The sequence below is a fragment of the Oncorhynchus gorbuscha genome, linkage group LG16 (assembly GCF_021184085.1).
Source record: "Oncorhynchus gorbuscha isolate QuinsamMale2020 ecotype Even-year linkage group LG16, OgorEven_v1.0, whole genome shotgun sequence".
Lineage (NCBI taxonomy): Eukaryota > Metazoa > Chordata > Actinopteri > Salmoniformes > Salmonidae > Oncorhynchus > Oncorhynchus gorbuscha.
In genome coordinates this window covers 20809619-20946266 of record NC_060188.1, presented here as the reverse complement: position 1 = coordinate 20946266, position 136648 = coordinate 20809619, and the positions used below count along the sequence as shown (strand labels likewise).

The 136648-nt window shown below is 43.8% G+C and overlaps 2 protein-coding genes across 2 annotated transcripts; one reads left to right on the top strand and one right to left on the bottom strand.

The window, feature by feature from the left end:
- Window positions 1–69464: 69464 nt before the first annotated feature.
- On the bottom strand, window positions 69465–75690 carry LOC124000395. The gene is made up of 8 exons (XM_046306718.1): window positions 74939–75690; window positions 74692–74816; window positions 74522–74558; window positions 74149–74411; window positions 70428–73911; window positions 70139–70302; window positions 69937–70018; window positions 69465–69657 (listed from the first exon to the last, which is right to left on the bottom strand). The coding sequence occupies exons 1-5, from the start codon at window positions 75092–75094 to the stop codon at window positions 71307–71309; spliced, it is 3186 nt and encodes a 1061-aa protein (XP_046162674.1). The 5' UTR covers window positions 75095–75690; the 3' UTR covers window positions 69465–69657; window positions 69937–70018; window positions 70139–70302; window positions 70428–71306.
- A 14279-nt stretch (window positions 75691–89969) lies between these two features.
- Window positions 89970–129447, top strand: LOC124000904 (carbonic anhydrase-related protein 10-like). The gene is made up of 9 exons (XM_046307588.1): window positions 89970–90407; window positions 92927–93001; window positions 109227–109372; window positions 120803–120988; window positions 121734–121829; window positions 121969–122041; window positions 124236–124390; window positions 124533–124707; window positions 127283–129447. Exons 1-9 carry the CDS (start codon window positions 90350–90352, stop codon window positions 127303–127305), a joined length of 987 nt encoding a protein of 328 aa, XP_046163544.1. The 5' UTR covers window positions 89970–90349; the 3' UTR covers window positions 127306–129447.
- The last annotated feature ends 7201 nt before the right edge of the window (window positions 129448–136648 follow it).

Below are 136648 nucleotides of genomic sequence, written 5' to 3'. Positions count from 1 at the left end.
CCTCCCCCACCCACCCGCATCAGCCCAAGCTGTGAGCTCCCAGGATACTTCATCCACTATTACACTCAGGAATGTTCTCATTAAACGCTTTGGGAACTCTGTCCAACCCATTCTACAATTTTGCCACACCAGTGGCTAATTGAATTAATTGCCCTCTTTTGGTGGTGGTGGAACACAAGCGAGAAGCACAGTTCTGGAACTATTTGGGAATTGTGCTTTTTGTGTAAAGCCCACAGAAAAGGAAGAATAACTTGTGGGGCGGTTACATCACTTGCAGTACTGTTATGAATGATTTCTTTATGTGTATCCAATTTGTAATTACTGATAAACTCTGTATTGTTTCTCTTTATCACTGACCATGTATCTCATGACAGACAAGTGACATTATGTAAGTTAACAGAGCCCACAGTGTCACTGTGATTGTAACTATTTACAGTTGTTAGTCACAGTATTGCTGCTTTTTCTCCCCGTCTCTCCTCACAGCCCCGGCAGTCAGCTGATCACAGTTTGTTTTCACTATAAAGTACTGGTCCAGGGGAGTAAGGATTATCTAACAGCCAAGATGGGTGTTGGGATAGGGGACAGCAAGGGAGGAGAGGGTGGTATTAGGACACAAAACTGGTTGTTTTACTCTCTGGGGCTTGGATGTCTGCCTGAACAGTCCAACAAAGCTTTAATTGGAGCTGCAGAGGTTGGAGAATCTGCTCTGCTTGGCTCTCCTTGGCCTTTAGCTTTGCTGCTCTCAGGAAACAGACTGTCAGAGCACCACACAGGGACACAGCACTGCAGGGAAAACAGTTACAGTCTGGATCTCAGCTGGGCCATAGCAGCTGTTAAACCCTCCAGTTGATGACTTTACCTGAGAAACAACCGTTGTTGTTTTGAAATGATTCAGGGATCTTATATGACGAGTCATAGTGTGGTGTAGACTGATGATTAGTGTACCACTCTGGGCCCTGGGCAATCTACCTCTCAATTTGGGCACACTATCATGCCAGGGAAAGTATGAGCAATTTCTGAATGAGAGTGGACATGTGAAAATATAGTATTGGTTTCCCACATCTTTGCGTGAGCTGTGCCCTTTGACCTGTGAAACATACAGAGAAGAGTAATCACTACATACAGTGGGGAGAACAACTATTTGATACACTGCCGATTTTGCAGGTTTTCCTACTTACAAAGTATGTAGAGGTTTGTCATTTTTATCATAGGTACACTTCAACTGTGAGAGACGGAATCTAAAACAAAAATCCAGAAAATCACATTGTATGATTTTTAAGTAATTAATTTGCATTTTATTGCATGACATAAATATTTGATACATCAGAAAAGCAGAACTTAATATTTGGTACAGAAACCTTTGTTTGCAATTACAGAGATCATATGTTTCCTGTAGCACACACTGCAGAGGGGATTTTGGCCCACTCCTCCATACAGACCTTCTCCAGATCCTTTAGGTTTCGGGGCTGTCGCTGGGCAATGCGGACTTTCAGCTCCCTCCAAAGATTTTCTATTGGGTTCAGGTCTGGAGACTGGCTAGGCCACTCCAGGACCTTGAGATGCTTCTTACGGAGCCACTCCTTAGTTGCCCTGGCTGTGTGTTTCGGGTCGTTGTCATGCTGGAAGACCCAGCCACGACCTATCTTCAATGCTCTTACTGAGGGAAGGAGGTTGTTGGCCAAGATCTCACGATACATGGCCCCATCCATCCTCCCCTCAATACGGTGCAGTCATCCTGTCCCCTTTGCAGCAAAGCATCCCCAAAGAATGATGTTTCCACCTCCATGCTTCACGGTTGGGATGGTGTTCTTGTGGTTGTACTCATCCTTCTTCTTCCTCCAAACATGGCGAGTGGAGTTTAGACCAAAAAGCTCTATTTTTGTCTCATCAGACCACATGACCTTCTCCCATTCCTCCTCTGGATCATCCAGATGGTCATTGGCAAACTTCAGACGGGCCTGGACATGCGCTGGCTTGAGCAGGGGGACCTTGCGTGCACTGCAGGATTTTAATCCATGACGGTGTAGTGTGTTACTAATGGTTTTATTTGAGACTGTGGTCCCAGCTCTCTTCAGGTCATTGACCAGGTCCTGCTGTGTAGTTCTGGGCTGATCCCTCACCTTCCTCATGATCATTGATGCCCCACGAGGTGAGATCTTGCATGGAGCCCCAGACTGAGGGTGATTGACTGTCATCTTGAACTTCTTCCATTTTCTAATTATTGCGCCAACAGTTGTTGCCTTCTCACCAAGCTGCTTGCCTGTTGTCCTGTAGCCCATCCCAGCCTTGTGCAGGTCTACAATTTAACCCTGATGTCCTTACACAACTCTCTGGTCTTGGCCATTGTGGAGAGGTTGGAGTCTGTTTGATTGAGTGTGTGGACATGTGTCTTTTATACAGGTAACGAGTTCAAACAGGTGTAGTCAACTAACACCAGCTATAATATCATTACCAGTGTCAGTCAGGCTTTAAAAGAACAATATGGGTATGATAAACGCTCCATGTGAAGATAATCAAGTCTGTCTGAGACTGTTGTTGATTATAAAGGACCCAATAACCTTTTAAGCTTCAAATCCTTCTTCTCTTTCCATTTGACCTCTGCTCTGTTCTATTCAGAAATGCATACATTTTACAGGTAATCCATTTAAAGGCATGATGCACACAATGAAGCAATCCAAGTTAAGTGCCCTGCTCAAGGGTACTGCAGTAATATGCACCGCCTGGGATTTTAACACGCAACAATCTGGTAAACCCTCTTCCTCTACATACAAATTCATACGGCCTATTTAAAATTCCCCTTTAAAGGCTCCTTCAACGTTTTTGGTTTTGTAATATTATTAAAGAGTTTTGACGGCCCTCAAAATACCAGCTACATACCAATATCTGAAATGATTACAGGAAATATGGGGTGGCAGGGTAGCCTAGTGGTTAGAGCGTTGGACTAGTAACCGGAAGGTTGCAAGTTCAAACCCCCGAGCTGACAAGGTACAAATTTGTCGTTCTGCCCCTGAACAGGCAGTTAACCCACTGTTCCTAGGCCGTCATTGAAAATAAGAATTTGTTCTTAACTGACTTGCCTAGTTAAATAAATAAAGGTAAAATAAAAAACTATGAAGGCTATGGGCTCTATTCAATCTGTATCGCTGTAGCATTACAAATTGCGCAAAGACATTTAAAGGTAATGTTTGATTAACCCAACATATGCAGCGGTTACCATGAATCTCCAGTAATCCGTTAACGCTGCATTTAAATTATGCTGTAATGCTGAACTTTTATGGATTGAATAGAGCCCTATGAAAGCTACAGAACACTATTCTACTATATGAATGCATAAAACATTTTGTTTGCTTATTTCTCCTAAATTGACGTTTCTATCCTCATTGGGTATTCTCTAACATATACACTGAGCATACAAAACGTTTACTGACCAAGTGAATCCAGGTGAAAGCTATGATCCCTTATTGATGTCACTTGTTAAATCCACTTTAATCAGTGTAGATTAAGGGGAGGAAACCGGTTAACCTCTTGAACCTCTGGGGGCAGTATTTCATTTTTGGATGAAAAACGTTCCCGTTTTAAACAAGATATTTTGTCACGAGAAGATGCTCGACTATGCATATAATTGACAGCTTTGGAAAGAAAACACTCTGACGTTTCCAAAACTGCAAAGATATTGTCTGTGAGTGCCACAGAACTAATGCTGCAGGCGAAACCAAGATGAAATTTCATACAGGAAGTGAGCCAGATTTTTGAGGCGCTGTGTTCCAATGTCTCCTTATATGGCTGTGAATGCGCAAGGAGAGAGCCTACACTTTCTGTCGTTTCCCCAAGGTATTTGCAGCATTGTGACATATTTGTAGGCATATCATTGGAAAATTGACCATAAGAGACTACATTTACCAGGTGTCCGCTCTGTGTCCTCCGTCGAAACTATTGCGTAATCTCCAGGTGCGTGCCTTTTTCCATTTTGAACAGAGGAGAAAACAAACTGCCACGAGTGACTTATCATCGAATAGATATGTGAAAAACACCTTGAGGACTGATTCTAAACAACATTTGCCATGTTTCTGTCAATATTATGGAGTCAATTTGGAAAAAAGTTTTTTTCTTAGCCAAACGTGATGAACAAAACGGAGCGATGTCTCATACACAAATAATCTTTTTGGAAAAACTGAACATTTGCTATCTAACTGAGAGTCTCCTCATTGAAAACATCCGAAGTTCTTCAAAGGTAAATTATTTTATTTGAATGCTTTTCTTGTTTTTGTGAAAATGTTGCCTGCTGAATGCTAGGCTTAATGCTATGCTAGCTATCAATACTCTTACACAAATGCTTGTGTAGCTATGGTTGAAAAGCATTTTTTGAAAATCTGAGATGACAGTGTTGTTAACAAAAGGCTAAGTTTGTGAGCCAATATATTTTTTTCATTTCATTTGTGATTTTCATGAATAGTTAACATTGCGTTATGGTAATGAGCTTGAGGCTATAATACGGATACGGGATACGGGATTGCTCGTCGCAACAGGTTAAAGAACGATTTTTAAGCGTTGAGACAATCGAGACACGGATTGTGTATGTGTGCCTTTCAGAGGATGAATGGGCAAAATATTTAAAGATATAAGTGCCTTTGAACGGGGTATGGTAGTAGCTGCCAGGCGCACCAATTTGAGTGTGTCAAGAACTGCGACGCTGCAATTGTTTTCACGCTCAACAGTTTCCCGTGTGTATCAAGCAGTGGAGGTTCCTCAGAGGAAGAAGGGGAGGACAAGCCTCTTCAGTGAATTTCATAAAAATACAAATAGTGAAACATTTAAAAAGGTCATCTTTTTTTGATAAAACCATACTAAATATATTCACGTCATCAAATAATGAATTAAAACACACTGTTTTGCAATGGTCTTCAGTAGCCTCAACAGCACTCTGTAGGATAGCACCATGGTGTAGCCAGAGGACAGTTAGTTTCTGTCCTCCTCCGGTTACATTGACGTCACTACAAAACCTAGGAAGCTCAGAGTTTTCACTACCTTCCACAGAATTACACAGTAATTATGATGACTTCCGGAGGACGTCCTCCAACCTTTCAGAGCTCTTGCAACATGAACTGACATGCTGTCCACCTGATCAAAGGATCAGATAATTAATCTAGTACTGAAAGCATAAGCTACAGCTAGCACTGCAGTGCATATATTGTGGTGAACAGTTGACTCAAAGAGAGAGAAAGACAATAGTTGAACAGTTTTGAACAAATGAATTGTTTAAAAAAATAAAAGAGAGATAGAGAGCTAGGTATATTTTGTTGCATTTTTTTCACTTACTTAGTTAGCAAATGCAGCTAGCTAGTTTAGCCTACTCAAACACACGCCTCAAAACAGAGGGGGATGTTATGTTAGCTAGCTGACTATGGCTGTCCAACACTGGAATTATTCCAAGTCAAAGGTAAGCTTTTGATTTGATTCATTTATTGCCACTGGGTCCCCCGGGTAACTGCTTATTAACTGCTGGCTGACTGTACACTGTACTGCATGATTGTAGCGGGCTTACTAACACGTTAGTTTTAGTAACTGTGTTGACTATGAAGTTAGCCAATAATGGTGACAATGATGTAGGCTGTGTGTAGAGGTTAGCGGTTATGATATAAAGGTTTGGCTTGGAAAGGTTTCTTCACCTGGTCACAAAGAGCTGTTGTGTTGTGCAATGAAGTCCACAAGCGAAGGGAAATGGTGAGAGGAGGAGAGCACATAGATGAAAGAAGGAATTATATAATGAGCAAAGTGATCATGCTGTTTGTATATGATGCTATGAAAGTGAACTGTGTTTGCTGGTGATCAGGTGTGTATTCATTTTGCTGATTCTGTTGAAAAACTGTTCTTAAACGGAAGCTACGGAACTAAACAGGGATAAAAATACATTAATTTGCAACTAATAATTACACCCTAGATCAGCTAGATGCAAGCAAGAGTGTGCAAGGCGGTATTGAATGTATCACTGTCACCTTGATGACTCAAATTGTCTCTCGACCTGTGCACCTATGTTGTAAACTTTAATTCATAGGTTAGGTTATAGCAACCTCATGATGGGTACAGGGAAAATTTGAGTATCATGTAGTAGCCTAAACCTATCGATGTTACATTGAGCTGGGTGAATGGAATATGAATGACAGTCATCCAACATGCTGTAATAGAAATAAGGCCATGCTCATAAAAAATAATAATCTAATAATCTTGCTCCCTCATTCTAAACAGCACCGACCGCCACTGGTATCAGGAATGGTCCACCACCCAAAGGACATCCAGCCAACTTGACACAATTGTGGGGAAGCATTGGAGTCAACATTGGCCAGTATCCCTGTGGAACGCTTTCGCCAACTTTTCGAGTCCATGCCCCGACGAATTGAAGCTTTTCTGAGGGCAAAAGGGGGCGTTACTCAATATTAGAAAGGTGTTCCTAATGTTTTGTACACTCAGTGTAAACTTAACCTCCCAAAAGGCTTACATGCTTAATTACTAACATCATGAGTAATTGCAGCTGCGTTGGTCCCCGCTGGTCTCCTCTATTTTGGTCTTTTATCATTAGGACCTTTTTAGGAATGTGAAATGGAAATAGACATTTAAATAAACACCCGAGACATGCTTTCATTGATTTATAAGGGGGTGTTGAAAACCTGTGGAGAAATGTAATGGACAAATATAGCCAACACACTGAACTGACACAGACAGATGCAGCCAGAGAGGATGGATGAATTGGAGTTTCTCTCTGGATGACAATGCACCGAAATGCTGACCATCCTCCCTTTCGGTAGCCACAGAAACCACTGGCAGGTTACCAAGAGTGACCCTCTGGAAGCATCAGACATGTACTGCTTTTGTGAGGCAGGGCTGCATATCATCAGAGGTCATGACCTTTGATGTGGGGACTGGGTTCATTGGTGGGATTTTGTCATGTTCGGCATTGTACTCACGCTCTGCACTGTTTGACTAACCAATATGATAACACAATAGAGTATTGGTAGTAGCTCCTGGTTACGAACAGATTTAGTTCAAAATAAGTGATCAAGGGTAAACCTAGGTCATTAGCTCATAATAATGTTTGTCCTCTCTTGGATTAAACTGTTGCTACTTTTTAGAGTGTCCAGAGTGTCCATATTTTGACCAATTGGTAAAATAAGATGTTAATTGTGATGATGATCCTCTAAGAAAACAAATGGTCCAAGCCTTGTCTTTATCATAATCCGTTGAAAACGTATTGAAGTTTTTACCCTGGTAGGGTGGTCAAAATGAGGGAAATAGCATGGCGTTAGCTAGGTCAGATGCTGTGCGAGAATTAAGAGCTACCACTGAACTTGTCATCTTTCTCCTCAAATCTGGAGGATATAAAACAGTATAAAGGTAACATAGATATCGATTTTGAGACATTACATTTATTCATATTTGAGTATACGCTGTTCATATTAATGCGAAGTTCCTGTTCTTTTTCAAAAACTTCTCACAAAAACAACTGTATCAATAGTTAGGCTTCCAACCAATTGGTGACAGATTTTAATGCAAAAATTCTAAACTCTACATAAAAACAATATGCACATTTCCCTACCAGAGATGTTTCCATCAAATTGACTTGTTGTGGATAAAAGGCTGTGCGTGATGACATAGTGCACATAAAAACACTTTTTGCAGTTAAATTCCCATGTGTTCCATCACATTTTTAACTCTACTGATGGTTTTCTCACAAAAAATGGTGCGATATAGCAAGTGTGCCCACTGGTATTGGTACGTGTGCTGTTGGCTCGAGCGCGCACATAGCCGACATGATAAGACTATTATGGACAGAAAAGCAAGATTATTTTTATTTGTCAAACAGAAGACAAGCATCGATGATCATGTCACCAGAATAAGACCCTCAATATTTATTGGAAAGGGGCATCTATCGTATTTTGTTTTGTCAACATTTGGAAAGTTTTTCAAAACAAATTCTGTTTCCATTGGGCCTGTCATGAGATGTTTTTTTTTATCCGACATGCACTTTACTCGCATAAAAGGTTGGATGGACCTTAGTTTCTGTGAAATGTCAACGGAGCACATAGGATACCCCAAGCTTTTTATTTTCAAATCCTTCTACATTTAATTCAACTCGAGTCATTCTAATTTTGCTTTGTGCAAAGTCCTCAAAAGTTTTGGCGATAAAGCTGCACAGTTCTGTCAGTTCTGCTCGTGTTTATTATCAGATGTAAACTCAGCAAAAAAAGAAACTTCCTCTCACTGTCAACTGCGTTTATTTTCAGCAAACTTAGCATGTGTAAATATTTGTATGAACATAACAAGATTCAACAACTGAGCCATTAACTGAACAAGTTCCACAGACGTGACTAACAGAAATAGAATACGGTGTCTCTGAACAAAGGGGGGGTCAAAATCAAAAGTAACAGTCAGCATCTGGTGTGGCCACCATCTGCATTAAGCACGGCAGTGCATCATCTAAATTTCTGGTGTAACTCCGGCAGTAGTTGTTGCCTTCCTGTACCTGTCCCGCAGGTGTAATGTTTGGATGTACCGATCCTGTGCAGGTGTTGTTACACCTGGTCTGCCACTATGAGGACGATCAGCTGTCCATCCTGTCTTCCTGTAGCGCTGTCTTAGGCAGCTCACAGTACGGACATTGCAATTTATTGCTCTGGCCACATCTGCAGTCTTCATGCCTCCTTGCAGCATGCCGAAAGGCACGTTCATGCAGATGAGCAGGGACCCTGGGCATCTTTCTTTTGGTGTTTTTCAGAGTCAGTAGAAAGGCCTCTTCAGTGTCCTAAGTTTTCATAATTGTGACTTTAATTGCCTACCGTCTGTAAGCTGTTAGTGTCCTAATGACCGTTCTACAGGTGCATGTTGTTTATGGTTCATTGAACAAGCATGGGAAACATGCAAAGCATGTTTAAACCCTTTACAATGAAGATATGTTAAGTTATTTGGATTTTTAGGAAATATCTTTGAAAGACAGGGTCCTGAAAAAGGGACGTATCTTTTTTGCTGAGTTTATTAGGTTACGAAATCTGACTTTTTGTCTATATAATCTCCCACAAACTGAGCAATCAGGGAGAAGGCCCTTGGTCAGAGAGGTGACCAAGAACCTCCAGAGTTCCTCTGTGGAGATAGGAGAAACTTCCAGAAGGACAACCATCTCTGCAGCACTCCAACAATCAGGCATTTATGGTAGAGTGGCCAGACGGAAGCCAGTAAAAGGCACATGACAGCCTGCTTGGATTTTTGCCAAAAGCCATCAAAAGACTCTCAGACCATGAGAAACAAGATTCTCTGGTCTGATGAAACCAAGATTGAACTCTTTGGCCTGAATGCCAAGCGTCATATCTGGAAGAAACCTGGCACCATCGCTACGGTGAAGCATGGTGGTGGCAGCATCATGCTGTGGGGATGTTTTTCAGCAGCAGGGACTGGGAGACTAATCGAGGCAAAGATGAACGGAGCAAAGTACAGCAAGATCCTTGATGAAAACCTACTCCAGAGCCCTCAGGACCTCAGACTGGGGTGAAGGTTTACTTAAGCACACAGACAGGACAATGCAGGAGTGGCTTTTAGACAAGGATCTGAATGCCCTTGAGTGGCCCAGCCAGAGCCCGGACTTGAACCTGATCGAACATTTCTTGAGAGACCTGAAAATAGCTGTGCAGCAACGCTCCCCATCCAACCTGACAGAGCTTGAGAGGATCTGCAGAGAAGAATGGGAAAAACTCCCCAAATACACACCCAAGAAGACTCAAGGCTGTAATCACTGCCAAAGGTGCTTCAACAAAGTACTGAGTAAAGGGTCTGAACACATGTAAATGTGATATTTCAGTTTTTTATTTGTAACACATATGCAATTTTTTCTAAAAACCTGTTTTTGTTTTGTCATTATGGGGTATTGTTTGTAGAAGCTTTCATCCTTTTTAGAATAAGGCTGTCACATAACAAAATGTGGAAAAAGTCAAGGGGTCTGAAAACTTTCTGAATGCACTTGCTTTTTAAAAACGTGTCTACCCGTGTAATATCAAAGGTTTGACTTTGACCTGACATGACTTTCTTCAGATATAAAATAACTTTGAGAATAAACAAAAGAAAACAGTGCTGGCCTCCTGAGTGGCACAATGGTCTAAGACACTGCATCGCAGTGCCAGCTTTGCCACTAGAGATCCTGGTTTGTTTCCAGGCTCTGTCGCAGCCGGCCGTGACTGGGAGACCCATGGGGCGGCGGTGAACAATTGGCCCAGCATCGTCTGGGTTAGGGGAGGGTTTGGCCGGCAGGGATATCCTTGTCCCATCGTGCTCTAGCAACTCCTGTGGTGGGCTGGGTGCATGCACACCGACACTGTCGCTAGGTGTACGGTGTTTCCTCTGACACATAGGTGTGGCTGGCTTCCGGGTTAAGCGGACATTGTGTCAAAGAAGCAGTGCGGCTTTGTTGGGTTGTGTTTCGGAGGACGCGCGGCTCTTGACCTTTGCCTCTCCCGAGTCCGTACAGGAGTTGCAGAGATGGATACCACAAAACTGGGGAGAATAAAAAAAAAAAAAAAAAAAATAAAAAAAACAACAGTGCCAAATATTTTATCACATTGATTAACAACAACAGAAGGTTCTGTCCACTGTAAGTTTGGTCTGCACACAACACACTGGTTTCATACAGGTTGTGCTTGTTAGTGTTTGGAGACTTGTGAGGGTCAGTGTTAGTGTTTAGGGTTGATATTGAAAAGGTTCCCCCTGGATGTTGCTGTATGTCTGAGTTGGGTTGTCTGGGAGGTTTTCACTGTGTGTTTGTGTCTGGAGCTGCTGCGTAGACAGATTGTATAAACAGAACTGTTTGAAGATATCTGACTCTTTCAGAGTGAGGTGGTAGACCCACGCTTTAAATCAACGTGTAGGGGAGCCTCAGCCTGAACAAAAGCCGGACATAACAGGGATGAGAAGGGTGACAACAGGCGTTGTGGATAATTAGTCCGCCAACCCCCGCAGAGGGGGTGACACCCATAACACTCCCACCCAACCTGTACCTCATCCTCACTCTGGCCGCCACTGAGCTCCTAAATCCTGGTCGTAAAGTGAGGGACCCTGCTGCACAGGGAGGTCACAAAATGTTACTGCCAATCAAGCAATGGCAACCCCCTATTCTCCACTTTATGTCCTGCCTTTGTCCAAGTGCCTGTACTACTTTAATGAGATTTGGTGACAAACACTTCCCTTGGGGTCTCTTTGTACAAGCTGAGGACACAGAGAAGTGGATATCACACAGAGGTTGTTCTTGGTCCATTGAATCTCAAACGTCGCTTTGTCGCACGAAGTCACACTTCATGGACAAAATTGATTTCTTTACAGTCTTACGGCTCTTTTAAAAAATGTTGGGGATCATAATCTTTACATTTCAACACTTGAAGTTGAACAATACCTTGAGAGTGGATGGCCTCTCTCAAAATCCGATATTCCTTCAGTTGTGAGTGCCATGTAGCACAGTTAACACTAGGACTGGTCCCCCTCCATATTTAATCCACCACAGCTATTACAGCCCCAGCAGGAGAGACTGAAGCATGTGTGGCACAAGAGGAGGGGGGAGGAGCAGGCGGAGGAAGAGGAGGAGGGGGAGATGGATCAGTCGGCCCCTGTAGAGAGGAGATCTCACCTTAGATCTGCTTATCTTGCAAAGGGGAAATGAAGGTCTCAGACTGTTTAGCAGCAATGCCACTGAAATACCCTGCTGGTTTTCCAACCTATTGTTTTGATTACATTTACATTTACATTTAAGTCATTTAGCAGACGCTCTTATCCAGAGCGACTTACAAATTGGTGCATTCACCTTATGACATCGAGTGGAACAGTCACTTTACAATAGTGCATCTAAATCTTAAAGGGGGGGGGGGTGAGAGGGATTACTTATCCTATCCTAGGTATTCCTTAAAGAGGTGGGGTTTCAGGTGTCTCCGGAAGGTGGTGATTGACTCCGCTGTCCTGGCGTCGTGAGGGAGTTTGTTCCACCATTGGGGGGCCAGAGCAGCAAACAGTTTTGACTGGGCTGAGCGGGATACGTTCAACGAGTGCTTGGATTATTATTTAGTCTCATTTTGAAACAACTGAGCTCTGCCAGATGTGCTGGGGAACCAGACAAAACAACAGTCATAGCCTTGACATGGTAACACAACATGGGAGAATAGAGTCGAGACATAATAACACCATGTGAAGATTTGTTCTTCTGCAGATTGGTTTAGCTTGGCATAGAACTGTAAATAAAGGGCACTTGTTGTAAGCCAATCAATGTAAGTCGATCACTGTCGGGTTTGTCTGCGTAATTATGACTGTCATACACACATAAAAAAATAAATCTTGGTAAATTATATTAGCAAAAGCATTCTTTTATCCAGGATAAAAAGCCACATGTTATGACAACCATGTTAACCCAATGAACACAGGAGCTTTTTCAGAACAAGAAAACAGTGTATGAAGTCAATATTACTGCCCACATATTTCTGTGGAACATTATACGTTAGACTGAAATGGAACCAGCACTGATGTGTATAAAGACGAGCATCCACATATAGGATGACATAGGTGCAGTACACACACACACACACACACACACACACACACACACACACACACACACACACACACACACACACACACACACACACACACACACACACACACACACACACACACACACACACACACACACACACACACACACACACACACACACACACACACACACACACACACACACACACACACACGTTTTCTTCCTTATATGTGTCAATGGGGTGGCATGAAAGTTCCTTCTAATGTAGATTCACCTTGGTGAAGACATAAGGAGACACATACGCTTGGTGAAGACATAAGGAGACACATAAGTTTGGTGAAGACATTTGGTGAAGACATAAGGAGACACATACGCTTGGTGAAGACATAAGGAGACACATAAGTTTGGTGAAGACATAAGGAGACAAATAAGCTTGGTGAAGACATACAGAGACACATAAGTTTGGTGAAGACATAAGAAGACATAAGAGACACATACGCTTGGTGAAGACATAAGGAGACACATAAGCTTGGTGAAGACATAAGGAGACACATAAGCTTGGTGAAGACATAAGGAGACACATACGCTTGGTGAAGACATAAGGAGACACATAAGCTTGGTGAAGACATAAGGAGACACATAAGTTTGGTGAAGACATAAGGAGACAAATAAAGACATTGGACACATGAAGACATAAGGAGACACATAAGACATAAGGAGACAACATACGGTGAAGACATAAGGAGACACATACGCTTGGTGAAGACATAGACACATAAGGAGACACATAAGCTTGGTGAAGACATAAGGAGACACATAAGCTTGGTGAAGACATAAGGAGACACATACGCTTGGTGAAGACATAAGGAGACACATAAAGACATAAGGAGACACATGTTTGGTGAAGACATAAGGAGAAACATATGGTGAAGACATAAGGAGACACATAAGCTTGGTGAAGACATAAGGAGACACATACGCTTGGTGAAGACATAAGGAGACACATACGCTTGGTGAAGACATAAGGAGACACAATTGTTTTTCCCTTTTTTGGATATTAAAATAGGAGACACATAAGGCTGGGTTGTTGGAAGACATCACATAAGGAGACACATAAGGTGAAGACTTGCCCATAAGCATTTAAGACATAAGCACATCAAGACATGGCCAGGTTTTAAGGAGACCATAAGCATAAACCTGTAAATGTTACAGTTTTGAATGGAGTAGGTGAGCCAGATCTGGAACAAACACATAGCGGTGCATGAGACACATACGCTTGGTGAAGAGTGTCTTGGGTGAAACCCTCGGAAGTATCTATGGGATTGTAAATGGTTTTGAATGGAGTAGGTGAGCCAGATCTGGAACAAACACACAAACCCTGCTAATTGCCACATGATCCCAACGCTGCCACCATCTGTAGATATATACGTGTGAGAAATTCCCTCTTTTCCTTTATTTTTGGGATCGTGCTGCTACTGATATACAGTAGATAGGATTAATTAATTTAATTAGTTCCCCCCTCAAGAGATTTGTTAGCGCTCGCCTAAGATTACCCAGCACCCCATCTGGCCCTAGTCAGAACACATGGCCAGAGTCACACCACAGATTTGAGGGGGAAAAATAGGACTCCAGAAACCATGGCTCTTATCCCACACACTGGTCATCAGGGGATTGATGTTAAAGTACTTTGTCCCCTCTTTTTATGACAATCTGCAAATAACATTTTCTCCGAGACAGACAGACAAACTCAGGAGAGAGTGCCCTGTTTACTTTCTTACCAAAGCTAGTTTGGATATGGTTGTTGTGAATCTGTTTTTCCCATTTCAGAGATCATCCAGACAGTTTGGACTTGGGATTTTCCACTCTGTGGATCAGTGGTGCAGACAGGAAAAAGTGGAGCTGAGTAATAAAATAGGAATTCCACACGTCATTTAGACATGTATTTAATTCTCATATTTCTCCCCCTGTCCATTCTAGAACCAGGCAGTATCTTCTGAGAACATCCTCTCACATCCACCACTGATGTTATCCATCTCCACATATATTATTCATTAGCCAACTTCCTGCTCTACTTTATAGAATACATAAAAGTATGTGTATATATTTATGTGCGGCTGCAAATGACAGTGTGTGTGCCTATAGAGGATATGTAGTATAAAAGTGTGCATGCATATTTGCATACTGTAATGTAAGGCTAGGTAGAGAGTATGCGCTGACCAACTGTCAAGTGTCTTCACTGACATTTTCAACCTCTCCCTGTCTGAGTCTGTAATACCAACATGTTTCAAGTAGACCACCATAGTCCCTGTGCCCAAGAACACTAAGGTAACCTGCCTAAATGACTACCGACCCGTAGCACCCACATCTGTAGCCATGAAATGCTTCGAAGGGCTGGTCATGGCTCACATCGACACCATTATCCCAGAAACCCTAGACCCACTCCAACAGATCCACAGATGATATAATCTCTATTGCACTCCACACTGCCCTTTCACACCTGGACTAAAGGAACACCTACTTGAAAATGCTATTCATTGACTACAGCTCTGCGTTCAACACCATAGCGCCCTCAATGTTCATCGCTAAACTAAGGACTCTGGGAGTAAACACCTCCCTCTGCAACTGGATCCTAGACTTCCTGATGGGCCGCCCCCAGATGGTAAGGGTAGGTAACAACACATCCGCCACGCTGATCCTCAACACAGGGGCCCCTCAGGGGTGTGTGCTCAGTCCCCTCCTGTACTCCCTGTTCACTCATGACTGCACGGCCAGGCACAACTCCAACACCATTATTAAGTTTGGTGATGACACAACAGTGGTAGGCCTGATCACCGACAATGATGAGACAGCCTATAGGGAGGAGGCCAGAGACATGACCGTGTGGTGCGAGGACAACAACCTCTCCCTCAACGTGATCAAGACAAAGGAGTTGATTGTGGAATACAGGAAAAGGAGGACCTAGTATTCCCCCATTCTTATCGACGGGGCTGTAGTGGTGCAGGATGAGAGCTTCAAGATCCTTGGTGTCCACATCACCAACAAACAAACATGATCCAAGCACATCAAGATAGTTGTGAAGAGGGCACGACAAAACCTATTCCCCTCCGGAGACTGAAAATATTTGCCATGGGTCCTAAGATCCTCAAAATGTTTTACAGCTGCACCATCGAGAGCATCCTGACGGGTTGCATCACTGCCTGGTATGGCAACTGCTCGGCCTCCGACTTTTTACCTTGTCAGCTCGGGGATTCAATCAAGCAACCTTTTGGTTACTGGCCCAACATTCTAACCACTAGGCTACCTGCCGCCCCTTAAAGGCCTGTGTGTACCTCTGCTCCCTCCATTATAGCTGTGTGGAGGAGAGCATTGCTCATGTGAGCTGCAGTCCCCGTGGGTGCCACCTCAGCAGCCATTACGGAGGGAGCACTGTGTGTGTGTGTGTGCGTGTGCGTGCGTGCGTGCGTGCGTGCGTGTGTGCGTGCGTGCGTGCGTGTGTGTGTGTGTGTGTGTGTGTGTGTGTGTGTGTGTGTGTGTGTGTGTGTGTGTGTGTGTGTGTGTGTGTGTGTGTGTGTGTGTGTGTGTGTGTGTGTGTGTGTGTGTGTGTGGGGCAGGGGTGTGTGTGTGTGTGGGGCAGGGGTGTGTGTGTGTGTGGGGCAGGGGTGTGTGTGTGTGTGGGGCAGGGGTGTGTGTGTGGGGCAGGGGTGTGGCAGGGGTGTTACATAGTAATAAAGTAGGTGCATGAGTATGCACATGTCGACATGTGGGGGTACTAGGACACATGGACCTCAAACTGGCTCTCCTTTCACATCAAAACCATCTCAACTCTACCAACACATATTCATCTAACCTCAGAGAGACCCTGGCATCTGACATCTCATCTCTATAGTGAGTGCGTGAAGTGTCTAGACACAATGTCCATTTAAATCTTACATTTTTACACAAAATCTTTTAAACATTTTACTTGCATACTTGTGATTCTAAAATCTTTATAGGTATTTTGGGGTTATGTATCCAGTAGCACTTGGTTTGTCAGAAAAGACAGTGGTAAGTAAGATAGCTATGTAGTGATTACACTGTGGTTATAAACAGACACTTAAGACAAATGTTATATGTGCAGTTGACTGCTGTGTATCACTGTATCACATGATAGTCTTGACACATCTGAGAAAAAACTATTATTACAGTATGGACTTACAGTATGGACCTATAAGCCAACAGCTGACGTGTTTGTGCTCAGTCTTTGTACTGTCTGGACCAGTGCATTCATGTCCCCTTACCTTGGGTAACTCCTCTTTCTCACTGTGTACGTGTCAGATGTCGCCTTGTATGGGTTCTCTCTGTCAATGTGTCAAATAAGCAAAAGCTTTGTTAAACAATAAATAAATAAAAATGACAATGCATTTTGTAGACATTCCATAAGTACAAGGGATAAATCATTTATCAAAGAAATGGCAAACATCATTAATATTGACAATGACAAAGCTTTTCATTTTTGACAGTGTTTGTCCCCTGTCCTATGCATTTGGTGATTGTCCCCTGTCCTATGCATTTGGTGATTGTCCCCTGTCCTATGCATTTGGTGATTGTCCCCTGTCCTATGCATTTGGTGATTGTCCCCTGTCCTATGCATTTGGTGATTGTCCCCTGTTGCCTAGTATTTGTCTGCTAGTGGATTCTCTCTCTGTCTTCTCTCCCATATGCCCCTATCCTTCATCTTCTTATTTATCTCTCCAAATCTTTGAAAATCTCTTTTCCCATCTCTGTCTCAACCATTTTCTCCTATTTTTCTCTTTCACTGCCTATCTGTGTTTCTCTATCTCTGAGCCTGCACTACATTGCTCTGTTTCTCCCTCCTCTTCCTCCTTGTCCCTCTCTCCCCCTCAATTTCTATCTCCTTCTCTGTCTCTACTTCTACCTTCTCTCACTCCCTCACTCCCTTCTCTCTTTCCCTGTCTCTCTCTCTCTGTCTCCCTCTCTGTTGTCTCTCTTTCTCTCCTCCATGTAATTGCAGCCTGCTGCAGAGCTCTTGTACTCCTCCACAAGAGCCCTTTTGTGTGACACCTGGGGGGAGGGAATCCACAGGTCTGTCATCCACTTGCCTGTCTGTCTCCTTCTCTCCATCCCACATGGCCACACACTATCCTCATTGTCTTCCACTGTAGCATCTCAGGCTCGCAAGGCCCAATTATCACAGTCTTTCGTATACGCACCCGAGCAACCCAAATTAACGGCCCTGTAATTATGTTGTTAGTGTAGTGTTCTCGGTGTCGAGGTGTTCTTTGCGTTTGTGGTTTGCATCACACAATGGAACGGGATTAGGAATAAATCAGCTCTTTTGATGGATCTCAGTCTCAGAGACCTGTATATTTAGAATGAAAAGGACCCAAATTGGAGCTGTGTGTGCGTGTGCGTGTGCGTGTGCGTGTGCGTGTGTGCGTGTGCGTGTGCATGTGTGTGTGCGCGTGTGTGTGCATGCGTGTGCGTGCGCGCGCGTGTGTGTGTGTGTGTGTGTGTGCGTGCGTGCGTGCGTGTGTGTGTGTGTGCGTGCGTGTGTGTGTGTGTGTGTGAGTGTGTGTGTGAGAAAGAGAAAGAGAAAGAGAAAGAGAGCAATAGGAACACAGGCAAACATGTTTTGTATTGCTGTCCATCTGAGTCACCTTGCCTCTCGGAACTCATCGTCTCCTTTCCTCTCTCACAGGCATTGGCCCTATTCCCCACTGGGATAATATTATTGTGCTTATGCTAGCTAGCACCCTCTCCCACTGTGAGTGTTTGCTTAATTCTGGACAGACTTCAACTCCAAAATGACAGAATTTCTTGGAAAATACTCAAGATATACAGCGAACATACCAATTAGCCTGTTCAACAGCAAGAAGATACCTCTAAAGGCAGTATGCCAACATTTCACTTATCAAGGACATGGTACATGTCAGTACAAATGCTACGTGCAGGCAGGTTGACCTGAGCTTTATTTACAGCAGGTCTGTCTGCAGCCAACCTGGGCTCCTTTTCTTCTGACATACTGAGTTTCTGACAGAGTTAAACCCTACACACCACCACAGGTCACCTGGGTCCCCACCTGAAGCCTGGCACCTGATAGGAGGAAAACACAAAACTGGGCGGACAAGGACAGGAAGAGCTCAAGGAATAGACGTCATAGGGACACTGTGTAGGAGTCAATTAAGAACGTACATTGTCATGGAAGGAAAAACATGACTGGAGGCTGGGGAGTTGGAGCTGAGCCTTATATAGAGCCCATCGAAATGTGGTGCACAATACACCATGGGTCAAGACGGTTTTCCAATATGTCATCTTTTTGGCAAATACAGCTCGTAATGTTTCCTTAATTTTTTTATTGATTTATTTATATTATTATTAGGGGTGCCCCCATCCTCCAATTGACCCCTCCACTCCTGCTCTTGACCCCTTCTTGACCCCTTCTAACAAGTCTCTGCAGACAGAGTCACTCAACACTTTCTGCACAGCTCATTCCAGTTCCAAGCCTCTGGAATGACAAGATCTGAATAAAGGTTCTGAGTTCCGTCTCAGCCATGACAGAGCTCAAAGGATCACGCCACAGTCAAGCCACATACCCCACTCCACAATTAGCCGAGAGAGAGAGAGAGAGAGAGAGAGAGAGAGAGAGAGAGAGAGAGAGAGAGAGAGAGAGAGAGAGAGAGAGAGAGAGAGAGAGAGAGAGAGAGAGAGAGAGAGAGAGAGTGTGTGTGTGTGCTGGAGGGACAGCCAGGGCTAAATATAGATAATACTGCAATTAGGGACCAACCGCCAAGAGAAGGAAAAACGGCGGGAGGGTGAAGTGGAAGGGAATGTCTTTTTTTGTGGATGGTGGTGATGGGTGCCCAGGAGAGTTGAGCTGATTTGACCCTATGCAGTACGAGGAAGATAAAGTTTGTGAAATATGCTCACAGTCACAGTTGAACCATTGCTAATCCTATTGATTTAGTTTAAACTCACCACAAGTCAATATCCAACATTTAAAACTGATTGTTACAATGCACATTTTCTGCTTATCAACTGCCATATCTGTGCCAAAGTTCATGGTACACAGCACTTCATTATCATTCTGAACTATCATGTTATTCATGTGCAGTGCTCCAGTTCATCTAGAATGTTTTTCCCTTTTATGGAAATCTGCATTTAAGTTACACATCAGTAACAGAAGCTTGTTAGAAGTTCCAGTGGAGAGAGAAAAACATTTACGTAATTTCTATCTTTGATATCGTCATGGTCCATTTAAAAGTCATCTGATTTGCATGTCTCCTGCCTGTCTGTCTCAGTGACAGACTGTCCTCTTCCTCTGTGCCACCACAAACCACAGTCGCTGGTCTGCCTGAACACCCAAGCAAACACATAATTGTATGTTGATGATATGACTTCCTGTTGAAGATGGTACACTAAACGCAACATACAACACGGTAAATTACATGTTTTCCAACTGATCCTTGACAAACAACTAGGCCTACATCATTTAAAAAATGTAACCTTTATTTAACTAGGCAAGTCAGTTAAGAACAAATTATTATTTACTAACGACAGCCTACACTGGGCCAGTTGTGCCCCACCCTATGGCACTCCCAATCACAGCCAGATGTGTTACATTCTGGATTTGAACCAGAGACTGTAGTGTCAAATATGACACTTCATCACTCTTGCACTGTGATGCAGGACATTAGAACACTGTGCCACACAGGAGCCTTAAGGCTGTGCATTTTTCCGCATTGGATATTCAACATCATAACCTTTTAAAATCATATTTGACACACACAATGTATACCGCCCTCACAAAAATGTCTACTTTTCTTCCAAGTCCTATTTTCAGTAACGGCTTTTCCCATGTCAGGCCTGGTTGCCACAGCAACAGTTTGGTTTCCCTTGGTGATTACAACATCGCTCTGTCAGGGTCGAGGGTTAAGTGACACATTTGGTGTACTCCTTTCCCTCAGTAAATGGAAGCTTTTGAAGACTGCCACCAAAAATGTTAGTAGACACTACTGTATAGAGAAACAACCAAGAACAGGTTGAGGGTATAGTTCTTCAATATTGTTTATGGGTTTTGGGAGACAAGCCGTAAGCAGTTGACCAGCTGACAAACCAGCTTATGAATCACGCAAGCCCTTTTAACGTGAAATTGTTTTCTCCAGGGTCGTCTTCTCGGGACATTTTGATCTTGAAAGGCGTGGTATGAAATGGAGACCACATGAGAAGTAATGAGGACCACTTATGGGCCATTGTCATTGGCAGAGACAGGGTCAGGGTTAGGGTGACTCCCGCTTCCCCCCCTGCGGGCGAGTGTGTGCCATTTGTAAGCTCAAGGTCGAGGCTTGTCTTTGTGTCTCTTTGTTTGTGGTTTCCATCATCCCCATGCCTGACCCCCTCCCCTCCCTGACCCCCTTCCCCTCTCCATAACCCCCAAACCTTCTGTTCTCCACTCTCATCAGATATGCAGGAGGCTCAGCTCCCTATACCCTCCCACCCCATCCCTTCAACTACCACGATGGCACCCCCCCCCCCCAAATGCCTTCTGGGATTTCCAGTCCCATATGCCCGCAGTATCAGCTGTGTTTGAACCTCTCAGCAGACCAGTATTATATCTCTGTGTGAAGGGCAGTCAAGCATATTAAAGGCCCAATGCAGCCGTTTTTATCTCAATATCAAATCATTTCTAATACCTTACTGTAATAGTTTTCCATTAAAATGGTCAGAAAGAAACAAAAATGGCTTCAGATCCACTTCAGCTAACATCCAGCAGTTGTTTTGATGGTATCGGAGGTGGAACTGCATTCTATCTCATTATATCTGTCAAATCCACAAGTGGTTCCTTGCATTACACCTAAAGTGGATGTTGCCATTGGCTGCACGAAGTCGCATTAACAGAAATCCCATGCAGCCTTTTTTATAAGTTGAAACACTGGAATGTGAGATGTAATCTACACCTCGACTAGGATGATAGAAATCATCATTATTTAGTCGATAGATTTTTCAATTTGAGCTTAATTATTTTTATATAGCCTACACTTTCTTGTTCTGAATGGGTGGGTGTGGCTTCATGACAATGATCGCAAGAGCAGCTGCTCACAGATTTAATGGCTTCAATCCAGTTCTACCTTAGTTTCACCTCTGACACCACCGAACCATCCCTTCAAATCAAATCAAATGTTATTTGTCACATACACATGGTTATCACATGTTAATGCGTGTGTAGCGAAATGCTTGTACTTCTTGTTCCGACCGTGCAGTAATATCTAACAATTAATCTAACAATTTCACAACAACTACCTTATACACACAAGTGTAAATGAATGAATAAGAATATGTACATATAAATATATGGATCAGTGTAGACATCAATGTTGTTGTCCGATGCTATCCGGAACATATCCCAGTCCACGTGATCGAAGCAATCTTGAAGCGTGGAATCAGATTGGTCGGACCAGTTTTCAACCGACCTGAGCACGGCCGTTTCCTGTTTTAGTCTCTGTCTATAGGCTGGGAGCAACAAAATGGAGTCGTGATCAGATTTTCCTGAAAGGAGGGCGAGGGAGGGCTTTGTTTGCATCGCAGAAGTTAGAGTAACAATGATCCTGAATTTTTACCAGCCCGGGTGGCGCTTTCGATATGCTGATAAAATTTAGGGAGCCTTCTTTTCAGATTAGCCTTGTTAAAATCCCCAGCAACAATGCAGCCTCAGGATATGTGTTTTCCAGTTTACATAGAGTCCAATGAAGTTCTTTCAGGGCCGTCGAGGTGTCTGCTTAGGGGGGTATACACGGCTGTGATTATAATCAAAGAAAATTCCTATTAGTAGATAATGCGGTCGCCATTTGATTATAAGGAATTCTAGGTCAGGTGAACAAAAGGGCTTGAGTTCCTGTATGTTGTTATGATCACACCACGACTCGGTAATCATAAGGCATACAACCCCACCCGGGGCTGGTTCCAGGCATAAGCGACATAAGTGGTCGCTTAGTGCTCCAGGCCGCTAGGGCCTGGAGACAAAATGTCGCTTAGGGCCCCAAAAAGGCTAGAGCCGGCCCTCTATCCTCTATGTGGGTGTCTGCTATTGCTAGTTAACGCTTGATCTGATCGAATCTAGACCTATTTCTTAAGCTACAAAATCTGAGGTTTGGAACTCTCTTTGTTATTGGTCTACATTAAATGATGATGTCACCAAGCAAGCAAATAACTCCACCCTGATAGATTGTATTTTCAACCAAAAACTATCAGGAAATAACACGGATCAAATGTATTCACACTTTTACAGTGTTAGTTTCTTCAGCTGTTGTACAATATGATACAAAACACAGGAAAAAAACTGAATTCCGACTGCACTGGGCCTTGTGAGTGAATAAATCCCTGTGATTAGCCTATGCTGTTTGAAACTAACAAAGGGAAAATTTAATTCAAGTCTGAGGATAAATATTTGGTCTTCAAATGCATTTTTTTATTTCCAGACATATTGTGGTGATTCTAAGGAATGCAAAACTTCTGAATTTAATCTCAACAGTTCTAGCAGACATTTTCAGGTTGCTGAAAGTACTGAAGAATCACTAATGCATTTCTCTCACATATTCCTAAAATGAATATAGCTATTTCTCTTCGATCAAAACAACATTATTTACCCCTTGATGGACATTAATTTGCTGAAGGCCATCATCAGGGCTTCAAAGTTGTTTAGAAGCTAAGATTGTACATCCAGACGTAAATAGAATTTTCTGTATATTGTGTATTGTATTGTTTTCTATTGTCATTACAGATGTAGGATCTTAATTTGAGCCAGTTTGCTACAGCAAGAAAAGAATCCTGCAGCAACAGGAATTGTGAATTATTATGTGGATTATAATTAACTGAACATTTTTGTAGGCGTTGATACATTGTTCGTTAGGACAAATCAAGTCTGACATTTTAAACTGGAAATTACAAACTTTAGAAGCCTTTTAAAACCTTGAATACACTACAAGGAAAATTCTCAGCAACAAAAGAGTGATCAAATTAAGATCCTACATCTGTATGTACGTTTACTGCCCAGGAATAGCAGTCTTCTACAACACTAATATTATGTGCATCACATTGAATCACATGGGTGTTTCCGTTTTTGTTTGATGGGATGTCCCAGTAGGACACAGGGCTATTGTTAACCTGTCCTTGAATCATGAACTCAATACCGGAACAAACTGGAGTTAGTAGAGCTGTTGTTCTAGATAAGAAAGTTCTGTAAAAACACAAAGATCACAAAATAGGGTCAGTCAACACTAAAAATATCGAACTCCCATACGCACACATACGTATTTACAGTCTAGTATGGTACCAACTATATGTGTTGCTATGTTGTGTTGTGTCTTACTGGTTCCTCTGATGGACAGTAGAGGGGGATTCTGGGCCGGGGAAGCAGTTCTAACAGATGAACTCAACAGCCACAAGTGACCGGTGCTTTAGGAAACGAGGGAGGGGTCTGTGTGAGAGGTGTGTGGTTGTGAGGGCCACTCAGTGGAGTGACATGGGTTTTAGCTATGAGACTCTTCCAATCAACCGGCTCTCAAACTCACTTTCAAGATGTGCACATTTAGACCACAGCAGGTTTTTTTTCGGATGGAATGTGCAGTACAATAACCCTGTGGTTATGATAAATTGATATGACCTTTTTCCTTATGAAAGCAAAATCACTTAAAACCTCTAACTCATACATCGCATTTCCTTTCAGTCAGATGGAATGTTCTTGTCACTACATTTAGCTCTCTACAAAACATGTCCTATAGACTTGACAGGCAAACTGAAAAGTATAGCTTCAAAAATGTGGGAAACTGCAGGGGTCTATCTCAAATGTACATCTGTTGTCCAGTGCAGTGGTAAGATAACGAAAGTGTTAACCATCCACCACAGTCCCCAGGTCTCTTGCCAAGTGTCTGGTAAAAACCTTTCTCCTGCGTAGGCTACTGTATGTCACCAGCGACTAAAACAAAAACACTGCTGCATCTGTCCAAAGAAAACAAGTCCACAAGTCCCATCCTGCCTGGTCCACCATGGCTATATTTAGACAGTCTGTTGAATGGATCTCAGCGAGACAGAGCAACATCAGGACTGATAATCAGGGCCTTGGCGGCTGGGCGCTGGCTGGGGAATGTGATTGTTTACAGGGGAATGGAATGAGGGGATTGGAGGCAGTTAAGCAGGTATAATAAAAACCCAATAATGCTCCCAGAGCAACCATAACACAGCAAAGTAAAAGTAATGTATGCAAGAATTTCAGAGAGAGTAAACAGAACGTTGTAGATGTTACTAATCCTTTGCTCAATGTATGTTCTGTATACCCAGATTTAGAATGTCACGTTATGACAATTGGAAACCAGGTGTAAGATGCACAGAAATGTTACTTAATAACTAACCTAACGTTAGCTTAGCATAAAATAGCCTAAAAACCTGCTTGACTAACCTCTCTGCAAGCTTAGGACCCTGGGACTGAACACCTTGCTCTGCAACTGGATCTTGGATTTCTTGACGGGCCGACCCCAGGTGGTGAGGATAGGCAACATCCCCTCTGCCATGCTGACCCTCAACACTAGTGCCCCACAGGGGTGTGTGCTTAGTCCCCTCCTGTACTCCCTGTTCACACCCTCAGCACCATCATTTTGCTGACGACACGACGGTGGTAGGCCTGTTCACCAGTGATGATAAGAGGTCAGTGACTTCCTAAACGTATTTAGGCTTGCCATAACATAGGGGTTGAATACTTATTGACTCAAGACATTTCAGATTTTTATTTTTTAATTCATTTTATTAACATTTCTAAAAACACAATTCCACCTCGACATTATGGGGTTCAGGTTGTAACACAACACAATGTGGAAGAAGTCAAGAGGTGTGACTACTTTCTGAAGGCACTGTAGCTTCTTTCTCATGTTCTTCCTATTTTCATCTCTTGTGTTTTTGTTCTACCTACCTTATGTTATTTTTAGTGCTACCTTGATATTGATCACTGCATTGTTGGGTTTGGAGCTTGCAAGAAGGGCATTACACTGTACTTGTGCACGTGCCATTAAAAGTCGAAACTTGCAGGGAGCAGCTGTGGATACAGAGGAATGACAGAAATGCAGGTTTTCTGGATGAGAAGAATGAACCAGGTGGTATTTGTGGTGAGTCAACATGGGGAGGAGAAAACAAACAATAGTAACATAGTTTGTAGGGTTCGTTTAAGAAAACAATGGTATCATCAAAGTTGTGAAATACCATTTAGGTGAGATTGTAGACCGCATTGTGTTGTCAGAAGTGTGTGTGTGGTGTTGTGTGTGTGTGTGCGTGTGTGTGACAATCCTTATCTTTTTTTAGATAGAGATTGGGCTGAGGGACTAGGGCTCCTAGTCAACTATCACACAGATTTTTACCCAACACACAGTCTTGGAGAGTCAGCAATTGTCTTTAATTTATTAAATGTTTTATTTAACCCCTATTTAACCAGGTAAGTTGACTGAGAACACATTCTCATTTACAGCGATGACCTGGGGAATAGTTATAGGAGAGAGGAGGTGGGATGAATGAGCCAATTGGAAGCTGGTGATAATTAGGTGACCATGATGGTATGAGGGCCAGATTGGGAATTTAGCCAGGACACCGGGGTTAACACCCCTACTCTTATGATAAGTGCCATGGGATCTTTAATGGCCTCAGAGAGTCAGGACACCCGTTTAACGTCCCTTCCAAAAGACGTCACTACACAGACGTCACTGTCCCCAATCACTTCCCTGGGGCATTGGGATATTTTTTGGGGACCAGATGGGCACAGTGGCCAAAAACAGATTGATAACTTATTTTCAATGTTACAGCAATGGATGTCACCAAATCTTTTTTTACTGATGTAACTGGTGATCTACATCCTTGTTCAAATATGTACTTAATCACCTTTCAGACAAAAACATTCCATAGCACTTCACACTGTGTGTTTAACCTACCTCGCACACCTCCACCAATAGAGTGATGCAACCTGCTTGTTTTGTTGTTATAGAGAGAAGGAACCCGTATGCCCTCTCAACAGGGTGAGCTTGTTCGTCAGGTCTGTGCCCTGTCTGTGCAGTGTGGCATGAACAGTCCAAACTGTACCAGGCTACACAGCGCAGTGAATTCTCAAGTCATGCCAACACCTAGTTTACAAACATTCTCAACATACCAAATGACACCATGGCATTGTGAATAGGAATTGAGGTCACTAAAGTTTACGAGGTAACCCTTATGATGGCATGAGGCTGTGTAATATCTTATTACATCTGTCCCCAAACCTAGCATTGCAGTAGTCATGTATAATTAGACAATAACATCCAGTCATGAATTTAAAACCATAAGAAGAACGTAAATATAGTTGATACAGCCTATAAAACGCTTCATGAACATCATGCTTGTTTGCTGACTATCAACAAAAACTTCAATCTAACAAAGATCTGTGTGCTTCGAAAATGAGAACTCTTCATGACTTTGTAGAAAACAATGAAAGGATCACTTTTTTTCTAAAAGCCTTTGACTACTCAGGAAGGATTAACACAAAATACAAGTCTCCCTGGCATCTGCTTGGCAAATGATTCATCCAAACGTGATCCATCCAACCATGCTGGTTGCTAGTAGCACCGCCCACAAGACAGAGAACAAGGATAGGCTTGATGCTGCTGCTGCTTTCATGCCGTGGGTGTTCCCTGGTCTCTCCCGGCCTGGCCCAGATAGACAACAAGCATTAGTTCTGACCTCCTGCTCCAGTTACCCATCTTTTTATTTTCTCAGTCTCAATACATTAAGATTGATTTGTCAAAGATTGTCGTTACATTCATGGGGTTAACAAAGGTGTCTATGTTAGTGGGCTGTTAATGTGTGTGCTTCCTGTGTCAAGAGTTTCTGTGCACTGCTCGTCCACTGTTCTGCTTCACTCTCTCTCCCTCGCCCTCTCTCTCTGTCTGTGTGTATGTTCTGATACTGTATATCCTGATGTACTGTGCTGTGCAATGACATTGTCCCAATCCAGAGGCTCATTGATTCCCAGGCATTCCCAGAATGAGAAGCATGGAATCTCCGGAATGTGCATGCAATCCCAGTATCAGTCTCTAATGCAAACAAGCATGAGTGGCAGGCCTGCATCACTTCAATCACCACCAGCGACCTCATTCACAATGACTGGCTGACCCTGGTTCAGTATCTTAATGTGTGGACTATGGCAGGGAACTGACCCAACTCACACAAACCTGAGCCTGGTTCAGCAGAATATAATGTGTTTAGCTGGCAGCCAACTCTCTCAGTCATACTGTACAGTAGGAAAACTTAGGATTCCAGTAAGAGATTAAGTATCTAAGTGCTGTTTCTATCTCAAGGGCATTTTTATAACTGCAATGGCTTCCATTTTGTCTGTCCGCTGTTAGGTGGAATGAGAAATAGTGGCAGCGGTGGGATTTTCTAGAATGCTCTCTTTTATCCAATTGCACAGAGTATTATTAGAGGAGGCGTTTTACCCTTCCAATCTTTACTAGACCTTGCCACGTGATTACGTTTCTGCATGTTTTCTTCTCCCTGTGCCGCAAACTGCAGCACGCCTCCAGTCAAATGGCATATCAGATATCCACAAGCCCTCCTGCTGGAGCCCTGAGTCCTGGTGAAAAGGAGAGAAAGGGAACAGTGACTATCTAGAACCAGACACCAAATGTTCATTTTATCACATTACAATTCATCTACATGAGCACAAAACAGACAGAAGGTCATTACATCATTTCCTACTGTTTCCCCATCATTGCTGAATCAAGTACAAGCTCATAAATAATATAGCAAAAAATATATACACATAGTCATTTTAAATCCATAAAATGCATACAATACATAATAAAGGGAGATATGGTACTACAAGAGGCTGCAGACCTTGTTTGATTAAAAAAATGTGATGGTGGACCAATGAGTCAGCTCTTACTAAGAGGCCCAGGGCAAGAAGGAGTAACATGGCTGGCAGATGCAGTGAATCAACGTTTATTATGACCGCTGCACTGGGGTGCCCCAGCTACTGCTACTGCCCACATCTCAGACGAACAAGCTCAAACCAGCAGAGACCATCACAGAGGTGTGGTAAACCAAGTATTTTACTGGCAGTCCACCTAACTCGCATTATAACGGGCAATATAAATGAGACAATAAAACACAGCATTGATTTGTGGTAGAAGAGAAGTAAACACTGGGGATCCAGAGTAAATTAAGCTCATCACCCAGACCAGATCAGATAATTATCTGTACATCACTTCTAACATGTCTACTACGGTTACTTATCAGTTTATCCGATCTGGGAGGTGTTTCTGTTCTTTTGTGTGTAAAGTGCATTACATAAGTGTAGTTAGTCATTGCCTTATTTCCATATTCATTTGAAAAGTCAAGTGAATTTACATAACTGCACACTGCCTATTGTCCCTGAAGATGTTCTTGTTAATGATACTTCTATGGACTTAGACGCCTACATATTACTCCACTTCATAAATCATGGAGCTTTGGTAATAGATGATCATTTTGTGTACAATTATTAATTAAAAACATAACAGATTACTTTAAAAGGCCCAGTGCAATCAAAAACATGATTTCCTATGTTTTATACAGTATATATCTCCACTCTATGAGGTTGGAATGTAAAAATTATGAAAATGCCATTTTAGCATAAGAGCTGTTTAAAAATATTGGCTGAAATTTCAGCCTGTTTCGGTAGAACGGAGTTTTGACCTGCCTGGTGACATCACCGGTATTAGTTAATAGACCATTCTGCCAATAACCGCTAGTTTTCAGGTTACCTATCCCTTCCATCAGGCTCGTCCAATTAGGCCCCTCACTCAGACCATTCGTAAACAGTCCTAGCAAAATTCTTGCTTGAGAAATTGCTCTTTGCTAAGAAGCTATTATTGTTTCTTTTTTGACCATTTTAATTGAAAACAATTACAGTAAGGTACTTAATTATTACCCAGAAATTATTTGATGTTGAGTTAAAAAATGGCTGCATTGGACCTTTCATACTGCAGTGGGTTAAATCAGGGTCACACAGAAGGATTCTTGGTTGTCTACTTTGAAAACAAAAGTATACACATCACACACATGGTTATGGGCTTAAAAAATAATACACCTGTACTATGTAAGATATAGAGTTGAAATGTATTACATTTTGAGTTTGCATCCCAATATTACACTTTATATACATCACAGAAGACTGAAATATAACAAAACTGTTATAAACATAGAAACACCGGACATAAGAAGCTTATTACCTAAAATGGATAAATTGAAAGTGTGGGTTCACAGCTCCAATCCAGATGTGTTGGTCATTACTGAGACCTGGTTAAGGAAGAGTGTTTTGAATACTGATGTTAACATTTCTGGTTATAAACTTTTTTGGCAAGACAGATGGGGGAGTGGCAATCTTTACCAAGGATCACCTTCAGTGCACAGTTGTCTCCACCAAGTCCGTCCCCAAACAATTTGATTTGCTGATTTTAAGCATTACACTTTCAAATAGCTCTTTGTGGACTGTTGCTGGGTGCTATCGTCCTCCATCAGCACTGGACTGTGCCCTACCTGCCCTAAGCTCTTACTTTAAGGAGCAGTAATCTCTCTGTGGGTATAACCCCAAGAAGTATTGGGAAATGGTTAAAGACCTGAAGAATAAACCCTCCTCCTCACAGCTGCCCATGTCCCTTAATGTTGATGATGATGTTGTTACTGACAAGAAGCACATGGATGAGCTCTTTAATCACCACTTCATTAAGTCAGGATTCCATTTTGACTCAGTGATGCCTCCTTGCCTGTCCAACATTTCCTCATCTCCCACACTCTTCTAATGCAACTATCCCAGATGCTTTTCCCTTTTTCCCCTGTCCAGCTACAAAGTTTCTCCCTGCAGGCAGTCACTGAGTCTGAGGTACTAAAGGAGCTCCTTAAACTTGACCCCAAAAAACATCTGGGTCAGATGGTTTAGACCCTTTCTTGATATAGTATTATCTTGTGTATGTAATCTGGTTTCCGCTCAGGTTATGGATGTGTCACTGCAACCTTAAAGGTCCTCAATTATGTCACCATTGCCCTTGATTCTAAGCATTATTGTGCAACTATTTTTATTGACTTGGCCAAAGCTTTTGATACGGTAGACCATTCCATTCTTGTGGGCCAGCTAAGGAGTATTGGTGTCTCTGAGGGGTCTTTGGCCTAGTTTGCTAACTACCTCTCTCAAAGAGTGCAGTGTATAAAGTCAGAACATCTGCTGTCTCAGCCACTGCCTGTCACCAAGGGAGTACCCCAAGGCTCAATCCTAGGCCCCACGCTCTTCTTAATTTACATCAACAACATAGCTCAGACAGTAGGAAGCTCTCTCATCCATTTATATGCAGATGATACAGTCTTATACTCACCTGGCCCCTCCCCGGATTTTTGTGTTAAATGCTCAACAACAACGCTTTCTTAATGTCCAACAAGCTTTCTCTACCCTTAACCTTGTTCTGAACACCTCCAAAACAAAGGTCATATGGCTTGGTAAGAAGAATGCCCCTCCTCCCACATGTGTTATTACTACCTCTGAGGGTTTAGGGCTTGAGGTAGTCACCTCATACAAGTACTTGGAGGTATGGCTAGACGGTGCTCTGTCCTTCTCTCAGCACATATCAAAGCTGCAGGCTAAAGTTAAATCTAGACTTGGTTTCCTCTATCGTAATCGCTCCTCTTTCACCCCAGCTGCCAAACTAACCCTAATTCAGAGGACCATCCTACCCATGCTAGATTACAGAGACATCATTTATAGATTGGCAGGTAAGGGTACTCTCGAGTGGCTAGATGTTCTATACCATTTGGCCATCAGATTTGCCACTAATGCTCCTTATAGGACACATCACTGCACTCTATACTCCTCTGTAAACTGGTCATCTCTGTATACCCGTCGCAAGACCCACTGGTTGATGCTTATTTATAAAACCCTCTTAGGCCTCACGCCCCCCTATCTGAGATATCTACTGCAGCCCTCATCCTCCACATTCAACACCTGTTCTGCCAGTCACATTCCTAGGTTGCTCCTCTTTTCAGTTCGCTGCAGCTAGCGACTGGAACGAGCTGCAACAAACACTCAAACTGGAGAGTTTTATCTCAATCTCTTCATTCAAAGACTCAATCATGGACACTCTTACTGACAGTTGTTTGTGTGATGTATTGTTGTCTCTACCTTCTTGCCCTTTGTGCTGTTGTCTGTGCCCAATAGTGTTCGTACCATGTTAGGTGCTGCTACCATGTTGTGATGCTACCATGTTGTTATCATGTTGTGTTGCTACCATGCTGTGTTGTCATGTGTTGCTGCCTTGCTATGTTGTTGTCTTTAGGTCTCTCTTATGTAGTGTTGTGTTTTCTCTCTTGTTGTGATGTGTGTTTTGTCCTATATTTATATTGTATTTATTTTGTATTTTTAATCCCAGCCCCCGTCCCCGCAGGAGGCCTTTTGCCATTTGGTAGGCCGTTATTGTAAATAGGATTTTTTTTCTTAACTGACTTGCCTAGTTAAATAACAGTTAAATAAATAAATAATGTTAAATATTAATGACGAAATTATGAAACATTTTAATAACATTCCACCCATGAGGCCACAGTGTACGCTTCTAGTCATTGACTGCAGGGAAGGGCTACATGACTGTCTGCATCAACTTAGGGTGATTAGAATCCAAGTTGCATTCCATGTATGCCCATGGCCTACATTATGTTCCCAGATCTAAACCTAACATTGACCAGTAGGATATAATAACTTGGCTCACTGACTAAACATCAGCTTTTTTCATTTCCTGTTCAAGTTTCACTGCCTTGGCATGATCTGACTTGGTCTAGGATATGACTTCATCACAGGATGATAACCTTCCTGTTGACCCAGGTGTACATGTCATATCATTTTATATCACATCAAGTCATATCACAGAACAGTAGGCTACATCACACAGCGAAAATATGTTACAGCCTTATTATAAAATTGATTAAAAATATATTTTCCTCCTCATCAATCTAGACACAATATCCCATAATGACAAAGCAAAAATAGGTTTATAGAATTATTTTGCAAATGTATTAAAAATAAAAAATGAAATATTAGATTTATGTAAGTATTTTTGTAACTTTGGCAGTGATCTTTTAATTCAACTAGGCAAGTCAGTTAAGAACAAACTCTTATTTACAATGATGGCCTCAGAACAGTGGGTTAGCTGCTTGTTCAGGGGCAGAACGACAGATTTTTACCTTGGCCCAACGCTCTAACCACTAGTTTACCTGCCACCCCACAACAAGTTCTTCTCTGAAGATCCTCTCAAGCTCTGTCAGGTTGGATGGGGGGGTGTCGCTGCACAATGGAATGGAAACAAGATGCACCTGAGCTCAATTTGGAATATCATAGCAAAGGTTCTGAATATTTATTTAAATAAGGTTTCTGTTTTGTATTTATTATAAATGTGCAAAAGTACCTAAAAACATTGTCATTATGGGGTATTGTGTGTAGATAGATGAGGGAAAAAACTATTTTAGAACAAGGCTTTAATGGAACATAATGTGTAAAAAGTCAAGGGGTTTGAATACATTCTGAATGCACTGTATAATATTATACACTATATCACATTATACTGTAGCTATTGAATATTGCACCAAAACGACTCAGTGATTAACTAAGAGCACAGCTATAGCAATGATAATACTGTAATGAGGGCAAGTGATTATTGAACATGTTTGTGGTTGACATTGTTCATTCTTTGTTGAACAATGACCTCACTGAGACCTTCCATTAAATTTCATAGCCTCTTTGGCTCTGCTGTCTTGCTCTGATGTTCTCCTTCATTAGTTACCTATATGTCCTCTGTGGCTCAAGAGGTGGTGTGTGTGTGTGTGTGTGTGTGTGTGTGTGTGTGTGTGTGTGTGTGTGTGTGTGTGTGTGTGTGTGTGTGTGTGTGTGTGTGTGTGTGTGTGTGTGTGTGTGTGTGTGTGTGTGTGTGTGTGTGTGTGTGTGTGTGTGTGTGTGTGTGTGTGTGTGTGTGTGTGTGTCCATACATGCGTGCTTGCATGAGTGAATGTGTGTGTGTAGGCTATATGGCTCTCTTAGTAAGTAATAATATGTGTTTGCGAGTGAGTGTGTGTGTGTGGTATCGACCTTGGCAGCCAATGCAACGTGTAGGTTGATGATGTCACAGTGCAATAGCCAGAGTCCTGTTCTTTTCTTCCTGGTTGTGATTAAACGTACTCTCTCTCCCTCCTTCCTATCTGCTAATGACTACAGTATGTAGGTCATAGCTGGTATGCAGCATCCTGCCCATAGTCACGCAGCACGACAAGGACACTTAAGGAGAACAGGACAGGAAGGAAGTAAATAACCAAGCAGTTACAGAGCCCTGCAGGGAGTCTGTGGAATTTTTGATTGCATTGACACCCAGAAAGACAGTGTCCTTGGTTTGTGCTGCTGTGATATGTTGCCCGCCATGAGCAGAGCAACTTCTCTGACAGGATCTGAATGCAAACACACACACACATGTACATACACTGAGGCACGCATGCTCACAGATACGCAAGCAGGCACCCATCACACTCACACATACACAGGTCCCATGGGAGGTGACAGCGGGAGTGTGCCAGAGCCTAAGGACCTGCCAGCTGCTGGAGCCTCGTCATGAGCTGACATCGTTTGCTGCAATGCGGAGAGGAGGGAGAGAAAGAGAGAGAGAATGAGGAAGACTACAATCCACCTCTCTTAGCCAGGGTGAAAATGAGCAAAGACAGCCCTTTCACTTGAATTATTAAAGTCATGCAGCTTTAAATAACAACTTTTCTTTTTTCTTTTAAATCAAGATGGAGCCCTCATGTTTTCTTCCTTTTCTAAAAGGACGAAGATGAAGCAAGAAGACAGACAAGGATCGATACGCTGACAGAGCTGAGATTCTACATTGCCGTTTTTGAGTTTAGAGGTTTTTGACAGCTGAAACTATTTGATGTGATAATGCTGCTACTAAATACTGATCCTTACGTACACAACTTCTTCTCTCAGAATGGAAGGCTCCCTTTTTTATTTGTTCATTCTGCCTTTCTGAAGGTTAGTTTTTCATCTTTCAGACGGCCTTCACTGTAGGCTCCATATCTAATTCATAACCTAAACAACATAACCCTAGAGGAAGTGTTCACTGTAAAAGTAATGAGACTTCTAAATGCATCATATTCTTTCTTTCATCTACATTATGAAGGAAAAGGCATCACAAAGTATCAGGGGCGGACTGGCCATCTGGCAATTCTGGCAAATGCCAGATGGGCTAGACAATTTTTTTTTTGGGTGGGCTGGTCGAAAATGACACACCAAAACAATTAAAATGTGACATGGCCTGCAGCCTTTCAATAAAAATGTTTAAGGTTTTTGTGCAATTTCTCTGTTATACTAATCTGTAATGAGCCTTTGGCTGATCAGTGGGCAACGGCCAGCCCCCCACATTCAAAATCAAACGCTGTATCAGCAAAGAGACCTGCTCCGACTGTCATCAGTTAGACAGCCAAGATCATGGATCTCAAAATGTGAAAAGGCTGCCTATAGAAAGAGCACATTCTACACTGTCACCTCAATCAAAACATCATTTTTTGGGGCAACTAAAACCATGATTTGGTCAAACAATAAAGTGCATTATCCTCCCCTGTGCCGTCGCTTGGGCCCGCTGCTGTAATGAGCGAACCACCCCCCAATAGCGTGGGAGAAAAAGACGTTCTGATCGTATAACATTTCAAAAAGCAGTTGTGGGAAAACCACAGCTTTGGAAGCTTCATCTGCTTTTTCTTATCAACCAGAGGAAGGTCTCAACTTTCTGTAGGTATAATTTATATTTCTTAACTCTCAATATTCAGTTCAATAGCAACTATTTTACAACCAAGATATTTGATATGGCTTTGCGATATGGAGTGAAATGCACACCGGCCATTGCGAGGACATGGGCCTAAAGGTCCTGTTGTCTACAACCGAAAAGTATTTTTAGGACATAACATTTACTGTTGGATGAATACATGACTACTAGCAGTGGGTATTCTATTTAGAGTTAGCGATCTAGTTCATGTGTTTTGAATTTCAACCTCCTCAGGTGTTGAACCCCAAATTAAATAGCCTGTGATATTAGTGAGTACACATACTGTACTCTATGTAATTTATCTGTGGTCCTTCTGTAGCTCAGTTGGTAGAGCATGGCGCTTGTAACGCCAGGGTAGTGGGTTCGATCCCCGGGACCACCCATACGTAGAATGTATGCACACATGACTGTAAGTCGCTTTGGATAAAAGCGTCTGCTAAATGGCATATATTATTATTATTATTATCTCTACTGAAAAAAAACTGTCAATTCTGGAGTCTATTTTAACAGTAAAATATAGCAACTATAGACTAATTGTAAACACAAAATGCATGACAATCACTGGATTAGGTGATTAAGATAAAAAGGTGATTAAGATAAAAATATCTTGAATCGTGAATTCTTGCTTGAACGTGATAGAAGAAACAACTTATTCCTTGAATACCTCAGTAGTCAATTTATTACACTTCTTAATAAAGCACTATGAATTATTTTATAAGATGAATACTCATGACCAACTGTAAAAGTTAGTGGCACCAGTGACACCAGTCAATCGTGTTATTCTAAATCACTGTAATAGTAATTAACACTAAGGGTAGGTGTTGATTTAGGGGAACCTGTTAGTCTGGATCCCTGTAATAGTAATTAACACTAAGGATAGGTGTTAATTCAGGGGAACCTGTTAGTCTGGATCCCTGTAATAGTAATTAACACTAAGGATAGGTGTTGATTCAGGGGAACCTGTTAGTCTGGATCCCTGTAATAGTAATTAACACTAAGGATAGGTGTTGATTCAGGGGAACCTGTTAGTCTGGATCCCTGTAATAGTAATTAACACTAAGGATAGGTGTTGATTCAGGGGAACCTGTTAGTCTGGATCCCTGTAATAGTAATTAACACTAAGGATAGGTGTTGATTCAGGGGAACCTGTTAGTCTGGATCCCTGTAATAGTAATTAACACTAAGGGTAGGTGTTGATTCAGGGGAACCTGTTAGTCTGGATCCCTGTAATAGTAATTAACACTAAGGGTAGGTGTTGATTCAGGGGAACCTGTTAGTCTGGATCCCTGTAATAGTAATTAACACTAAGGATAGGTGTTGATTCAGGGGAACCTGTTAGTCTGGATCCCTGTAATAGTAATTAACACTAAGGATAGGTGTTGATTCAGGGGAACCTGTTAGTCTGGATCCCTGTAATAGTAATTAACACTAAGGATAGGTGTTGATTCAGGGGAACCTGTTAGTCTGGATCCCTGTAATAGTAATTAACACTAAGGATAGGTGTTGATTCAGGGGAACCTGTTAGTCTGGATCCCTGTAATAGTAATTAACACTAAGGGTAGGTGTTGATTCAGGGGAACCTGTTAGTCTGGATCCCTGTAATAGTAATTAACACTAAGGGTAGGTGTTGATTCAGGGGAACCTTCCTTGTACCTTTCTGTATTATACTTATACTAAAATGTTTATTTTATTCTACTGAGCCATTTACTTCATGTTCATATTCTTATCTTTTGTTATGTCTTATTGTTGCTGCCTTGTCAAGAAGGAACCTGCAAGTAAGAATTTAGTTAGACAGTATATACCATGCGTATCCCATACATACGACTAATAAAACTTGAAACATATTTAGTACACTCATAGATTAAAGGGTTCCAAAAGAGTTCTGCGGCTGTCCCCATAGGAAAACCCTTTTGGGTCCTATGTAGAACCCTCTGTGGAAAAGGTTCTACAACAAACCCTAAGGGTTCTACCTGTAATCAAAAGGGTTCTACATGGAACCAAAAGTGCTTCTCCTATGTGGAAAGCCTAATAACCATTTTCAGTCCTAGAAAGCATATTTTTTTCTAAGAGTGTGGGTTGATGCCACAATACTGAAATGGCATGGCTTTGGTTGGCAGGGTTTGAACCTCAGGTCTCAGGTTGATGACGTCACAGTGCAATGCTAACTTGGCCATCCACTACATACTGTACTCTAAGGACCCACAGCAGCAGGCCATTTCTGGCCAGGTGAAACTGCACAACCCCAGAGGCCAGCAAGGATCTTGTGAATGACCTAACAAGATTAAGACCATCTGATCCTCTTGAAAGAAGTCTTCCCTCGACGCGACCCACAACTTAATCTCTGTGACGTCACTCACAACGTGGTGACACCAGTGTTGACGGGATCAATCCGGTTCAGTTTCCGTTTTTTAGGGTGGATGTCCAGAGCTGAGCCACAGCCTTTTTTGTGAAATCTCATTTTCACTTGCGAAATAGCTGTTTTCACATGTTGAGCTTAAATTTCAGATATGAAACCATATTTTCACATGTATTCAATTTGGAATTCAAATGTTAAAACCACCTTTTCACACACTGTATATACATTTTTCTATTGTGTTATTGACGGTATTTGTTTATCGCATGTGTAACTGTGTTGTTGTTTTTGTCGCACCGCTTTGCTTTATCTTGGCCAGGTGGCAGTTGTAAATGAGAACTTGTTCTCAACTGGCCTACCTACTTATATAAAGGTGAAATAAAGTAAAAATAAAACAAACGTGAAATTTGCAGTTTCATATGTTAAAAACTTTCACGTCAAAATCGGATATGCAGTTTCACACGTGAAACACTTTCTCACTTGAGAATCTCACATTCACATGTGGAATTGCATTTGCAGTTTCACATGTAAGAAAACTCCACATGTGAAAATCTTGGTCTAATGGTCAAGGTGTTGGCTTGTCCTGTAGAAGACCCTGGTTCTAATCCTAGTAGTGACAAAAACACATGTGAAATGTTGGGAAATCATGTGAAAAATCCATGTGAAACCTCACATGTGTCCGAAGACCAAATGTTATTTCTCACTTGTGTCTATTTTTCCCATGTGATTTGTTCTAGTTTTTTCACATGCTCTTTTCACGTGATTTTTTCATGTTTTTTTTGTAAGGGAGAGTTCCACTTGCTGTTTGTATGCAGTATTTTGATGTCTACTAATCTCTCTGATATAAATGATTTGGTAAAATTGTCAGTTATCCTTTCATATAGAGGCCTAATGCTGAGACAGTGACACTGATAAGCTACTCCTCCGGCCGCAAGATTTGTGTCTCCAGAATAATTTATGTTTGTGTCTTTCTATGCTTCACATTGTTGCTTGCTGGAGTAGAGGCTCTTCTTGTGTGAGGGTGGATGTGTGTGTGGGTGGATGTGTGTGTGGGTGGATGTATGTGTGGGATGGGAAACTCTGTCAAGGTTGCAGCCATTAGCTCATGTGGCATTCTGTTTTGGAAGTGCTAGCTGGTGACAAGTCTACACATCTTTACTACCGTCCTCCTCTCTCTCTCCAGTCAGCTGCTGTACAGACAGCAACAGCAACCGAAGCCAAGTGAAGCCAATTGAATTATCAACTTGGCTGTCATGGGCTGCGGGCTACGGCAGGATCATTATTTTTATTGTCGGCGGCTGAGGCAGCACTTACTGTAACAGATGGGACAATTATTTGTCAAAGTCCATTAAATATTAATGGTTGGGGGTTGGATATTCGGGGTGGAGAGATATTGTCTACAGTTTAGCTTTATTGCTACAGTACATGCCCCAGACTCCACCATCTCATCTCAGAAACCCAACCTCAAGCTGAGCAGTTGACACCTGTTTTTTTTCTCGTAACATTGTGACCTCCTCCACTAACTTACACACACACCCACACCCACACCGCCCACTGTCCACCCTTTCCTGCATATGTTAGCATGTACAGTACCAGTCATAAGTTTGGACACACCTACTCATTCAAGGGTTTTCATTATTTTTACTATGTTCTACTTTGTAGAATAATAGTGAAGACATCCAAACTATGAAATAACACATATGGAATCATGTAGTAACCAAGAAATATAGTTTAGATTTTAGATTCTTCAAAGTAGCCACCCTTTGACCTTGATGACAGCTTTGCACACACTTGGCATTCTCTCAACCAGCTTCACCTGGAATGCTTTTCCAACAGTCTTGAAGGAGTTACCATATATGCTGAGCACTTCTTGGCTGCTTTTCCTTTACTCTGTGGTCCAACTCACCCCGAACCATCTCAATTGGGTTGAGGTCGAGTGATTGTGAAGGCCAGGTCATCTGATGCAGAACTCCATCACTCTCCTTCTTGGTCAAATAGCCCTTACACAGCCTGGAGGTGTGTTGGATCATTGTCCTGTTGAAAAACTAATGATAGTCCCACTAAGCACAAACCAGATGCGATGGCGTATCGCTGCAGAAGGCTGCGGTCGCCATGCTGGTTAAGTGTGCCTTAAATTCTAAATAAATCACTGACAGTGTCACCAGCAAAGCACCCCCACACCAGCATACCTCCTCCTCCATGCTTCACGGTGGGAACCACACATGCAGAGATAATCCATGCACCTACTTTGCATCTCACAAAGACACAGCGGTTGCAACCAAAAAACTCAAATTTGGGCTCATCAGACCAAAAAACAGATTTCCACCGGTCTAATGTCCATTGCTCGTGTTTCTTGGTCCAAGCAAGTCTCTTCTTATTGTTGGTGTCCTTTAGAAGTGGTTTCTTTGCAGCAATTTGTGCATGAAGGCCTGACTCACACAGCCTCCTCTAAACAGTTGATGTTGAGATGTGTCTGTTGCTTGAACTCCGTGAAGCATTTATTTGGGCTGCATGTTCTGAGGCTGGTAACTCTAATGAACTTATCCTCTGCAGCAGAGGTAACTCTGGGGCTTCCTTACCTGTGGCCGTCCTCATGAGATCTAGTTTCATCGTCGCGCTTGATGGTTTTTGTAACTGCACTTGAAGAAACTTTCAAAGTTCTTGAAATGTTCCAGATTGACTGACCTTCATGTCTTAAAGTAATGATGGACTGTCGTTTGTCTTCGCTTATCTGTTCTTGACATAATATGGACTTGGTCTTTTACCAAATAGGGTTATCTTCTGTTTACCACCCCTACCTTGTCACAACACAACTGATTGGCTCAAAAGCATTAAGAAGAAAATAAATTCCACAAATTAACTTTTAACAAGGCACACTGTAATGAATACGATGGGAGACAGAGTGCTGGTTTCAAGCACAGGGCGCAGCAGGAAGAGGCAGGTAGCTGGGTCCAGGGACAGGAAGAAGGTCATACACAGGGACTCCAAAAGGGTAACAGTACAGGCAGGGAAAAGGCTAATAACGTAGTCCGGGAGATCAGGCAAGTGGTTGATGACAGGACATCTGATAGGCAAAAGTACAGGCAGGGAATAGGCAAAAAGCCCTCGTTAGTGAGGATGGCCAAAAACTATGATACACAGGAAGATGAACTGCGCTCCGGCTAGAACATGTAACAAAACAAACAATACCTCGTAATGATGGGGCGCAAAGAACTGAACTAAATAGTGTGTGTAAATGACCTACATATGTATGAACAGGTGATCAGAATTCAGGTGATTGGGATCTGGAGACTGAGCTGCGTTCAGGGGATCTATGTGTTTGAGAGCGTGAGCTGGAAAGTGGGCTGGAAAGTGAGCTGCGTTCAGGGGATCTATGTGTTTGAGAGTGTGAGATGGAAAGTGGGCTGGAAAGTGAGCTGCGTTCAGGGGATCTATGTGTTTGAGAGTGTGAGCTGGAAAGTGAGCTTTGTTCAGGGGATCTACGTGTTTGAGAGTGTGAGTTGGAAGCAGACGTTACACACACCTGGTAATTGAAATCATTCCAGGTGACAACCTCATGAAGCTGGCTGAGAGAATGCCAAGAGTGTGCAAAGCTGTCATCAAGGTAAAGGGTGGCTACTTTGAAGAATCTCAAATATAAAATATATTTTTGATTTGTTTAACACTTTTTTGGTTACTACATGATTCCATATGTGTTATTTTATAGTTTTGATTTCTTCACTATTATTCTACAATGTAGAAAATAGTAAAGATGAAGAAAACCCTTGAATAAGTAGGTGTGTACAAACCTTTGACTGGTACTGTACATGTGTAAATACACACACACACACACACGATCACACACACACTACAACACAAGGACACACACGCACACAACGTTATTCCCTGGATTTCACAGTTGTTCTAGGTTTAATAAAGTTATTGTGAATAATGAATGAGTCTGTCTTTAGACAGTACACATAGATTGGACAAGGCTGTTCAAATCTCTTTTTGACTGCAGGTGGAGGAAACCCTATCTGTAGTCTGAAAGCAAAACAATGGGTCTCTTCTTGAAGCAGTGAGCTCAGAGGGAGCCCAGCCAAGACAGAGTCTGTTCCACAGGAATAGACCTTGGCAGAGCCACACATGTCATCTGCTGTACAACAGACTGACACGGAGACAACTGGGGCATTGAAGTCCTCTGTACAGTCACTATAACACTTATCTACTGTACAAACAGACTGACAACTGGGCCCTTACAACAACAACTAAAAAGTGACATTTTGAGTTTCACATGTGGCTGTTTTCACATTGAGCTGAAATTTCACATTTGAAACTATATTTTTTACATGTACTAAGTTCATGTTCAAGTTAACTCAAGTTAACCTTTTGTAATTTATATGACATTTCTCACATGATTTGTGCATACATGTGTTTTTATACTGTACACGTGTCCGAAAACCACATGAAATCCTCCGTACAGTCCCTATTACACATATTTTCCTCGTGGTCATATCAAGTGCACAGACAATATGGCTGTTGGTTTGTGTACATAGCCTACAGGTAGTATGTGCATGCGAGGATGTGCTGTGCGTTCTTGTTCTGTCTGTTCTTGTGCCAATTGTAGTGAATATTTGTTTATGAAGTGTGTGCGCACGTGCTTGCAGGCCTGTGCGTAAGTGTGTGTGGATCAAAGTAGATTGGACAGAACATAGGGTTTTGTATAGTTTGAAGCATACGTAGTACCACTCACGGGTAAATCAAGCAGTGGTCTCAACTGTGAAGCTGTAATGGACCTTAATGGCCCTTGGAACAGAGACATGTAAACACATATCTCGTGATGCTCAGACATTGAGCCACATGTCACACTCTGGGCAAACATATCACATTAAGTGCATACAGTAATCCTCACACAGTAATCTTCACTCAATCATCTGTGATACTATCCCCATGCCTAAGAATTTGTTTATCCAACATCTAGAGTGAGGATGTGGGCATCGTTCTCCATGCACCGTTTGCATCAAGGATTTATGTAGACATTCGCACATACACACCACACGCTCACACATGCACCGCCATCCCCATCCCACAACCTGTCCCATCCTTTCCACTGTCCCGAAAGTAGGTCCCAGAACCACAACAGACTTTTCCCATGGTGCGTCTGTTCCTGATCTGTCATATCACTACAAGTCATAGGCCGCTTTGCTGGCTCACCCACTCACAAGCCAGTCTCTCACAGAGCGTGCTACAGGCTGGAGGATCTGCCCGGTAACAATGCCATGACTGTACCCAGAGGGCCGTGCAAGAGGCAGCCTCTGCTGCCCTAACATGAGCCTGTCGTGCCTCTCCTCTCAGCATCACGCTAGCAGGCAGGCAGAGGAGCATGCTCTCTGTGGGTAACTCACAGACAGTCAAGCCATCACGACACAGCGAGAGGAGGGTGACGCTAGTCTGTTTATTGAGTAGCACAATGTAGAATTGGATGAGAGAGAACCAATTAAGTGTGGTTATGTCTTCCCAGTGTGTGTGAATGGCACTGCAATGTCTTGTCGTTCATTAAATGGCTAGCCCTTTAGGGCTCTACAAATGAATTAGTGTAGCATTAATTTGGAACTTAGCATAGCCGTAATATAACTACAGCACATGCCTGCACACGCAAGTGTATTAACAAGCCAAATTCAGTGAAATGTTGCATGTAGATATGTAGATATCACAGTGATTTTGTAATAAATAACTGTCCAGGTTGGTTTACTCCAAGTAGATGTAGCCAGTTACTAAATATAATTTTGTTTCTCAGAGAACAGCAAAATTATGCCAACTTTAATCCACATGTGACATATTTCATATATTTATTGGGCTGATGCCAAGGGATGATTGCCAAGGGATAATTGGCATTAGATCAGGAATGGCTATCTCCCTAAAGCCAGAAAAATTATTTCTGAGGAAAAAAATATACAAATTGGATGAAGCCTGTAATGTGCCTGGCACTCATATTACTGGGGGAAATGAGTTTAAACCATTAAATAACCCATTAAATAACCCATTAACCTCCAGATCTGTGCCCACCAGTGTTATGTTAGAGAAGAGCTTTGTGGCTATGAATGAGATCAGAATTTCTCTCTGTGGATGAGTAATAAGCCCATGTCAGGGGATACTGCTCTGCCCTCTTCTTGTGGTATAAATAGCCAGTTGGGATACGTTCAATGTTATACTAGCTGATCTTTATAAACCCCAGGGGGTCAAAGAGCCACAAGATTAGGCTGGGACTCGGGGTCAGTTGAGCCACAGTCAACCTGCTGACCGTAAACTAGCCTTTAGTGTGTAACCTGTCGGTCAGTTTAGAGCAGACCTCCTTTGTGAGATTATCAAGTCTTGTCTCATCTTGGTGACTGCCACAGTGGAGTGATTGGGGATCAGTGTGAAAAGTGAGGTGTTAAGAGTGTTCTGGGGACAGACATGAGTCAAAACTTTCTTTTGTCTGCAGGATTTGGCCCAGATTTAGCCGGGTGGTGGATACTGCCTGGCTGTGAGAAACTCCAACACACTGAAAATTGGCATGCTTTCAAAGGCGCATCTTTCAAAAACAAAGGCGCTGTTGGTCTTATTGAATTGATTGATGTGATCCAGTGAACCGCTGAGTTGTTGTGAGGGGAGATACAGTTCTGCACAGGGATTATCCCAGTCCTACACAAACCCAGCAGATGAGAATGTCATACATAGAGTATGGGCCTACTCCCTCTGATTCTGCTGTGATATTCCAGAATGTTTTGCGGTTTGGCCTCTGAATAATAGAGGCAATTTGGAGGGAACATGGCATTCATAATGTGTTTGAGTGTTACTTCTAACTCTCTCTTACACATTACAGCTTATTGCAATCATGCCTATGGCCCACTTGTAAAAAGCCTAAGTTTAGCTAAGGAAGATATCCCATGCGACATCATTAAAGAATCTGTCACTGAATCTATATCATTGTAGTATTTTTTAGCAAAGATGTAACAAGATGTACTGTTCTCTTCTATTTTCCTCATACACTGTAGGCTCCTTCTCACACAAGTAAAAGCAACAACGCATAAGCCTATAGGCCTACAGCGCATGACATTAAAGAGACCATCAAATTCAAGGGCCTAAAAACAGTTACGCAAACACACTTTTCCTTAGTAGTAGCCGGGTCACCAAGGAATTGGCTGCCATGAGAGCACACAACCGGCAGAATGCCTCTAGATCTACTCTGTGGGGAAGAAGGAAGAACAGCTGCTATGATCACATTGGCCCCTGAGCTTACTGTATATAGACCCAGTTTTACATTTACATTTACATTTAAGTCATTTAGCAGACGCTCTTATCCAGAGCGACTTACAAATTGGTGCATTCACCTTATGACATCCAGTGGGACAGTCACTTAACAATAGTGCATCTAAAACTTAGGGGGGGGGGGGGTGAGAGGGATTACTTATCCTATCCTAGGTATTCCTTAAAGAGGTGGGGTTTCAGGTGTCTCCGGAAGGTGGTGATTGACTCCGCTGTCCTGGCGTCGTGAGGGAGTTTGTTCCACCATTGGGGGGCCAGGGCAGCGAACAGTTTTGACTGGGCTGAGCGGGAGCTGTACTTCCTCAGTGGTAGGGAGGCGAGCAGGCCAGAGGTGGATGAACGCAGTGCCCTTGTTTGGGTGTAGGGCCTGATCAGAGCCTGGAGGTACTGAGGTGCCATTCCCCTCACAGCTCCGTAGGCAAGCACCATGGTCTTGTAGCGGATGCGAGCTTCAACTGGAAGCCAGTGGAGAGAACGGAGGAGCGGGGTGACGTGAGAGAACTTGGGAAGGTTGAACACCAGACGGGCTGCGGCGTTCTGGATGAGTTGAAGGGGTTTAATGGCACAGGCAGGGAGCCCAGCCAACAGCGAGTTGCAGTAATCCAGACTGGGAGATAACAAGTGCCTGGATTAGGACCTGCGCCGCTTCCTGTGTGAGGCAGGGTCGTACTCTGCGGATGTTGTAGAGCATGAACCTACAGGAACGGGCCACCGCCTTGATGTTGGTTGAGAACGACAGGGTGTTGTCCAGGATCACGCCAAGGTTCTTGGCGCTCTGGGAGGAGGACACAATGGAGTTGTCAACCGTGATGGCGAGATCATGGAACGGGCAGTCCTTCCCGGGAGGAAGAGCAGCTCCGTCTTGCCGAGGTTCAGCTTGAGGTGGTGATCCGTCATCCACACTGATATGTCTGCCAGACATGCAGAGATGCGATTCGCCACCTGGTCATCAGAAGGGGGAAAGGAGAAGATTAATTGTGTGTCGTCTGCATAGCAATGATAAGAGAGACCATGTGAGGTTATGACAGAGCCAAGTGACTTGGTGTATAGCGAGAATAGGAGAGGGCCAAGAACAGAGCCCTGGGGACACCAGTGGTGAGAGCGCGTGGTGAGGAGACAGATTCTCGCCACGCCACCTGGTAGGAGCGACCTGTCAGGTAGGACGCAATCCAAGCGTGGGCCGCGCCGGAGATGCCCAACTCGGAGAGGGTGGAGAGGAGGATCTGATGGTTCACAGTATCGAAGGCAGCCGATAGATCTAGAAGGATGAGAGCAGAGGAGAGAGAGTTAGCTTTAGCAGTGCGGAGCGCCTCCGTGATACAGAGGAGAGCAGTCTCAGTTGAATGACTAGTCTTGAAACCTGACTGATTTGGATCAAGAAGGTCATTCAGAGAGAGATAGCGGGAGAGCTGGCCAAGGACGGCACGTTCAAGAGTTTTGGAGAGAAAAGAAAGAAGGGATACTGGTCTGTAATTGTTGACATCGGAGGGATCGAGTGTAGGTTTTTTCAGAAGGGGTGCAACTCTCGCTCTCTTGAAGACGGAAGGGACGTAGCCAGCGGTCAGGGATGAGTTGATGAGCGAGGTGAGGTAATGGAGAAGGTCTCCGGAAATGGTCTGGAGAAGAGAGGAGGGGATAGGGTCAAGCGGGCAGGTTGTTGGGCGGCCGGCCGTCACAAGACGCGAGATTTCATCTGGAGAGAGAGGGGAGAAAGAGGTCAGAGCACAGGGTAGGGCAGTGTGAGCAGAACCAGCGGTGTCGTTTGACTTAGCAAACGAGGATCGGATGTCGTCGACCTTCTTTTCAAAATGGTTGACGAAGTCATCTGCAGAGAGGGAGGAGGGGGGAGGGGGGGCGGAGGATTCAGGAGGGAGGAGAAGGTGGCAAAGAGCTTCCTAGGGTTAGAGGCAGATGCTTGGAATTTAGCGTGGTAGAAAGTGGCTTTAGCAGCAGAGACAGAGGAGGAAAATGTAGAGAGGAGGGAGTGAAAGGATGCCAGGTCCGCAGGGAGGCGAGTTTTCCTCCATTTCCGCTCGGCTGCCCGGAGCCCTGTTCTGTGAGCTCGCAATGAGTCATCGAGCCACGGAGCGGGAGGGGAGGACCGAGCCGGCCTGGAGAATAGGGGACATAGAGAGTCAAGGGATGCAGAGAGGGAGGAGAGGAGGGTTGAGGAGGCAGAATCAGGAGATAGGTGGGAGAAGGTTTGAGCGGAGGGAAGAGATGATAGGATGGAAGAGGAGAGAGTAGCGGGGGAGAGAGAGCGAAGGTTGGGACGGCGCGATACCATCCGAGTAGGGGCAGTGTGGGAGGTGTTGGATGAGAGCGAGAGGGAAAAGGATACAAGGCAGTGGTCGGAGACTTGGAGGGGAGTTGCAATGAGGTTAGTGGAGGAACAGCATCTAGTAAAGATGAGGTCGAGCGTATTGCCTGCCTTGTGAGTAGGGGGGGAAGGTGAGAGGGTGAGGTCAAAAGAGGAGAGGAGTGGAAAGAAGGAGGCAGAGAGGAAAGAGTCAAAGGTAGACGTGGGGAGGTTAAAGTCGCCCAGAACTGTGAGAGGTGAGCCGTCCTCAGGAAAGGAGCTTATCAAGGCATCAAGCTCATTGATGAACTCTCCGAGGGAACCTGGAGGGCGATAAATGATAAGGATGTTAAGCTTGAAAGGGCTAGTAACTGTGACAGCATGGAATTCAAAGGAGGCGATAGACAGATGGGTAAGGGGAGAAAGAGAGAATGACCACTTGGGAGAGATGAGGATCCCGGTGCCACCACCCCGCTGACCAGACGCTCTCGGGGTGTGCGAGAACACGTGGGCGGACGAAGAGAGAGCAGTAGGAGTAGCAGTGTTGTCTGTGGTGATCCATGTTTCCGTCAGTGCCAAGAAGTCGAGGGACTGGAGGGAGGCATAGGCTGAGATGAACTCTGCCTTGTTGACCGCAGATTGGCAGTTCCAGAGGCTACCGGAGACCTGGAACTCCACGTGGGTCGTGCGCGCTGGGACCACCAGAGTAGGGTGGCCGCGGCCACGCGGTGAGGAGCGTTTGTATGGTCTGTGCAGAGAGGAGAGAACAGGGATAAACAGACACATAGTTGACAGGCTACAGAAGAGGCTACGCTAATGCAAAGGAGATTGGAATAACAAGTGGACTACACGTCTCGAATGTTCAGAAAGTTAAGCTACGTAGCAAGAATCTTATTGACTAAAATGATTAAAATGATACAGTACTGCTGAAGTAGGCCAGCTGGCAGTGGGTGCGTTGTTGACACTACACTAATCAAGTCGTTCCGTTGAGTGTAATAGTTTCTGCAGTGTTGCTATTCGGGGCTAGCTGGCTAGCTAGCAGTGTTGTTTACGTTACGTTGCGTTAAAAGAACGACAATAGCTGGCTAGCGAACCTAGAAAATCGCTCTAGACTACACAATTATCTTTGATACAAAGACGGCTATGTAGCTAGCTACGATCAAACAAATCAAACCGTTGTACTGTAATGAAATGAAGTGAAAATGTGATACTACCTGTGAATGCGACCAGGTAGTTGAGTTCTATACAGAAGACGTTGGCTAGCGTTGGCTAGCTAGCAGAGTCACCTACGTTAAGGACGACAAATAGCTGGCTAGCTAACCTCGGTAAATTAAGATAATCACTCTAAGACTACACACTCTAAACCTAAACAACACAATTATCTTGGATACGATGAAACGAAGACAGCAAAGGCAGCTATGTAGCTAGCTAACACTACACTAATCAAGTCGTTCAGTTGAGTGTAATAGTTTCTCCAGTGCAGCTAATCAGTGGACGTTAGCTAGCTGGCTAGTGAAGACTACGTTAGGACGGCGAAATACGATAATTACGCAATTATCTTTGATACAAAGACGGCTATGTAGCTAGCTGAGAAGAAATTGCTAAGATTAGACAAATCAAACCGTTGTGATATAATGAAATATAATGAAAAAGTTATACTACCCACGGGAGCGAAGTGCAGATGCGACCACTCGCTCCAACCGGAACCGGAAGACAGTTTTCTTCATGTATTAATGACTACATTCATTATTAATAACATGTGGTTATTGTATAGGACTTGTTCTGTAATTAATCTGCCTTTTAGGTGATTAAAGGCCCAGGGCAGACAAAATGCAGTTTTTCCTCTGTTTTATATAATATTTGATATCATATCACCTTCTAATCCCAAGGTTTACTGTACATGGGCAGAGTTTTGGCTATCCATGGTAACATCACCATGTGGTAAATTAGTTACTAGACCAATAAAGAGAGTTCCAAACCTCTCTGTCAATAAGATAACACATTGCGTTACTCCAATTTTACTTCGATATGATGGTTATTATATCAATATTTGCGCATAAAGGAATTTCCACTGCCATTTCTCGCATATTTAATTTTACAGACACAAAAAATTCCCACCATGTTGAAACAAACATTTTTTTTTTACCTTTAATTTAACTAGGCAAGTTATTATTTAACTAGGCAAGTTATTTTCAATGATGGCCTGGGAACAGTGGGTTATAACTGCCTGTTCAGGGGCAGACGGACAGATTTGTACCTTGTCGGCTTGGGGATTTGAACTTGCAACCTTTCGGGTTACTAGTCCAACGCTCTAACTGTCATGTTTTGTCTTATATTGTCTTGTCATTATGCTTTCCCTTCTGTTCGTTTCCCCCTGCTGGTCTTTTTAGGTTCGTTCCCTTTTTTCTCTCTCCCTCCCTCTCTCTCTTCTCTCTATCGTTCCGTTCCTGCTCCCAGCTGTTCCTATTCCCCTAATCAATCATTTAGTCGTTCCACACCTGTTCCCTATCTTTTCCTCTGATTAGAGTCCCTATTTCTCCCCTTGTTTTCCGTTTCTGTCCTGTCGGATCCTTGTATATTGTTCGCCGTGCTGTGTCTTGTTTCCCTCAGATGCTGCGTGTGAGCAGGTGTCTGAGTCTGCTACGGTCGGTGCCTTCCCGAGGCAACCTACAGTTTATGGTCGAGTCTCCAGTCTGTCCTCGTCACTACGAGTGGAATTAGTTTTTTATGTTTTGTTTTCTGCTCTGATTTGTCTAGGAGTATTACCTATTTCCTTTACTGGAATAAAGACTCTGTTTTCGCCAAGTCGCTTTTGGGTCCTCATTCACCTGCATAACAGAAGGATCCGACCAAGAATGGACCCAGCGACTATGGATTCTCTCTACTCTACTCTCGAGTTCCAGGGAGCGATGCTCGGCAGACACGAGCAGGAATTGTCTGCTGCTCGGCATGCCGTTGAGACCCTGGCCGCTCAGGTCTCCGACCTCTCAGGACAGTATCAGAGTCTTCGTCTCCTGCCACCAGCTACTTCCGGGTCTTCCGAGCCTCCGGAACCTAGGGTTAATAACCCACCATGTTATTCTGGGCAGCCCACTGAGTGCCGCTCCTTTCTCACCCAGTGTGATATAGTGTTCTCTCTCCAACCCAACACATACTCAAGAGAGAGAGCTCGGATTGCCTACGTCATATCACTCCTTACTGGTCGGGCTCGGCAGTGGGGCACAGCTATCTGGGAGGCAAGCGCTGAGTGTACTAACAATTATCTGAACTTTAAAGAGGAGATGATAAGGGTTTTGATCGTTCAGTTTTTGGGAAAGAAGCTTCCTGGTCCCTGTCTTCCCTATGTCAAGGTAATCGATCCATAACGGATTACTCTATAGAGTTTCGCACTCTTGCTGCCTCCAGTAACTGGAACGAGCAGGCGTTGCTCGCTCGTTTTCTGGAGGGACTCCACGCTAAGGTTAAGGATGAGATTCTCTCTCGGGAGGTTCCATCCAGCGTGGATTCTTTGATTGAACTCGCTATTCGCATTGAACGACGGGTAGATCTTCGTCACCGAGCTCATAGAAGAGAGCTCGCATTAACTGTGTCTCCCCTCTCTCCGACACTACCATCTTTCCCCACTGACTCAGGTGTTGAGCCCATGCAGCTGGGGGTATTCGCATTTCGACTAAGGAGAGGGAACGGAGAATCACCAACCGCCTCTGTCTCTATTGCGGTTCCGCTGGTCATTTTGTCATTTCATGTCCAGTTAAAGGCCAGAGCTCATCAGTAAGCGGAGGGCGACTGATAAGCGCTACTAGACGGTCCTCTCCGTCAAGTACCTGTACTACCTTACCGGTCCATCTACGCTGGACCGGATCGGCAGCTTCCTGCAGTGCATTAATAGACTCTGGGGCGGAGGGCTGTTTTATGGACGAAGCCTGGGCTCGGGAACATGACATTCCTCTCAGACAGTTAGGGAGCCCACGGTCATGTTTGCCTTGGATGGTAGTCCTCTCCCCAGTATATTATGTGAAACACTACCTTTAACCCTCACTGTATCTGGTAACCATAGTGAGACCATTTCTTTTTTGATTTTTTGTTCACCTTTTACACCTGTTGTTTTGGGTCATCCCTGGCTTGTGTGTCATAATCCTTCTTTTGATTGGTCTAGTAATTCTATCCTTTCCTGGAACGTTTCTTGTCATGTGAAGTGTTTAATGTCTGCAATTTCTCCTGTTTGTTCTGCTCCCTCTTCATAGGAGGAACCTGGTGATTTGACAGGAGTGCCGGAGGAATATCATGGTCTGCGCACGGTCTTCAGTCGGTCCAGAACCAACTCCCTTCCTCCTCACCGGTCGTATGATTGTTGTTCTGATCTCCTCAAGAAGCGTTTTGCATCCGCTCCTATCCTTGTTGCACCTGACGTCACTAAACAGTTTATTGTCGAGGTTGACGCGTCGGGGTGGGCGTGGGAGCCATTCTGTCCCAGCGCTCCGATACTGACGATGGGGTCCACCCTTGCGCGTATTTTTCTCATCGCCTGTCACCGTCGGAACGTAACTATGATGTGGCTAACCGTGAACTGCTCGCCATCCGTTTAGCCCTAGGCAAATGGCGACAGTGGTTGGAGGGGGCGACCGTTCCTTTTGTCGTTTGGACTGACCAAAGGAACCTTGAGTACATCCGTTCTGCCAAACGACTGAATGCGCGTCATGCTCGTTGGGCGTTGTTTTTCGCTCGTTTCGAGTTCGTTATTTCTTATTGCCCGGGTACTAAGAACACCAAGCCTCATGCTTTATCCCGTCTCTTTAGTTCTTCTGTGGCTTCTACTGTTCCCGAGGGGATCCTTCCTGTTGGGCGTGTTGTCGGGTTGACTGTCTGGGGAATTGAGAGACAGGTTAAGCAAGCACTCACGCACACTGCGTCGCCGCGCGCTTGTCCTAGTAACCTTTTTGTTCCTGTTTCTACTCGTCTGGCTGTTCTTCAGTGGGCTCACTCTGCCAAGTTAGCTGGCCATCCCGGCGTTCGAGGTACTCTTGCTTCTATTCGCCAGCGCTTTTGGTGGCCTACTCAGGAGCGTGACACGCGCCGTTTCGTGGCTGCGTGTTCGGACTGCGCGCAGAATAAGTCTGGTAATTTCTTTTCTGCTTCTGCTCCTGGTCTTGCTGGGTCTCAGTCTGTTCCCTGCCATCGCATCTCTCCTGTTCTTGTTCCTGCCCTTGCTGTGTCTCAGTCTGTCCCTAGTTGTTACTCTCCTGGCCTGTTTGGTCCTGTTTGCTCTAAAGCTTTCAGTTCTCTACCCGTGTCTCATTTTTTTTTAGAGTAGTACCCTAGTTTCCCTTTTTATCGTTTTCCGTTACGGTCCTGAGGAGAGGAGTTGGGTTCTTTCTCGGGACGTGCTGGACCGTTTGTGATCTATGATTTCCTCCGTTGCCGCCAGTGTTCCCCCTCGAGAGCGCCAGGAGGCGCTCGGTGAGTGGGGGGGGGTACTGTCATGTTTTGTCTTATATTGTCTTGTCATTATGCTTTCCCTTCTGTTCGTTTCCCCCTGCTGGTCTTTTTAGGTTCGTTCCCTTTTTTCTCTCTCCCTCCCTCTCTCTCTTCTCTCTATCGTTCCGTTCCTGCTCCCAGCTGTTCCTATTCCCCCTAATCAATCATTTAGTCGTTCCACACCTGTTCCCTATCTTTTCCTCTGATTAGAGTCCCTATTTCTCCCCTTGTTTTCCGTTTCTGTCCTGTCGGATCCTTGTATATTGTTCGCCGTGCTGTGTCTTGTTTCCCTCAGATGCTGCGTGTGAGCAGGTGTCTGAGTCTGCTACGGTCGGTGCCTTCCCGAGGCAACCTACAGTTTATGGTCGAGTCTCCAGTCTGTCCTCGTCACTACGAGTGGAATTAGTTTTTTATGTTTTGTTTTCTGCTCTGATTTGTCTAGGAGTATTGCCTATTTCCTTTACTGGAATAAAGACTCTGTTTTCGCCAAGTCGCTTTTGGGTCCTCATTCACCTGCATAACACTAACCACTAGGTTACCCTGCAGCTTCATTTATACTGGCATTTCATGTTTCCATCAGCTGGGTTGTGACTTTTTTCATGTCATGCATCAGGTAATTCATCTGCATGAAATGGTTGGATGGAAACGTGGATAGTAAGGTACTTAATTGTTACCCAGAAATCATTTGATATTGATATAAAAACGGCTGCAATGGGCCTTTAATCCATTTACAGGTGCTTAAGTTAAAGGGTAGCTAAGCTATAATTATAATCCTGTGAGTTGTGGGCAGGGCACGGCCCATTATTGTAGCATGAATGACAATGTATTAGCATACTCAACGGGGGGACTTTTAATTTTATCTCTGATTGTTTGATAGTAATTATAGCTTGCTTTATCGACTGCAACAGCTGCTCAATCATAGTAAAGATGAAGTATCGCATCACCCACGCCCCAATGTCTATTGAGATGTTGTTTGTGTAATGTTGTTGATACAAGAGCAGGGAGAATAGCATTGTCATGCTGGTAAAAGAGGACCCAAAAGCGACTTAACAGAAGCAGAGTTTAATAATGTTCAAAACGGAATAACTGACATCCTCTAGATTTGTAGAGGGGAAAACAACTGGAGAAGCGGCCACAGACTGCAGGTCGCTTCGGGTAGGCGCAGGCCGTAGTCGACTGAGACACCTGCTCACACGCAGCGTCTGATGAAGGCACAAAACACGACAGAACAGGGTGATACACAATCACGGCAAAAAAACACGACAGGACAGGGCGAAACGCAATCACAGCATGGAATATACAATATAAGGAACCGACCGAACAGGAACGGATTACAAAGGAATAAATAGGGAATCTAATCAGGGGAAAGGATCGGGAACAGGTGTGGGAAGACTAAATGATGATTAGGGGAATAGGAACAGCTGGGAGCAGGAACGGAACGACAGAGAGAAGAGAGAGCGAGAGAGTGAGAGAGGGAGGGGGAGAGAGAGGGATAGAACCAAACAAGACCAGCAGAGGGAAACGAATAGCATGGGGAGCACAGGGACAAGACATGACAATAAATGACAAACATGACAGTACCCCCACTCACCGAGCGCCTCCTGGCGCACTCGAGGAGGAATCCTGGCGGCAACGGAGGAAATCATCGATGAGCGAACGGTCCAGCACGTCCCGAGACGGAACCCAACTCCTCTCCTCAGGACCGTAACCCTCCCAATCCACTAGGTATTGGTGACCCCGTCCCCGAGAACGCATGTCCATAATTTTATGTACCTTGTAAATAGGTGCGCTCTCGACAAGGACGGGAGGGGGGAGGGAAGACGAACGGGGGTGCGAAGAAAGGGCTTAACACAGGAGACATGGAAGACAGGATGGACGCGACGAAGATGTCGCGGAAGAAGCAGTCGCACAGCGACAGGATTGACGACCTGGGAGACACGGAACGGACCAATGAACCGCGGAGTCAACTTACGAGAAGCTGTCGTAAGAGGAAGGTTGCGAGTGGAAAGCCACACTCTCTGGCCGCAACAATACCTTGGACTCTTAATCCTGCGTTTATTGGCGGCTCTCACCGTCTGTGCCCTGTAACGGCAAAGTGCAGACCTCACCCTCCTCCAGGTGCGCTCACAACGTTGGACAAACGCTTGAGCGGAGGGAACGCTGGACTCGGCAAGCTGGGATGAGAACAGAGGAGGCTGGTAACCCAGACTACTCTGAAACGGAGATAACCCGGTAGCAGACGAAGGAAGCGAATTGTGAGCGTATTCTGCCCAGGGGAGCTGTTCTGCCCAAGACGCAGGGTTTCTGAAAGAAAGGCTGCGTAGTATGCGACCAATCGTCTGATTGGCCCTCTCTGCTTGACCGTTAGACTGGGGATGAAACCCGGAAGAGAGACTGACGGACGCACCAATCAAACGACAGAACTCCCTCCAAAACTGTGACGTGAATTGCGGACCTCTGTCTGAAACGGCGTCTAACGGGAGGCCATGAATTCTGAATACATTCTCAATAATGATTTGTGCCGTCTCCTTAGCGGAAGGAAGTTTAGCGAGGGGAATGAAATGTGCCGCCTTAGAGAACCTATCGACAACCGTCAGAATCACAGTCTTCCCCGCAGACAAAGGCAGACCGGTAATGAAGTCTAAGGCAATGTGAGACCATGGTCGAGAAGGAATGGGGAGCGGTCTGAGACGACCGGCAGGAGGAGAGTTACCCGACTTAGTCTGCGCGCAGTCCGAACAGGCAGCCACGAAACGGCGCGTGTCACGCTCCTGAGTCGGCCACCAAAAGCGCTGGCGAATAGACGCAAGAGTGCCTCGAACACCGGGATGACCCGCTAACTTGGCAGAGTGAGCCCACTGAAGAACAGCCAGACGAGTGGAAACAGGAACGAAAAGGAGGTTACTAGGACAAGCGCGCGGCGACGCAGTGTGCGTGAGTGCTTGCTTAACCTGTCTTTCAATTCCCCAGACTGTTAACCCGACAACACGCCCATAAGGAAGAATCCCCTCGGGATCAGTAGAAGCCACAGAAGAACTAAACAGACGGGATAAGGCATCAGGCTTGGTGTTCTTGCTACCCGGACGGTAAGAAATCACAAACTCGAAACGAGCGAAAAACAACGCCCAACGAGCTTGACGGGCATTAAGTCGTTTGGCAGAACGGATGTACTCAAGGTTCTTATGGTCTGTCCAAACGACAAAAGGAACGGTCGCCCCTCCAACCACTGTCGCCATTCGCCTAGGGCTAAGCGGATGGCGAGCAGTTCACGGTTACCCACATCATAGTTGCGCTCAGATGGCGACAGGCGATGAGAAAATAAGCGCAAGGGTGAACCTTATCGTCAGACTGGAAGCGCTGGGATAGAATGGCTCCCACGCCTACCTCTGAAGCGTCAACCTCGACAATGAATTGTCTAGTGACGTCAGGAGTAACGAGGATAGGAGCGGACGTAAAACGTTCTTTTAGAAGATCAAAAGCTCCCTGGGCGGAACCGGACCACTTAAAACACGTCTTGACAGAAGTAAGAGCTGTGAGAGGGGCAGCAACTTGACCGAAATTACGAATGAAACGCCGATAGAAATTAGCGAAACCTAAAAGCGCTGCAACTCGACACGTGACCTTGGAACGGGCCAATCACTGACAGCTTGGACCTTAGCGGAATCCATCTGAATGCCTTCAGCGGAAATAACAGAACCGAGAAAAGTAACGGAGGAGACATGAAAAGAGCACTTCTCAGCCTTTACGTAGAGACAATTCTCTAAAAGGCGCTGTAGAACACGTCGAACGTGCTGAACATGAATCTCGAGTGACGGAGAAAAAATCAGGATATCGTCAAGATAGACAAAAACAAAAATGTTCAGCATGTCTCTCAGAACATCATTAACTAATGCCTGAAAAACAGCTGGCGCATTGGCGAGACCGAACGGCAGAACCCGGTACTCAAAATGCCCTAACGGAGTATTAAACGCCGTTTTCCACTCGTCCCCCTCTCTCTGATGCGCACGAGATGGTAAGCGTTACGAAGGTCCAACTTAGTAAAGCACCTGGCTCCCTGCAGAATCTCGAAGGCTGATGACATAAGGGGAAGCGGATAACGATTCTTAACCGTTATGTCATTCAGCCCTCGATAATCCACGCAGGGGCGCAGAGTACCGTCCTTCTTCTTAACAAAAAGAACCCCGCCCCGGCCGGAGAGGAAGAAGGCACTATGGTGCCGGCGTCAAGAGACACAGACAAATAATCCTCGAGAGCCTTACGTTCGGGAGCCGACAGAGAGTATAGTCTACCTCGAGGAGGAGTGGTCCCCGGAAGGAGATCAATACTACAATCATACGACCGGTGAGGAGGAAGGGAGTTGGCTCGGGACCGACTGAAGACCGTGCGCAGATCATGATATTCCTCCGGCACTCCTGTCAAATCGCCAGGTTCCTCCTGAGAAGTAGGGACAGAAGAAATGGGAGGGATGGCAGACATTAAACACTTCACATGACAAGAAACGTTCCAGGATAGGATAGAATTACTAGACCAATTAATAGAAGGATTATGACATACAAGCCAGGGGTGACCCAAAACAACAGGTGTAAACGGTGAACGGAAAATCAAAAAAGACATAGTCTCACTGTGGTTACCAGATACTGTGAGAGTTAAAGGTAGTGTCTCAAACTTGATACTGGGAAGATGACTACCATCTAAGGCAAACATGGGCGTAGGCCTGTCTAACGGTCTGAAAGGAATGTTATGTTTCCGAGCCCATGCTTCGTCCATGAAACAACCCTCAGCCCCAGAGTCAATCAAAGCACTGCATGTAGCACCCGAACCGGTCCAGCGTAGATGGACCGACATAGTAGTACAAGATCTAGATGAAGGGACCTGAGTAGTAGCGCTCACCAGTAGCCCTCCGCTTACTGATGGGCTCTGGCCTCTTACTGGACATGAAATAACAAAATGTCCAGCAACTCCGCAATAGAGGCACAGGCGGTTGGTGATCCTCTGTTCCCTCTCCTTATTCGAGATGCGAATCCCTCCCAGCTGCATGGGCTCAGTCTCAAAGCCAGAGGAGGGAGATGGTTGCGATGCGGAGCAGGGAAACACCGTTGATGCGAGCTCTCTTCCACGAGCCCGGTGACGAAGATCTACCCGTCGTTCTATGCGGATGGCGAGAGCAATCAAAGAGTCCACATCTGAAGGAACCTCCCGGGAAAGAATCTCATCCTTAACCGCTGCGTGGAGTCCCTCCAGAAAACGAGCGAGCAGCGCCGGCTCGTTCCACTCACTAGAGGCAGCAAGAGTGCGAAACTCAATGGAATAATCCGTTATGGACCGTTCACCTTGGCATAAGGAAGCCAGGGCCCTAGAAGCCTCCTCACCAAAAACTGAACGGTCAAAAACCCGAATCATCTCCTCTTTAAAGTTCTGGAATCTGTTAGAGCAATCAGCCCTTGCCTCCCAGATAGCTGTGCCCCATTCTCGAGCCCGGCCAGTAAGGAGTGAAATGACGTAAGCAACCCGAGCTCTCTCTCTAGAGTATGTGGGGGTTGGAGAGAGAACACAATCTCACACTGCGTGAGAAAGGAGCGGCACTCAGTGGGCTGCCCGGAGTAGCAAGGTGGGTTATTAACCCTGGGTTCTGGAGGCTCGGCAGGCCAGGGAGTAACAGGTGGCACGAGACGTAGACTCTGGAACTGTCCAGAGAGGTCGGAAACCTGAGCGGCCAGGTTCTCCACGGCATGGCGAGCAGCAGACAATTCCTGCTCGTGTCTGCCGAGCATGGCTCCTTGGAACTCGACGGCAGTGTAACGAGCGTCTGAAGTCGCTGGGTCCATTCCTTGGTCGGTTCCTTCTGTCATGCTGGTAAAAGAGGACCCAAAAGCGACTTAACAGAAGCAGAGTTTAATAATGTTCAAAACGGAATAACTGACATCCTCTAGATTTGTAGAGGGGAAAACAACTGGAGAAGCGGCCACAGACTGCAGGTCGCTTAGGCGCAGGCCGTAGTCGACTGAGACACCTGCTCACACGCAGCGTCTGATGAAGGCACAAAACACGACAGAACAGGGTGATACACAATCACGGCAAAAAAACACGACAGGACAGGGCGAAACGCAATCACAGCATGGAATATACAATATAAGGAACCGACCGAACAGGAACGGATTACAAAGGAATAAATAGGGAATCTAATCAGGGGAAAGGATCGGGAACAGGTGTGGGAAGACTAAATGATGATTAGGGGAATAGGAACAGCTGGGAGCAGGAACGGAACGACAGAGAGAAGAGAGAGCGAGAGAGTGAGAGAGGGAGGGGGAGAGAGAGGGATAGAACCAAACAAGACCAGCAGAGGGAAACGAATAGCATGGGGAGCACAGGGACAAGACATGACAATAAATGACAAACATGACAAGCATGGGAGGAGAGTGTGCTGTTCATGCATTAGAAACCATCAGTGTTAAGACCGCTGTTCCCTCCTTCGTTATGAGTGTTTCTACTTCGCTCTTTAATTTTTCAATTCTATTTTAGGGATATCACTGAAAGAGCCCATTATACAAATCAGTTGGCCATAAAAATGCATCTACCTTGCATCTTCCTTCTAGACAAGACTTCTCATTTCAATATTGTCTGTCTTCTTACAGCAATGTAGTACTGCAGAATAGCCAGAGTACAGTATCCTTCTATCTATTTTAGACTCAGGCTACATCTTGGACACAATGTTGTCAGTCGGACCTTGACTTATATAACTAACTATAACTGTACAGCACAGGGCCTAGGGCGAGGGTTACTGACTCCTCGCTCTTCGCACAGTATCAGTTCTGTTCCTGCAATACGATGTGTAATGATGTGCAGTGGCCCGTGGCCTGCCTCTCTCTCTTTCTTTCCATCTCTCCATCATCTCTCTCACTCTGCCTCATTCTTCCTTGCTCTCTCACATGTTTGAAGTGATAAGCCCAGGTCACTCACACACACACAACACAGAGGTCAGTCTTCCCATTAGTGACGCTGGCCTCATTGTGACCACACAAAGAACATGCCCTGGGCTCTCCCTCCGTGGAACAGATCAGCTGCCTCTCTTAAGTCCTTTATTAATGGAATCGCAATCTCTCCATCAGCACCGAGCCCTCCGTTTATGTAACCACAGTACTGGAAACCCAGTCCCAGATAACCACAAGAGTACAGGCCATGGTGGGGATCGTCAGATGTACACACTGGTGCCATGCGACCCTTTATCTGTAGTGCTAATGGAGTTTGCCAGGTATGGTCAGAGTCTTAGTGGTCACCAGCGAAACAGCAAACGTTTTGGTTTCATTGTATTTTACAGTTAGTCCGCTACAACTAATCAATGTCTTGATGCTATGTGCCTAGAATACATCAAATAAGTGGTTCGGCTGGGTACACTCAAGGAGGGGTTAGGATAGGAAACACTGCCTTACTATAGATATACTGACATGTACTGTAGCTATATGGGTCTGATTTATACGGGTGTCTACTTGGTGACTAGGTGACCTGGTTTCTATGGTCTGTTGAGCTCCAACTCTCTCATCTGAAATGTACTCTTCTTCTAGCGATTCAATGGCTTCTACCTGGCTGGAGCACGGGTATAGCTTACTGTGACCCTGCCTGGGTTGGTTGGCGTTTCTGCATCAGTGGTTGGTGTGCCATAGAAGTGAGCAGTTCTGTCATTGCTGATCACGCTCAGGACCTGGTATGGAGATAGGGCTGAGATGGGGGTCATTCATGAGAACCAGTCCTGTTTTCCAATTACATTTTATTTATGGCTTTATTAGTTTTGCTTAGTTCCGGGTCATTTGTCTATAACTCAGCCTGTGTCTCAGCTCTATTGAGCTGACCGCGATGACTTCATAGCATGCAATGGCCAATGTTTCTTCATCCATTCCTGGGAGACCACATTGATGAAGACTACAGAAGTACATCTAGACTGTCTGAAATCAAAGGGGGGCATGCGGCCATGTGGTAAACTGGTTCTAATTACTGCTGACCAGAGCTGAAGTCATCAGGTTTGCAGGCTGAGCTCTTTCATCAGTATGGATCCCATTAGATTAACCAGTCTCCTGAGAGAGGCCCGGCCGGAGGAAGAGAACAGAGAGATGGATGGACGCCACTCACTTTAACTGTCGCTTGGATCTGCACAGTGCCGTCCTCAGTCAACTGTTTTTATGCCTCGTAGAGACACAATGGAATAGTGATCAAGTTAGCTATCCAGCAGATTTGTTGAAGATTGGTTCAGTTAACTCCTCAGGAGATAAACTAATTATAAAACGTATTGGTGGAGGACAAGTGTACAATAAGCTATAGATATAGCAGTACCCACAATAACAAACATATTACCACAGATTGAGTGGTTCCATTACCAACCAGCTATGTTGACAGAAAACAACATTACCTAACAGGGAAACGGTTGTCAGGTTACATTGACAGAGTAGTTGAGATCTAGGCTAACAGCAGGGGGACTAACTTCAGTAAACACAATCCTGGCGCTGTTTGTTAGCCTTTTTGTGTAGAACAGATCCAGCCTCTGCAACCCATTCTCCACTCTCACCCGATCATCCTGTCATTATACACAGGCCTCTCTCTCGTATCCTGCTGTTTCCCCCCTGCAGATAACATTACTGTAATCTGCTCATATCAGGCAAACAGAGAGAGCCCCTGCTAGCCAGCGGAGAGCTATCTAACTAGCATATTGCGGCTTCCACAGCTAATAACACCCCTGATGGGGTTATTTGTGCAATGCAGATTGGAAATGTTGACAATGTGGTTAGATAAAGCTGGAGAGGGGTCGGTGTGCTACAGTAGGTTACAGTAGGGAGGGTAAGGTATACAGATGGTTTATTCAACATTTGTAACCCGAGTATCCCTGACCATGTCAGAGCGTGGGAGTCATACCTGAGCAATTGGTGAAGTCTTGAAAAGTATAGAGATGATCGACTTATGTGGGGTATACAACATGACACCCAACTATCAGGTCTTTCTCTGGGTACCATGGAAACAGCTGTCCCAGTTCAGTGAGTCAAGACACACGCACAGTGAACTAATAACACTAGTCTACTTCCCAATTTGAGTTGTTGAGGCAGTCACACAGCCATATAGGAATAATGAATAGGATAAACACCCTTTCCCTCCTAGAGACATTTGTAGTAGGCAATAACAAGAAAACATATTAAAATACTCATGAATTCTACATGGAAAGGATTCAACATCGAGGATTCACCCAAACGTGCCCAGTAACATCAGATGCAAAGAGTCTTCTGGGAGAACTCTGCTATCACAAGGCCCACACAAAACCCACTCACTGACACCCTTACACTGCCTGATGACCCATTTATGTGTTGTGTGTGTGTATATATATATATATATGTGTGTGTGTGTTGTGAGTGTATATATATATATATATATATATATATATATATATATATATATATATATGTGTGTGTCTGTGTCTGTGTCTGTGTGTGTGTGTGTTGTGTCTGTGTCTGTGTCTGTGTCTGTGTCTGTGTCTGTGTGTGTGTGTGTGTGTGTGTGTGTGTGTGTGTGTGTGTGTGTGTGTGTGTGTGTGTGTGTGTGTGTGTGTGTGTGTGTGTGTGTGTGTGTGTGTGTGTGTGTGTGTGTGTGTGTGTGTGTGTGTGTGTGTGTGTGTGTGTGTTGTACCCACATGTAGGTGTTCTGTGTAAGTATACAGTATGTTTGTGTGGGTGGAGGTCACTGATGGGTGAAAATGGTTTTTGGAATCCTTTCATTTTACAAATCCTTTGTAGAAAACTTTTATTCAAAGCCGGTTCAGATTTCTGTCAGTACATTTGGAATCAATGTCTAACACTCACCCAAAATTGGTTGTTTTTAGGGGAATGATAGTCCGGGCACAAAAATAGAATGGGTACAACAAACACAACTTCTGGTTGGTTCTCCAAATGCAGACATGCACTACAGTATCAGCGTCGTTCGGGTTAGCGTTTGGCCAGGTTAGACCATCATTGTAAATAAGAATTTGTTTTTAACTGACCTGCCTAGTTAAATAAAGGTTCAAATCAAATCTGCCCAAAACTCACCAACACTTTTTGTTTTGAGGGCCAGGGAACATTAAAATTGCATAGCTATTACATGGCATCATGTCAGATAGATTGTTGAAGCCATTTGGTGATGAGACATGACAATCCAATAGCTATTACACGGCATCATGTCAGATAGAATGTTGAAGCCATTTGGTGATGAGACATGACAATCCAATAGCTATTACACGGCATCATGTCAGATAGATTGTTGAAGCCATTTGGTGATGAGACATGACAATCCAATAGCTATTACACGGCATCATGTCAGATAGATTGTTGAAGCCATTTGGTGATGAGACATGACAATCCAATAGCTATTACACGGCATCATGTCAGATAGATTGTTGAAGCCATTTGGTGATGAGACATGACAATCCAATAGCTATTACACGGCATCATGTCAGATAGATTGTTGAAGCCATTTGGTGATGAGACATGACAATCCAATAGCTATTACACGGCATCATGTCAGATAGATTGTTGAAGCCATTTGGTGATGAGACATGACAATCCAATAGCTATTACACGGCATCATGTCAGATAGAATGTTGAAGCCATTTGGTGATGAGACATGACAATCCAATAGCTATTACACGGCATCATGTCAGATAGAATGTTGAAGCCATTTGGTGATGAGACATGACAATCCAATAGCTATTACACGGCATCATGTCAGATAGAATGTTGAAGCCATTTGGTGATGAGACATGACAATCCAATAGCTATTACACGGCATCATGTCAGATAGAATGTTGAAGCCATTTGGTGATGAGACATGACAATCCAATAGCTATTACACGGCATCATGTCAGATAGAATGTTGAAGCCATTTGGTGATGAGACATGACAATCCAATAGCTATTACACGGCATCATGTCAGATAGAATGTTGAAGCCATTTGGTGATGAGACATGACAATCCAATAGCTATTACACGGCATCATGTCAGATAGATTGTTGAAGCCATTTGGTGATGAGACATGACAATCCAATAGCTATTACACGGCATCATGTCAGATAGAATGTTGAAGCCATTTGGTGATGAGACATGACAATCCAATAGCTATTACACGGCATCATGTCAGATAGAATGTTGAAGCCATTTGGTGATGAGACATGACAATCCAATAGCTATTAGACGGCATCATGTCAGATAGAATGTTGAAGCCATTTGGTGATGAGACATGACAATCCAATAGCTATTACACGGCATCATGTCAGATAGATTGTTGAAGCCATTTGGTGATGAGACATGACAATCCAATAGCTATTACACGGCATCATGTCAGATAGATTGTTGAAGCCATTTTGTGATGAGACATGACAATCCAATAGCTATTACACGGCATCATGTCAGATAGATTGTTGAAGCCATTTGGTGATGAGACATGACAATCCAATAGCTATTACACGGCATCATGTCAGATAGATTGTTGAAGCCATTTGGTGATGAGACATGACAATCCAATAGCTATTACACGGCATCATGTCAGATAGATTGTTGAAGCCATTTGGTGATGAGACATGACAATCCAATATCTATTACACGGCATCATGTCAGATAGATTGTTGAAGCCATTTGGTGATGAGACATGACAATCCAATAGCTATTACACGGCATCATGTCAGATAGAATGTTGAAGCCATTTGGTGATGAGACATGACAATCCAATAGCTATTACACGGCATCATGTCAGATAGAATGTTGAAGCCATTTGGTGATGAGACATGACAATCCAATAGCTATTACACGGCATCATGTCAGATAGATTGTTGAAGCCATTTGGTGATGAGACATGACAATCCAATAGCTATTACACGGCATCATGTCAGATAGAATGTTGAAGCCATTTGGTGATGAGACATGACAATCCAATAGCTATTACACGGCATCATGTCAGATAGAATGTTGAAGCCATTTGGTGATGAGACATGACAATCCAATAGCTTTGCTGACAGTAATGGATTAATTTAAATGCAGAACATTCACAGTGGCAAATCACACTTAAGTGACAGATGTTTGTTCTTTTACATTCCTTTTTAATACACAGCCAGAGATCTGTCCTGATTCAGCCTTGTGAAGTGCCAGAGGACCCAAATACTCTAATCTGGTTAAATGTTTGTTCTGTGTGGAGAGCCTTCTGGTGGGTCACTGAGGCTCAATGGTCTGGATATGTGGTTACACTCCCACTTGTCCCCAAGTGAATCCTGCTGGGCTGACAAATGCAGACACACACAGATTCATAGGCTCTCTCTGTAACACACTCATAGAGAGACACAGATATACATGTGCGCACACACACACACACGCACACACGCACGCACGCACTGGTTTACACTTGTCATATTAATCTGCTTAATCTTTGCACCCTCATCCCCTTCCCCCTCACTCACACACAGCCAGACCCACACTCCACACCCTCACAGGATTCAGCTGATAACCCCTGTGTGTGTGGGTCTAATCCTTCAAGTTGACAGACAGATGGTTATTAAGCACCGTTGTGCCATTGTTCTGAGGCCGGGTCTGTAGGAGCTCCATTGTCTTAGGAAAGTGCCTGCTCAAGTAATTTGGCAAAATATCTCCTATACTGTCAACAGGGACAATAGAGCCAGAGGACAGACAGGGGAGCTGTGCTCTCTAGAGCACACGTGATGGCTGCACAAATGATAGCTGGAATATAGGGGCTTAATGCGTTGTTCAAAATATATGGGTTGTTCCAGTGAGGTTCAGCCATAGACCGTATAAACAACTGTATTTCTCAGGCTTTGGTTATGGGCTGGGGAGTCTGTCCAGCCTAGCCTAATGTGATACATGAAACATAATGAGGCAAATTTAATGCAGATGTGTTGTAATGAGCGAGAGAGAAAAATGGGACATCATTTAAAAAAAGAAGCCACAGACGATTTAGTCTCAAAAGCTATATCACTGTAATTTTAGTCTAGATATTCTGTATAAAGACATGAGTGATGTTGTTAAGACATTTTCGGACATTCTATATTTCTGTAATTCCTGATGTCAGTGGTGAGGCACTCTTTCTGAGCTCAGTTATTGTGCACAAAATGGAGGGCACCAACATTTTTCTTTCAGACGTAATGGGGAGATGAAAGTGGGTTACATTGCACACTCCTCCTTGATCAGCATGATGCCAGCTGGCTATGAAAAACTTTAGCCAACTTTCCAGCTACTTTTCCTCCAGACAAAGTTCATTTATCAGTTACGCAATGAGAGCCATGCCCAGGAAGCTACCTAATGTACTGAGCCATGGACAGGAGCAGGAGCCATGAGAGGAGGCTTAAAGACAGAGAACATGGCCTGGCCTGTTCTGCACCTGACCGTGATCGCCCCCTGGGGTTGAGGAGGAGAGATACAGGACTGAGGAGGCAGGTGGTTCTTCAAAATAAAACAGGCTGTAAAGGACTGACTACTACAGTAAAGGACTGACTACTACAGTAAAGGACTGACTACTACAGTAAAGGACTCACTACTACAGTAAAGGACTGACTACTACAGTAAAGGACTGACTACTACAGTAAAGGACTGACTACTACAGTAAAGGACTGACTACTACAGTAAAGGACTCACTACTACAGTAAAGGACTGACTACTACAGTAAAGGACTCACTACTACAGTAAAGGACTCACTACTACAGTAAAGGACTGACTACTACAGTAAAGGACTCACTACTACAGTAAAGGACTGACTACTACAGTAAAGGACTGACTACTACAGTAAAGGACTCACTACTACAGTAAAGGACTGACTACTACAGTAAAGGACTCACTACTACAGTAAAGGACTGACTACTACAGTAAAGGACTGACTACTACAGTAAAGGACTCACTACTACAGTAAAGGACTCACTACTACAGTAAAGGACTGACTACTACAGTAAAGGACTCACTACTACAGTAAAGGACTCACTACTACAGTAAAGGACTGACTACTACAGTAAAGGACTCACTAATGGAAAACATATGTTATAGCTACACAGACATACATTTGAGGTATAACGCAGAAGAAATCGTAGTTATCACTGCAAAATGGAAACAGTCACATCCAATAAATAAAAATGACTCCTGCACACACTCCTGTACACTCTGCACATTTTATGATGTCAACATTTGTCAGTAGTATGACTAGTAAGACATTTTGTAAGTGCCAATAATAACACCCAGCCCCTCCCCCCCACCCCAGCTGCTCCCTTTCTGCCCAATAACTAGATGCTAAATGATCTCATGTAGATGACCTCAGTCCTGCAGAACAACATGTGTCATCAGGCTCTATCTAGCTGTCTGTGTTTGGCTTATTGACCAGCTCAAAAGGACGTCTTTAGGATCTAACTGATCCCATGGTGGCCATAGGGGCCAATACCCCGATGAAGCTCTTCTTAATCAGGACCTGGTGAAGGCAGCTGACATCACTCTCATGCTGTTGTCCGTGTGTCTTTGTTCGAGTGATGAGCTACGTGTTTACTGTTTACAAAGCCAACTGTGTATGTGTCTTAGTGACAGGCACAAAAACTCACACTCTAGCCTCCCCCAGAGAAACATCCATAAAATTATACAGCCCACTATCCTTAAAGACAATCTTCCTTTTCAAATGGTTGACCTTACCACTAAACTGACAATGCCACGGATGTGAAGAATGATTTTTAAAGTACATTTTTTACCATTCACAGTGCCCAGTGAAATACCACCTGATTATAAAACATGGGTGTGAGAGGGGGTGGAAGTGGGGAGACAGAGTAGCCCCTCCCCCTAGGGTTCCTTTCCCGCCCACTGAATTAGCGGCAGATTGTTCCTCCACGGTTGTGTCTGATTGGATAATGGAGGTTGATTAGGTTGGATGATCTTCACAGGGGGTTGTGTATCTGTGTGAGATGACATTTTCTTTTGGAAATGAGATGAGGGGGGAAGGGAGGGGTTAGATCCTGTGTGATCCACACACACACACACACATACACACACACACACAGTAGGGTGAGTTCATCTGTTTCCAAACCACTTGCTCTTGCCCTGGGAACTGGTGCAAGTAACTAATTACTAACGCCGATGAGCAATGCGGGTGACTCATAATTGCCATTTTGTACATTCAATGTTTCAATTGACGGTGGCCCTCGAATATAGAATTCTAAATAGGGCAGTTTAGGAACTAAATCGCTGGCAGATGACAGCAGCAAAGCACATCTGACAGTGATGGAAAACATAAGGTTTCATCCATAATGTATGAGACACATCGTCCACAGACCGTCACTGTATACCTCACAGCACCATTACTCTTCTCTTCATCCTGGACCATTGGCTGATTGACCTCATGGGGCGATGCTGTTTTTCCTTTTATCCCTTCCATTTGTTAGGGAGATGGGAATAATCATTTACTTTGCCTCACGCTGAGAATATTATTAATAGTGAATCACTGTCCAGGGGGGAGTGTACGTGTCTGCCGGTACGTTTGTTGGGAGGCGTGTGTCAGTCATTTAACCTGTCTTCGCAGATGATGAAGCAGCACCAATATAAGCTGTTGACTACTGCTGAATAGAATATGAGGGTTGGTCCCAGATGGTATGTGCAGGGTTAGGGGGCGGATGCCTGTGTCACCGTCAGAGGGAGGCATATTCATGATTCAACAATGTTCTCCATCAAAGTGCTGTGGGCTCAGGGTCGTGTGGACAATATTACATTATTAGAATCCCGAGCTGAGCCCTCCGTCGAACAGCTTTCAGTGCTCTCTGAACTCATCAGTAAATGCTCATGTCAATGTGAGTTCTAATGCAGACAATTCTATGAATGTAAGAAATGGCTTGCTTTTTGATTTCAGTTACCTGGTTTGAAGTCTACTTCCTTATTGTTGACATATTCTACACTCGTTTCCCTATTAAGACTAAAATACCATGAGCAAAGCCTTTGATGTCCTATATTACACACAAACAAATAATCCGTCTGATGTTCCACTCAAACATGCAGACCAAAGACATGATCAACAGGGGTAAAGATTGAGTGAAATTCCATGATGGAGAAAGACATGTGAAGGGTGAAGCTTTGGTGTTGAGAGTGACCCATGTAAATGATGGTAGGATGTGCTGTATACCCTTCGGAAAAGCCACACTGTTCGAGGAATTCCCATTAGGAAGGCTTATAGTTTCGTCACTCAGTCTTGGCCCATGTGCTCCCCCACACCTACTACTACAACAGTCATCGTGTGCATCAAACGTATGAGGCGTCACCCTGTTAATTCTAAGCGATCCAGATGTAAAAACGAATGATGAAGTACTGTTGTTAAACCAGCCATAGACAATAAGCTAGGAGTGAGATGAGTGGGATACTGTGAGAATTATCAGTGCGTCTCAGGAGTCTTAGAGGTGGGTAGCTGGGGATTCCCTATTTGACATTTGGAATATGGGCATGCCACACAGAAGGTAAGGTATCCCTATAAGAAGCAATATTTTGTCTTTATCAGTATTCCACAATCAATGACCATAAAAAGTCTACCACTATAAAGTACTAATAACAAGTACTAATCTTGTTATTTTGCACATACGACTGCTGTAGACACAAACATAAATGCAGTAATGTTTATTAAAATCAGGCATTTATCTAGTGCTTCTTCCCTGAAGCTCCTCTGAAGGGTCTGGTGATGACTCGAGAGAGGGCCCGAAACACCCTAACCAGGAAGGGGCATTTACGGGACTGGGGATCCTGTGTAGTAGGTGCAGGTATCAGGTCCTCCATGGGCGGGGAAGCGGAAGGAACCTCTGAATCCAAAAGTGTGCAATGCTGTCATCAAGGCTACTTTGAAGAATCTCAAATATACATATAGTCTGATTTGTTTAACACTTTTTTGGTTACAACATGATTCTATATGTGTTATTGTACTATGTAGAAAATAGTAAAAACTGGAGAAAAACCCTTGACTGAGTAGGTGTGTCCAATCGTTTGACTGGTACTGTATCTTTGTTCACTCTTGCCAAGGTCGTTACAAACTGGTCACATGGTGATGAATTAAAATGACATAATCAATGCTTATTACTCACTCAGTGACATATCACTGAAACGTTTTGTTGGCAGCGCTTCCAGTTCAGGGTGCTTCTTGGATTGTCCTTTTCTCTTGAACACCTGTTGACAAAATATATCCTGACATTAGAGCCCTCACAATATCTCATAAGCCCACTGGCTGTGGGATAATTAAATCGCAGCCCCAACTTAGAGGCAATTCCCAAACACAAAGCTCCCTACCGTGATCCTGATCTTCGGGATGTTAGGCATTTTGAAAAGGAAACGCCACTTCTTGCTATTCTTTTCCCCTCCAGCAGAGCGAGGCGTCACCTCAGCGTTGCCATCAGCTGGGTTAAGGCTCCTGGTGGGGAATTCATCTGGTTGGACTAACCTGGGAACTAATTCTAGCAGAAGTAGAGACGATACATTAGGCACAGTTGAAGTCAGTAAACTTTACACCATAAGAAACAATCTATTGAGCACGTTACAAAAGATTCCTCTACAGAGTTAAAATGGCAATTTAACTTACCATCCTCTGACTTCACTGTGGGCTTGGACACATCAGTCAGGGTGTCCATCACTGTGTTGGTCATTATCTTAGTGACCTGATCCATCGTCTGCCTTACTCCGGTTGAAACGAGTGACACATTTAAACACTGCCCCAGGAGAGTCCTAACAGAATTTTCGGCAAAGCTGTAGGCGAGCTCAAAGGCATCATTCCTTGACAGCTTTTTCAGGGCTGGCTTTGGCAATGCCGGTTCAGAGAAGCTCCTTTGGCCAGCCATGGATTGAAGTTGCCGGCTTATTGTGATCTCCTGAATGAGACCATGGACCTTTGTGATGAGGTCGTCTGACACACCTTGAATGGTTTCGATGGAGACGAGCCTCTCAAGGTTTTCCTCTGCTGAAGTCTTCCTTGATTCGTCCGTCACCAGCATTTCCATTATAGTTTGCAATATAATGTTGGTGTCAGACATGGATGTTGGTATCAGACATGATGGTTGACATACAAGCTCTGCAGGGGAAGAATCCTGGTTCCTCTCATGAGTTGACAAGTATTTTGTCAAGGATGGCTTAGACAGTGATTCTTGCACATCTATTGTGATCAAGCTGTGGGACGCTGTCCCCTTTGTCTCATCTGCAGTCAACTGGTCAAGGCTCTCAAGAAGAGAGTCCAACATGTCAGTTGTCTTCTTTCCAACAGATGAATTATTCGAGGCAACCACTCTGCACTTGATCACATTCAGGATCTGGCTGAGGGTGTTCTTAGCAGATTTGGTGAAACTCTGCTTCGTGACTGGCACTGTTGAGTCTTGGAGAGCCAAAAGTGGTTGGCAACTTTCACTCAAGAGAGAAAAATTTCCTTTCAAACTGTGATCACTCAACACTGACATGCTCTTGGTGGGTGTCAATGTGAAGTGTCAAAGTCTTGATTTTCTGTTGACGCGTCACCCTGAGACGCAAGGGATTTAGACCTTTCAACATTGGCTAAACTGTCTTTTGTCAACATCTTCTCACTCCTGACAGATTGAGGTCGCTCCGGGTCATGAGCAGTCTCAGAGGCCTCAAAGTATCCATGTTTCTCCACAGGCATGGAATCCACCACATCTTTGGTTTTGGAGGCTGGCACTGGGGACACGGAGAAGACGACCTTCAGCCTATCCCTCACTCGGTAGTAGATGTTGTGAGCCACATCCAGGAACTCATCAAAAACTATTTTAGGTATGAGGTGGGACTCTGTATCCATGGTCTCTCTCTCTAGGTCTTCCACAATAATGTTCACAATGTCCGAGGCTGCTGCAAACAGGTGTTGTGAATAGGTAGCAGGCATATTCAGTAGCTCCAAATGGTTTGCCTTGCGAGCAATGAAAACAATTGCAGCTCCAAAGATGGCCTCACTCACGATTTGGTTAGCCTTTGTGTGGAACTCCATACTTAGAATAGTCCGGATGGAAATATTAGAGGTTCTGCTGCTGCTGACTGCACTTTGTGGCTGTGTGAGCGAGGAAATCTCACCTGAAATGGGGAGGTCCTCCAACTTTGAGATGAGAGCATCCAACTTCTGGCTGAACTCCAAGAACATATTTACTGTCCTCCCTCCAACAGAAGAAGAACAGTCTTCCTTAGAAGCCTCAACCTTCAGAACTGAGGCCACCTTTTTGATGACCTCTTTAGTGCATGTGTTGAGGGTTGAGTGGTTGTCTGAGATATCACTCAGAGACCTGAAGGACATACCTGAGCTGTTAATACTGGTCTTTTGCACAGGAGATACCTCCAAACAGGCCTCAGTTGGGAGTGGTCCAGTTGCAGAGAGCTTGGTATTCAGAGGGACGTCTTTTTCCTCAGTGAGATGGTGTAAACTGAACCACTTATTTAGTTTGTCCAGCACATTGGTGTACAGGTTTCGTGAACTTGAATGTACTTCCACCCAGAACTTTTTGCGACCAGATTTTGTGGCTGCTGAGACCTTATTTGCCTCAAATGCCTCATGCAAGTCTCCTAATACGCCATCAAAAAGATCAACCGATGCCGCTGCAATACTTTCAGGGGAAATATGGGCAGATAAGATTTCCTCTAATCTAATAGTGTCGCTTGAAGGGGTTTTGTTCAGATTGGCAAATGTCACATCTTCCTCCTTAAGGCCCTGAATGATGTGAGAAACATCTATGTCCTCAAGACTCTGTGACAGAGAAGATACCAGGTCTCTGGCAGCAAGGTTACCCTGGGAGCCGGCCTCTGTGGCTGGGTTGAGACTCATCTCAATCTCAAGCTCATTTTGAATTGCTTGGCAGGCAGTTGCCACAGCAAACGCTGAGTGAGAGCACAAGAACTTCAAGTCAGAGTCTGAGATGGGCAGAGATGGTGAGTCGTGAGTCATGGACATGGCCTCCAGACTGCTCTCAGAAACAAAGGGCTGGAGTTTTACAGAGACTTGTCTGACCATCTCCCCAGCAACACCGCTGATGTCTATTGATGAGCTGGAGCTGGTGCTCTGTGAATTTAAATGTGTTTGGCTGTCCAAAAGTCCAAGATGATAAAGAACATCACCAAACACAACATCCACAACATCATTCGACAATGCTGTAATTCTGTTGCTAGACAGGAACTTAGCTGGATGCACGTTGTCTGAGGTCCAATCACAAAGGGATTCTTTGGATGAGCACATGGACAAGCTCTGGATTGTTGGAGTTGCTGATATGCAGCTTTCATTGGTAGACTCGCCATAGAGTTGGGACATTTTCATTTGAACGGCTTTCACGATCTTGCCCTTGGAGACATTCAACAAGTGGTCACTGATGGACTGCCTGGAGGACTGTCTACTTGCAGATCTTTGAACTACCATGCTTTGAATTTCAGCAGAAACCGCAGTAAGGAAGTAACTCAAAGGGGTGGTCCGTTCCTGCTCAGTTCTTCCATTGTCTTTAGTCCTGAGGATACTATTAATGATGGTGACTATTACCTGTCCAGCCAGAGGACCCAATATGGCTTCAAGCTCCCCCTCTAATTCAAGCGGAGACTTTTTGCACTGGCGACTGCTGGACTTGCTTCCGTGCGCAATATGCGCCATGGAGTGGGCATACATTGATGCAATTGCCATGCTCAGCATCTCTTGAGCAAACTGAATGCTTGCTGAGTTGCTGCCATGACCTTCAGTTCCCTGATCACAACCCACATGTAGCATTAGCTGAGCTAGCCTGGAGCTGATGACTTTCATCACCATCTCCACAATTTCCATTACCAACCGGGTGTCTGCAGAGACGATGATGGGCATGAGCTTCCTCTGCCTACTCCGGCTGGACGGCAGTACAATCTCACTCAGCGACCTACATGCTCCACTGTGGACCATTTGATTGAAAACACAGCTCTGAGACAGGCCAAACACAGACCTGAGTGGTTCTGAGCAGGGTCTGTCCTTCACCTCTCTATTGTCCCCCTCAGGTGTAGAGAGATATGTGAACTCTCCGGGGATCAAGTCTTCATCGTCCTCTTCACTCAGCAAAGAGGTCATGGACCTAGAGAATGCACACAACAGAGACATAGTAACAAAAATGTCCATTGAGGTTTTGGACTCAACCTCATTATTGTTACTACTGAAAAGGAAGTAAACCAATAAACATTTTAGAGCGCTTGTATCCATCTAAGCAGTATCTCTCACTAAGTGGGGCTGGTTATTGGTACACATGGTGAGGGGTATGGGAGTAATGTGTGAGGGTAGAACTTCTTGGAGGGAAGTGGATAGTGGTGCTTACCTGGGAGTGGAGGGGAAAGGTGTAGGTGTGCTCCAGGAAGTTTTAGAGCTGGTGCTCCTGCTGGAGCCTTGAGTACAACTTAATCTCACAGTGCGGGAGAGAGAAGTTACTGCCTCCTCACTTCCTGATCCAGGAGAGCCTGGCAACTCAGTCAGCTCTATCTGCATGGTGAGGTCAAGGGCTGGAACCACAACTGTCGATTTGATCTTCTTCACCCATGTGACAATGTCCATGCACTTGGCAGTAAACTCATCTCTGGTTAACTGCAATGAACATATAGAGAAGTAAGACACTGTACTGATATAATGACTTAGAGCCATGTGATTACTCACTATTTAACTAACCAAGCAGACAGGAACTGACTTTAACTCACCTTGGCACGCATATTCTCACTCAACAGATTCCAGTGTCTGAAAAGTAAATAAAAGATACCTTTTATAATGGGGAGCATATCTAGGAAGCCCAGTTGAGTTGGACATCTAAAAGATTTATAATACAACCAAACAGTCATGTGGAGAATAGGAAAGCCACAGAGCAACATACTTGTCAGTCATGTCCTGCACAAAGGTGGAGAGGTCTGGGGAGCTTCTTTGCCGCCTGACAAGGCTGTCCTGGGACGTTGCAGCCTGGGGGGCCGTGGGCGTGGTGGTGAAGGTCACATCAGTATCCTGGGGACGAGAGGAAATAAAGTTAGGCTGGAATTCAATCGACTCTAGTACTCTGTCCTCCCAAACACACACACACACAATGCAACTAGTAGATTAGATTGAGAGGTGACTACAGTCCTCACCTCCAGTTCCAGGTCTCCAGAGTTGAGTAGAGAAGTCTGGTGTGGCTCCTGTACATGGGATGGGCCGGCTGTCTCTAGATCAGCCTGCATCTCACTTTCTATTTCAGCCTCTAGTGACTGGGTTGGGTCAGCTGACTTCAGATCAGCCTCCTGCATCTCTGCATCTGGTTCAGCCACTATTGACTGAGTTGGGCTGGCTATTTCTTGATCAGCAAAGAATTGGGCCAGGCTCCCAGTATCAGGCTGATCTTTTTCATATCTGTGCAGAGGAAAATAATCTCTCTATGATCACTGGGACCTAGCCATAATGTATAGATAGACCTTTGACCTATGTGTGAATGGATCATTTGTGTAAATTACGTCCTTGACTTCATCCTGCATGTCATCAGCAATATTGATAGGGTCCTCAAGAGGTTGTGATTCCAATATCTATGAGGGTGAGGTCATCACTTTTGACCTCTGACCCCTGAAAGAGATCAGAAAGAACTGTACATGCCTCACCTTTAGCCATCTCGTTGGTCTCATCTTATCTATAGTGAAGGCGAGGTTATATCCTTTGACCTATTGCAACTCTTTCACCAGAGAGGAAGAGGCAAAGCGAGGGTTTACTTTACCCAAAATTTGTCAGCAAAAATAAGACCACGAAGTGAAGAATTTGTATGGAGGTCAATGAGAGTATTGAACTTGAACAACGAAAAATGTCATTGGTAATTTGCTGCGTGATGATTATTTGATCTACTTTATATTGGAGTTGTGCCTGTTCACACATGCATCTCCACTCTCCTTGGCTAGAATGGTCCTTCTGTAGCTCAGTTGGTAGAGCATGGCGCTTGTAATGCCAGGGTAGTGGGTTCGATCCCCGGGACCACCCATACGTAGAATGTATGCACACATGACTGTAAGTCGCTTTGGATAAAAGCGTCTGCTAAATGGCATATATTATTATTATTATCTCACCCCCTCCCGCCTGCCTTCCAGGATATCTATTTCCATTGTTAGAGTGGCCACTCAACTACCTTGTCAATGTAATTGATAATCTTTGCTTGCACCCAACCTAAGGGTCATAACCTTTGACCCCCCTGAAGTCATTAGAAAGTTGGCCTACATGCTACATCTAGCCTATCTTTACAGTAGCCTATGACTGGTCTATTACTTAAATGTTTTGGTCAATGACAGCCTATAGGCTACCTTTTAACCCAGATAAATGAATACAATTGGATGTTATCCTGCTGTAAAATCTGTATAATGATTCTTCTTCTCATTTACAATAACCACAGCATTGAAAATAAAGTAACATACCTCAGATACTTTACTCTCCATGACTTTCCCTTGTAAAAATAAGTGAATGCGCATCCAATTGATTAACACTAGGTCGTCCAGTCAACAACGAAGATAAGACTGATCCAACCAGTTTTTCTGTTCACTTTTAAACCTCATCAATTATGACGTAACAATGTTATGAGCATTTTACGCAATGGCAAATGCACCCCCGATGCAACGCTTTGTTTATGGCCTACACATTGAAAGTACTGAATTTAAATGGAAGTTCTGGGGGTGGTAGACCCATGTTTTGCAAAACAACATAAAAGGTGATACACTAAGTTTTACATACCATAACGTCGCAGTTGAGCTGACACTATCCTTCTATAAGATCATGAGAGTTTTTGAATAAGGTCGAACGGTACACCAGTATCTATCTGTACGTTAGAGCTATCGTCGTCATCTCTAACGCACAGGTACTGGGGCAGGTCGCAGGTATAGTTACATCCCTGGAGAACAGGCCAATAAACTATAACTGCACAGTCACAATACCTATTACTGACCATCTATGTTCACCCTAAAAAAACTCCATAGTCATACCCAATCATTAACATCGGTTCAATAAACTCTGCCCAGCCTATATAGAGGACTTGAATAAATAAGGGTGGTACCTAAAAAACGAACTTAAGGACATATTGCCCTCTTGTGGTTAGTAAAGATAATGACGTGATCCCAGTCTTCAAAAGTTTCTGACACCAAACTCTCGCGAGGCTCGGTCCAGAAGTACCGCTATGAAATGAACACTACAGACTAATAGTCTGTTTTTATGGTTTAAACCTGTCTAGCGGAACCCCTCGCCAACAGCCAATGAAATTGCAGGGCGCCAAATACAAATCAACAGAAATCTCATAAATCAAATGTCTCAAACATACAAGTATTAGGCACCATTTTAATGGATCTTTGAGGTTATTGACCTTTGGCCGAGTTTTTAATCTATAACAGACAGAGGATAGTAAATAAAAAAATGTATTTGAATACTGTACTTTGTTTCAAAGCATTGTTCCAAAATAATTTAGCAAATTCAACCTGATCAAATAATCTGTATAAGAAGGAGGAAAATAGGAATGTACTATAATTTGTTTAGTGGATTCCCACCCACAAACCTGCTTTACAACATACACTATATATTTTTTTTTAAAGTATGTGAACACACCTTGAAATGAGTGGATTCAGCTATTTCAGTCACACACATTGGTGACAGGTGTCTAAACACACAGCCATGCAATCTCCATAGACACACATTGGCAGTAGAATGGCCTTACTGAAGAGCTCAGTGACTTTCATCGTGACACCGTCATAGGATGCCACCTTTCCAACAAGTTAGTTTGTCAAATTTCTGCCATGCTAAAGAAGCCCCAGTCAACTGTAAGTGCTGTTATTGTGAAGTGGAAACGTCTAGGAGCAACAATGGCTCAGCTGCGAAGTGGTAGGCCACACACGCTCACAGAACGGGACCCCCGAGTGCTGAAGCACCTAGAGCGTAAAAATTGTCTGTCCTTGGTTGCAACAATAACTACAGAGTTCCAAACTGCCTCTGGAATCAATGTCATCACAAAAACAGTTTCGTCTGGAGCTTCATGAAATGGGTTTCATGGCCGAGCAGCCGCATACAAGCCTAAGATCACAATGTGCAATGCCAAGCGTCGGCTGGAGTGGTGTAAAGCTTGCCGCCTTTGGCGTAATGAATCACGCTTCACCATCTGACAGTCCGTCGGACGAGTCAGGATTTGCCAGATGCTAGGAGAACGCTACCTGCCTGAATGTATAGTGCCAACTGTAAAGTTTGGTGGAAGAGGAATAATGGTCTGGGACTGTTTTTCATGGTTTGGTCTAGGCCCATTAGCTCCTGTGAAGGGAAATCTTAACGCTACAGCTTACAATGAAATTCTAGATGATTCTGTGCCTCCAACTTTGTGGCAACAGTTTAGGGAATGCCCTTTCCTGTTTCATTATGACAATGCCCTTGTGCACAAAGCGAGGTCCATACAGAAATGGTTTGTCGCGATCGGTGAGGAAGAACTTGACTGGCCTGCACAGAGCCATGACTTTAACTCCATCGAACACCTTTGGAATGAATTGGAACGCTGACTGCAAGCCAGGCCTAATCGCCCAACATCTATGCCTGACCTCACTAATGCTCTTGTGGCTGAATGGAAGCAAGTCCACGCAGCAATGTTCCAACATCTAGTGGAAAGCCTTCCCAGAAGAGTGGAGGCTGTCATAGCAGCAAACGGGGGACCAACTCCATAATAATGCCCATGATTTTAGAATGAGATGTTCGACGAGTGTCCACATACTTTTGGTCATGTAGTGTACATTAGGCCTACATATCATAAAGTATATAGCATACTGGAGGCATACTTTCAGTTCTGTTTTGAAACCTTGTACGCCTACGCTTGATGTCCATTTTGCAAACAATTACTTTGAAAACTCATGGAGAAACATTCAAGAAATTCACAAAACGTTAAGAGTCTGATCATTTGTACTATGACACATTTGTTGTTAATTATTGCCTTCTTTGATAATAAGAATTTGTGTTGTTAATTTCAGCAGACAGTTCAGAAGTCTCACTCTAGTTGTAGGGGAGAAGTACGTTGTGAAGAAGAAACACAACATTCTAGAATGGTTGAGGAGGAATGACATCAACAGCGAACCGGTATGTGGATCAAATTGTCAGATACCCCTGGATTTCTCCTCCTCTCATGGCAGCAAAATGAACTGCATGAAATGTATTCAAATTAACAGTGTGAAACTGAATTAAATGTAGACAGTCACATGAGTAGGAGGTTTCCAAGTGTAAAGAACACAACCTTCATGATTGTTTGGAGTTCTTTGTTGATGATCTTTTCATATTGAAACAATCAGGGCGTGTCACACATAGCACTGCTCCGTTCAGCAGGTGGACAAAGGGCTGCAGTGACCATGCTCGGGTGTCTTCATTAGATGGGCATGGATGACCTGCTGGACTGCCTCCTGTATGTGCGTGTGGTGTCTGAGTCCACCTGGTAAGCACAGACAGATACCGTGTATTATCGTACAGTAAATATATACATTAGAACACAAGTAGAGAGCAAGTAGGTTCAGGGAAAGAAATCTTAAATATGTATTTAGCACTAAGGAAATGCATTGATTTTGATAGCACGTTATAACCCACAATTATCATTGCACTCACTCACACACACACACACACACACACACACACACACACACACACACACACACACACACACACACACACACACACACACACACACACACACACACACACACACACACACACACACACACACACACACACACACACACACACACACACACACACACACACACACACACACAAACACACACATCTTCCCTGTTCAAAGAAGTTGCCTGTCGTCCAGAAAAAACGATTGAGACCATAAAGGGACCCAGTGTAGGCTTTGGAGAGGTCCAGAGTTGGTTAACCGACAGAGTGGAGGTGGAGGGCTTTCTCTCTCACAGACGTCTAGGGTGTCTTCACAGCAGCCGGGGTCATGAAAGAGGTCAGCACCATAGACAAGCAGTAAAATCACATGACAAAAACATAAAAATACACCTTATGGAACAGCGGGGACTGTGAAGAGACACACAGAGGCACAGACACACTCATACACACACACACATGATAACGTACGCACTACATACACACACATGTACACATGGATTTTGGTTTGTAGATATGTGTGGTAATAGAGTAGTGGCTTGAGGGCACACACCTAATGGGTGTGAAAGGTAATGGCATGTTTAAAAAAAAATTCTAGACCCCAGGAAGAGTACCTGCTGCCTTGGCAGGAACTAATGGGGATCCATAATAAATACAAATGCATCCTGTATTATTTCCTATGCTCAGTAATAATTTTGTCATTGTTTACCCACAGTTCACTGGCAGTGAACTGTGCATTATTGCATTAGTTTACACTCATTACAACCTCTGTTTCCTGTATCATTTCCTTTGTCTTTGATCAGATTGACAAATCGGTGTCTTTCTGAGGACTCGCAGAGAGATGTGACCAATCCCTACCCCATCTACAGTGTCATAGAGAAATACTGCTTCATAAATGGACCTATGGAAGGTCCATATGTGTGTGTGTGTGTACTTAGTGCAAGTTGACACATGACAATCATTAACTATTTGATTAATTGAATTGCTTTTTGTGAAGGCAAATATACACTGAGTGTCCAAAACATTAGGAAAATTGAGTTGCACCCCCTTTTGCCCTCAGAGCAGCCTCAATTTGTCTGGGCCTGGACTCTACAAGGTGGTGAAAGTGTTCCACAGGGATGCTGGCCCATGTTGACTGCAAAGCGTCCCACAGTTTTGTCAAGGCTAGATGGCCTTTGGGTGGTGGACCATTCTTGATACACACAGGAAACTGTTGAGTGTGAAAAATCCAGCAGCATTGCAGTTCTTGACCCACTCAAACTGGTGCTCCTCGGGTTAAGAGCCAGACCCTGTCCCCCGGTGCGAACACGGGGGCCTCACTGCGGTGACGGTCAGCGCTCTTCTTCTGCCGTCCACTCTCCTGACGTAGTGATTCCTGGACGGCCCTCCAGGTCTCCTTAGAGCGCTGCACCTACTCCACCGCAGGAGCCTCGGTCTGGCTCTGATGCCATGGTGCCAGAACCGGCTGGTACTCCAACACGCACTGAAACGGTGACATGTTGGTAGAGGAGTGGCGTAGTGAGTTCTGGGCCATTTCAGCCCAGGGGACGTATCTCGCCCACTCCCACGTCCGGTCCTGGCAATACGACCGCAGAAATCTACCCACCTCCTGGTTCACTCTCTCCACCTGCCCATTACTCTCCGGGTGATGCCCCGAGGTCAGGCTGACCGAGAACCCCAGACGTTCCACACTCGGGATGTGAACTGGGGACCCCGATCAGAAACGATGTCCTCTGGCACCCCGTAATGCCGGAAGACGTAGGTGAACAGAGCCTCCGCAGTCTGTAGGGCCGTAGGGAGACCGGGCAACGGGATAAGACGGCAGGACATAGAGAATCGATCCACAACGACCAGGATCGTCGTGTCTCCCTGAGACAGGGGAAGATCAGTGAGAAAGTCCACCGATAGATAGGACCACGGCCGTTGTGCAACGGGGAGGGGTTGTAACTTCCCTCGTGGCAAGTGCCTAGTAACCTTGCTCTGGGCGCACACTGAACAGGAGGAGACATATAATTGCACATCCTTAACTAAGGTGGGCCACCAGTACTTCCCCCTAAGACCCCGCACTGTCCTCGAAATCCCTGGGTGACCCGACGAGGGTAGACTATGAGCCCACCAAATCAATTGATCACGAACAGCGAGCGGCATATACCTACGACTCTCCGGGCACTGTGGAGGCACAGGTTCCCCCCTTAGCACCCGCTCGATGTCCGTGTCCACCTCCCATACTACCGGTGCCACCAGCCTAGCCGCCGGAATGATAGGAGTAGGATAAATGGACCGGTCCTCGGTGTCGTAGAGACGGGACAGTGCGTCGGCCTTAGTGTTAAGGGAACCTGGTCTATACAAGATCGTGAATCTAAATCTAGTGAAATACATGGCCCACCTTGTCTGACGAGGATTCAGTCTCCTAGCTGCTCGGATATACTCCAGGTTACGGTGGTCAGTCCAGATGAGGAAAGGGTGCTTAGCCCCCTCGAGCCAGTGTCTCCACACCTTCAGGGCTTTAACCACAGCCAACAACTCCCTGTCCCCCACATCATAGTTTTGCTCCGACCGGCCCGAGCTTCTTCTTCAAAAAAAGCATGGGGGCGGAGCTTCGGTGGAGCACCCGAGCGCTGTGAGAGCACGGCTCCAACCCCAGCCTCGGATGCGTCCACCTCCACTATGAATGCCACTATGAACGTGAGGTAATGGGAGCCGCCACCTGACCATATAGTAATTGTCAAACTCTAAGAACCGCTGCACCACCTTTACCGTGGTCGGAGTCGTCCAATTACGCACGGCCTTGACGCGGTCACACTCCATCACCACCCCCGAGGTGGAAATGCGATAACCCAGGAAGGAAACGGCTCATTTGGAAAACTCACATTTCTCCGCCTTCACGTATAGGTCATGCTCCAGCAGTCACCCAAGAACCTTGCGCACCAGAGACACATGCACGGTGCGTGTAGCGGAGTAGATCAAAATATCGTCAATATACACCACCACACCCTGTCCGTACAGGTCCCTGAGAATCTCGTCGACGAAGGATTGAAAGATGGCTGGAGCATTCTTTAACCCATATGGCATGACGAGGTACTGCTAATGGCCAGATGTGGTACTAAATGCAGTTTTCCACTCATCTCCCTCCCGAATACACACTAGATTATACGTGCTCCTGAGGTCCAGTTTCGTGAAGAACCGCGCCTCGTGAAATGATTCCACCACCGTAGCAATAAGAGGTAACTAAAACCCACAGTGATGGAATTGAGACCTCGATAATCAATGCATGGACGCAAACCACCCTCCTTTTTCTTCACAAAAAAGAAACTCGAGGAGACGGGTGACATGGAGGGCCGAATGTACCCCTGTCCCAGAGCTTCCGTGACATATGTCTCCATAGCCAACGTCTCCTCCTGGGACGTGGCTCCTGGGCAGTGCAGCGTTTAGCTGGAGGTTTATCACGCAATCCCCCTGTCGATGGGTTGGTAATTGGGTCACCTTCTTTTTACTGAAGGCGATAGCCAAATCGGCATACTCAGCGGGAATGCGCACGGTGGAAACCTGGTCTGGACTCTCCACCATCGTCACACTGATGGAAACTCCTACACACCTGCCTGAACACTCATCAGACCACCCCTGGAGAGCTCCCTGTCTCCACGAAATCCTAGGATTGTGAATAGCCAGCCAGGGAACCCCCAGCACCACCGGAAGCGCAGGTGAATCAATAAGGAACAGACTAATCCGCTCCTTATGATCCCCCTGCGTAATCATCTCCAGTGGAACCGTGGCCTCCCTCCCTCACCAGCCTTGACCCTGTTCTGCCTGCCCTCTCAACTCCCAGATGGACTCCTCCAGCACCGACCGGAAGTGTGCCCTCTCCGGCCACAGCTGGTGCAGGAGGAGCCTCCTCCTCCGGTCTCCCTAGATGCAGCCCCCCCTAGCTCCATAGGTATGGGAGCGGGAGAGCCAGGAGGTGGAACAGACAGGACCTTTTCAGAACGTCCGCAAGCAGCCAGCAGATTGTCTAGCCGGATCGACAGGTCTATAAGCTCGTCCAGGGTGAGCGTAGTGTCCCGACAAGCCAGCTCCCTGCGGACGTCCCCTCTCTCGCTACACCTGTAATGGTCTATCAGGGCCCTGTCGTTCCACCCCGCTCCAAGGTTCCCTGCCTGAGATGGAACAATCCCTCACCTGCCGCTCGGCCCTTCGGAGGGTGATCGAACACGGCCAGGAAACAGAGGGTGAACTCCGGGTAGTGGCCCCTCGCCGAGTCGGGCCCGTTCCAGACGGCATTGAACAACTCCAGGGCTCTACCCATCAGGCAAGAGACGAGGACACTCACACTCTCCTCGTCCGAGGGAGCCGGCCGAACGGTGGCCAGGTAAAGCTGGAGTTGGAGCAGGAATCCCTGGCACCCCGCCGCCGCTCCATCGTACTCCCTCGGAGGCGCAATACGCAGGGCGCTGGTACCGGATACCGCTGGAGGAGGTTGTAGCGTTGCAGGTGGGAGGGTTGGAGGGGAAGTAGGGAGACCACTCCCCTCCCAGCGGTCCATCCTCTCCATCATCTGATCCATCGCTGATCCGATGCGATAGAAGATGGCCGTGTGATGAAGGACATGCTCCTCCATCGTGGGGAGAGGGGTGGTCGCTGCTCCTGCTGACTCCATTGTAGTGGTGCGGGCTTCTGTAACGCTGGAAGAGTGATGGGTGTGGAGTCAAGCGCAGAGAGCAGAGGATTCGGGAAAAACGCTTTAATGTCCAACTGAAATAGCGTGCAAACGGTAACGCCGAACACAGGCGTAAAACACTCTACCCATGTACAAACTGGAACATACGCCGGACAGCAAAAAAACCCAACAATAAACAGGAACACCTGTTGACATAACATCAAACAAAAAGGGATCGGTGGCAGCTTATATATTTATTTATGTAACCTTTATTTAACTAGGCAAGTCAGTTAAGAACAAATTCTTATTTACAATAACGGCCTCCCAGGGCCATACCCTAACTCGGACAACTGTGGGCCTATTGTGCGCCACCTATGGGACTCCCAATCACGGCCGGTTGTGATACAGCCTGGAATCGGAACCAAGGTCTGTGGTGATGCCTTTATCACTGAGATGCAGTGCCTTTGACCACTGCGACACTCGGGGAGCCCACTATATCAATATTGTTTGATCAATATAAGCAAAGAATATCATGATATCATTTGATCTTTTCTGTTAACCTACACTATTATGCAACAAAAAAAACATATGACTGTTCTGCATGCACAAATTCCTCCCACAGAACTTTTAGATAGGGCTTTACCTGTACAGAGCACATGCCCCTTAAAAAAAACATCTATACAGTTTTTGTCCTTGTTGTTCTGAACCCACATCTCGCAAGTCGGCGTTAAATTCGTAATAAATATGTGTAATTTAATTAGCTCTTACGATGTGGCCATCTATTGCTTCTATGTAACTAAATAATCAGTCAGGTTTGTTCAACTAGTCTGTGACCGCGGTTGCAGATCTTTTGGTTTGAGTACCTGCTCCCCAAATGGTCTGTGCACCGTAGGTTTACGCTCCTAGAACATTCACTCCTGGCCCAGGTGGCAATTAGCGAGCAGTTCTCTGCCCAGAGACATTTGCAATGTTTTTTGTAAACCGATGTCAAAATCGTATCGAAAAGTCTAAATGATCGATAGATTTTCCATATTGGTGCCCATCTCTAATAGATCATACATAGATACATTATGTTGCACTTTTACGTGTTATAGTTAGTGTTGGTCCTGTTATAAATACTATGTAACAGATACATGAACACCTGTGATAAATATGTATGTTCTTCAATGGTGATGTCACTAATTACAGATATCTTGGGATGTGCTTTGGCAGATGAAAAGGAGATCACAACCGACTGGATTAAAGGTATTACTCTGTGCTCTTAGATTGGTACAGAGGGAGAGAAACAATTAGAATAAATGAAAGGAGAAAAATAATAAATATTATTGGTCATCTGGAACAAAAATAATTTGGAATATATTTATCCCAGCGCTATCCCGTGTCCCCCAGAACTCGGAGACAAAGAATGGCACTGTATCTGGTTCTGTATCCAGTCACAACTATGATTGTTTGTGATGCTGCAGATTGTGACAGTGATGATAAGATAGATTGGTCATACTTGTTGTACTAGTGGTATTTGTGAGAGTAGCATTACTATAGGAATATTCCATCTGTCTACTTTGCAGACAAACCAAATTAAACCAATACACATTTTACACTGGAGCCAGAGAGCTTGAAAATGAACTGGTGAAGTGTTTGGAGATGTGATGTTCAGCGCAGTGGACATATTTGAGGCAAATCTACCCTTAATTACCACTTAGAAATCTCTTTTGACGTATTATGCTATATTTCTATCCAAATGTGACACCCGCGGCCTAGATGGTTCAGCCACATTCAAGTCTTCATCCGAAATGGCACAGTATTCCCCTATGTAGTGCACTAGTCCCTGGTTCTCGGTCTAAAGTAAAGCACTATAGGGAGTAGTGTGCCATTTGGGACGCACACTAATACCTTCTTTACCCACAGAATGTGATGCACTCCAGGGACTATTAAAAAAGGAGACAGTGTGACAAATGAAAAAGACCATCCAAAGGACTGCTACGTGTCTGAGTGCAACCGAGTGACCCCACCATCATATACATGCTCCTCTTCAATATGTAGAATTGTAAAGGTATGTCATCTCATTCTATGCTTTCCTTCTCTTTGTGTATCCTTTCTTTGCTTGATGTGTCTGATCCTGATGTTTCTTATCACGTCTCTAGGTGAGGAGGAAATAAAGAAGGAGATGGTTGAGTACACCACATTTGTACTGTCTTACATTGTAGGGAAGATGTAACACCTTCTGGAAAAGGCATCTGCAAACATGAGAAACAATAAGGGGGAAATCCTCAGGGAGATTGAGGCGGCTATCAAGCGCAGGCAAGAAAATAGGTGAATTTCATATGTAACAATGAAATGGCTATTGAATTACTAGCCTGCAGTTAGAATATTAGTATTGACATTAGTGGCAACATGAGCAACATGAGTTCTCATAGGAACCCATAGTTGAGTTCTCATAGGAACCCATAGTTGAGTTCTCATAGGAACCCATAGTTGAGTTCTCATAGGAACCCATAGTTGAGTTCTCATAGGAACCCATAGTTGAGTTCTCATAGGAACCCATAGTTGAGTTCTCATAGGAACCCATAGTTGAGTTCTCATAGGAACCCATAGTTGAGTTCTCATAGGAACCCATAGTTGAGTTCTCATAGGAACCCATAGTTGAGTTCTCATAGGAACCCATAGTTGAGTTCTCATAGGAACCCATAGTTGAGTTCTCATAGGAACCCATAGTTGAGTTCTCATAGGAACCCATAGTTGAGTTCTCATAGGAACCCATAGTTGAGTTCTCATAGGAACCCATAGTTGAGTTCTCATAGGAACCCATAGTTGACTCATAGGAACCCATAGTTGAGTTCTCATAGGAACCCATAGTTTCTCATAGAGTTGAGTTCTCATAGGAACCCATAGTTGAGTTCTCATAGGAACCCATAGTTGAGTTCTCATAGGAACCCATAGTTGAGTTCTCATAGGAACCCATAGTTGAGTTCTCATAGGAACCCATAGTTGAGTTCTCATAGGAACCCATAGTTGAGTTCTCATAGGAACCCATAGTTGAGTTCTCATAGGAACCCATAGTTGAGTTCTCATAGGAACCCATAGTTGAGTTCTCATAGGAACCCATAGTTGAGTTCTCATAGGAACCCATAGTTGAGTTCTCATAGTTGAGTTCTCATAGGAACCCATAGTTGAGTTCTCATAGGAACCCATAGTTGAGTTCTCATAGGAACCCATAGTTGAGTTCTCATAGGAACCCATAGTTGAGTTCTCATAGGAACCCATAGTTGAGTTCTCATAGGAACCCATAGTTGAGTTCTCATAGGAACCCATAGTTGAGTTCTCATAGGAACCCATAGTTGAGTTCTCATAGGAACCCATAGTTGAGTTCTCATAGGAACCCATAGTTGAGTTCTCATAGGAACCCATAGTTGAGTTCTCATAGGAACCCATAGTTGAGTTCTCATAGGAACCCATAGTTGAGTTCTCATAGGAACCCATAGTTGAGTTCTCATAGGAACCCATAGTTGAGTTCTCATAGGAACCCATAGTTGAGTTCTCATAGGAACCCATAGTTGAGTTCTCATAGGAACCCATAGTTGAGTTCTCCCATAGGAACCCATAGTTGAGTTCTCATAGGAACCCATAGTTGAGTTCTCATAGGAACCCATAGTTGAGTTCTCATAGGAACCCATAGTTGAGTTCTCATAGGAACCCATAGTTGAGTTCTCATAGGAACCCATAGTTGAGTTCTCATAGGAACCCATAGTTGAGTTCTCATAGGAACCCATAGTTGAGTTCTCATAGGAACCCATAGTTGAGTTCTCATAGGAACCCATAGTTGAGTTCTCATAGGAACCCATAGTTGAGTTCTCATAGGAACCCATAGTTGAGTTCTCATAGGAACCCATAGTTGAGTTCTCATAGGAACCCATAGTTGAGTTCTCATAGGAACCCATAGTTGAGTTCTCATAGGAACCCATAGTTGAGTTCTCATAGGAACCCATAGTTGAGTTCTCATAGGAACCCATAGTTGAGTTCTCATAGGAACCCATAGTTGAGTTCTCATAGGAACCCATAGTTACCAGTGGCCCCAAACTCCAGTCTGTCATACAGTATAGGCCTAACCCTTAGTCCAACACCTGATCCAGTGGAAAGCTGACTACCAATTATAGGGTCCCAACAATAATTGTTTTCTCAACTCAATTATATCCAAGCCCTATAGGTGTTACAGTGGGACTATGTACAGTATAGTCTACAATGGGTGGAATACCTCCATGTTTGTATATCGGCAAACATTTTTCATGGAGATGAACTAGCTAAGTACAACCACCAGATGTCTCTAAGTGTTCACATTATCCATTAATTTGCATTGAATTTATTTTCTAGCTATGTGGGAAATTATGAAATGTATCTACATGTATCTACATTTTTCCAAATATTATGGGCTAGGTAGGTAGGTAGGGATTAAGTTATATTGTTGTATTGTGTAGGCCTGTCATGATTTGTGGGTATCATAAGCACAGATTTAATCACACAAATTAAAACTTGTAGCCTCATAAATATGGCCATTTGGCAATACATTACAAACTGCCAAAACGTAGGCTACATGCCCTTCCTGTTAAGATGCATTACTACATGAATTAATAAAAGTAAAGAATACAGATTCAGAGTAGCTTATCTATTGACTGATCATCATTCTTTTTTCACAACTTGCTGGCATGTCACTGTCTCATGGCAACATGGTCTCAGAGTATTTCGTATTATTTTATACGGAAATCCGAGAAACTACATTTTGTATGATATGTTTCCTTTCGTATGGTATGTATTCATTTGTGGATGTCCATCATCCATGTTGTATGATATGTTACAAATGACAATTTGTATGAGTTTGGAGTGTGACTGTTTGAGGTTGTGGACATGTGTATTTTATACTGATAACAAGTTCAAACAGATGCCATTAATACAGGTAACGAGTGGAGGACAGAGGAGCCTCTTAAAGAAGAAGTTACAGGTCTGTGAGAGACAGAAATCTTGCTTGTTTGTAGGTGAACAAATACTTCTTTTCCACCATAATTTGCAAATAAATTCATTAAAAATCCTACAATGTGATTTTCTGGATTTTTTTTCTCATTTTATCTGACATAGTTGAAGTCTACCTATGATGAAAATTACAGGACTCTCTCATCTTTTTAAGTGGGAGAACTTGCACAATTGGTAGCTGACTAAATACTTTTTTGCCCCACTGTACATAGCCTTGTCGATTTGACAATGTTTAAATTGAGATGGTGCTTGGTGTAACTCTGTGGTTCTAAATCAGTAGTTGTTTAGTAAACTGTTGAAAACATTAACACGCTTGACCATGCTGCAGGTCACATAACTACTTGTTACATGCTATATTTTCTCTGTGCACTTCACTGGACAGATGTTGCTCTCCGGTTTTGTGACGAAACTAACATATGTGTATTTGAAATTATTTCCGCCACTGTGTGACTGTTGTCTTTTTCTTGTCACTGCCTTATTGTATATCATGGTGGCGTACGAACGAATAGCTTATAAAGCAAGCAACGCAATTTTACGTAATATGGCTTTTGTACTGCCTTGGCTTCCTCAGTAATATTACCCATGCACCGCTAATGAGTAGTTGCAAAGTACCTAAAAATAAGTAAGTAGTTGCTAATTAGCTCAAATGCAAAAGCTGTCTGTGATAAGAATTGACCATGTAACCTTTGAGTTGCTAGACTTTTGCGTTATGTCACTCAACCACCACGATCAACCACTTTCCTTTCGTTTTTGCCTTAAGTAACCTACTATCTTATATAAGCATACCAAACATAAAGTATTGTACTAATTTGAGTGTCCCGTACTTACGTTTACTATGCTACGTCTAGTCTACGAGATCAGTCTGCCCATGGTGATGGTCTGCGGCACGCAGTGACAAGTTGAGTCCACTCAAAGATAGCCAGTCATGTAGCTTTAGTTCGTACTCGGTCTTCAAACACATTCAATGGCGAAGAGAACGACGGCATCGTGTCGTAATTATATATATTTTTTATTTTATTGCTCATATTACAACGTGTTTTGAGCGGTAGTGTTTTTTGACGCGCGTTCTTTTGGCATACCATTTTGGCGGAGCGCGCCCCACTCTGAAAGTGACACCTTGGATCGTTGACGGATTGGGAAAAAATGCCTCATCAAAGTTTGTCATCGTTAAGAACTCAAACTTTACAATTAATATATTTAAGCTTTTGCAAAATTAACTTGGAATGAATGAAGAATGCATATCGTTTGGGAAATATTTTTGATTTTTCAAGCATATTTAATCTATACATCAGGTAAGCCTTGAAGCCTGCGGTTATTAAATGTAATTAATGAGATGAAGTGATGAACTTCAGGGCTTGAACAAACCCCAGAATATTGTAACGCATTTAAATGTATTTGGATAAGGAAATACAGAATAGTCTTCTGTTGATGATACGGTTGCAACTGTAAACCGTGCAATGTAGGGCACGGGTGTTGCAGCTGTCTACCAATAATTGTTTCAATGTAGGTTTAAGCATGACGAGTCTATAAAGGTCAATAAAGCAAATCTTTGCTCCACTTGCGCGTGAGTTGGCAACACAATTACTGTAATCGTTGATTATCTAGCCATTCTCGTGAATCTTAGTTATAATATTATATAATAGGCTATTTGTGTTTAGGATTATAGATTTTTTTTGTCCCGCCCCCAATTTGGTACAAATGAGAGAACGTTTTACAAAATCTCTCTGCGCCTGTAAAATTTGTAATGCTGAGATTAGATTCAACATTAGGCGTTGCTCTTTACATGTTGCATGGATATCATTATTACCCACATCTTACATCATCCTAGGAGGCCTCTTTCCAAAATAAGCTATGACAGAGACTTATTTGTCAATAAACATGCTTGAAAAGTTCCATCTAATTTCTGTTCTTATTTACATCTGCCAGACAGCAATACATTGTATATTATGTTCTTACCATCATGACCGCTGACATGATTAGTGTGAAGAACAGCTGACCGTGGGGCTTGACCCCAAGATCCAGAAGTGCAGAGGGCAAGTGATGTACCACAAAACCCTGGGCCTGTGATAGAGGCAGTAGAACCACTCACATAAACTGTGTTTCAGTATTCTCTCCCTTCGAGACTTGTCCATTCGCACAGAGCACCGTCTGCAAACCAGGGCCCTAGAAACCTCCGGAATGATCCCATTGCTGCCTGCCACCAATGTAGCAAGAGAGTAAGAGCGAGGACAACTGACAGGGGGCACGATCCCCAGATCCTGTGTGGTGCAGAGGCAGGTGCTCTACCACCTGTACCACAACAACTTGGCCTCAGGGCAATTCATAGGATTTGGGATCTAAATTTGTTGCCCTCCATTAAGTATGATATGTTATGAATGGAATAGCTGTTGTACAATATCATATGAATTGGAGGACGTGTAGTATCACGTCTTACCCTGCAGAACAATATCATACGAATTGGAGGACGTGTAGTATCACGTCTTACCCTGCAGAACAATATCATATGAATTGGAGGACGTGTAGTATCACGTCTTACCCTGCAGAACAATATCATACGAATTGGAGGACGTGTAGTATCACGTCTTACCCTGCAGAACAATATCATATGAATTGGAGGACGTGTAGTATCACGTCTTACCCTGCAGAACAATATCATACGAATTGGAGGACGTGTAGTATCACGTCTTACCCTGCAGAACAATATCATATGAATTGGAGGACGTGTAGTATCACGTCTTACCCTGCAGAACAATATCATACGAATTGGAGGACGTGTAGTATCACGTCTTACCCTGCAGAACAATATCATATGAATTGGAGGACGTGTAGTATCACGTCTTACCCTGCAGAACAATATCATACGAATTGGAGGACGTGTAGTATCACGTCTTACCCTGCAGAACAATATCATATGAATTGGAGGACGTGTAGTATCACGTCTTACCCTGCAGAACAATATCATACGAATTGGATGGTGAAATGTATAATGCATCTTGGATGACGTATAGGGTGGCAGTAGCCTAGTGGTTAAAGTGTTGGGCCAGTCACCGAAAGGGTGCTGGATCAAATCCCTGAGCTGACAAGGTAAAAATCTGTCATTCTTCCCCTGAACACTGCAGTTCATAAGAATTTGTTCTTAACTGACTTACCTGGTTATAAAAAGGAAGTACTATACATCTTGCTCTCATTCCAGGCTGCTTGTTCTTTTGTTAGCATTTGTGGTAAGGACAAAGGTTAGGAGAATGTACGTTGCAGGTTAGAATTAGGTTGAAGTTAGGGAAAGTGTTAGCTTAAGTGCTACAGTTGTCCCCGACGCAACTCGAACACACAACCTTTGGTTGCTTTATTTTTATACTTTTTTTCAGATTTTTCAGAGGGTACCTCCGTACCCTCAGCACCCCTAATCAGAATCAAATCACATTTTATTGGTCACATACACATGGTTAGTAGATGTTATTGTGAGTGTAGCGAAATGCTTGTGCACCCTACTTCCCTTGGTTATGGACCAACCTCCCTACTTTTCATTTCTGTCTTAAGTAACCAGACCATTATTATTTGTAACGTAACATATCCTATTAAATGGAGGTATCCACTTGAACGTTCCAAACCCTACGTCTCTTTAATGTGGTCAGGCTGACCACAAAAGCCAGGGCCTCAATTCAGTTTTTATCTCTAATCTCTCTCATTGTCTCTTTAAAGGTAATATTAAACTTAAGAAGAAGTGAAAGTTAATAGTGTTCTAACAAGTGAGTTGATGATCATTTTCAGCGACATGATAGTTTCTGTGGTTTTGTTTTTTTCCCTACTGCAGCACAGCTAATTTCACCAAAGATTCATGATGGTTGGTGGGCGTACAAAGATGCTGTCCAAGGGAGCTTTGTTCCAGGTAATTATTTTCGATGTTGAACAAACACTGACATCACATGAACTCAAAGCCTTGGTGTCCCATGGCCCACTATTCAGAGATGGTCCTATCAGTTTTCCACATTGATTCAATGTCATCATATTTCATTATTTTTGTTGAACTGACATGGAAACAATGTTGATTCAACCAGTTTTTGTCCAGTGGGTTGTTTTGTAACAGAAAGCCAGACCAAACTTTCCTCTCTGTTTTGGGAAGGGAACATTTCTTGTTAACCAGGAGGGTTCGCTTGTTACTAACGTTCTTGCTCTTGGGCAGTGTTATTGACATGGGCTGGCTTCTTCCTCCGCTCTCTGTCTCTGCAGCAGGAGCTTCAGGTTCACTACTGTTCTGACTGCAGGTCTTATGAAATTTTTATCACAGCCCTCTCTCCATCTTCCTCCCTCCCTATGCTTCTTCATTCCATAATCAAGGGGAGCACAGACATACAAGTACACAGAAGAAGAATGGCAGCACAATGAATAAAATCGAGGTCTCAGACCTTTTCAAGGAGGAAGGATCGAATGACCAATATAACTATGGAGTCAAGTGCAGTCTGGTAAAATTTCAGTAATACAACATAAGGCTGTTGTTCGTTAAAAGGTACATTTGACATAACTATTATATCATACACAGAAAGGTGACTTCCTGTTTGCAGGAATCAATTGCCAAGACTTACACTATTGTCAATAGGGTCAGGGTGATACCAGTATGACAATGTTTTTTCCATAGCAAAAATGAAAATGAAGCAGACCAAACTCTGTGGTCCTTTGAAAACCTGCTCTATGTAAAATAGTTTGTGCTATATCTTGGGAAATAAATACATGTGACTCTGAATCGTACCTGGCTCCACGAGGGGGCTAAAGGGGGCCTAGCCCCCCTCAGTTTTAGTTTTAAAAATAGCTAAATCTATCTTCGCTGTCAGCACAATGGACAGGGTGCGCCACTGTGTGTGTAGGGGGGCTATGGAAAGCCACTGGGGCAGTTAGGTATGACTCCTTTGAGTTTCCATAAAAAGCTGGAAAAAATGTGTCTAATTTCTGTGGTATGCTAAGTGAATAACGTTGTACACCTCGGCATGTAATATTTGATTTAGATTTATAAGGGCGGGGTCAAGTTTACCAGTTTAACTGTTGGCGGCCCAATTGTGTCCTTCCTGCTCCTCTGCTCTTCCTATGAGTGAGGTTTTCATCCCGACATTGACTGACACTGAATTGATGATGACTTAGCTCTCTCCGGGGCCTGGAGAGGGTGGCAGGGTGTACTCTGTCCCTTTCCTTGGGCTTGGAGAGAAAAGGACTGCACTGCAAAAAATTTCCTGGGAGTGGCACGGAAGTTGTCACAGCTGGGGAGTCTGGAGACAACCCCAGTATCCACTGTGCATTGTTCAGGAGAGAATTCTCTCTTACCTGCTAGAAAAAAAGGCCCACGTGGGGAAGTTTGTACCCCTGCATTGCCAAAAGGTTATTGGATGGTGTTTAGAGCTTGGGAAAAGTGTTCATCTGCCTTGGGGCAACTGCTATGATGGTCCTTTATTTGCTCTGTTAATCTACATTCACCTAATGGACATACCATGTTGGTCAATGTGTATCATGTACCCAGTGCTCGTGTAAATATCAATATAAATATCGCCGTCATCTTTGAAACCCCAGTGCTGTGTAAAATAAATCCAACTAATTTGCATCTCTAACTGCCTCCTCCTGCTGAATATGTGTCCTTGTGACTGCTAGACTGACACGGCGTAGCGGAGATAGATTACAGACTTCGCGCCAACCTGTCACTTCAAAAGCACTCAATGATCTCGGAGTCTCTGCATTTGAACTTTGTTTATTTTGGTAAAGCGTGATAAGCAGAATTAAATATAATTCCAGTGCAAGAACACCCCAAAATGTATCCCCCTCACCGATTTCCACTGCCCCCTTACTCACTTTATCCTGGCGCCGGTTCTGCTCTGGATGACAACATAATGATGTTTGTTTCCAACATTAGCGCTGTTTTCCTAAAGAAGTCAAATCGGCTTTGTTTTGTTTCCTTTGCCATGATACTAACGAGTATCACGATACTGCTATCATCCCACCCCAATTGTCAATGTGGGCCTCAAGGAATGGTGCAAATTTGGATGAGCCAATGGGCTCCTATAAGGATATGTGACACCAGCAGAAATTGCTGCCTCGAGGGCCAGCGCTGTTCTCAACTGGTCCATGTTTAACCCTTATTAGCTGTGACAGATAAGCACAGCAGGTGACACAGAGGCCTTTGGAAGTCTTTTGTAGAAGGTTGTGGGATGCTCCCTGACCTTTAACTTTGTCTGCTGCTAGTGTATGTGTGGACTCACGAGGAGAGCCCTTTCAGCCTCTCAGCCTAGGTGCAGGGAAGCTTCCTGTCTATCACCACAGAGACCTTTACACAGGAGAGGAGACATCCACACACAGCAAGTGACAGTGACTCTGTGTATGTGCTGTGTGTCATATGGGTGGAAGCCAAGTTGGTGGGATGTTTTTGCTATTGTACATTCATTCGCCTCAAGCCCTTTTTGATGAAACGGGGAAACTCTACAGCTAGAATGTACATTTGGAGCCATCTAATTTAAGACTTAACTTTTTGAAATAGAAAGGAAATCGAATTGATCTAAACAGGCTCAAGAAGAGTGCAGTTATGCCTTAGCCCATTAACTTTTTGATACAGATTTCAATTCAACTGAACCTTTCGTCAGAAACAAAGGTATCACCTTCCTTCTGTATATTCTTACAGGAGCATAACTCTGTATTATTATTTGTATGTGCTGCAGTCTTGGAAAGTAGGTCACCAAGTTAGTGATCACAGCCAGCTCTCTCTCTCTCTCTCCACTTCTCTCTCTCACTCTCTCTCTCTCTCTCTCTCTCTCTCTCTCTCTCTCTCTCTCTCTCTCTCTCTCTCTCTCTCTCTCTCTCTCTCTCTCTCTCTCTCTCTCTCTCTCTCTCTCTCTCTCTCTCTCTCTCTCTCTCTCTCTCTCTCTCTCTCTCTCTCTCTCTCTCTCTCTACTTCTCTCTCTTCTCTCTCTACTTCTCTCTCTCTCTCTCTTCTCTCTCTCTCTCTACTTCTCTCTCTCTCTCTTTACTTCTCTCTCTCTCTCTCTTTACTTCTCTCTCTCTCTCTTTACTTCTCTCTCTCTCATACACAGATGCCCTTGCAAAGACTGAGGGGCAAAAAAGAAGTGCGGAAGGAAGAAACAGAATCCCTCCCACGCAAAGAGTTCTGGGGGAATTTAAATGGAATGAGAAGAGGCTAGAATAGAATTATGATTCCTATGCTCTCAAAAGTCTTGGTGGTATTTAATACTAATGGTATTAACAGGCCATATTCACAGGACACTTTACATTATTCACTCTCACTCAGAGCTATAATAATGTTAAGCCCCTCTTCCTCCTTTTCCCACCCACCGACTAATGTGATGAACATACATATGTTCTAGCATATTGCTGCTGTATTTCTACCTGCAGGTATGGTGGCCTGGAGGATGAGCGGATAGGTTTGGTATTGGAGCAACTAGCTACAACATTGTCCTCAAAGCTAAAACTGTCATGCTGGTGAAAGAGGACCCAAAAGCGACTTGGCGAAAACAGAGTCTTTAATCCAGTAAAGTAAATACAATCAAAAAAACACAACTTTCACTCGAAATGACGAGGACAAACTGGAGACTCGATCTTGAACAGCAGGTGAACAACAGGTTGCCTCGGGAAGGCACTTGAACCAGACAGACTCAGACACCTGCTCACCACGCAGCATCTGAGGAAAACACGACACGACAGGGCGATACACAAACACAGCACGGTGAATTCTAGACAAGGAACCGACAGGGCAGAAACGAATAACAAGGAGAGAAATAGGGACTCTAATCAGGGAAAAGGATCGGGAACAGGTGTGGGAAGGCTAAATGATGATTAGGGGAATAGGAACAGCTGGGAGCAGGAACGGAACGATAGAGAGAAGAGAGAGCGAGAGAGTGAGAGAGGGAGGGGGAGAGAGAGGGATAGAAAGAGGGAAAGAACCTAATAAGACCAGCAGAGGGAAACGAATAGAATGGGGAGCACAGGGACAAGACATGATAATAAATGACAAAACATGACAGTACCCCCCACTCACCGAGCGCCTCCTGGCGCACTCGAGGAGGAATCCTGGCGGCAACGGAGGAAATCATCAATGAGTGAACGGTCCAGCACGTCCCGAGACGGAACCCAACTCCTCTCCTCAGGACCGTAACCCTCCCAATCCACTAAGTATTGGTGACCCCGTCCCCGAGAACGCATGTCCATGATCTTATGTACCTTGTAAATAGGTGCGCTCTCGACAAGGACGGGAGGGGGGAGGGAAGACGAACGGGAGTGCGAAGAAAGGGCTTGACACAGGAGACATGGAAGACAGGATGGACGCGACGAAGATGTCGCGGAAGAAGCAGTCGCACAGCGACAGGATTGACGACCTGGGAGACACGGAACGGACCAATGAACCGCGGAGTCAACTTACGAGACGCTGTCGTAAGAGGAAGGTTGCGAGTGGAAAGCCACACTCTCTGGCCGCAACAATACCTTGGACTCTTAATCCTGCGTTTATTGGCGGCTCTCACAGTCTGTGCCCTGTAACGGCAAAGTGCAGACCTCACCCTCCTCCAGGTGCGCTCACAACGTTGGACAAACGCTTGAGCGGAGGGAACGCTGGACTCGGCAAGCTGGGATGAGAACAGAGGAGGCTGGTAACCCAGACTACTCTGAAACGGAGATAACCCGGTAGCAGACGAAGGAAGCGAATTGTGAGCGTATTCTGCCCAGGGAGCTGTTCTGCCCAAGACGCAGGGTTTCTGAAAGAAAGGCTGCGTAGTATGCGACCACTCGTCTGATTGGCCCTCTCTGCTTGACCGTTAGACTGGGGATGAAACCCGGAAGAGAGACTGACGGACGCACCAATCAAACGACAGAACTCCCTCCAAAACTGTGACGTGAATTGCGGACCTCTGTCTGAAACGGCGTCTAACGGGAGGCCATGAATTCTGAATACATTCTCGATAATGATTTGTGCCGTCTCCTTAGCGGAAGGAAGTTTAGCGAGGGGAATGAAATGTGCCGCCTTAGAGAACCTATCGACAACCGTAAGAATCACAGTCTTCCCCGCAGACAAAGGCAGACCGGTAATGAAGTCTAGGGCGATGTGAGACCATGGTCGAGAAGGAATGGGGAGCGGTCTGAGACGACCGGCAGGAGGAGAGTTACCCGACTTAGTCTGCGCGCAGTCCGAACAAGCAGCCACGAAACGGCGCGTGTCACGCTCCTGAGTCGGCCACCAAAAGCGCTGGCGAATAGACGCAAGAGTGCCTCGAACACCGGGATGACCAGCTAACTTGGCAGAGTGAGCCCACTGAAGAACAGCCAGACGAGTGGAAACAGGAACGAAAAGGAGGTTACTAGGACAAGCGCGCGGCGACGCAGTGTGCGTGAGTGCTTGCTTAACCTGTCTTTCAATTCCCCAGACTGTTAACCCGACAACACGCCCATAAGGAAGAATCCCCTCGGGATCAGTAGAAGCCACAGAAGAACTAAACAGACGGGATAAGGCATCAGGCTTGGTGTTCTTGCTACCCGGACGGTAAGAAATCACAAACTCGAAACGAGCGAAAAACAACGCCCAACGAGCTTGACGGGCATTAAGTCGTTTGGCAGAACGGATGTACTCAAGGTTCTTATGGTCTGTCCAAACGACAAAAGGAACGGTCGCCCCCTCCAACCACTGTCGCCATTCGCCTAGGGCTAAGCGGATGGCGAGCAGTTCACGGTTACCCACATCATAGTTGCGCTCAGATGGCGACAGGCGATGAGAAAAATAAGCGCAAGGATGAACCTTATCGTCAGACTGGAAGCGCTGGGATAGAATGGCTCCCACGCCTACCTCTGAAGCGTCAACCTCGACAATGAATTGTCTAGTGACGTCAGGAGTAACGAGGATAGGAGCGGACGTAAAACGTTCTTTTAGAAGATCAAAAGCTCCCTGGGCGGAACCGGACCACTTAAAACACGTCTTGACAGAAGTAAGAGCTGTGAGAGGGGCAGCAACTTGACCGAAATTACGAATGAAACGCCGATAGAAATTAGCGAAACCTAAAAGCGCTGCAACTCGACACGTGACCTTGGAACGGGCCAATCACTGACAGCTTGGACCTTAGCGGAATCCATCTGAATGCCTTCAGCGGAAATAACGGAACCGAGAAAAGTAACGGAGGAGACATGAAAAGAGCACTTCTCAGCCTTTACGTAGAGACAATTCTCTAAAAGGCGCTGTAGAACACGTCGAACGTGCTGAACATGAATCTCGAGTGACGGAGAAAAAATCAGGATATCGTCAAGATAGACAAAAACAAAGATGTTCAGCATGTCTCTCAGAACATCATTAACTAATGCCTGAAAAACAGCTGGCGCATTGGCGAGACCGAACGGCAGAACCCGGTACTCAAAATGCCCTAACGGAGTGTTAAACGCCATTTTCCACTCGTCCCCCTCTCTGATGCGCACGAGATGGTAAGCGTTACGAAGGTCCAACTTAGTAAAGCACCTGGCTCCCTGCAGAATCTCGAAGGCTGATGACATAAGGGGAAGCGGATAACGATTCTTAACCGTTATGTCATTCAGCCCTCGATAATCCACGCAGGGGCGCAGAGTACCGTCCTTCTTCTTAACAAAAAGAACCCCGCCCCGGCCGGAGAGGAAGAAGGCACTATGGTACCGGCGTCAAGAGACACAGACAAATAATCCTCGAGAGCCTTACGTTCGGGAGCCGACAGAGAGTATAGTCTACCCCGAGGAGGAGTGGTCCCCGGAAGGAGATCAATACTACAATCATACGACCGGTGAGGAGGAAGGGGTTGGCTCGGGACCGACTGAAGACCGTGCGCAGATCATGATATTCCTCCGGCACTCCTGTCAAATCGCCAGGTTCCTCCTGAGAAGTAGGGACAGAAGAAACGGGAGGGATGGCAGACATTAAACACTTCACATGACAAGAAACGTTCCAGGATAGGATAGAATTACTAGACCAATTAATAGAAGGATTATGACATACTAGCCAGGGATGACCCAAAACAACAGGTGTAAACGGTGAACGGAAAATCAAAAAAGAAATAGTCTCACTGTGGTTACCAGATACTGTGAGGGTTAAAGGTAGTGTCTCAAATCTGATACTGGGAAGATGACTACCATCTAAGGCGAACATGGGCGTAGGCTTCTCTAACTCTCTGAAAGGAATGTCATGTTTCCGAACCCATGCTTCGTCCATGAAACAACCCTCAGCCCCAGAGTCTATCAAGGCACTACATGTAGCACCCGAACCGGTCCAGCGTAGATGGACCGACAAAGTAGTACAGGATTTTGATGGAGAGACTTGAGTAGTTGCGCTCACCTGTAGCCCTCCGCTTACAGATGAGCTCTGGCTTTTACTGGACATGAATTAACAAAATGTCCAGCAACTCCGCAATAGAGACACAGGCGGTTGGTGATCCTCCGTTCCCTCTCCTTAGTCGAGATGCGAATCCCTCCCAGCTGCATGGGCTCAGTCTCTGAGCCAGAGGAGGGAGATGGTTGCGATGCGGAGCAGGGAAACACCGTTGATGCGAGCTCTCTTCCACGAGCCCGGTGACGAAGATCTACCCGTCGTTCTATGCGGATGGCGAGAGCAATCAAAGAGTCCACATCTGAAGGAACCTCCCGGGAGAGAATCTCATCCTTAACCACTGCGTGGAGTCCCTCCAGAAAACGAGCGAGCAGCGCCGGCTCGTTCCACTCACTAGAGGCAGCAAGAGTGCGAAACTCAATAGAATAATCCGTTATGGACCGTTCACCTTGGCATAAGGAAGCCAGGGCCCTAGAAGCCTCCCTACCAAAAACTGAACGGTCAAAAACCCGAATCATCTCCTCTTTAAAGTTCTGGAACTTGTTAGAGCAATCAGCCCTTGCCTCCCAGATAGCTGTGCCCCATTCTCGAGCCCGGCCAGTAAGGAGTGAAATGACGTAAGCAACCCGAGCTCTCTCTCTAAAGTATGTGTTGGGTTGGAGAGAGAACACAATCTCACACTGCGTGAGAAAGGAGCGGCACTCAGTGGGCTGCCCGGAGTAGCAAGGTGGGTTATTAACCCTAGGTTCTGGAGGCTCGGCAGGCCAGGAAGTAACAGGTGGCACGAGACGTAGACTCTGGAACTGTCCAGAGAGGTCGGAAACCTGAGCGGCCAGGTTCTCCACGGCATGGCGAGCAGCAGACAATTCCTGCTCGTGTCTGCCGAGCATGGCTCCTTGGATCTCGACGGCAGTGTAACGAGCGTCTGAAGTCGCTGGGTCCATTCCTTGGTCGGTTCCTTCTGTCATGCTGGTGAAAGAGGACCCAAAAGCGACTTGGCGAAAACAGAGTCTTTAATCCAGTAAAGTAAATACAATCAAAAAAACACAACTTTCACTCGAAATGACGAGGACAAACTGGAGACTCGATCTTGAACAGCAGGTGAACAACAGGTTGCCTCGGGAAGGCACTTGAACCAGACAGACTCAGACACCTGCTCACCACGCAGCATCTGAGGAAAACACGACACGACAGGGCGATACACAAACACAGCACGGTGAATTCTAGACAAGGAACCGACAGGGCAGAAACGAATAACAAGGAGAGAAATAGGGACTCTAATCAGGGAAAAGGATCGGGAACAGGTGTGGGAAGGCTAAATGATGATTAGGGGAATAGGAACAGCTGGGAGCAGGAACGGAACGATAGAGAGAAGAGAGAGCGAGAGAGTGAGAGAGGGAGGGGGAGAGAGAGGGATAGAAAGAGGGAAAGAACCTAATAAGACCAGCAGAGGGAAACGAATAGAATGGGGAGCACAGGGACAAGACATGATAATAAATGACAAAACATGACAAAAACATTGTGTGAAAGTGCTAGATTATGGCTGGCATTTAAGACCGTTAACAACCAAATCATTTGTAGGCGAGCCAGCCAAGTAATTTACAGCTGTGATAAAGGAAGATACTCAAAAGAAAGGTCAGAAAAGCAGTGGCTTATTCCTCCTTGCCGTGTCAAAGTAAGCTTTGATTTGTTTGAGGGCTGAGCAAAATAACCTCCTACAGCAGATGGTGTTAAATCCTCTATGATGATAAGGTCTAGACCTAGGAATATTATCCTGTCAAACCAGAAGCTTGTCAGTAACCAGGTTTACATTTAACCTTTACATTCCATCGCTAGAGTTGAAAATGTGATGGAAACCCATCTAAATCGTGGTATCCAATTGTTAGTAATTACTATCTTGTCTCATCGCTACAACTCCCATACGGGCTCGGAAGTGACGAAGGTCGAAAGCCATGCGTCCTCCGAAACACAACCCAACCAAGCCGCACCGCTTCTTAACACAGCACGCATCCAACCCAGAAGTCAGCCGCACCAATGTGTCAGAGGAAACACCGTGCACCTGGCGACTTGGTTAGCGTGCACTGCGACCGGCCCGCCACAGGAGTCGCTAGTACACGATGAGACAAGGATATCCCTACCGGCCAAACCTTCCCTAACCCGGATGACGCTAGGCAAATTGTGCATCGCCCCACGGACCTCCCGGTGGCGGCCGGCTGCTTTTAAATAAATTGCTCCATGGAATTATCCCTTGGCTTACAGCACCCTGTAAGTCAACACCATTATCCCAGAAACCCTAGACCCACTCCAATTTGCATACCGCCCAAACAGATCCACAGATGACGCAATCTCTATTGCACTCCACACTGCCCTTTCCCACCTGGACAAAGGGAACACCTATGTGAGAATGCTGTTCATTGACTACAGCTCAGCGTTCAACACCAAAGTACCCTCAAAGCTCATCACCAAGCTAAGGATCCTGGGACTGGATCCCTCTGCAACTGGATCCTGAACTTCCTGACAGGCTGCCCCCAGGTGGTGAGGGTAGGTAGCAACACATCTGCCACACTGATCCTCAACACTGGAGCTCCCCAGGGTGCGTGCTCAGTCCCCTCCTGTACTCCCTGTTCACCCACGACTGCATGGCCAGGCACGACTCCAACACCATCATTAAGTTTGCTGACGACACAACAGTGGTAGGCCTGATTACCGACAATGACGAGACAACCTATAGGGAGGAGGTCAGAGACCTGGCCGGGTGGTGCCGGAATAACAACCTATCCCTCAATGTAACCAAGACTAAGTAGATGATTGTGGACTACAGGAAAAGGTGTTGATTACACACAGATGGATTGTATTTATCATTAGTCATTTAGGTCAACATTGGATCATTCAGAGATCCTTACTGAACTTCTGGAGAGAGTTTGCTGCACTGAAAGTAAAGGGGCTGAATAATTTTGCATGCCCAATTTTTCAGTTTTTGATTTGTTAAAAAAGTTTGAAATATCCAATAAATGTCGTTCCACTTCATGATTGTGTCCCACTTGTTGTTGATTCTTCACAAAACAATACAGTTTTATATCTTTATGTTTGAAGCCTGAAATGTGGCAAAAGGTCGCAAATTTACTACTCAATAAGCCTGACTAACAGGTGTTTGTATATAGCCTTTTCCAAATGTCTTTCTACTGTTGTTTTATTTCTTTACTTACCTACACACACACATACACACACCTTTTTTTGGCACCATTGGTTAGAGCCTGTAAGTAAGCATTTCACTGTAAGGTTTACACCTGTTGTATTTGGTGCACGTGACAAACTTTGATTTGATTTTCTCACTCCAGAGCCTATAGTTTTCATGAGTCGGTTGTCTGAGTGTGAAAAGGTCTACTGTGTCCTAGTATTTGGCAAACAATTTTGCAGTTGCAACACAGTTATTTGAACTAATTGTAGTTCCATCTGTAGTTCTCTCACATCCCAAGACATCTTCTCTCTTATGTTAAACTGCATGATGGATCATCAGCTATTCCTCCACTTTAATTATATCCACAGGACCTTAGGAAAGTATTACACTGGAGTCGGGAGTGTCTCTGCACAGTTCAGCAGGTTCAATAGACAGAAACCTTACTTCTCTCTCTCTTTACTTCTCTCTCTCTCTCTTTACTTCTCTCTCTCTCTTTACTTCTCTCTCTCTCTCTTTACTTCTCTCTCTCTCTCTCTACTTCTCTCTCTCTCTCTACTTCTCTCTCTCTCTCTCTCTACTTCTCTCTCTCTCATACACAGATGCCCTTGCAAAGACTGAGGGGCAAAAAAGAAGTGCGGAAGGAAGAAACAGAATCCCTCCCACGCAAAGAGTTCTGGGGGAATTTAAATGGAATGAGAAGAGGCTAGAATAGAATTATGATTCCTATGCTCTCAAAAGTCTTGGTGGTATTTAATACTAATGGTATTAACAGGCCATATTCACAGGACACTTTACATTATTCACTCTCACTCAGAGCTATAATAATGTTAAGCCCCTCTTCCTCCTTTTCCCACCCACCGACTAATGTGATGAACATACATATGTTCTAGCATATTGCTGCTGTATTTCTACCTGCAGGTATGGTGGCCTGGAGGATGAGCGGATAGGTTTGGTATTGGAGCAACTAGCTACAACATTGTCCTCAAAGCTAAAACATTGTGTGAAAGTGCTAGATTATGGCTGGCATTTAAGACCGTTAACAACCAAATCATTTGTAGGCGAGCCAGCCAAGTAATTTACAGCTGTGATAAAGGAAGATACTCAAAAGAAAGGTCAGAAAAGCAGTGGCTTATTCCTCCTTGCCGTGTCAAAGTAAGCTTTGATTTGTTTGAGGGCTGAGCAAAATAACCTCCTACAGCAGATGGTGTTAAATCCTCTATGATGATAAGGTCTAGACCTAGGAATATTATCCTGTCAAACCAGAAGCTTGTCAGTAACCAGGTTTACATTTAACCTTTACATTCCATCGCTAGAGTTGAAAATGTGATGGAAACCCATCTAAATCGTGGTATCCAATTGTTAGTAATTACTATCTTGTCTCATCGCTACAACTCCCATACGGGCTCGGAAGTGACGAAGGTCGAAAGCCATGCGTCCTCCGAAACACAACCCAACCAAGCCGCACCGCTTCTTAACACAGCACGCATCCAACCCAGAAGTCAGCCGCACCAATGTGTCAGAGGAAACACCGTGCACCTGGCGACTTGGTTAGCGTGCACTGCGACCGGCCCGCCACAGGAGTCGCTAGTACACGATGAGACAAGGATATCCCTACCGGCCAAACCTTCCCTAACCCGGATGACGCTAGGCAAATTGTGCATCGCCCCACGGACCTCCCGGTGGCGGCCGGCTGCTTTTAAATAAATTGCTCCATGGAATTATCCCTTGGCTTACAGCACCCTGTAAGTCAACACCATTATCCCAGAAACCCTAGACCCACTCCAATTTGCATACCGCCCAAACAGATCCACAGATGACGCAATCTCTATTGCACTCCACACTGCCCTTTCCCACCTGGACAAAGGGAACACCTATGTGAGAATGCTGTTCATTGACTACAGCTCAGCGTTCAACACCAAAGTACCCTCAAAGCTCATCACCAAGCTAAGGATCCTGGGACTGGATCCCTCTGCAACTGGATCCTGAACTTCCTGACAGGCTGCCCCCAGGTGGTGAGGGTAGGTAGCAACACATCTGCCACACTGATCCTCAACACTGGAGCTCCCCAGGGGTGCGTGCTCAGTCCCCTCCTGTACTCCCTGTTCACCCACGACTGCATGGCCAGGCACGACTCCAACACCATCATTAAGTTTGCTGACGACACAACAGTGGTAGGCCTGATTACCGACAATGACGAGACAACCTATAGGGAGGAGGTCAGAGACCTGGCCGGGTGGTGCCGGAATAACAACCTATCCCTCAATGTAACCAAGACTAAGTAGATGATTGTGGACTACAGGAAAAGGTGTTGATTACACACAGATGGATTGTATTTATCATTAGTCATTTAGGTCAACATTGGATCATTCAGAGATCCTTACTGAACTTCTGGAGAGAGTTTGCTGCACTGAAAGTAAAGGGGCTGAATAATTTTGCATGCCCAATTTTTCAGTTTTTGATTTGTTAAAAAAGTTTGAAATATCCAATAAATGTCGTTCCACTTCATGATTGTGTCCCACTTGTTGTTGATTCTTCACAAAACAATACAGTTTTATATCTTTATGTTTGAAGCCTGAAATGTGGCAAAAGGTCGCAAATTTACTACTCAATAAGCCTGACTAACAGGTGTTTGTATATAGCCTTTTCCAAATGTCTTTCTACTGTTGTTTTATTTCTTTACTTACCTACACACACACATACACACACCTTTTTTTGGCACCATTGGTTAGAGCCTGTAAGTAAGCATTTCACTGTAAGGTTTACACCTGTTGTATTTGGTGCACGTGACAAACTTTGATTTGATTTTCTCACTCCAGAGCCTATAGTTTTCATGAGTCGGTTGTCTGAGTGTGAAAAGGTCTACTGTGTCCTAGTATTTGGCAAACAATTTTGCAGTTGCAACACAGTTATTTGAACTAATTGTAGTTCCATCTGTAGTTCTCTCACATCCCAAGACATCTTCTCTCTTATGTTAAACTGCATGATGGATCATCAGCTATTCCTCCACTTTAATTATATCCACAGGACCTTAGGAAAGTATTACACTGGAGTCGGGAGTGTCTCTGCACAGTTCAGCAGGTTCAATAGACAGAAACCTGTCCCAATTTTGTCTTCTTTGTTTATGCTGCTTCGAAAATTGGAAATGTAATCCCTACGATCTGAGGGGAGGATTTCCCTGGTCATTTTGATATAAAATCAGAGTGAATTTTGTGAATTGTGATTGCTGTGAATTGGCCAGTCCTCAGTCCTAGCGGTCTCTCCAGACCCATTGACATTTATGTTCTCATTTTAGTTTGTTCTCTGTAACGTTATGTTTATATCCTGACTATTTTGCTCTGGAAAAAAACCTCTAGGCTTCAATTAGCTGCATATCCCAACACGTGTTGTGAAGTCTCCCTAGAGGTAGTTGTACTGTAGGGTCTGGTTTTCAGCTCTTGGCTGGGACATACTGCATTGCACCTGCTGCATGCACCTGCTACCTGATCCAATAATATACCTGTACTGGAATAGAGATCACGATCACTATGCAGCATGGGTAAAGGGGGTGAGAGTTCACACGTGAGGATTTAGACATACTTAAACTTTTCTCGCTGAGTTTTCTAATGGAAATTGTTGTATTTCCTGCTCATCCTCAGTAATGTCCAGGTGCATCTCTAAGCACCTTTCGCTGCCAAAACAATAATGTTTGTTTGAATCTGCCCTATGAAGCATCCTTAACAATGAATGCCTCATCATTTATTTAGATGTTTTTATCACTCTTGCTCCACCAAATCAACAATCAATTAAAGTGGTTCAAAAGTTAAAACAACAGTTTTATTGCCATGAGTTGAGTGTAATGCTATCTTTTTTTCCCTTTGAGTATGGTTCTCACATATCCTCTCTTGCTTGCGACTGTTGTGCTCACCAAATGCCACTGAGTGGGATTACAACACAGTTACATCACTGTTTCAGGACACAAAGGCGTTTACATACTGTATGTCACATTACCTCGTATTTTTTGGCAAAATTAATAATTTTCCCAAAATTAATAATCATTGTTGCCAAAATACTGCCTTCGAAACGATCAACAACCGTGTTAGTTTTTCCCTGGATCAGTTCGTTAAAACAATGATAGTTTAGTTAAAAATGCCTAGGCTTCATTTTGTGTGAATTTGACTAAACGTTGTGTTTTTTTGATAAACACTATATTGAACCCACTACACATGAAGCTACAACTGGTAAACAATGTGGTGGCTCAGAAAGCAGGAAGATATGCAACATGAGCTTTGTTGACATTCAGAAATTGCAACATCATTCCAGATCCTCATCTACTGTATTTCATTATTATGCATTAAGAGTAGTTTGGCCAAGATCAGCATGTAATATAGGTCACTGATCATCTTAGGGTGGCTAATCCATTGCTTATTAGCTAGTTGAATCTTTATTCACATTATTTTGAGAGTTCCCTACTTAGCAGAATCACTAGCAGATTGATTCATTAGCTGATTCTTAATTCTGAAATTGACTCCTAGTCATGATTTCCTCTTTTTGTAGAAACATCTATAAGGGGTTGTGGCACTGATCTGATAGTCCTTAACCACCATTGGGCTTTGCACATGAAGGCATGCCCCTTGCCCATGAATTAAGAGCAATGAAAAAGTACTGGTTGTCCCAGGAGTCTCCGTCCGACAGTTCAGATGAGTATCAGCCTCTAATCCCTATGCTAAGGGAGAGAACGTAATAGTCCTGAACCCTCATCTGCTTCACAGCTGGGCTCCACTCCATTCAAGCTGACCCACGTGATGTAATCACGGCTGGATGATGTCACACGTGTCAGAAAGGGGTAGTGATGGCACTCTTGAGGCCTGCCACATCTGTCACAGCTGCCCTGCTCCTGTGCCACTGCCAGGCTCTGACCCATACTAAGAGGAGAGGATGGGTTCTCCCCAGTCCCTTCTGTCATGTGCAAGTAACAAGGGACGGATAACGAAGATTATTTCAGCTGATCATAAATCAGATTCTGGAAGCATTTAAACTGGTTCTGATATAGAGGGATTCTATCTAAATCTAGTAGGATCTACATACATACATACATACATACATACATACATACATACATACATACATACATACATACATACATACATACATACATACATACATACATACATACATACATACATACATACATACATACATACATACATACATACATACATACATACATACATACATACATACATACATACATACATACATACATACATACATACATACATACATACATACATACATACATACATACATACATACATACATACATACATACATACATACTCAACTTTGGCATTACTCACGTGCCCTTCTCTCAAAATAGCTCTTCCTAGTGCTGTACAATCATAATATGGAATGTTGTGCTGATGGCATACTCCATACTCTAACTGCTGCTGTTTTGGTTACAATAAGGCAAGGACTTTAATTAAAGGGATATCTTTACTTCATTTCCTTACTCAGTGTTTCCTCCTCAGTGGTTCCTGTCAAAGTGTTGATAGTCCAAGTGCTGTTTTAAGAACTTACTCATCTCACACATCAACATGATATTAGACATGATAAAGGACATTGAACTGTGCTTGTTGTCCACAGTACCATCCTTCTGGGGGCTAGTGAATTCCGCCTGGAACCTGTGTGCCATGGGAAAGAGGCAGTCGCCGGTCAACGTCGAGACCAGTCGCATGATCTTTGACCCCTTCCTCACCCCTCTACGTCTCAACACAGGCGGACGCAGCAAGGTAAGGAGATTGTGGAAAGCTTGATCTTAAACTCCCAGATGACTCTTGAGCTTGTAGATCTGAAGGGCATCAGGACTTAAACTTCAGGAGACGTTGATCGTCTGGATGCTATTATTGGATTCCAGTTGTGTGTGTTCATATTACATTTACAATGGGTAATGAGGACTAGTATGCTCAGCCATCATCAAAACAAGGTGTAGGTGGGAAAAATTATGTTTACAGAATAAATGCTTCTAGATTTATAGTATGAAGTAACATCAAATTAAAACATCTGCTCTCAGAATTCTTTCGACTACACTGACTAGGTGAATTTTCTAAATGTCACTAGCAACACCCCCGCTATCTGGCCCCATGGCTCTCCTTTAGTTGTACATCATGCTCTGCTTTCACAGTTGCCTTCTGAATCTCTCCCATCCCGATCCCATCAAATTACCCATATAGCAGATAGTATTTATTGTAGGATTTCACTAACATTATCAAAGGGTGTTGGCAGGATGCCCCAAGCTCAAGCTGCAAGCTGGGGACAAGGGGGCATGACCATCGTTCACCACAGGGCATAAAGTCCACTAGGGAATAGGGGAAATCACTAATCATGTAAAATGAGAATGACAACAGAATTACACTCAGTACTGTAGTTCAAATGGTGACAATTTAACTATTACCGAGCCTATTTGATGCAATTACATTTTATTGATGTATCTTTTGGTTCTTAGCGGGGTTGTGTGAGAATGAAAATGGACTTACTGTAAGGTATGTGGTGACCATTCTTCAGAGGACAAAACACTTTGATTAAGAGAGTCCACCTCCCCCAGCATTTGGTTCCCATGAATAGTACTCTCATTTTGTTAGAATCAGAAAAATACCACAAGGAGCCAGGGAAGATTGGCAAAGAACAGTACATGTAAGAGAGGGTTAAATTCTCTTTGTAAGTCTTGTTTTATGATTAATGCTAGTGTGCATCTGCTGAGCGAGAGCGCAGAGAGCTGGGCCATCTGTGCTGGCGTGTGTCTGTGGGAGGACTGTGGGAGAGGGGATAAATTAAGTTAGCCAGGATGTTTTTACATTCGCCACAGCTCGTCTACTCGATACTCCCAGATATTTGTCCATCAACAGATGGACATGTTTACTCTCCCAGTTAATTGCCTCTTTTCCTGCAGCTATTTATTGAGATGTATACACTATTTTAGTTTTAAATATTGTCATGTGCCATTAACACACACATACGGCACCACACACAAACAAACTCAACTCACACACAAATAGAATAAGTGTTATTCCTGATTAACATTGAGCTTTGATCTACAGCTTGATGAAAGGTGGTTGCTTGAAAAAGGTGGTTGTGTAAATGAATTTCCATCTTGTTATTAAGCACTTGGGATGTTAGACCTTGTGGTGGAGTCTCACTTTACCACAGAAAACGTCAGGTGGAGACAGATGCTCAGGTGGAGGGGATGCTGAGATTCTGAGGAACCTGTTTTGTAAAGGCATTTAACTGTTGGAGAAAGTGTGAAATAGACTTGTTGTGGTCAAAGATCAAACGATAAGATGCAGTTGCTGCACTCAAAACTGCACTTTAACAGAAGTGTATTTGTTCACTTCACTTGAATGTTAGGGAAATATTTTCAACTTGTATGCTCAGGCAGCGACTGAATAGCAATTTGCATTTTAGATACTTGATACAGACAATTCATCCTAAGAAGTGATTTAGTGTGGCAATCTTTGTCATGAAAAACGACGACATGAAACTGTGGTGATAATCCTTTGCTTGATAAATGGTTCTGTTCACAGCATCTTTGAATTGACTTCAACGTGTTGACATTTAGTAATAATTTGGATGCTGCGACAGTCAATAGCAGGACATTAGTCATTTCCTATCTCACTTGCTCCCATGATGTCCACAAAGCCATACTCACTCACACACACTGTCACCAAATTCACTCATGAAGACGTAGTTTCTCATTAACTTACCCTAGTAAAGCACAAACAGTTGCTCATAGAAAACATTTAGTAGGCAACAAGTTGGCATTTTGCAAAGCACCCATGAGGAAAACTGTCAGTCGGGAAATGTCGGTCCTTTGAAAATATTAGTGCAATTATACAGTATGACCTATTTCATGTAATGTAATGTAATCCAGGGCTAGAGTATCCTTATTGTTTTGTTTATCCAGAAAACAGCCTGCTATTACCAAGTGACAAGTTTGAGATAAGATTTTAACCTCTTAGTCCGCCCCATCCCGGATCCGGGATCGTGACTACAGCCTCAAGCTCATTACCATAACGCAAAATTAGCGATTTCTGAAAATTGCAAATTAAATGAAATAAATATGCCTATCCTCAAGCTTATCCTTTTCTTAACAATCCTGTCGTCTCAGATTTTCAAAATATGCTTTAGAACCAGAGAAAATCAATAATTTGTGTAAGAGTGGTGATAGCTAGCTTAGCATTTAGCGTTAGCATTTAGCACGCAACATTCACAAAAACCAGCAAAGGGATCAAATAAAATAATTTACCTTTGAAGAACTTCAGATGTTTCAATGAGGAGACTCTCAGTTACATAGCAGATGTCCAGTTTTTCCTGAAAGATGCTTGTGTAGGACACAACCTTCCGTTTTGTTACTATGCATTTGGCTACGAAACTAACCGAAAATTCAGTCACCTAAACGTCAAACTTTTTTCCGAATTAACTCCATAATATCGACTGAAACATGGAAAACGTTGTTTGAATCAATCCTCAAGGTGTTTTGTCATATATCTCTTCATTGAAATCCCTTCCCTGGAAGCGTGCATTCTTCTCTGATTCGGATGGAAAAATACTGGTACCTGACTTTTGCGCACCAATTTCCACGCAGACACCGTGCGGGACACTTGGTAATTGTAGGCTCTTATGGTCAATCTTCCAATGATATGCCTACAAATACGTCACAATGCTGCAGACACCTGGGGGAAACGATAGGAAGTGTCCGTTCATTCCTGTCGCATTCACAGCCATATAAGGAGATCATGGAAAACGTGCCTCCAGAAATCCTGTTGATTTCCTGGTCACTCAAACATCTTGGTTTTGCCTGTAGATTTTGTTCTATGGCACTCACAGTGAAAATCTTTACAGTTCTGGAAACGTCAGAGTGTCTTCTTTCCAAAACTATCAATTCCAAGCATAGTCGAGCATCTTTTCGTGACAAAATATTGCGCTTAAAACGGGCATGTCTTTTTATCCAAAAATGAAATACTGCCCCTAGAGTCTTAAAGTTACCATAGTTCCTTTCGAACCTTTCGAAGGTTGAAGGACTTCAATTCTTGAATCCTCAAGGAAGGGAGGGAGTACAAAGTGGCTTAGGAGTGACAGAGACTAAATGAGAAGTAAGGTGGGTGAGGTGAGTGTTGGGTCAAATAACAGGAGGATTCATCATTCTGACAGACTTCACATGGAGTGTCACCACTTAAAGACATGCTCCTTTGGTGACTCATTCCTACATTGCGGTGCCTTTTTGGATCTCATAATTTGCTGAACAGTGGGACATAGGACAGATAAAGATGCTGAACAGTGGGACATAGGACAGATAAAGATGCTGAACAGTGGGACATAGGACAGATGAAAGATGCTGAACAGTGGGACATAGGACAGATAAAGATGCTGAACAGTGGGACATAGGACAGAAGAAAGATGCTGAACAGTGGGACATAGGACAGATAAAGATGCTGAACAGTGGGACATAGGACAGATAAAGATGCTGAACAGTGGGACATAGGACAGATAAAGATGCTGAACAGTGGGACATAGGACAGATAAAGATGCTGAACAGTGGGACATAGGACAGATAAAGATGCTGAACAGTGGGACATAGGACAGATGAAAGATGCTGAACAGTGGGACATAGGACAGATAAAAGATGCTGAACAGTGGGACATAGGACAGATGAAAGATGCTGAACAGTGGGACATAGGACAGATGAAAGATGCTGAACAGTGGGACATAGGACAGATGAAAGATGCTGAACAGTGGGACATAGGACAGAAGAAAGATGCTGAACAGTGGGACATAGGACAGATAAAAGATGCTGAACAGTGGGACATAGGACAGATGAAAGATGCTGAACAGTGGGACATAGGACAGATGAAAGATGCTGAACAGTGGGACATAGGAAAAAAAGTGTTCAAAGGGCATTTCCTTTCAACATCCAAATGTTTGTGTTTTTAAGGTAAAGGATACCTGACCTTATATTTCAAGTCTTTGGAATTCACATTTTAAACTAAATAAGAAATTATATTTCCTGGGGACAGAAAATGCACCACATAGCAGGAATAATTTTGGGGGTTTGGATGTGTCAATATGTAGTTCATAAATGCACAATCTATGAGCAGAATTACCGTCTTACCTTAATTAGCCACAAAATCCATAGTTGAAAGCAACTGTTTTTCTGGGAGCTGTGCTGCACCATTTTTCCCTACATTTGCCCCCTAAGCAATTTGAGTTCAACCAATGAGCTTCAACCCTTCGCCATATGAGTGACAGCTAGCTATGCACTTGATGCCACACAGCAGAGCTAGAGCAAGAGCAAGGACGTGGTGCACGTATCTGCAGTACATCATTTCCGGAGTCCTCTTTTGGCTCATGAGTGCTACATTCAGAACTACTGGCTAAACAGTATACAAAAGTACTGAGAGTCTCTTTAACAAAGATGTTTAGGGGTTGTCTGAGGTCCACACAACATTCAAACAGACACCATGAAAAGGGAATTTAGAAAACACACTTTATTGGCGGAGATGTTTTAGCATATTTTGTCTTTCAAGTTGCAAAATGATGGTTAATTAACCAGCCAAAGAGAGAGCTATGGATGCGCTTCTCGTGCACGATTTTGTGATAATTTATATTTTGCATATTGTAACCTTACTGTGTTGGTGGAACAAATAACATGCCTTCTGTTGCTTTACCACCCCAACTGCATTGAACTGCCAGGAACAGGCAGTGTTTCTGTCAACGTGTGTTCACTGGAGATTCTCTCTGCTGCTCGTGTTTAGCCCGAGACAAAATTCTCTCCATTATACTACTATTGTGGATCTCATGCTGAGTGAGACAAAATTCTCTCCATTATACTACTATTGTGGATCTCATGCTGAGTGTGTGTGTGAAGTAAAATCCCAACTTTGAAACAGAGCCAGTAGACGTGCCTCGTTGCATAGAATGAGTTCCCCACAGAGAGGAGCTCACTTCAGAGTGTAAAGGCCACAGTTCGAGGGTGGCAGGTAGCCTAGCTGTTAAGAGTTTTGGGCCAGTAACCGAAATGTCACTGGTTAGAATCCACGAGCTGACTAGGTGAATCATCTGTGCTGTGCCCTTGAGCAAGGCACTTACCGCTAATTGCTCCTGTATTTTGCTCTGGATAAGAGCATCTGCTAAATGATGTAAATGTAAAATGTGTATTTTTCAGGCAGACAGTAGAGGGCCTCCAGGGAACCGAGAGAGATTGGGGATTTAATAATCTAATCAAAACTAGTCTAACTTCTCTTCTCAAAACATGGTGGAAATCCAAAAACTACCTCCCGTTCTCACTCTTTTGAGGGCAGTCACTGAAATGTACTTTTCATTGATATAATAATGGGAGAGTCTTGCGTTCTGCATAAAAGTGAGGTATGACACGTACAGTGCCTTCAGAAAGTATTCACGCCCCTTGACTATTTCCACATTTTGTTCTGTTACAGCCTGAATTAAAAATTGTTTACATTTTAGATGTTTTTTTCACTGGCCTACACACAATACCCCATAATGTCAGAGTGGAATTATGTTTTTAGACATTTTTTTCAAATTAATAAAAAATTAAGTCAATAAGTCAGTGAGTATTCAACCCCTTTGTATTGGCTAGCCCAAATAAGGTCATGAGTAAAAATTGGCAAAACAAGTCACATAATAAGTTGCATGGACTCGCTTTATCGGAAATAAGTGTTTAACTTTATATTTGAATTTCTACTTCATCTCTGTACCCCACACATACAATTATCTCTAAGGTCCCTCAGTCGAGCAGTGAATTTCAAACACAGATTTAACCACAAAGATCAGGGAGGTTTTCCAAAGCCTCGGAAAGAAGGGCATCTATTGGTAAATGGGTACAATTCTTTAAAAAGCAGGCTTTGAATATCCCTTTGAGCATGCTGAAGTTATTAATTACACTTTGGATGGTGTATCAATATACCCACTCTCTACAAAGATGCAAGCGTCCTTCCTAACTCAAGTGCAGGAGAGGAAGGAAACTGCTCAGGGATTTCACCATGAGGCCAATGGTGACATTAATACAGTTAAAGAGTTTAATGGCTGTGATAAGAGAGAACTAAGGATGGATCCACAACATTGTAGTTAATCCACAATACTAACCTAATTGACAGAGTGAAAAGAAGGAAGCCTGTACAGAGTAAAAATATTCCAAAACATGCATCCTGTTTGCAAACAAGGCACTAAAGTAGTACTGCAAAGCAGTTTTTTGTCCTGAATACAAAGTGATATGTTTGGGGTAAATCCAATACAACGCATTACTGAGTAGCGTTCTCCATATGTTGAAGCATGGTGATGGCTGCATCATATTATGGGTATGCTTGTAATCATTAAGGACTGGAGTTTTTCAGGATAGAAAATTAACAGAATGGAGCTAAGCACAGGCAAAATGCTAGAGGAAAACCTGATTCATTCTGCTTTCTACAAGACACTGGGATTTTTTTATTTTTACAAATGTTAGAATTTTTCTTCTACTTTGACAGAGTATTTTGTGTTGATCATTGACAAAGAAAAGGACAGTTAAATCCATTTGGATCCCACTTAGTAACACAAGATTTGGAAAGTCAAGGGGTGTGAATACTTTCTGGAGGCACTGTAGAACCTATCTCTCAAGCCTGAGGGACAGTCCACTGTACAGCAGAGGGGAAAAGTTTAACCTAACCTGATACAAAACAAATTTCAAATTATAATCAAATGTCCCCAAAAATGTAAGCCCTCAATATTTGGACTCAATTCACTGAAGCAGAACAGCAATTAGTCCCAAGCCTTTTTAACTCAATGAAGCATGGGGGGATTTTTGGTCATGGTAAGCAGCTTTTATGCTCTGTTTGGGAATGCTTAAAGCGGACAGCAAAATCTCTAAATCCCTCAACAGGAGTGTTGTGTCAGCTCCTCCTCTAGCATGACCTTACATCCAAATACATTGCATTCAAGGTAACTAGGGCATTGTGCGTTGTCATAATCAATGATCATTGTGAATTTGAATGGAATTGAGGTTCAACTGCAGAATTTCTGCCTGTTAGGTAGGCCTAGTCAGTCTGTGGTGTCAATGAGACCGCACAGAATGGAGAGCATTTGAAAGACACTTTGTGATAGAATATCCAATTGATTGTCCATGCTACTCTTAATAAATTGAAGTTATGTTAAGAGATTTGATTTGGTTTGATTGAGTGACCATACCTGGTGTCGCTGCACAAGATGAATACAGGAACTGAACAACTTTAAACATCTGGTCCTATAAAAAGAAAATCAAAACCCTGTGAAAAAATGTAATATGACCTTAAATCTGTCTGCAACTATTTTAATATATATATATATATATATATTAGTACCAGTTCAAAATGTGGACACACGTACTCATTCTGTACCTTAAATGCACTGTTAAGTGGGTACTCTAAATGTTCTTATTATATCTTTGTCTATCAGATTTTAATGCACCACTGTTATCAGAAGGATTTTGAAGGCTGTTTTGTGAACAGTAGGTGGATTTAGTGAAAACATATTTTTATGACAAAGCAAGCCAGCTATATTATCACATCCCAAAGGGCCTCATCACATTTGTTTGCTTACTAGCCAGTAGAGATTATATCATCCCCAAAACAGAACCTACAACTCCGAACCCATATTGCCGTCTTCTCATGCACAAAGTATTGGCCCCAGTGCCAGCTCTGTGCCAGCTCAGTACCTGCTGAGTGCTTATTTTGCCTAGTAATTAGAATAGGTGTCAGTGGAAGATTTGGTATAATACATAACACTGTTGAGGAATTGAATTAATGTTCAGCTCTCACCATTTTGCTCATTTGATTACATGCATTATGCACTAAGAGGGAATAGAAAGGGTCCCTGTTTAAAGGGCTATTAAAAACATGTCAAGTGAAATATATTGCTTTTCCTACTTCATTTAACCATGTATATATTTTTCTGTATTTTTTTGTCTCTGAATAAATTACAGTGCCTTGTGAAAGTATTCGGCCCCCTTGAACTTTGCGACCTTTTGCCACATTTCAGCCTTCAAACATAAAGATATAAAACTGTATTTTTTTGTGAATAATCAACAACAAGTGGGACACAATCATGAAATGGAACGACATTTATTGGATATTTCAAACTTTTTTAACATTTCAAAAACTGAAAAATTGGGCGTGCAAAATTATTCAGCCCCTTTACTTTCAGTGCAGCAAACTCTCTCCAGAAGTTCAGTGAGGATCTCTGAATGATCCAATGTTGACCTAAATGACTAATGATGATAAATACAATCCACCTGTGTGTAATCAAGACTCCGTATAAATGCACCTGCACTGTGATAGTCTCAGAGGTCCGTTAAAAGCGCAGAGAGCATCATGAAGAACAAGGAACACACCAGGCAGGTCCGAGATACTGTTGTGAAGGAGTTTAAAGCCGGATTTGGATACAAAAAGATTTCCCAAGCTTTAAACATCCCAAGGAGCACTGTGCAAGCGATAATATTGAAATGGAAGGAGTATCAGACCACTGCAAATCTACCAAGACCTGGCCGTCCCTCTAAACTTTCAGCTCATACAAGGAGAAGAATGATCAGAGATGCAGCCAAGAGGCCCATGATCACTCTGGATGAACTGCAGAGATCTACAGCTGAGGTGGGAGACTCTGTCCATAGGACAACAATCAGTCATATATTGCACAAATCTGGCCTTTATGGAAGAGTGACAAGAAGAAAGCCATTTCTTAAAGATATCCATAAAAAGTGTTGTTTAAAGTTTGCCACAAGCCACCTGGGAGACACACCAAACATGTGGAAGAAGGTGCTCTGGTCAGATGAAACCAAAATTGTACTTTTCGGCAACAATGCAAAACGTTATGTTTGGCGTAAAAGCAACACAGCTCATCACCCTGAACACACCATCCGCACTGTCAAACATGGTGGTGGCAGCATCATGGTTTGGGCCTGCTTTTCTTCAGCAGGGACAGGGAAGATGGTTAAAATTGATGGGAAGATGGATGGAGCCAAATACAGGACCATTCTGGAAGAAAACCTGATGGAGTCTGCAAAAGACCTGAGACTGGGACGGAGATTTGTCTTCCAACAAGACAATGATCCAAAACATAAAGCAAAATCTACAATGGAATGGTTCAAAAATAAACATATCCAGGTGTTAGAATGGCCAAGTCAAAGTCCAGACCTGAATCCAATCGAGAATCTGTGGAAAGAACTGAGGACTGCTGTTCACAAATGCTCTCCATCCAACCTCACTGAGCTCGAGCTGTTTTGCAAGGAGGAATGGGAAAAAATGTCAGTCTCTCGATGTGCAAAACTGATAGAGACATACCCCAAGCGACTTACAGCTGTAATTGCAGCAAAAGGTGGCGCTACAAAGTATTAATTAACTTAAGGGGGCTGAATAATTTTGCATGCCCAATTTTTCAGTTTTTGATTTGTTAAAAAAGTTTGAAATATCCAATAAATGTCATTCCACTTCATGATTGTGTCCCACTTGTTGTTGATTCTTCACAAAAAATACAGTTTTATATCTTTATGTTTGAAGCCTGAAATGTGGCAAAAGGTCGCAAAGTTCAAGGGGTCCGAATACTTTCGCAAGGCACTGTAACTAAGTGGATCACCCTATGATGAATGACTCCATCACGATCTACACAGGCATAACACTGAACTCCCTCCCGTCACTTTATCTCCTTACCTCCCTCTCATTTCATTATAAGTCTTAATGTTATCCTAGTTTTATATGAAAGAATGGAAGAAAGCTTTGAAGGTCTTCCTTTACCTGTTGGGCATTTCGATGTGTCACTTCAAACAACGTGAGAGTTGGTTTCTCAGTTTATTATTAATTTCACCTGCTTCCTTAATGAGATGAGATATGGAAGATGATTTTCTCATTTTTTATTTTAATCCACCTTTTAAAAAACTCATTTACTGCAGGCCTACAGCCAATCCCAAATAATTATTCTGTGATTATGAGCCTGAGGAATATTGTGATTTTACATTGCAGTAATGGAAAAGTGCAATTGAAATAAAATAATTTTGTTTACATCACTGTTACTGAGCATTTATCCTTTGCCAAGATAATCCATCCACCTGACAGGTGTAGCATATCAAGAAGCTGATCAAACAGCATGATCATAACAGGTGCACCTTGTGCTGGGGAAAATAAAATACCTCTCTAAAATGTGCAGAGACCGTCTCGGGAAGCTCATCTGCATGTTCGTCATCCTCACCAGGGTCTTCACCTGACTGCAGTTCGGCGTTGTAACAGACTTCAGTAGGCAAATGCTGACCTTTGATGGCCACTGGCACACTGGAGAAGTGTGCTCGTCACGGATTAATCCTGGTTTCAACTGTTTCGGGCAGATGGCAGACCGTGTGTATGGCGTCGTGTGGGCGAGCGGTTTGCGATGTCAACATTGTGAACAGAGTGCCCCATGGTGGTGGTGGGGTGATGGTATGGGCAGGCATAAGCTACGAACATAATTGCATTTTATCAATGGCTATTTTAATGCACAGAGATACTGTGGTGAGTCAGTTCATCCGCCGCCATCACCTCATGTTTCAGCATGATAATGCACAGTCCCATGTTGCAAGGATCTGTACACAATTCCTGACAGCTAAAAATGTCCCAGTTCTTCCATGGCCTGCATACTCACCAGACATATCACCCATTGAGAATGTTTGGGATGCTCTGGATCGACGTGTACGACAGCGTGTTCCAGTTCCCGCCAATATCCAACAACTTCACACAGTCATTGAAGAGGAGTGGGACAACATTTCACATGCCACAATCAACAGCCTGATCAACTCTATGCGAAGGAGATGTGTCGCGCTTCATGAGGCAAATGGTAGTCACACCAGATACTGACTGGTTTTCTGATCCACAACCCTACCTATTTTTAAGGTATCTGTGATCAACAGATGCACACCTGTATTTGCAGTCATGTAAAATCCATAGATTAGGGCCTAAGTAATTCATTAATTAATTTAAATGTACTGATTTCCCTTATATGAACTGTAACTCGGTAAAATCTTAGAAATTGTGCATGTTGTGATTTATATTTTAGTTCAGTGTATTAACATGAGTTATCTCCATTTCCTCTTCTGTAGAGGTCTCTCGGGTGAGAAACTTACTCCCCCCTTATCTTTTACCACACATCCACCACACCTCACTTGACTCCTCTCTGTGCAGATGGGAGGCACCATGTACAACACAGGGCGCCACGTGTCGCTGCGGCCAGACAAGGCTCACCTGGTGAACATCTCCGGTGGGCCTCTGGGTTACAGTCACCGGCTGGAGGAGATCCGCCTGCACTTCGGTAGCGAGGACGGCCAGGGCTCGGAGCACCTGCTCAATGGACAGTCCTTCCCTGCAGAGGTGAGAGGGAACGAGCCAATGAGCCGAGAGGGATTATCTTTATCTTTGCTGTGTCTATAAACAATCCAATCACCTGCAAGTTGCTTTCATTAGACTAAGAGCTCAATTCAATCAAACTTGCATTACAGTTAAGGCTTCACTGCTTTACACAGCCCTACCAAGGCTGGTTTGTGTGGAAGATTTCCTCAAACAATGGACAAGGATAAAATATGCTGAACTACCTCTGTCACTCAGTCCACTAATCACATGTACAGGGCCTTTGACGGGTGCGGTAGAAGAGCAACAGCAAAGGCTGGATCTACAAATGGCAGTGAGTTTTTAGTGGCAGTGGGTTTTTTCAGTGGAGGAGAGCGATATTATAATGGCAAGTAAAAAACAGTAAACTTATCAGGTGCCAAACTGAGTATGTCTGTCACGATTTAACTGAGAATTGGCAAACGCTTTCCAGTCCTTAATCACAATTTTTAAGTGAGGAAGATATGTTGCCAAAAGTAAGCGGCTGCCCAGATAATTAGAGCTGAATCCTGTTCTAAATTGGAACTCTACTAAGCAGACAAGTGTCAAAGTAAAATATTCCTACATTTCTTGAGTTTGTCTTCGAGTGAGGGTTGGATGGATAAGATTAGTTTAATCTGACATAATGCTTTCATGTGCAAGACAAATTCACCTTTCTATCTCACATGGTCTAACACCAGGAAAGGAAGGACTCACTGTTTGTTTTGTCTTTATCTCGCCTCACTTACAGGTGCAACTTATACACTACAACCAGGAACTCTATGCCAACTACAGTGAGGCAGCCAAGAGCCCCAATGGCGTAGCTATTGTGTCCATATTCATAAAGGTCTGTTGTGCTTGATGCAGACAATCTCCTTCTCTGTGGTGTTCTATTGTAGTGACAGTGGTCTTTATATTCAGAATCCCATGGGACTGTGCTGCGGATGCTGAATATTTTATGTTCCTTTACATCTCATCCCTCTCAGATATCCGAGTCTCCAAATGTATTCCTGAATCGCATGCTGAACAGAGACACCATCACGAGAATAACATACAAACGTAAGCACCCTCAGGCATTTAAGATGTGTGGGTTTATGCACACACGTTGTCCAATCTACAGTAGTCACAGATAGAATAGTAGTCAGTTCCATTTCTGGATCCGCCATAAAAAAAAAAGAATATCTAGCAATTGAATTAATTTGGCTAATTGGACGGTTGCCAGAGATTGTCTTAATCAGAGATTGAGTGAAATTCATTCCAACTTCTGAATTAATCAGATACATTACCAATGTGATCCTCCTGGTTCAATGGATAAGATGTGTAACAATAGAAACTGCCCCCAACCCTGAGAGATGTTTGAGTCATCTCCTGTTTCTAACTGACAGAAATAACTCTGTGGCACTTTCAGAATGTTCTAAGCTGATCGAAAATTGGCATTCCTTTAAAGACAACAATTATGTAACATTGCTATAGTTAGTATTAACAGCCTCTACCCAAACTCTCTTTTCTTTCAGTTTTATGCTCTTCATTTAGTCTGTTTTGTCATTCCATTTTCATTAATTAAATTAAGTTAAACGAATTACATTAGTGATTTATTTAATCATCCTTTTATTTGTATCCCATTATTATAATAATTGGATGTTATACTGTATTACAAGTCCCTGCTGACCGGGGAGGTACTATCATTCTTCAAAACAGATGCAGTCACCCCCTTACTGAAGACACCCAACCTTGACCTCTTATCCAACTAAAGGCCCATCTCCAACTTCTTCCTATCAGTACTGGAAAAAGGGATTGCAAACCAGCTTCAATCCCATCTGTCTTCCAATTGGCTGAACACATTTTTCCAGTGAGGTTTCCAGTCCTTGCACAGCACCGAAACAGCTATGGTGAAAGTTACCAATGACCTACTTATGGCTACAGAATCTGGATCACCTAGCCTCCCACTAGATCTCAGTGCACTTTTGACACTGCTGACCACAACATCCTCCTGCGGCATCAGAGAGCACACTTCAGTCTCTGGAACTGCTCTGAACTGGTTCTCCTCTTACCTCTCCAATAGGAAGCAATCGATCCTGATTGGAGAGTCCAGATCGGTGGAGTCTACAGTCTCATGCGACATCCCACAAGAGTCCGTTTTGCATCCTATTCTGTTCCTAATCTACATGCTCCTTCTCACCCAAATCCTCAGTCTCTATAACATCAACTTCCACTGCTGCACTGACGATACCCAAGTGTATATTTACATCAATCCGGACACCATCTCAGGCCTAGCAAAACTTGGCAGCTGCCTAGATGACATCAGGGCATGGATGAAAGAGAACTGCTGAACAGCAGCAAGACTGAGGCTATGCTTATTGGGACACACAGGCAGGTCACTAGTGCCGGAAACATCTGCCCTACTAGTGACGGTCAAGTCATCCATCTGTCCTCTGTCATCTCTAACCTGGAAGTTAAGTTTGATCCTTCTCTGTCCTTTGATGCCCATATAAAACGTATCTGCAAAACATAATTTTTCCATCTAAGAAACATTGCCTGGCTCAAACCATCGCTCTCCCAGCCAGATGCAGAGAAACTCGTCCACGCCTTCATCTTCTCCCAGATCGACTATGGCCATGCTCTGTTCGGGGGCCTTTCAACCAATTCACTTCAGAGGCCACAACTTCTCCAGAAGAGTCCCACATCACCCCCATCCTTGCTGAACTCCACTGGGTACCGGTCAACAATAAGATTGACTTTAAAATCCTCCTCCTAGTGTTTAAAGCTTTGAATGGATTGAGTCCCACCTACATCAACAATATAATTCATATCAATGAGCCACCTCGCACTCTCCACTCCAGGAACTCACCACTGCTTCAGGATCCCAAGACACGTCTCAGTACTATGGGGGACCGAGCCTTCTGCTCCCTCGCCTATGGAATACTCTCCCTGACCATTTGAGAACCGCTCCATCAAACAGAGCTTTTAAAACTGGTTTTTAAACACATTTCTACAGACTGTCTTTCTTATAGTCCTAATCTGGAAAGTCCTTTTAGCAACTAGCCTACTATTGCTATTTCCTGCCTTGATTTGTTTTTACTGTAGTTTTTATTTTATTATCATTCTTTTTTGCCTATGTAGAGCTTTGGGATAACACTGTAATGAAAAGCGCTATACAAATTAAATGTGTTATTATTATTCTGTAATACAGTGTATAAAGTGTTGAGGATGGTACAGTATGAATCTGATTACCTCTGTTTTGGTCCACCTCCAGATGACGCATTCTTACTCATGGGGCTCAACATAGCAGATCTATATCCAGACACTACACGTTTTATAACATACGAGGGCTCCATGACTATCCCGCCCTGCTTCGAGACAGCCACCTGGATCCTCATGAACAAACCTGTGTACGTCACACAGATGCAGGTAACTCACCCTCGATCATAGACTCAATAATAACATTAACTCATGTTTGCCAGAAGTTACTTGATAATTGGCCGTATTTGAGACTGTAGATTCTCTACCATAAACCTTATCTGTCCAACTTTCTCTCTCTCCGTCTCTTTAGATGCATTCTCTGCGACTGCTAAGCCAGAATGAGCCATATAAGATATTCCTCAGTATGAGTGACAACACACGGCCCGCCCAGCCTCTCCTACAGCGCTGTATCCGCACCAACATCAACTTCAGCAAGCAGGGCCGGGACTGCCCCAACAACCGTGCCCTGAGGCACCAGTATCGAGGTGTGTCTGAACGCATGTGTTTAAGATCTTTATTCAATCAACACGGTTACTTTAAAATGTCTGGTAAAATTCGGGTATTGGTAAAAACAGACTGTGAGGATGAAGGTTGTCATAGTAATATAAACTGCACATACTGTATTCTGAAACTGTTTGTGTTTTTAGAAATTCAATATACACTCAGTGACCAGTATATTAGGTACACTAACCCATTCGCGAAAATGGTTCACTCCTACAGACCGTGGCATCAAGGCATTCAGTTAATGTTCGATTGAACGTTAGAATGGACAAAACCAGTGACCTAAGCGACTGAGCGTGGTATGATCGTCGGTGCCAGGTGCGCCGGTTCCAGTATCTCAGAAACATCCGGCCTCCTGGGCTTTTTACGCTTGATCGTGTCTAGGGTTTAACGAGAATCGACTACAGCTCGGCATTCAACACCATAGTACCCTCCAAGCTCGTCATCAAGCTCGAGACCCTGGGTCTCGACCCCGCCCTGTGCAACTGGGTACTGGACTTCCTGACGGGCCACCCCCAGGTGGTGAGGGTAGGCAACAACATTTCCACCCCGCTGATCCTCAACACTGGGGCCCCACAAGGGTGCGTTCTGAGCCCTCTCCTGTACTCCCTGTTCACCCACGACTGCGTGGCCACGCACGCCTCCAACTCAATCATCATGTTTGCGGACGACACAACAGTGGTAGGCTTGATTACAAACAACGACGAGACGGCCTACAGGGAGGAGGTGAGGGCCCTCGGAGTGTGGTGTCAGGAAAATAACCTCACACTCAACGTCAACAAAACTAATGAGATGATTGTGGACAGCAGAGGGAACACCCCCCTATCCACATTGATGGGACAGTAGTGGAGAGGGTAGTAAGTTTTGAGTTCCTCGGCATACACATCACAGACAAACTGAATTGGTCCACCCACACAGACAGCATCGTGAAGAAGGCGCAGCAGCGCCTCTTCAACCTCAGGAAGCTGAAGAAATTTGGCTTGTCACCAAAAGCACTCACAAACTTCTACAGATGCACAATCGAGAGCATCCTGTCGGGCTGTATCACCGCCTGGTACGGCAACTGCTCCGCCCACAACCGTAAGGCTCTCCAGAGGGTAGTGAGGTCTGCACAACGCATCACTGGGGGCAAACTACCTGCCCTCCAGGACACCTACACCACCCAATGTCACAGGAAGGCCATAAAGATCATCAAGGACAACAACCACCCGAGCCACTGCCTGTTCACCCTGCTATCATCCAGAAGGCGAGGTCAGTACAGGTGCATCAAGGCTGGGACCGAGAGACTGAAAAACAGCTTCTATCTCAAGGCCATCAGACTGTTAAACAGCCACCACTAACATTGAGTGGCTGCTGCCAACACACTGACTCAACTCCAGCCACTTTAATAATGTGAATTTATGGGAAATGATGTAAAATATATCACTAGCCACTTTAAACAATGCTACCTAATATAATGTTTACATACCCTACATTACTCATCTCATATGTATATGTATATACTGTACTCTATATCATCTACTGCATCTTTATGTAATACATGTATCACTAGCCACTTTAACTATGCCACTTTGTTTACATACTCATCTCATATGTATATACTGCACTCAATACCATCTACTGTATCTTGCCTATGCCGCTCTGTACCATCACTCACTCATATATCTTTATGTACATATTCTTATCCCCTTACACTTGTGTCTATAAGGTAGTCGTTTTGGAATTGTTAGCTAGATTACTTGTTGGTTATTACTGCATTGTCAGAACTAGAAGCACAAGCATTTCGCTACACTCGCATTAACATCTGCTAACCATGTGTATGTGACAAATACATTTTGATTTGAATGGTGCAACACACAAAATACATCCAGTCAGTGGCAGTCCAGTGGGTGAAAATAGCTTGTTGATGAGAGAGGTCGAAGGATAATGGCAAGAATCGTGCAAGCTAACAAGCTGGCCACAAATAAGTAAATAATGTTGCAGTACAACAGTTGTGTGCAGAAAGGCATTGCAGCAGACAACCACACTGGGTTCTACTACAATCAGCTAAAAACAAGAAGAAATGGCTCCAGTGGGCATGCAATCACAAACACTGGACAATTGAGGAGTGGAAAAACTTTGCCTGGTCTGACAAATCCCAGTTCCTGTTGCGTCATGCTGATGGCAGAGTCAGGCTTTGGCGTAAGCAGCATTAGTCCATGGCCCCATCCTGCCTGGTGTCAACGATACAGGTTGGTGGCGGTGGTGTATGGTGTGGGGAAGGTTTTCCTGGCACACATTAGGTCCCTTGATACCAATTGAGCGACGTTTCCATGCCTTGGGTAATTCAGGCTGTTCTGGAGGCAAAGGGGGATCCGACCCAGTACTAGATGGGTGTACCTAATAAGCTGCCCACTGAGTGTATGTTTTCTGTCTTCTGTAGTTCTGAGATGTCTATAGAAAACTGTCTCGTCCCTCAAAATGAACAGGTTCTTTGTAGGTTCTATGTCTCAAGCATTGCCTTTGTTTCCAGTTCAAGCAGTTTATGCTAACCTCCACATCTCTTTGTTCTCTTTCCAGTAAACCAGTGGCTTCTGAAGTAGGAAAAAGATGAACATGCTGTACAATACAACAGGATAAAAACTAAATATTGGATCCTGACTCTCAAGACTTTATTTGAATGTGGAAATAATACATTATCAGCAGAGAGGCTGTTTTTTTATATGTTTGAGATTGCAAAGTAAGACAAGGAAAGATTGAAAAGTGTAACTTTTAAGGCTGCACAACTGTAATTCTTCTACAGAGTTTATGGAAATGGGCTGAATGGAAATTCAGCAGGCTCCGCCATTTACTGACCTCTGCAGTGGAGATAACGAGGACCTCTTTTATGACATCACCAACATCAGATTCACTTGAGTACCCAAAGATCTCAAAGAACCAACACTTCTTGAAATTAGCTAAATGTAATCACAGATACAACCATAACGTGTTTTGATACCAAAAGCATTCCATCAGATCTAACATCAAGCTAGGAATCTGAATATGATGGGTGCTCTTCTGGTGATGAAAGCTTCTACATAACCATGTCACAAGCAAAAGGTGTACTGAATAAATGTTACAAATGCAGAAACATTTTCTGACCATGTGACCTAACCAGGAAAAATGATGGGCCCCAGTAAAACACCAGGGCAAGAGATTTTCCTGTTCAGGCCACATAGTCAGGAAACACTCCTAGCCATAGACTTGGGAAATCCAGTATTTTATACTGTATTTGCTCAACTTTTCTAGCCATTTTGGGCCATTTGCCTTTTCTCTGTTTAATTGTTTACAATTTCATTCTGTTTATTTTAATGATAGCAGCCCAATTAACCTGTTTCAATGAATTATCTAAGATAAAATAACACTTTACTACATAAGGCCTATATAGTATATGCTGTTTAAGAATTGTATATTGTCTAGCACTGAATAGAGCATGGGACGTGATTTGTCTGCAAATTCTTTAAGCAGTTACAAAGCATTCCTTATCAATTATTTATCCTCATTTTCAATTCAGAGCTGTGTATGGCGTTACAGGCAGTGTGTGTGTGTGTGTGTGTGTGTGTGTGTGTGTGTGTGTGTGTGTGTGTGTGTGTGTGTGTGTGTGTGTGTGTGTGTGTGTGTGTGTGTGTGTGTGTGTGTGTGTGTGTGTGTGTGTGTGTGTGTGTGTGTGTGTGTGTGTGTGTGTGTGTGCGCTCTCTCCTGAGCATTGTATTTCTCATTAAATAGGATAAATATCCTCGTTTTGTGGCAACGAAACAAATACAATTGTATTTGTCACGTGTCAAATACAACAACAGGTCTAGAGTGATATGCTTTATTAACAAGCTCTTTCCCACCGATGCAGAGTAAAACAAGAAGATAAAAACACAAGAGAAATAACACACAAGAATGAAGCTAAATACAGGGAGTACCAATATACCATATCAATTTGCAGGGATACGAGGTAGTTGAGGTAAGTATATACAGTGCCTTCAGAAAATATTCACACCCCTTGACAAAGTAGGATTTATATGAATTGAATTGTCATATTTTTGGCAACAATCTAAACAAAATAGTCTAATGTCAAATTGGAAGAAAGATTATCATTTTTATTTGGAATTAAATGGAAAATAAAAGACTAAGTATTCAACCCCTTGAGTCAATACATGTTAGAATCACCTTTGGCAGTGATTACAACTGTGAGTCTTTCTGGGTAAGTCTAAGAGCTTTGTACACCTGGATTGTACAATATTTGCCCTTTATTATTTTTACAATTCTTCAAGCTCTGGTTATTGGTCTTTGCTAGACAGCCATTTTCAAGTCTTTTTTTTTTGCCAATTTAAGCCAACTTTATCTAGGACACTCAAACATTGAATGCCGTCTTGGTAAGCAACTCCAGTCTATAATTGGCCTAGCGTTTAGGCCATTTGTGCGGCTGAAAGGTGAATTTGTCTCCCAGTGTCTGTTGGAAAGCCAACTGAACCAGGTTTTCCTCTAGGATTTTGCCTGTGCTTAGCTCTATTGTTTTTTTGTGTGTTTTTTAAAAACTACTTAGTCCTTGCCAATGACAACCATACCCATAATATGATGCAACCAACTTCATGCTTGAAAATAAGAGTGTTAGTCAGTGATGCTTTGTATTCAGGACAAAAAGTTAATTTCTTTGCCACATCTTTTGCAGTATTACTTTATTGCCTTATTGCAAACAGGATGCATGTTTTGGAATATGTGTATTCTGTACAGGCTTCCTTCTTTTCACTCTGTTGTTTAGGTTAGTATTGAGGAGTAACTACAATATTGTTGATACATCTTCAGTTTTCTCCCATCACAGCCATTAAACTCTGTTTTAAAATCCCCATTGGCCTCGTGGAGAAATCCCTGAGCGGTTTCCGTCCTCTCCGGAAACTGAGCTGGGAAGGACGCCAGTATCTTTGTGGTGACTGGGTGTATTAATACACCATCAAAACTGTAATTAATAACTTCACCATGCTCAAAGGGGTATTCAATGTCTGCTTTTTTATTTTTACTCATTTAATAATAATAATATATGCCATTTAGCAGACGCTTTTTAGGTGCCCTTCTTTGTGTGGTATTGAAAAACCTAATGTACATGATCTTTGTGGTTGAATCTGTGCTTGAAATTCACTGCTCGACTGGGGGACCCAGATAATTGTATGTGTGGGTTACAGAGATGAAGTAGTCATTAAACAAATCATGTTAAACACCAGCACACCGAGTCCATGCGACTTATTATGTGACTTGTTATGCACATTTGTACTCCTGAACTTATTTAGGCTAGCCATAACAAAGGGGTTGAATACTTATATTGAAGCGACTTCAGCTTTTCGATTTTTCTTAATTTGTAAAAATGTATAAAAACATAATTCCACTTTGACATTATGGGGTATTGTGTGTGTATATCAGTAGGTGTGAATACTTTCTGAATGCACTGTACATGTAGGTAGGGTTAAAGTCACTAGGCATCAGGATAGATTATAATAAGAGTATAAAAACAAAGTAGTAGCAGCGTATATGATGAGTGTACACTCTTTGAAAAGGGTTTACAAGGGGGTTATTTGCGGCGGTATGGGGTTCTACCAAGAACCGTTTGGATCTAATGAACCCTATTTGGAAGACAATGATTATTTTGTAAGGCAAAGGGTTCTACCTAGAACATTTAACATCCTGAGAACCATTTTGGGAAGAAAGGGTGATTTGATGAGTCTTTGGAAGGCAAGAAGGGTTCTACATAAAACCATACATAATATTTCCCAGTATGCTCTATTGCAGGGAGATTAAGAATGGTTTGTTTTACTGTATTATCTGTGTTTTCGCATGTACATTGATTGGTTGATTAATTTCATGCTTAACAAAGATAAATAACAGTTTTCTAAAATAATCCAATCTGTTAGTTATTGGATTTATTGCACCTATTACTGAGATGGCTGTTCCAGTTTAGATGATTGAGATAGGTTATGGAAGATTGAATACTATGACTGATAGTCATTCTGAATGCAGATTGCGGGTGATTTAACAATTCCACTTGTTGGATATACTAACTGGCTGGATTCCAATAGGAATTACACATCACTTTGCAAGCCAGCATAATGGGATTTGCAGGACTGTAACCAGGAGTTTCCTAACACTACTGTTGGGTATAACTAAGCCCTCCAAGAAAGGCCTTGTGAAATGTAATGTATTATCATAGATCATTTGATTTTAAAGGCTAATAAGGATGGTGGAATTGTTTATAGGGGGTTCTAGGTAGAACCATACACGGGTTTCTTTGAAGAACTCTATGGGGACAAACTGAACTCTATATGGTTCTACTTAGCACCTTTTTTTGGAGTGTATGTGTACATGTGTGAAAGTTTGTGTGGCGTCAGTATGCGTGTGTGTGTTTGTGTGAGAGTGTCAGGATCAAGTCACAAGAGAGTGCAAAATAGTGCAGTGCAGATAGTTGGGGTAACCATTGGATAACTATGCAACTGTCTTATTCTTGGGGCATCAGTATGCGTGTGTCTTCGGAAAGTATTCAGACCCCTTTTTCAACGTTTTGTTGCGTTACAGACTTTACAATCCTTTCTCGGAGCTCTACGGACAATTCCTTTGACCTCATGGCTTGGTTTTTGCTCTGACATGCACTGTCAACTGTGGGACATTATATAGACAGATGTGTTTTTTACCAAATCATGTCCAATCAATTGAACTTACCACAGATGGACAACAATCAAGTTGTAGAAACATCTCAAGGATGATCAGTGGAAACAGTATGCACCTGAGTTCAATTTCAGTCCATAGCAAAGGGGCTGAATACATATGTAAATAAGGTATTTCTGTTTTTTATTTTTAATAAATTATCAAAAATGTCTGAACTGTTTTTGCTTTGTCATTGTGTGGTATTTTGTGTAGATTGCTGAGATTTTTTTAAAAATCCATTTCAAAATAAGGCCGTAACGTAACAAAATGTGGAAAAGGTCAAGGGGTCTGAATAATTTCCGAAGGCACTGTAGAAGCTGTCTCAGCCTGTTGGTCCAAGACCAGATTCTCTGGTACCGCTTGCTGGACGGTAACAGAGAGACCATCCATGGTTTGGGTGGCTGAAGTCTTTGTCTAAACACAATATCATACATGTACTCTTTCTGTATGATAATATCACAATGCCTAAAGATATGTAAACACAGTTGAAGTCGGAAGTTTACATACACCTTAGCCAAATACATTTAAACTTAATTTTTTACAATCCCTGACATTTAATCCTAGTAAAAGTTAGGATCGCCACTTTATGTGAAATGTCAGAATAATAGAGAGAATTATTTATTTCAGCTTTTATTTCTTTCATCACATTCCCAGTGGGTCAGAAGTTTACATACACTCAATTATTATTTGGTAGCATTGCCTTTAAATTGTTTAACTTGAGTCAAACGGTTTGGGAAGCCTTCCACAAGCTTCCCAAAATAAGTTGGGTGAATTTTGGCCCATTCCTCCTGACAGAGCTTGTGTCAGTCACTGAGTCAGGTTTGTATGCCTCCTTGCTCGCACATGCTTTTTCAGTTCTGCCCACAAATTTTCTATATGATTGAGGTCAGGGCTTTGTGAATACCTTGACTATGTGGTTCTTAAGCCATTTTGCCACAACTCTGGAAGTATGCTTGGGGTCATTGTCCATTTGGAAGACCCATTTGTGACCAAGCTTTAACTTTCTGACTGAAGTCTTGATGTTGCTTCAATATATCAAAATAATTCTCCTACCTCATGATGCCATGTATTTTGTGAAGTGCACCATCCCCTCCTGCAGCAAAGCACCCCCACAACATGATGTTGCCACCCCCGTGCGTCACGGTTGGAATGGTGTTCTTCAGCTTGCAAGCATTTTTCCTCCAAACATAACAATGGTCATTATGGCCAAACAGTTCTAATTTAGTTTCATCAGACCATTTCTCCAAAAAGTACGATCTTTGTCCTCATGTGCGGTTGCAAACCGTAGTCTGGCTTATTTATGGCGGTTTTGGAGCAGTGGCTTCTTCCTTGCTGAGCAGCCTTTCAGGTTATGTCGATATAGGACTTGTTTTACTGTGGCTATAGATACTTTTGTACCGGTTTCCTCCAGCATCTTCACAAGGTCCTTTGCTGTTCTGGGATTGATTTGCATTTTTTGCACCAAAACACTGTCATCTCTAGGAGACAGAACGTGTCTCCTACCTGAGCGGTATGATGGATGCGTGGTCCCGTGGTGTTTATACTTGCATACTATTGTTTGTACAGATTAACGTGTTACCTTCAGACGTTTGCAAATTGCTCCCAAGAATGAACCAGACTTGTAGAGGTCTACATTTTTTTTCTGAGATCTTGGCTGAATTATTTTGATTTTCCATAGATGTCAAGCAAAGAGGCACTGAGTTTGATGGTAGGCCTTGAAATACATCCACATGTACACTTCCAATTGACTCAAATGATGCCAATTAGCCTATGAGAAGCTTCTAAAGCCATGAAATTTTGGAATTTTCTGGAATTGTCCAAACTGTTTAAAGGCACAGTCAACTTAGTGTATGTAAACTTCAGACCCACTGGAATTGTGATACAGTGAATTATAAGTGAAATAATCTGTCTGTAAACAATTGTTGGAAAATTACTTGTGTCATGCACAAAGTAGATGTCCTTACCAACTTGCCAAAACTCTAGTTTGTTAACAAGAAATGTGTGGAGTGGTTGAAAAACTAGTTTTAATGACTCCAACCTAAAAGTATGTAAACTTCCGACTTCAACTGTATACTGAACCAATATAAACACAACATGTAAAGTGTTGGTCCCATGTTTCATGAACTGAAATAAAAGTTCCCAGAAATGTTCTAAATGTACAAAAAAGCTTTTTTTCTCAAATGTTATGCACAAATGTGTTTACATCCCTGTTAGTGAGCTTTACTCCTTTCCCAAGATAATCCATCCACCTGACAGGTGTGGCATATCAAGAAGCTGATTAAACCGTATGATCATTGCACAGGTGCACCTTGTGCTGGGGACATTAAAAGGCCACTCTAAAATGTGCAATTTTGTAACACAACATAATGCCGCAGATACCTCAAGTTTTGAGGGAGCGTGCAATTAGCATGCTGACTGCAGGAATGTCCACCAGAGCTGTGGCCAGAGAATTTAATGCTAATTTAACTGCCATAAGCCACCTCCAACGTTGTTTTAGAGAATTTGGCAGTCCATCCAACCGGCCTCACAACCGCAGACCACGTGCAACCACGTCAGCCCAGGACCTCCACATCCGGCTTCTTCACATGTGGGATCGTTTCCCTCTCACCCCACCCCCCTAAGTTTTAGATGCACTATTGTTAAGTGACTGTCCCACTGGATGTCATAAGAATGCACCAATTTGTAAGTCATAAGAGCGTCCGACTTAAATGTAATGTAAATGTCTGAGACCGCCAGCCCCATGAAACTATGGGTTTGCAAAACAGAAGAATTCCTGCACAAACTGTCCAAAACCGTCTCAGGGAAGCTCATCTGCATGCTCGTACTCACCAGGGTCTTGACCTGACTGCAGTTCAGCATCATAACCGACTTCAGAAGGCAAATGCTCACCTTTGATGGCCACTGGCACGCTGGAGAAGTGTGCTCTTCACGGATTAATCCTGGTTTCAACTCTACCGGGTAGACAGCAGACACAGTATGGTGTCGTGTGCTCGAGCGCGGATGTCAACGTTGTGGACAGAGTGCTCCATGGTGGCGGTGGGATTATATCTCAGTAGGCATAAACTACGGACAGTGAACACAATTGCATTTTATCAATGGCAATTTGAATGCAGAGATACCCTGACAAGATCCTGAGGCCCATTGTCCGCCGCCATCACCTCATGTTTCAGCATAATATATATATATATATATATATTTTTTTTTTTCACCTTTATTTAACCAGGTAGGCTAGTTGAGAACAGGTTCTCATTTGCAACTGCGACCTGGCCAAGATAAAGCATAGCAGTGTGAACAGACAACACAGAGTTACACATGGAGTAAACAATTAACAAGTCAATAACACAGAGAAAAAAGGGGAGTCTATATACAATGTGTGCAAAAGGCATGAGGAGGTAGGCGAATAATTACAATATTGCATATTAACACTGGAGTGATAAATGATCAGATGATCATGTACAGGTAGAGATATTGGTGTGCAAAAGAGCAGAAAAGTAAATAAATAAAAACTGTGGGGATGAGGTAGGTGAAAATGGGTGTGCTATTTACCAATAGATTATGTACAGCTGCAGCGATCGGTTAGCTGCTCAGCTAGCTGATGTTTGAAGTTGGTGAGGGAGATAAAAGTCTCCAACTTCAGCGATTTTTGCAATTCGTTCCAGTCACAGGCAGCAGAGTACTGGAACGAAAGGCGGCCGAATGAGGTGTTGGCTTTAGGGATGATCAATGAGATACACCTGCTGGAGCACGTGCTACGGATGGGTGTTGCCATCGTGACCAGTGAGCTGAGATAAGGAGGAGCTTTGCCTAGCATGGCCTTGTAGATGACCTGAAGCCAGTGGGTCTGGCGACGAATATGTAGCGAGGGCCAGCCGACTAGAGCATACAAGTCGCAGTGGTGGGTAGTATAAGGTGCTTTAGTGACAAAACGGATGGCACTGTGATAAACTGCATCCAGTTTGCTGAGTAGAGTGCTGGAGGCAATTTTGTAGATGACGTCGCCGAAGTCGAGGATCGGTAGGATAGTCAGTTTTACTAGGGTAAGCTTGGCAGCGTGAGTGAAGGAGGCTTTGTTGCGGAATAGAAAGCCGATTCTTGATTTGATTTTCGATTGGAGATGTTTGATATGGGTCTGGAAGGAGAGTTTGCAGTCTAGCCAGACACCTAGGTACTTATAGGTGTCCACATATTCAAGGTCGGAACCATCCAGTGTGGTGATGCTAGTCGGGCATGCGGGTGCAGGCAGCGATCGGTTGAAAAGCATGCATTTGGTTTACTAGCGTTTAAGAGCAGTTGGAGGCCACGGAAGGAGTGTTGTATGGCATTGAAGCTCGATTGGAGGTTAGATAGCACAGTGTGCAATGACGGCCCGAAAGTGTATACAATGGTGTCGTCTGCGTAGAAGTGGATCAGGGAATCACCCGCAGCAAGAGCAACATCATTGATATATACAGAGAAAAGAGTCGGCCCGAGAATTGAACCCTGTGGCACCCCCATAGAGACTGCCAGAGGACCGGACAACATGCCCTCCGATTTGACACACTGAACTCTGTCTGCAAAGTAATTGGTGAACCAGGCAAGGCAGTCATCCGAAAAACCGAGGCTACTGAGTCTGCCGATAAGAATATGGTGATTGACAGAGTCGAAAGCCTTGGCAAGGTCGATGAAGATGGCTGCACAGTACTGTCTTTTATCGATGGCGGTTATGATGTCGTTTAGTACCTTGAGTGTGGCTGAGGTGCACCCGTTGGCTTTCGAAGACCTTAGATAGGCAGGGCAGGATGGATATAGGTCTGTAACAGTTTGGGTCCAGGGTGTCTCCCCCTTTGAAGAGGGGGATGACTGTGGCAGCTTTCCAGTCCTTGGGGATCTCAGACGATATGCGAAGTTGCTTGATAATGGCGGGAACTGGAACACGCTGTCCTACACGTCGATCCCAAACATGCTCAATAATAACGCACAGCACCATGTCGCAAGGATCTCTACCCAATTCCTGGAAGCTGAAAATGTGCCAGTTCTTCCATGGCCTGCATACTAACTAGACATGTCACCTATTGAGCATGTTTGGGATCGACGTGTAGGACAGCGTGTTCCAGTTCCCGCCATTATCAAGCATCTTCGCACAGCCATTGAAGAAGAGTGGAACAACATTCCACAGGGTACAATCAACAGCCTGATCAACTCTATGTGAAGGAGATGTGTTGCACTGCATTTATTTTGTATTTATTTCAT

Coding starts and splice junctions, on each gene's coding strand:
- LOC124000395 (XM_046306718.1), bottom strand. CDS start 75,094: ATGCAGGAGGCTGATCTGAAGTCAGCTGACCCAACCCAGTCACTAGAG. Junction 74,817..74,938: donor CTGGAGACCTGGAACTGGAG/GTGAGGACTGTA, acceptor TCTCGTCCCCAG/GATACTGATGTGACCTTCAC. Junction 73,912..74,148: donor CCTTTCCCCTCCACTCCCAG/GTAAGCACCACT, acceptor TGCATTCTCTAG/GTCCATGACCTCTTTGCTGA.
- LOC124000904 (XM_046307588.1), top strand. CDS start 90,350: ATGCATATCGTTTGGGAAATATTTTTGATTTTTCAAGCATATTTAATC. Junction 90,408..92,926: donor ATATTTAATCTATACATCAG/GTAAGCCTTGAA, acceptor TCCCTACTGCAG/CACAGCTAATTTCACCAAAG. Junction 122,042..124,235: donor CACGAGAATAACATACAAAC/GTAAGCACCCTC, acceptor GTCCACCTCCAG/ATGACGCATTCTTACTCATG.